General features: G+C 43.6%; 2 protein-coding genes across 12 annotated transcripts in view; one reads left to right on the forward strand and one right to left on the reverse strand.

The window, feature by feature from the left end:
* rnpc3 (RNA-binding region (RNP1, RRM) containing 3) overlaps positions 1 to 2,293 on the reverse strand; it is a 15,223-nt gene extending 12,930 nt beyond the window's left edge. For 4 of the 6 annotated variants that reach the window (XR_016484421.1, XR_005034598.2, XM_090189743.1 and 1 more), the window contains exons 1-2: positions 2,227 to 2,287; positions 187 to 346 (exon numbers count right to left, since the gene is read on the reverse strand). Coding sequence is in view for 4 of the 6 variants with exons in the window: in XM_090189743.1 (XP_090045869.1) it covers positions 187 to 342 (156 nt within the window). In the remaining 2 variants the exon portion in view is untranslated. Of the gene's footprint in view, positions 1 to 186; positions 347 to 2,226 lie in introns of all 6 variants that reach the window. The other 2 variants (XM_036935174.2, XM_021620497.3) reach the window with 2 other exon arrangements.
* A 30,852-nt stretch (positions 2,294 to 33,145) lies between these two features.
* On the forward strand, positions 33,146 to 120,955 carry col11a1a (collagen, type XI, alpha 1a). Of its 6 annotated transcripts, XM_090189744.1 has the most exons (66): positions 33,146 to 33,646; positions 40,740 to 40,904; positions 42,230 to 42,443; positions 49,026 to 49,188; positions 59,970 to 60,095; positions 62,363 to 62,473; positions 62,806 to 62,988; positions 63,278 to 63,388; positions 67,514 to 67,807; positions 68,999 to 69,052; positions 69,280 to 69,321; positions 69,638 to 69,700; positions 72,402 to 72,476; positions 72,744 to 72,827; positions 73,501 to 73,557; positions 74,485 to 74,538; positions 75,642 to 75,695; positions 76,006 to 76,059; positions 76,222 to 76,275; positions 77,893 to 77,946; positions 78,047 to 78,091; positions 78,769 to 78,822; positions 78,938 to 78,982; positions 79,860 to 79,913; positions 84,339 to 84,383; positions 84,732 to 84,785; positions 86,043 to 86,087; positions 86,283 to 86,336; positions 86,440 to 86,484; positions 88,167 to 88,220; positions 88,345 to 88,452; positions 88,655 to 88,708; positions 90,092 to 90,145; positions 90,500 to 90,544; positions 90,723 to 90,776; positions 91,138 to 91,182; positions 91,760 to 91,813; positions 92,616 to 92,669; positions 95,367 to 95,420; positions 95,661 to 95,768; positions 97,012 to 97,101; positions 98,262 to 98,315; positions 100,471 to 100,686; positions 101,602 to 101,709; positions 101,897 to 102,004; positions 104,465 to 104,518; positions 104,634 to 104,687; positions 104,831 to 104,884; positions 105,587 to 105,640; positions 107,044 to 107,151; positions 107,590 to 107,643; positions 107,750 to 107,803; positions 108,960 to 109,013; positions 112,474 to 112,527; positions 113,300 to 113,407; positions 113,868 to 113,921; positions 114,085 to 114,138; positions 114,925 to 115,032; positions 115,935 to 115,988; positions 116,113 to 116,148; positions 116,266 to 116,319; positions 116,481 to 116,727; positions 117,869 to 117,981; positions 118,570 to 118,638; positions 119,170 to 119,403; positions 119,628 to 120,950. In XM_090189744.1, the coding sequence occupies exons 1-66, from the start codon at positions 33,532 to 33,534 to the stop codon at positions 119,772 to 119,774; spliced, it is 5,646 nt and encodes a 1,881-aa protein (XP_090045870.1). In that variant the 5' UTR covers positions 33,146 to 33,531; the 3' UTR covers positions 119,775 to 120,950. The 6 variants fall into 6 exon arrangements, with proteins under 6 accessions (XP_090045870.1, XP_036791070.2, XP_036791074.2 ...); XM_036935175.2 differs by lacking the exon at positions 62,806 to 62,988 and having other exon boundaries at positions 119,628 to 120,955; XM_036935179.2 differs by lacking the exons at positions 62,806 to 62,988; positions 67,514 to 67,807 and having other exon boundaries at positions 119,628 to 120,955.
* Positions 120,956 to 144,179: the final 23,224 nt, after the last annotated feature.

The raw sequence follows: 144,179 nt of genomic DNA on the forward strand, positions 1-144,179 counted from the left end.
GTGCTTAAAGTTAGTGAGGGAGATATGAGTCTCCAGCTTCAGTGATGTATTAAATGTGCTATTGGATTGTGTTTTTTGATGTCATGTTGTTTTGTTGTCATGATGGTGTTGTTTATGGTGAAAAATCTACTGTTTTAAGACAGTAGCCACCTAAGACTGAAGATACGGCAACATGGTCTGACCTACCAGTACTCCTTTATCAGAGAACACTCTGACTCCCACGGCACCAAAGTACTTGAGTAGATCCTGCTTCTCATCCCTGGACAGGTCAGCAGGGAGATGGCGGATGATCAGAGTTCTACTTTTCCTCAACTGGACCAACTCCTCGTCCTCACCCGCCATAGCGCTGTCAGAGACAGATCAGAATATGTTTTGACTAACCCGGTAACATTACCTGGGGATAGAAAAGAAAGCTAACGAGCTACGAGACTTAATGTTACTGTTGAGGGAGGAATGAATGCAACATGGTGGCTTGCAAGTATGCATCTGCAATGGTGTGAACCTCTTGTCTCCATTACTTTATCTGTAGTGATTTATAGGAACTGGGCTTTTACCTACCCTGTGTTCTCAGATCAGAGTGCAGATAAAGGAGAATCAATGACAAGGATGGGAAATAACCCACATTATTGAGAGACCAACCTGTGCTGGCTAGCTAGTTGCTGTAGTGTACAGTTAACTGTCAAAATAGAGGAAACGCCAACATAAAGTGTGTTATTAATATGGTGTTGGGCCACGAGCCAGAAAAGATTCAATGCGCCTAGGCATAAACTCTACAAATGTCTGGGACTCTATTGGAGGGATGTGACACCATTCTTCCACAAGAAATTCCATCATTTGGTGTTTTGTTGATGGTGGTGGAAAACTCCGTCTCGGGCACATCTCAAGAATCTCCCAGAAGTGTTCATTTGGGTTGAGATTTGGTGACTGAGATGGTCATGGCATATGGTTTACATCGTTTTCATGCTAATCAAACCATTCAGTGACCTGTGGATGGGTGCATAGCCATGGTAACAAAAACTAATGACCAAAATAATGACCTGTAGAGCATTTTAATACATGACCCTAAGCATGATGTATGTTAATTGCTTAAAGGAAAACTCCACCCATAAACTACCGTTTGGTATTCGTTCATTAGTCCATTGTTGATATAGTCCCAAAATGTTTTGCATGTCAGCATTCAAGAGATATAGCTTTCAAAAACAGAAATACAGCTGGTATGACGTTTCAGCATAATATGACGCAAAACGCAGCATCATGTGTATGCGACCAATACAAATGTATTTGAAAACGCAGCATCATATGATGCAAAATGCATCATATCAACTGTATTCTTAAAAGTTCTAGATCTTAAATATAATTTTCCTTTAAACAACTCAATACCCACACCTGTGTGGAAGAACCTGCTTTCAATAGACCTTGTATTCCTCATTTACTCAAGCGTTAACATTATCTTGGCAGGGTATAATTTGTGGAACGTTCCAACGGGAATCTGTTCCAAAAACTTCGTAAAGTACAAGGTTGCCAACAAACAACGCATACAAAGTAGCATGACCAATTCACCTAGCTAACTAGCTGCAGAATAGGCATAAACTAACCACGTCGCTTATTCTTAACGTTTGTCCATAGACTACCAGAGTGAGGACAATTTTTTTTCGGAATATCCGTTGGGAGTTAAAAACGTAATTAAAAATCCCACGGCCTACGTTACCGGGTATCTTATTCTGCCGCTATACAACTTTGTATGCGTTGTTTGTTGGCAGCCTTGTTATTTACGACGTTTTTGCAACAGATTCCTGTTCGAGCGTTCCACAAAGTATCCCCACCCGTTAACGTTACCTATACATTGATCAGCGAAATGAAACCAGCTAGTTCATCCTCTGAAATCCTCCCGGCCTGCCAAACAAAACCCACACCGATTATGATATCCAACATATCAAAGATTTATTTGGTTATTCCTTTCTGATAGCTAATATCCCACAGCGTCCAGACACAGACCTAACATTTTGTCGATTAACTCAATTCAGACTCCGAGGCAAGTACAGTAGGTAGCTAGCTAGAGGACCTGCATCAGCTAGACAAGCTGATATTTGTAACTAGCGTTTAATTCACATTCTCCACCATTTAATGTGGTACATGTTGCTATAACATTACACCACGTCATTCAATGAGTAGCTCATTGTAATTAAATACATTTATGAATTTAAAGAACTGTTTTTTGCCACATACCTGCTAGCTAATATAGGTTTTCTTGCAGCCAGGAGCGCATGCGAACCACTTCCGCCCAAAATGATCGATGATTGGATGTTTACATATTTGACCGCCTACCAAGCGTTCAAAGTCTGTTGGTTAAGCAGGATGTCCATCACTAGGATTATTTACTTGAGTGTATCGCTTTCCTTTCACCAGTAGAGGTCAACATTATCAATAAAATAGTCAGGTCCCTAAAGTTGATGAACTATGAGAAATTAGAGGTTTTAGTTTGAAACCCATTGCACAAAGCACATCACAGTATTGTAGGTATACTCACCGTTTTATTTGTCTTTGATTGTCTAGAGATACTACTAAGAAGACACAGACAACTGAAAGTAAATGTTATTACTTAGTTGGTCTGAGTAATGAGGAACAACAACCCCTGAAACTATTGTAGACAAGACAATGAATCCAGTATTAATATATATTTCCTCAACTACCCCAGTTGTCCTAACCACAGTGTATTGTCCGCAGTGGCTCTCTCTCTCAGGGGCCTGTATAGTTGGCATTTGGCCAAGCAAAATTGCCAACTTCTGTCACTCATTCATTCCAGGCCAAACTAGTTTCCTGTGTCACACTTCATCTTTGATAGAGGCAAGCTTCTAGAGACAGTTTTGAAAATACTTCTCAAACAGTTGGCTACTATCTGGGATGTTATAATGTATGATAATGTAATCTGAAATATGAAGAAAAATAACTCATCAGATAACATCATCACAGAAGTTCCTTACTGTCACATACTCATATCTCATTGCAAATTAGGGCATATAAATCTACAGTTACACAACCCACTGACCAGTTAGTGACCAGTCCCACCAGAGGACATTAATCCAAGATCTCCTCTATGTTCTCAAGTCTCAAGGAGCTTCCAAATTCCTGTGCAAATGAAGCCTTTATTTGAGGACAACACGGGGCATTCCTCTAGGGGGGAAACAATGCCCCCTTTCACCCTGGCTCCCTCTGAAATTTCACAGGTGAGGGGAGGAACGGTATACTTTTTTCCCATCCCAGGACTATGCACTCAGCCCAAGCCCCTGGTAGAGGTTGGGTGGAATTTTATGGGAGAGGGAGATAGAGAAGGAGACATAGATAGAGAGTGAGGGAGAGGAGAGAGAGAGATAGCATGACCAAGAGATAAAGCCATTGAATTGAATTGAATTGAGAGAGAGACATTCTCTTAGTGACCATCAAGGATTTATTTGTAAAATATATTTTACAGTGATTAGAGCAATATCACTTTACAGTAGAAAATTAAAATGCATTTTGTCTCAAATCATACATGAAACTGACAGATGGATAGCCCTGAGATTTGGGATTTGTGTTCGGTGCAGTGTAAATGTACAGCTGAAGTTGGAAGTTTACATACACTTAGGTTGGAGTCGTTAAAAATGTTTTTTCAACCACTCCACAAATTTATTGTTAACAAACTATAGTTTTGGCAAGTCGGTTAGGACATCTACTTTGTGCATGACACAAGTAATTTTTCCAACAATTGTTTACAGACAATTCACTGTATCACAATTCCAGTGGGTCAGAAGTTTACATACTCAAAGTTGACTGTGCCTTTAAACAGCTTGGAAAATTCCAGAAAATTATGTCATGGCTTTAGAAGCTTCTGGTGGGCTATTTGACATAATGTGAGTCAATTGGAGGTGTACCTGTGAATGTATTTCAAGGCCTACCTTCAAACTCAGTGCCTCTTTGCTTGACATCATGGGAAAATCAAAAGAAATCAGCCAAGCCCTCAGAAAATAAATTGTAGACTTCCATAAGTCTGGTTCATCATTGGGAGCAATTTCCAAATGCCTGAAGGTACCACGTTCATCTGTACAAACAATAGTACACAAGTATAAACACCATGGGACCACGCAGCCGTCATACTGCTCAGGAAGGAGACACATTCTGTCTCCTAGAGATGAATGTACTTAGGTGCAAAAAGTGCAAATCAATCCCAGAACAACAACAAAGGACCTTGTGAAGATGCTGGAGGTACAAAAGTATCTATATCCACAGTAAAACGAGTCCTATATCGACATAACCTGAAGGGCTGCTCCAAAACCACCATTAAAAAAGCCAGACTACAGGTTGCATTGGGACAAAGATCGTACTTTTTGGAGAAATGTCCTCTGGTCTGATGAAACAAAAATAGAACCTTTTGGCCATAATGACGATGATTATGCTTGGAGGAAAAAGGGGGAGGCTTGCAAGCCGAAGAACACCATCTACAACCGTGAAGCACGGGGGTGGCAGCATCATGTTGTGGGGGTGCTTTGCTGCAGGAGGGACTCGTGCTCTTCACAAAATAGATGGCATCATGAGGTAGGAAAACTATGTGGATATTTTGAAGCAACATCTCAAGATATTAGTTTGATCGCAAATGAGTCTTCCAAATGGACAATGACCCCAAGCATACTCCCAAAGTTGTGGCAAAATGGCTTAACGACAAGAAAGTCAAGGTCTGGTAGTGGTCATCACAAAGCCGTAACCTCAATCCCATAGAAAATTTGTGCGCTGAACTGAAAAAGCGTGTGCGAGCAAGGAGGTCTACAAACCTGACTCGGTTACACCCGCTCTGTCAGGAGGAATGGTCCAAAATTCACCCAATTTATTGTGAGAAGCATGTAGAAGGCTACCCGAAATGTTTGACCCAAGTTAAACAATTTAAAGGCAATGCTACCAAATACTAATTGAGTGTATGTAAACTTCTGACCTACTAGTAATGTGAAGAAAGAAATAAAAGCTGAAATAAATCATTCCCTCTTCTATTATTCTGACATTTCACATTCTTGAAATAAAGTGGTGATCCTAACTGACCTAAGACTACGATTAAATGTCAGGAATTGTGAAAAACTGAGTTTAAATGTATTTGGCTAAGGTGTATGCCAACTTCCAACTTCAACTCTATTAGTAAGCTGGTCACGTTGAGAAATACTTTCTTAGCTGTATATGACAGTAGCCAACAGTAAAGATTTGGGCCTGCTGTCTAGGACCTAAGTAGAAAAGCCATGTTCTTCAGTATTTGGCAAGGTCTTGGTGTGTTCAATGACACCGGTTCATCCTCTTCTTCCTCTCCCCAAAGAGACAGACCATGGTTTCTCAACGTTCTCCACAGGGAGACCAGACACAGTTGGAGATGTAATAAACATCCATTGGAGTGTGGGGGACAAGAGATTGGGAATCAGCGTATTAGCCAGGATGCAGTTAATGTGTAAGTCTGAATCAACACAACGTTTAAGGAGCACATTCCACATGCAGTAATATATAGGACAGCTCTAAACCAAGACTCCTGTTTCTGGTTGAAGGAAAACCTCAAATCCCAAAACATTCAACGTCTTCTAACATGACTGCTGGTCATTATATACAATACATGTTTTAAAAGCCATCAAGGCTTCAGCTCTGGGTCCTCAGATATATGTACACGGAAATACATGTCCACCTGCATCATTATTTCATAAAATGTCACATTGTTTCTTCTTTGAGGGGTGAACTGTAGTTGCCCACTTTTAAGTTTTAGAGCTATGTGGAGCAGATGTTTCAAATCAGACATCTCTCAGTCACTTTCTTAACAGTGGGTGGGAACTTCAGCAGAGATCCACAAGCCTGCTGGTTGCAGATCTGTTCGTGCTGTAATACTCACACAGCGACCTTAGGAGTTGGTAAGACAGCTCAAACTGATCTGGGACCAGCAGGTTAGAAGTCCTCTGAGAAGGTTCCTGATTCAAGTTTCAAGTTTTATTGTCATGTGCATAAGTACACTGAAATGCTTTTCTTGCAAGCTCTCTTTCTCAACAATGCTGTAATCAGTATCAGTAGTAAAAAATATTATACTGTAAAATAAAGTAAAGTAGAACAAAAACACACAAGAAAGTATGTAAGCTAGTTCCAGGATCAGTGCCAGGACCATATTTACAATGTGCAGGGATACTGGAGTGGTACACTCTTAGAAAGGGTTCTCCTATGGGGAGAGACGAAGAACACTTTATGGTTTTAGATAGAACATTTTCTAAGATAGCACCTTTACTGTAGTAGGAGTAGATACAGTATGTATAGGGGTAGGGTGACTAGGCATCGGGAGATATGATAAACAGAGTAGCAGCAGCGTATATATATATATATATTATGATTATGCCTGAGTGTGTGTGCGAGTGTGGAGAGTCAGTATGAATGTGTGTGCTTGTTATGTTTGTGTGAGCAAATTTAGTGTGTGTGTGTAGAGTCTAAAATAAAAATATAAGGGTCAATGCATATAGTCCATGTAGCCATTTTGTTAGCTATTTAGCAGTCATATGGCTTGGCAATAGAAGCTGTTCAGGAGCATGTTGGTGTCAGACTTGACACTCCGGTACCGCTTGCCTTTCGGAAACAGAGAGGACAGTCTATGGCTTGGGTGGTTGAAGTCTTTCCTGAGCCTTCCATTCACACTGCCTGTTATAGAGGTCCTGGATGGCAGGGAGCTCGGCCCCAGTGATATACTGGGCTGAACGCACCACCCTAAGTAGTGCCATGCCAGATCACTGTCCTCCCTGTAGGCTCATCCTCACCGGTGATCAGGCCTACCACCGCCATGTCGTCAGGAAACTTGATGATGGTGTTGGAGTCGTGCTTGGCCACACAGTCGTGGGTGAACAGAGGTAGTACAAGAGGGGACTAAACGCACACCCCTGTGGGGCCCCCGCGTTGAGAGTCAGCGTGGGGGAAGTAATGTTGCCCACCCTCACCACCTGGGGAGTCAGGAAGTTCAATATCCAGTTGCAGAGAGAGAGAGAGAGATATTAAAATAGGTTCCATATTCCAAAGGTTCAAGGTTCCATATTTCTGAGCTTGGCCTGGGTCATACTGTTTGTTCAAGCTCCCTGAGTGCTCCTTCAGCAGGTCGTTGGTGCAGCAACCTCAGCCCAGACCCAAACAGTAAACCAGGTCATCCCCAGCCTCAGAGTGAGGTCTTTCATTATGGGAGAACTGGATCTAGGTAGGGGAGAGAGTACCCTCAGGTAAGTAGTGGCCAGACAGTGTGTTTATAATGGCCTTTATGGAAACTGAAGTTTCTATCCATGATACATTGTCCTTTCATTAGCCTGGACAGGGAGTGGCGAACTGGGAGTGCAGTTTCCATGGTGTTCACAGGGTGGGTTTGTATTTGTGTTGTTTTAACACGATAATACCTTTTTTAGGTAATTTAAGATTTAAAGATTTTTTTCAGCTTATCCTGCTGGTCAAAAGTGCACTCTATAGGAAATAGGGTGCTTACAAGATGCAGCCTAGCTGAGTTATCCACACACAATGAAGGTATTTGTAGGATCACAACCAATATTTAATAATGACATACTATTACATGGGTTGCTTGTTATTAAATGGGGAAAAGCAGGGCCATATCTGTGTTTTCACACATTTAGTTAATCTCAGAGAGCATAATGAGAAGCATGTCCAGAGGATATGAACTCTCCTTCTCCAATGGTTTTCCACAGTAATGTGCCATGCAGATGTGCTTCACTTCTTTTGATGGAAAAAAAATCTACGCCAGGCAGGACTCTTTTAAAAGGGTTTCTTTTTTTCATCCCTTCTTTGCTCTCTTCAATCTGCTTTCAACAACAGAACTGAACCGGGAAAGGTGTCCTACACTGCTTCGACCAGAAAGAGGATTAAGAAATGTTGTACTGAGGTCAACAGTCATATACAAATTGATATTTTCCCGTTATTCATTTCATCTTCATTTATTTGAATTAGATTGTGGATTCTGTGCTGGAATCTCTGTTTTCCTGATTTCATGTCTCTTAGCCTGGCTACACGCACTAACTACCAGTATAGATGACTGACTGCAGACAGACAAAGTCCAGTCCTAGATGTTATCCATGTTAGGCCTTGTGTATCCATCCTCCTTGTGTTTCAAGGGGCCTTAGTGATAATCAATGATGAAGGAACTAAATCCTGTATTATTCCGGTATATACTCCCTTCGGAGAAATATTCAAGGCAATTTATTGTTGTGTTCATTTATCGGCTTCCCTTTCCTGTCCATATGGGAGTGGGTGAGCATGGCCGGCCCTAGACTTTTTGGGGCACTGACCATCATTTTGGGACGCAGAGAAAAGATTGCAAATTCAAAGCAAATTTGCTGCAATTCTACACAATTTACGATGACTTATGACATGTTTGTATACACTACATGACCGAAAGTATGTAGACACCTGCTCGTCGAACATCTCATTCCAAAATCATGGGCATTAATATGGAGTCCACTCTTCTGGGAAGGCTTTCCACTAGATATTTGAACATTGCTTCCATTCAGCCACAAGAGCATTAGTGAGGTCGGAACTGATGTTGGGCGTTTAGGCACAAAGTTGGCATTCCAATGTATCCCAAAGGTGTTTGATGCGGTTGAGGTCAGGGCTCTGAGCAGGCCAGTCAAGATCTTCCACACCAATCTCAACAAACCATTTCTGTATGGACCTCGCTTTGTACACAAGGCAATTTGTCATGTTGAAACAGGAAAGGTCCTTCCCCAAATTGTTGCCATAAAGTTGGAAGCACAGAATCGTATAGAATGTCATTGTGTGTTTTAGCATAAACATTTTTCTTCACTGGAACCTAGGAGCCGAGCCCAAACCATGAAAAACAGCCCCAGACCATTATTCGTTCTTCACCAAACTTTACAGTTGACACTATGGATTCGGGCAGGTAGCGTTCTGCTGGCATTCGCCAAACCCAGATTTGTCCGTTGGACGGCCAGATGGTGAAGCGTGATTCATCAGTCCAGAAAACGGATTTCCACTGCTCCAGAGTCCCAGTGGCAGTGAGCTTTACACCACTCCAGCCGACGCTTAGCATTACGAATGGTGATTTTTGTTTTGTGTGCGACTGCTCGGCCATGGAAACCCATTTCATGAAACTCCAGATGAACAGTTATTGTGCTGATGTTGCTTCCAGAGGCAGATTGGAACTCAGTAGTGAAGGACAGAGAATTTTTACGCGCTACGCGCTTCAGAGATCGGCAGTCCCATTCTGTGAGCTTGTGTGGCCTACCACTTTGCAGCTGAGCCGTTGTTGCTCCTATACTTTTACACTTCACAATAACAGCACAGTTGACTGGGGCAGCTCTAGCAGGGCAGAAAGTAGACAATCTGACTTGTTGGAAAGGTGGCATCCTATGACGGTGCCATGTTAAAAGTCACTGAGTTCTTCAGTAAGCCCATTCTACTGCCAATGTGTGTCTATAGAGATTGCATGGCAGTGTGCTCGATTTTATACACCTGTCAGCAACAGGTGTGGCTGAAATTGCCGAATCCACTAATTTGAAGGGGTGTCAACATACATTTGTATATATAGCGTATCTGAGTAAGAGTCACTAACAAAATCAATGGAGGCCCCCTGGGGATCAGGGCCCCTGGGCACAAGTTTAGATAGCTGGCACCTTGTTTATTCTACTATTCTAACTCTCAACAGTAAGTTTAGACCCCAACTGAGTTCCTAAAATCTCAGACTGAGTTCCTTTTATTTGGTCACTAATCGAGTGAGTGAGGGTGAGGTATAAAGTAGTGCCCACCAGGTGTCATTCCTGGTGACATTCTACATGGCCATGGTATTGACAAGGAAGGATAGGAAGAAAAATATATATATTTGTTAGGAATGGCCAAAATTCACTCCCTAATGTTTTGAGTTAACATGTTAATACATAAATGGGTAGTTAGATCCAATTATGTCATCCAAGAATATAAACAAATCTAAACTAATTTCGGACCACACCCTCTTGATAGTAAAGCTCTATATGAGGCCCCCAATAGTACGGACTAAATACGTCACAACATTGTGAGATGACAAGCGTAGGCCTTCGTGCCAGACATTGACATTTTCAGACACTGCCACTCTAATCAACTCATGAAGTCCTTGTTTGACACATGTTGGCTCAGTCTGGGGAGACCACAGAGAGCTGAGACATGGAGTTATGGTTTCATACTGACAATTACTTCTCGGTGACACTGAGATCATACCAACAAATTACAATAGAAAAAAGACCCAGGATTTGTCCAAGGGATCTTGCTGCGTTGTATCAGAGTTTATCATTGCCTGTAAGAAGAGAAGTTCGAAACAAACATAAGGTACTTTTTGAAAACACCAAATAGATGTTCAGGCTATCAAATAGTTTCAGCATGTTGAAGCACGACAGTAAAATATGTCTACCAATAGCAACATAGACATAGTTTAAAGGGTCTAACATCGCTAATCTAACTAGGTCTAACTTAGCTACCTCAACAAGAAACAAGAAAAAAACTATTTATAATCATGATAATTTGTATCCAGCAGCCTACCACCAGAAGAATACCATCCTGCATCCCACTGCTGGCTCGCTTCTGACGCTAAAACAGGGTTGGTTCTGTTTGGTCCCTGGATGGGAGAACAGATGTTGCTGGAAGTGGTGTTGCAGAGACAGTAGGAGGCGCTCTTTCCTCTGGTCTAAAAAATAATATAATTGTATGTCCCAGGGCAGTGATTTAGGACATTATCCTGTGTTGGGTGCTGTCTTTTGGATGGGATATTAAACGAGTGTTCTGACTCTCTGTGGTCACCAAAGGTCCCATGGCACTTGGCGTAAGTGTAGGGTAAGGGGGATGCTTTGTCAGTTATTCAACTGAAATCTATCTTCTGCATTTAACCCAACCCCTCTGAATCAGAGAGGTGTTAGGTGCTGTCATAATTGACACCAATGTCTTCGGTGCCTGGGGAACAGGGCTGTTAACCCTGGTGTCCTGGCTAAATTCCCAATCTTGCCCTCATACCATCATGGCGACCTAATCATCGTTTCCAATTGGCTCATTCATTGCCTCTCCCCTGTAACTATTCCCCAGGTGGTTGCTGTAAATGAGAATGTGTTCTCATTCAACTTACCTGGTTAACAAAAAAAGGATACTTTCTATTGCCAATTTTTCTCAGTGAATCTCAGTTGAAAGGTAGCCTAATCACTCATCGGCCAAGTCTGGCCTTTAAGGTTTATCTTATCAGGCATGTACGGTACATTATGTCGTTTTTCGTTTGAGTGTGTGCATAGAGAAAGGCAGCCTTCTTGGCATGGTGGGGGTAAGGTTGGGACATGGTATAGAGCCTCTCCACGGACCTCTATTTTGAGGTGCATTTTCGGCCCTCACATGGAATCAGTATTTTCTCTTACAACAAGGACCCAGTCATGAAGGCTGCTCCTGACACGGGCTACAATGGACTCTCTGTACTGCTCACCTAGAGTCTCCATCTGCCACATAGGCATGAACGATAATGAGTGACATTTACTCAGAGGTTGCTGTAATGCACTGTAAAACACTATTCTTTAGCACAGGTGAACCCCCTGAGAAAGAGGATCTTGCCCTCTCCAAATGCGACACGATAAGCAAACTGCTGTAGTTGTATCATGATGCTAGTCTACCTGTGATTTAGTTGTTATATGATACAGGGTTTTTCCCAAGAAAAGTGGCCATCATTGTTAAGTATCATTGAGATTGTACTTGGGGAAGCCCTGAATTGTATGTCTAGGAGCCAATTGCCAGAACAGTATTTTCATGTATAGTAGCCTATATGCCTAATGTATAGCAAGAATCCTCCAAGGTACTTTTTTACAAAGGCTATCAGAAGTAGGCTGATCTCAACACAAATAAATGTCTCCATTATTTGGAAAAGTTGTTTTCAGTATCAGAGAAGAAGATGAAGATGAAGAAGAAGAGAACCCATCTCCACTGAGCGCAGAGGAGAACGGCAGCAGTCTCAGTGGGCTTGTTGAACTAATCTGCTCAGGCCATTTAGTCTCTCCCCTTGAGGAAGAAAAGCATTAACACTGTTCTTTCTTCCTGCATGCTGCTCTGCTATGGGATTATGCCACCCAACCCTATTTTACCAAGAGGATCAATTCACTCCATCCTTCATACTGGCAAGTGTACCCAAACACCTGAAACAGAAATAAACAGTGAAAGGACTGCTGCTAATCAATTGTTTTATTTGACATGCAGTGTTAGAGGTGAGTGGAATAGTGGTGAGAGTGGCTGTCCTGGCTGAGTCATACCAAAGACTGTACAAATGGGACCTGATGGGTCTCTAAGGAGCTAGATTGGAGGTAAAGTGCTGGGATCGACTAGCGTCCTGTCCAGGTGGTGTACTTCAAGCTGCCTCATGTTACAGTAGATAGACTCCTATTAGCCATTCAAGCTAAGGCTCTTGCGAGGCTACTGACTTACATACCTGGTACCTAAGCTTCAAAGGAGGGTGTTTTTGGCCTTGAGCTGCTAAATCTTACCTCATAGTGCATTGTCAAATTGAGTGATGTAGCCTGTACACCTCTCTCTCTCTCAGCATGTCAAGGCAATGGCTAGGCGCAGTTCAGACACAAACCAACATGCCCAAGTTGTCTTAGTTGAGTGAAATCTGAGGTTTACTCACATTGTGAGTGAAACGAATCAAAGTATTGATGGTGTCTGGCAAACACGGAAAATGTGGAGAATAGGAGTAGCTTAAATATGAACAGTGTCACTGGGAGATTGTTTATGTCCTTGTTTGGAATGCCTGGAAGAAAGACACAGCTCTTTAACAGCAGTAATAGGGAGGTACTCTCTCTGTGCAGCATAATCACATCGTTGCCCTCCAAACGCTCCCAAAATTAAACCAAATCTCACACGTTGATAGCCAAGTGCAATCATGGTTTTCAGAAATCACAATCTTGTCTAAACATGGTCACTATAATTGCATAGTCACCAGGATTGTTTTAATGATTGTGCATAGTCACCAGGAGTCACCAGGATTGTTTTAATGATTGTGCATAGTCACCAGGATTGTTTTAATGATTGTGCGTAGTCACCAGGAGTCACCAGGATTGTTTTAATGATTGTGCATAGTCACCAGGATTGTTTTAATGATTGTGCATAGTCACCAGGAGTCACCAGGATTGTTCTTTCACTCTTAAGGGGGTTGTTAGAACTACAGTGCCTTGCGAAAGTATTCGGCCCCCTTGAACTTTGCGACCTTTTGCCACATTTCAGGCTTCAATCATAAAGATATAAAACTGTATTTTTTTGTGAATAGTCAACAACAAGTGGGACACAATCATGAAGTGGAACGACATTTATTGGATATTTCAAACTTTTTTAACAAATCAAAAACTGAAAAATTGGGCGTGCAAAATTATTCAGCCCCCTTAAGTTAATACTTTGTAGCACCACCTTTTGCTGCGATTACAGCTGTAAGTCGCTTGGGGTATGTCTCTATCAGTTTTGCACATTGAGAGACTGAAATTTTTTCCCATTCCTCCTTGCAAAACAGCTCGAGCTCAGTGAGGTTGGATGGAGTGCATTTGTGAACAGCAGTTTTCAGTTCTTTCCACAGATTCTCGATTGGATTCAGGTCTGGACTTTGACTTGGCCATTCTAACACCTGGATATGTTTATTTTTGAACCATTCCATTGTAGATTTTGCTTTATGTTTTGGATCATTGTCTTGTTGGAAGACAAATCTCCGACCCAGTCTCAGGTCTTTTGCAGACTCCATCAGGTTTTCTTCCAGAATGGTCCTGTATTTGGCTCCATCCATCTTCCCATCAATTTTAACCATCTTCCCTGTCCCTGCTGAAGAAAAGCAGGCCCAAACCATGATGCTGCCACCATCATGTTTGACAGTGGGGATGGTGTGTTCAGCTGTGTTGCTTTTACGCCAAACATAACGTTTTGCATTGTTGCCAAAAAGTTCAATTTTGGTTTCATCTGACCAGAGCACCTTCTTCCACATGTTTGGTGTGTCTCCCAGGTGGCTTGTGGCAAACTTTAAACAACGCTTTTTATGGATATATTTAAGAAATGGCTTTCTTCTTGCCACTCTTCCATAAAGGCCAGATTTGTGCAATATACGACTGATTGTTGTCCTATGGACAGAGTCTCCCACCTCAGCTGTAGATCTCTGCAGTTCATCCAGAGTGATTATGGGCCTCTTGGCTGCATCTCTGATCAGTCTTCTCCTTGTATGAGCTGAAAGTTTAGAGGGACAGCCAGGTCTTGGTAGATTTGCAGTGGTCTGATACTCCTTCCATTTCAATATTATCGCTTGCACAGTGCTCCTTGGGATGTTTAAAGCTTGGGAAATCTTTTTGTATCCAAATCCGGCTTTAAACTTCTTCACAACAGTATCTCGGACCTGCCTGGTGTGTTCCTTGTTCTTCATGATGCTCTCTGCGCTTTTAACGGACCTCTGAGACTATCACAGTGCAGGTGCATTTATACGGAGACTTGATTACACACAAGTGGATTGTATTTATCATCATTAGTCATTTAGGTCAACATTGGATCTTTCAGAGATCCTCACTGAACTTCTGGAGAGAGTTTGCTGCACTGAAAGTAAAGGGGCTGAATAATTTTGCACGCCCAATTTTTCAGTTTTTGATTTGTTAAAAAAGTTTGAAATATCCAATAAATGTCGTTCCACTTCATGATTATGTCCCACTTGTTGTTGATTCTTCACAAACAAATACAGTTTTATATCTTTATGTTTGAAGCCTGAAATGTGGCAAAAGGTCGCAAAGTTCAAGGGGGCCGAATACTTTCGCAAGGCACTGTACATCTATGCTGCAGGGACTACATTATTTCAACCAGCGTAGTGTTATCATGGTGCTGCAGCGTCTCTGTTGGTGTGCAGCTGTCTCTAGGGCCTTTGACCTCTCAGCCTGTAGGTGAAACATGTTGGGGTCAAGGATCAAGGCTTCCACTTCGTGTTGGTTGGTTCACTACCTCCAGCGTCGGACTGCTGCCTGTCTCTGTATTGCCCAGACCTGCTCTGCCATGTCTGGGCTGTGTCATCCCAGCAATGCCCCCCTCGTTGCCTCCAGCACCAGCGCCAGGGCTCACTTCCACCTTCCACCACAAGCCCCGTGTTGTGATTGAGTGTGCTGCCAAAAAGCAAATGGACAGAAAAATTATTATTTACAAAAAAAGAGTCCTTCACTTCTGCAGGTGTATGGTTAGATAAGACACATGTTTCAGCTTGCCCTGCGTGTTTTTTCCTCTTAACTTCCAGGTGACTATTTGCCCCTAGTCTTCCCTGTTTTTAATCGCCATCAAATTCTACCTCCCGCTGCAGTGAACAGTTGTCATTACATAAATGTCAGCGTGAGATTTAAAAAGTGTTAGAATACCCCGCAGGAATAAGGTTTATTGTGTCATCATTACGCAATATGTCTGTAATGTAACACAGTATGCTGTATACAATGAAGTGTATGACAGTGTATCACCTGCCTTCCATGTGTAGCCACAAGCCTACCTGGCATGGTCAGGCACTCTGCCAGTCAGATAATGGCTGGTTGCACTCTGAGGCACCCTCATATTACCTCTAGATCTGTAATCAACAATTAGTGGCAAAGAGAAACTTCTGATCAGAACCGAGTTTTAAGAAAGAAAGAGAAGTAGGTGCATGTTTATTCCGCTTTTTTCCCCCTCCAACTGTTTTCTGCCTGAGGCGGGATCCAATAACATTGGTGTTCAACCTGTAGATACAGTCAATCAATCGGTCAATTGCTATTTTTTTTTTTTTTTACCTCAACAGTTGTCATAACGTGCTTTACATTAACCTGGCCTAGACCGCAAACAGCAAGCAGGAGCACAGTGTCTCTCTGAAATGTATTCAACTGTCTGCGTAGTTAAAGTACTTCCGTACATGTTTCTCTCATTCCCTTCAGTATATCCCTCCTAAAACGAAGCTCCTGTTGGCTCTGACTGACTGAGTCTTGTACAGTGAAGGGAGATTTAAAAATATGTGACCGATCGTTATTTTAAAGTTCAGGCTTCTTGTTCTGCTGTTACCCCAAGAAAGACAAGCTTATGCTGAAAGAGAACACATGAAGGTTCCAACACAGTAGCGACGTAATACTCTGTTCATTTGTATTTTTTTATTTTATCCATACTGATTGCTGTAACAGAGAATAGTCAATAGGAAAGTAACTATTTCGTCAAGATGGATCGGTCATCCCATACCTCACCTCCTCGCTCCAGGAAAGAGAAACTTCACTGAAATCTACATCAACTGTGATGTCATCTGTTTTCAGCCCCGTAGCAGGAGAAAAGTGGAATTGTAGGGTACTCTACTCTCAAAGTTCATGAAATATGTGAGCGTCAAGCCTCTGCATGTCCAACTCCTGTCCACATTAGATATCATTTACAAAGAGGACCAGCTTCAAACTGTCAAATACAGTGTCTGGAAGTCAACTTTTCACCCAAGATGATGGCAATATTTATTTTGACAGTACAGAGAAATATGTTTAAGTTAACATGTTCTCCACTTCTAACCAATCCTATTAAAACAAAACAGTTCTGTTTTTGGGACATGATGTGGCCTATAGGTAATAGATGTCAGAAAATGGCCTGTCACCGATACTTAAATATTCCAGAATATGTTCTAGATAAGCATGGTTATGGGAAGTTGTGTAAAGCTGGGAACTGGTGTAAAGAATAATTTAGTGAGTTGAATGGTCTGCTTATGTGGAGTCCTTTTTTTTACTGATACCATCTCATGGTATGGTGATGCATTTAGTATGCTTACATGACGTTGCAGGGTTTTGGTTGTTTTAACACCAGATATTTTTCTCTTTTTGAACTTGTTGAGTTCCCTGCCGAGCGTCTGTAAATGTTAGCAGATTGACGGCAGAGCTGACTAGACAAAGTTTACCATAGAGATCTAATATATCTGCTCAGAAAAGGAGGGGTGAAGATGGAATCCAATGAGGGTTCAGTCTGTGTATAATCTAATGGGAAAGGGTAGAGAGGGGTTACATTAACATTTAATTTTAGGAAAACAGTCCATGTCACCCAACACAACCCAGGAGTCATATGCCTTGACCCCTGCCAAGTGTTGGAGGAGACACCTGTTGTGGTCCAGATGTATGGTTCCAGGGCCAGCCCTAGCATTTTGTGGACTTGCTGCGCCTCTCAGGAGGCCCGTAATCTACCTATCAACAGTAAATTGAGACCCCATGGTTTATGAATTGATACACAAAACAACTGCAAATTCAAACTTTACGTTTTTCAATTTAAATTATTATTTAAAAAATCTTGCACCCAATAGAATGTTATATATATATAGGGGATACAACCATCCCAATTTTGTAGATTTTTCTGCAAAGAGACAGAATCATTAGATCATTTGTTTTGGTACTGGTTCAGAAATGGCTGAGGAATTGCAACGTTTACCTAGAATTAAATCTGCAAATAGCACAGCTGGGTGATCTGAAAAGTCATAGTCAATTGATCAATATTGTATAATAATACTCTTAGCAAAAATGTTCATCTTTAATTTACAATCTGTTGAAACAATCTGGTCAACCGTAAGTGCTGTTATTGTAAAGTGGAAACATCTAGGAGCAAGTGGTAGGCCACACAAGCTCACAGAATGTGCTGAAGTGCATAGTGTGTCAAAATCATCTGTCCTCGGTTGCAACACTCACTACCGAGTTCCAAACTGCCTCTGGAAGCAATGTCAGAACAAGAACTGTTCGTCGGGAGCTTCATGAAATGGGTTTCCATGGCCGAGCAGCCGCACACAAGCCTAAGATCACCATGTGCAATACCAAGAGTCAGGTGGAGTGGTGTGAAGCTCACTGCCATTGGACTCAGGAACAGTTTAAATGCGCTCTCTGAAGTGATTAATCACACTTCACCATCTGGCAGTCTGACGGACGAATCTGGGTTTGGCGGATGCCAGGAGAACGTTACCTACCCCAATGCATACTACCAACTGTAAAGTTTGGTGGACGAGGAATAAAGGTCTGAGGCTGTTTTTCATGGTTCGGGGTCGGCCCCTTAGTTCCGGTGAAGGGAAATCATAACGCAACAGCATACAATGACATGCCTGACGATCCTGTGCTTCCAAATTTGTAGCAACAGTTTGGGGAAGGCCCTTTCCTGTTTCAGCATGGCACAATGCGAGGTCCATACAGAAATGGTTTGTCGAGATCGGTGTGGAAGAACTTTAGTGGCCTGCACAGAGCCCTGACCTCAATCCCATCGAGCACCTTTGGGATGAATTGGAATGCCGACTGTGAGCCAGGCCTAATCGCCCAACATCAGTGCCCTTCCTCACTAATGCTCTTGTGGCTGAATGGAAGTCCCCGCAGCAATGTTCCAACATCTAGTGGAAAGCCTTCCCAGAAGAGTGGAGGATGATATAGCAGCAAAGGGGGACCAACTCCATATTAATGCCCATGATTTTGGAATGAGATGTTTGATGAGCAGGTTTCCACATACTTTTGGTCATGTACTGTATAGAGATAGATATGTGTTATTGGTCGGGGACCCCCTAGAGGCCTAGGGCCCTAGGCAACCGCCTATGTCGCTTATGACTGTGGCCGGCTCTGTATGGTTCCATGGTTCCATATGATCCCCACATATCTCTGGGAGGGGCCCAGTATTAGACAGAGATAATTGGTACTTGAGAAAGGGCAGCATGGCTTTAACCAGTGGATTGGGCGAGGTGGAAAAAATAAACATCAAAAGCGTCTGCAAGCGAGAAGACAGGGCAGAGAGTACTGCAGCCAAAGCAGGATTACCAGTACTTTAGCTGAAATAGAAATGTGTGTGGAAGCATATATATTATGGTTTCTCTGAAGAAATGAGAGCGCTTACTTGCTAAAGGGGGTTTGGACAGGGCTGAAAGCAATGGGTGTTCCCATATGCACTTAAACGAAACAACACAAAAATACTAGCGATACAGAGGTGACCAAAAAACAATTACATCATTCTTCTGTGTGTAAATTCCTTCCCAATCAAGTAATTCATCGTTTGAAACGTCATTAACATTAATGGGATCTTGTGGTCTACCACAAACAAGACATATGACTAAGTCTACCCTTACATATTTCAAAAGTGTGAAAAAAGGGAGACGGGGCACCTCCCAGCCCCCAGGATGTATTTTAATTTACAAAGGGGTTTGGTACGCTAGCTCAGCATTCCTATTCACAGTTGTTTAATCCCCACTCTAGGAGAATAACCAAGAGAGAAGAACCAAGAGCTAGGTCCAGTGCAGTGATACTGTTGAGACAACCAATTCATGAATCTAGATCATCCAGATCATCCTCTTTTGTAGGCCCGCAGATCATACAGTAGTTATAGGGTTGTCAAAGTCATTTCTATAAGGGAATCAGCTTTTGTCAAATTAATGTCAAAAACATATTTTTTTGTTGTTGTTGCATTTTCGTTAACCCTAACCCTTTTAATAACCTTAACCGAATTATCATAATCTGCTACTTTAATTATCCTAACCTGCTTTGTAAGTTCTCCTAACCTGCTACAAAAAGTCAAATCTGAGAAAAGCTTTATCCCATCTAGTCAAAACCGGTTGTCGGGGGAGCCCCTTAACAAACATGCAAAAAAAATAAATCCTGTGTGCATACCTCTCACTCACACCCTATCATTTTGATTCAATATCTTAACAGACACCCCTTACAGTGTCCATAAACCCAGCGTTATAGACTGACATCCATATAAAAAATCAAATCAAATCGTATTGGTCGCAAACACATTTTTAGCAGATGTTTAGCAGATAGAATATGTAATATATCAGAAGAATATGTGGGGTAGAATAGTATATGTACAGCAATAGTTGAATAGGATGGCCTTGACTAGATTACAGTATATACTGTACATATGAAGTGGGTAAAACAGTATGTAAACATTATTAATGTGACCGGTGTTCCATGACTACAGAGATAGGGCAGCACCCCCTACAGTGTATGGTAGAGTAAGCGGGTGGTAGCCGGCTAGTGACAGTGAATAAAGTTCAGGGCACAGTACTGGGTGGAGTCTGGCCTAGTGGTAACTATTTAACATTTTGATGGCCTTGAGATAGAAGCTGTCTCTCGGTCCCAGCTTTGATGCACCTGTACTGACCTCGTCATTGATGATCTTCTTGGCCTTCCTGTGACACCGGGTGCTGTAGATGTCTTGGAGGGCAGGCAATGTGCCCCAGGTGATACGTTGGGCAGAACGCACGACCCTATGGAGAGCCCTGCAGACTTTGCTGTACCAGGTTTGCTGTACCAGGCGGTGATTCAGCCCAACAGGATGCTCCCAATGGTCCATCTGTAAAAGTTTGTGAGGGTCTTAGGGCCAAGCCAAATTTCTTCAGCCTCCTAAAGGTTGAAGAGGTAATGTTGTGCCTTCTTCCCCACACTGTCTGTGTGGTTGGACCATTTAAGATTGTCAGTGATGTGAACGCAGAGGAACTTGAAGCTTTTCAGCTTCTCCACTGTGGCCCGACCCTGCTGCTGGTATTCTAGTGTAGCTCCGTGCTGGTACAGGATGTACAGGAGGGTTTCAGTAGGAGGAGGGAGGTATGAAAGAAGCCTCTGTTGGTAGAGGAGAGGGCCGGGGTGGGAGAGGAAGAACGATGGGGTGGGAGAGGGTCGGGGTGGGGGAGTTGTGGGAGAAGAAGAATGATGAGAGGGACAGTAAGAGGAGAGGCACAATAAGAGGAGAGGGAGGGAGAGGAAGAACAATGGGATAGGAGAGGGACAGGGAGGGAGAGGAGGAACAATGGGGTAGGAGAGGGACAGGGAGGGAGAGGAGGAACAATGGGGTAGGAGAGGGACAGGGAGGGAGAGGAGGAACAATGGGGTAGGAGAGGGACAGGGAGGGAGAGGAGGACAATGGGGTAGGAGAGGGACAGGGAGGGAGAGGAAGAACAATGGGGTAGGAGAGGGACAGGGAGGGAGAGGCAGAACAATGGGATAGGAGAGTGACAGGGAGGGAGAGGAGGAACAATGGGATAGGAGAGGGACAGGGAGGGGTTGAACCTGGAACGCCTGGAATATCTTGGTAAGGACAGGGCCTAAATAAGTGGTCTGCTTCCAGTGAGAAATGCCCATCTCTTCCCTGGTCATTGTAAAAAATGAAGTGCTTTCAACATTGTTAAAAAGATTAGTTACCCCGCTAAAATAAGTTTAGTTGTTTGACTTGTGTGTTTTCAAGCAAAAGACTGCAACTGTTAATCTATGAAATCTTCACCATTATTGGTTGTGTAATGTCTGGCCCGTCATCCACAGAACACATTCATTAGAACGTGCTGTATGCATGCGTGAGGTTGAACCATCCAGGACCTTTAAATCAGGTGCTGTTAGAGGAAGGCCCGGAAAATTGCCAAAGACTTCAGCATCCCAAGCAGTGGAATGTTCTCTGGCAAGCAGTACCGAAGCATAGGGTCTCGGACCAACAGGCTCCAAGACAGCTTCTATCCCCAACCAATAAGACAGATGAATAGTTAATCAAATTTCTACCCAGACTATATACACGGACTATTTGCACACTCACAGGACTCTACCCACACACACACACACATTATGCACACACACAGACACATGTGTACTGACGTCACACATGTACCCTCACACACACACACACACACACACACACACACACACACACACACACACACACACACACACACACACACACACACACACATGTACACATACACTCATCTGATACGCTGCTGCTATTATCTTATTATATCTATCCTGATGTCTAGTCACTCTACTCTAACCCTGCACATTGATACTGTACTGGTACTCCCTATATATAGCTTCATTCTTATTTTCACTCTGTATTGTTGGGAAAGAGCTTGTAAGTAAGCATTTCACTGTATGATCTACTGGACCTGTTGAATTCGGAGTATTTGACAAGTATTTAATTTGATTTGGTATACTTATTTCCAATACTTCAGAAAGAGTTTATTGAGAGTCTCTCCATAAATGATGTCTGTCTCTACATAGATGATCTAAATTAGAGGTGAAATAGATCTTGTTCTGTTTATTTTGGTGTTTCTTTAAGTTACTCGTAAAAAGCTGTGTGTTTCTGGTAAGACATAAATATAGAAGCACAAGCGTTGTCCAGATGGGAATACAATGGGTGGTCCACGTCTGTTTACCGAGGAAGTGATTCAAATAAACAGTGAGAGACAAGCAGACTTCAGCCGACTCTCATCAGCTGGGATGTGTAAAACGGTACATTTGGTCTTGTTTTAAAGGGTTTGTTCACCTCTCCTTCTAAGTGCTTAATGTTTCAACCATTACACATTCGTCACAAGCCAAGGGGATACAAAAAAAAAAAGTCAAGTCAAAATAAACAAACAAAAGTATGTTTGAATGACACTGCGGGGCAACACTGTTTACGTCCGTATGCACGCATTCAAACGCACACACGTGCACACACACCAACGCACACACACATACACACATGTAAATAGTGCCACACATGCAGTCAAACATATCCAGTTGGCCTTGCTGTTTAGAATTTTGTTGTCTGTTGTTTTTGATTCGTTTTTTTTTTTCAGTTTTATTTCATTTTTCTCATCGGAGGGTCTCAGATGGTTGAGGGGCAGCTCTCGGGGAACTGCGGGGGGGATCCTGCGGCCTGGCGGTTGGGAGCTTGGGGCGGTGGCCGATAGGTCACTGGTTCGGGTCCCCGTTTTCACTTGGTGGGAGATCTGTCGACATGCCCTTGGACGGGGCGCTTGACCCTGGTTGCTTCTGTGGGTCGCTCTGGATGGGAGTCTGCTAGATGACTGCAGGTAGATTGTATGTTTTAATACTCAATAATAATAAAAATGTAAAAAGTGATTCTGTAAAACAATATGAAATAATACAGTGTGTGTGTGTGTGTGTGTGTGTGTGTGTGTGTGTGTGTGTGTGTGTGTGTGTGTGTGTGTGTGCGTGCGTGCGTGCTTCTATGGTAACTTAGGCTAGCTATAACCTTCCTCAATTAAAAGCTCAATCGCTTGAGTTTTCAATACATACAAGTGCTGATTCACCAGCGACTGCCCATTGCAGTTCCAATCATTTGTAGATCTTCCAATTGCTGTTCCATTTCCACTGCAGGGTGATACCAATGGGTCTTTAGAAGTAAGTCCACACCCATGCTGTGGTTGCTTGGCATACCTTCCAGTGATGGTATCATATATCAACTACTATGGGGTCTTGACAGATGGAGCCTTCACTGCTCTGTCAGCTAGTTTGGGAGTGTATTAGTTCCACCTACCCCACCCCTCCAATGCCCACCCTCTGCCCAGACCAGACCACCCACCTGCAACTCACAGTGGGTCATCTATCCAGCCACCCTCCCGGGGTGCACCCTGTTTTCCTCACCGTCAACCCCTGTGGTCAGTAGTAGCCCATCTGGGATCATTTTGCAGTGACCTCTGTATGCCCAACGACCAACTCACCACCCCTTTTTGGCTCCCTGGTGGTCTCATGAGCTCTATGACGACAACTGGGCCAGGTTGAGTTGAGGAAATTATGGCAACCAACCTCAGTCCAGCCACGTATACACACACACGCACACGCACACGCATACACACACACACACACACACACACACACACACACACACACACAACTTCTGTGCTGCTGACAAACAACCTTTACCATGGAAACTCAGGGCTGTATTTAGTAATGCAGTATATATGTAGCTGTATGGCTTCTTCATCTGGTTTTAGTAGGTAGGGACCAGCCTGCATACCAAATCTCCTGCAAACCCCAGCCTCACTTTTTTTCTTGTTGGTTATTACAGTTCCGCCCTAACTGGGTGGTGCGACCTGACAGCTCTACCTCAAGCTCCACTTCTATTGGCTGAGGGCTAATGAAACCTTTAGGTTTTAGAGTGTTTTAACTGTTTCGTGGAGTGAGGGAAATTGGTGAGGCAGTATGGTTATCACCCACCCTCCACAGTAATAGTTCTGATTGACTGTTTAAACACCCATTAACTCTACATGAACCCTTCTTGTCGTTATCTGACCATATCATTTACTTGAGAACTGGGATTCCCCCTGCTTGGCCATTTGATGTTTGAGGACTTGAAATTGGGCACCCCATCTCTTTACAAGGCAGAGGCCAGCTAAGCCTGGAACCAAAGAGCGTCATTTTAAGACCAAGGTGAATGATGGACTAGCTCATCAAATATGCCTTATAACTGGAAGAAAAAGTAAACTGAATATGAAATTCACCCCAACTTCACATATTGTTACGAAACTGACATTATTCCCTCAGAATGCACGTCATATCACCTTTGAATTCAAATATATACATCACTTTTATACAGGACTGTCACAGACAGAGACAGTAGTATTTCAGAAGCCAGAGTCTCTCATTGTAGATCCTATAAAGCCCAGGATGGTATTTGTGTCTAGTGTGGCCATCCCATCCCATCGCAGTAGATGCCCCCGGCATTGATGTGCTCAGACAGAATGACATTCCTGTCTAAGGCATTGCGGCATGGGCTGCATGTCTGACACTAGATGCTCTTCCCAGTTTCAAACATCTGCTCCCCTCCCCTCTCTCCTCACACACAGACCCTGTCTTCACCCATTCTGGTTAACAGTAGTGGACTATATAATGAATAGAGTGTGAGTTGGGACACAGTCTCTGGCTTCCATACGAGTCTGCTTCAGATTAGAACACACATGCTGAACAGCACAGTGGGCGCCCATCTTTGAAGTAGAGAGGTTGACATTGTGGAAGTGCTGTATCTAGCTACATTACTGTTTTAAGATCAAGATGACTTTCTTATTATATTTATTATATATTATATAAAGGGAGAGAGCCCACAAGTGTTCAGGACTGATGAAAGCGTTTGAACCACATTGTTATTTAGGCTACCAATTAGTACCCAATTCCTAAAATAACAATTAAGGGTGGAGCTCAATCCATGATGCACTTGCATGTTTCGATAAAAGGATTGAAAAGAAAAATAATCTTAAAGGAAATATGAACTTTGGTCAGCCAAAACCCAAGACCAATGTGGTCGTGTCAAGCTTTCTTTCTCTCAGCTCCTAGTGTCTCTAATCCATGTCTTGATGTTGACTAACAGGAATTCAGTTTAGAGTGCCTGTATTGGCAAGACAATAAAACCAATGTGGCTGGAAGGCTATTTACATGACAAACACCAGTTGTATGCATCCATCCCTCTGTTTTCCCAGTTCAAAATATTATACAGACGTGTGTCATAATTGTGTGTATTTACTTATATAAAGTTAGCAGCACTCCCTTCTCTGACTCAAATTTTAGACAATTGCATGTTATATGCCTGTATGTGCAGTCTCAAAATGGATGTAGGCTTTAACCCAATGCTCAGTCTGGTGTTTAGCATGGTAGACCACAATGAAACTACAAGGTAGTCAGTGGCAGATTGAACTCAGTGACATCGATAGAGACATTTCACCTTGTAGAAATCTCCTGAAGAGTCGTAGAACCCTTAAACACTTCTGAAACCTGCCGTTGAGAATATTAACACTGCTGTTTTCTTTTTAGTGAAATATAGATATTAAAACATATGTTTCAGCAGTGAATATGAAGGAAAATACAAGTAACAGACAGACAGACAGTGTAGCTGAAGTTGAACTGAATTCCCCTCCCTGTATTCAGGCCACTGTGTGTCTGTTAGAGAAAGAGCCCTTTATGCTCCTTGGAGCCTCAGCCCAGCCGTGTGTGTTTAAACACTGACGGACAGTGGCGGGTGGCTAGCTTGAGTGTGCCTGTGAAAAGCGCTTCTCTTACGATACCACACCAGGTCAAACATACACACGTTGAATAAAAAGAGCCATTCTCGGCTTAATGAGCTTTTTAACGGAACCAACCTAGTCTCCAACTGGCAGAATTCACCATCAAACTATGTACTCTTCAAAAGGCTAGGTAGATACTAGTGTTATGGCCGCTGTTCCCTAATTTGTTGCCAGGAAATGTTTGGAACATGGTGCCACAGTTGAAGTCAATTATCTTTCAATTCAGAAAGTAAACTGACATTCTGATTCCAATTCTAATTCTCCTCACTGCCAATTGGTGCTGTTGTCATTAGTCCTAGTAGGGTCTGTTTTAAGCAGTGACAGTGACTCTGCTCTTCCAGGTTATAAAAAACACTAGTTTTGACTCTGAGTTCAAAGGTGAAAGTGTCAACAGCCCTAAAATATTGCTGTCCTCCCTACTATAAGGGGGAATATATTTGAACTCCCTTGTTTTCTCTCCCTGGTAATATTCATATCTAAAGGAGCATTTATTGAGTAAAAGTTACATTCTATTTAGGTAAATAATTCTAGGGTTTGTATGCTTTATAGGTGATTTGTAATTCACTTTCAGTCTTGGGTAGGTTACTTTCTAAATGTAATCTGCTACAGTTACTAGTTACCTGTCCAAAATTGTAATCAGTAACGTAATTTAAGGATTATCCAAACTCAGTAAAGTAATCTGATTGGTTTCAGTTACTTTTTGATTTATTTCCCTTTAAGAGGCATTAGAAGAAGACAAAAAGGATCCATCAAACACATTTGGTGTGTCAGCATTGAGGTCTCTAAAGTGTGGTTAGAATGCTCAGATGGAACAAACTGATTACAATATTTTTGCTGGTAACATAACTGATTACTGTTAGATTTTTGTAATCAGATTACATGTAATTTATACAGTCACTTGCGGTGTAACAGGAAACATAAAGCATGTTCGGATCCAAAATATATTGTTTATAAAGTTCTGCAGTGACCGTTATTATTATTATATATATGTGCAGGAACATGTGTGTATATTAATAATTCTTCAGAGTAAGGAGACAAAGTTAAATATTTGCTTAAGGGCGTCGGTATACTCTATTTGTTTAAAGACGGGGATGAAGACCTGAGTAACCATATATCTTCTTGAAAATATTCCAATGTCTACATTTTGAACATCATTTCGACTGAATCACTTAAAAACATACCCGGTGGATACTAAAATTATGCTTTTTTCTCTCCTGATTTTCACAAACAGACAGACAGACAGACAGACAGACAGACAGACAGACAGACAGACAGACAGACAGACAGACAGTGATTCTTATGTATCATTTCCGTATACTAATTTTAGCATAATTATACTGTAGTTGTGTCATAAATTGGCAGGCAGTTTGCATGCTAAATCACATGGCAGACATTATAAACCTGAATTACGTTTTTGTAGTATTGTTTTTATATACAGAGGACACAACTTTTTTTCAAGTAGCGGTGCTTAAGATCTTACTGTGTGCATGTAAATACAACCAACTCAAAATAAGACAGTACCAAAATACAGCCACCATCAAAACTTCAGATTACAGGGATCATATAAAATCTATGCAGGGTTGGGGAGTAACGGATTACATGTAATCCATTACATGTAATCCGTTACATGTAAGGTATTACAAAAACGTTAACTGTAATCCATTACGTTACATTACAAGCAAAAATACTGTAATCCGATTAGATACTTTTGAAAAACTGGTTGATTACTTCAAGGATTACTTTTAAATTCAGAAAGCATGTTTGCTAAAAAAAATATTTGACACTTCTGTTTTCAATGACATTCAAATCAGCAATGAAAAAAGGCGCAAATTAAAATTTTCTTCCTCCTGAGCGTGTCTGACCATAAATCCGAGACCACTATGATGACACACCAAATATGTTTGATGGATCGAGGGAAAAGAGCTGAACTACAGTCCAAGCTATGTACTCCACTGGGGCAACTGCCGTCGGCATCAAAAGATTATTCAAATTGAGTAAACGCTTGGCGGTAAGAATGACAGCAGTGGTGTACTCTTATTATTGATATATACGTAGCGTATTGATGTGAATCACACTGCTGCTCTCTCATTTAGTTATTTGCCCCTTACGGTTTGTGGTTGTTGTGGATGGCTGTTCACAAATCTAAATGTATATTTGAACTCAAAAATGGTTGAATTCAAGAAGTTTAAGATGCCTATCAATTATTGTTTTTGAAACCAGTGGACAACCAGTGGTAATCCAAAAGTTACGTTACTGATTACAATTGTGGACAGGTAACTAGTAACTGTAACAGATTACATTTAGAAAGTACCCAACCAAGGATATGTGTTTATTTTAATGTGAAATACTGTATACTAATATAATAAAAAGCTGTGTGTCCTATAACCTTGTAATAACATCTTGCAAGGTACCAACAACCCCACTAAATGATACAATGTAAACCATTACTATACATACAGGAATTACATACTACCATAGAGACAATCACATTAATAGCCTTTTATTCTATGGTATTTTACCTGGTCTAGAGGTCCATAGGGAGATAGACAGGCCCACTGCCACATTTTTGGTGTGACAGGGGCAGTAGGTCCCGTAGTCGAAACACTTGAGTAAAAAAAAACAGGGAATCTGTTTAAATCCAAAACTCACATTCCTGTGGAAAAGCTGCTTTGTTTTCTGTGTCATTCATAATATTCAGCCATAAGTAGACCATATGTGACCAACTAGGTCATGAACACCAAGTCAAATGCATTTGCTTTGTTGATAATCTCCAGTCCAACTGGACTTTAAAAAAGTGTCAATCACATCCAACATTGTGAATACCCAAATCGTAACCCAATTTCACAACCTTTGACCCAATGTATCCGGTTATTTTCCATATTTTTCTTTGTTTTGATAGTCCCAAGTAGAGGGGTTGTAAATGGTTTGTAGATGTTCAATAACATTTCAACTAACTATCCACTAGCCCTAGACTTAACCCTTTCCCTAACCCTTATTCTAAACCTAACCATAACCTTAGCAAGCAGTTGCTTATCAACAGATATTTTGTTGATAGTATGACCAACTATACGGGATTATCCAGATAAAGTGTGACTCCATTATTTCCCTTGTTTTATTTTTAAGAAGGAAACAAGCAAGACAGTGCCACATGTGTCTAATATTGACATATGGAAGAGTTGGTTATTCTATAAGTGTCACGGTCGTCATAAAGAGGAGACCAAGGCGCAGCGTGGTAAGCAAACATAACTCTTTAATAAAGAGAGAACACTGAACAGAACTAAATTAAACGAACAGTGAAGTAATATGGCTAGTGCAAAACAGGCAACTAAACATAGAATAACAACCCACCAACTATCCAAGGAATATGGCTACCTAAATATGGTCCCCAATCAGAGACAACGATAAACAGCTTCCTCTGATAGAGAACTAATCTCGGTAACCATAAAAACACCTGGACTAGGCAAACCCTATAAACATACAAAACACCCTAGACAATGCAAAAACCACCCTTGTCACACCCTGACCCAACCAAATAATAAAGAAAATACAGATCCGTCACTGGATGTTCCGGACTGTGGCCCGTCGCTGGAGGTTCCGGTCTGTGTGCTGTCGCCGGACGCTCTGAACTGGGTACTGTCGCCAGACGCTCTGGACTGGGTACTGTCGCCAGACGCTCTGGACTGGGTACTGTCGCCAGACGCTCTGGACTGGGTACTGTCGCCAGACGCTCTGGACTGGGTACTGTCGTCAGACGCTCTGGACTGGGTACTGTCGCCGGACGCTCTGGACTGGGTACTGTCGCCAGACGCTCTGGACTTGGTACTGTCGCCGGACGCTCTGGACTGGGTACTGTCGTCAGACGCTCTGGACTGGGTACTGTCGTCAGACGCTCTGGACTGGGTACTGTCGCCAGACGCTCGGGACTGGGTACTGTCGTCAGACGCTCTGGACTGGGTACTGTCGCCAGACGCTCTGGACTGGGTACTGTCGCCAGACGCTCTGGACTTGGTACTGTCGCCGGACGCTCTGGACTGGGTACTGTCGCCGGACGCTCTGGACTGGGTACTGTCGTCGGACGCTCTGGACTGGGTACTGTCGCCGGACGCTCTGGACTGGGTACTGTCGCCGGACGCTCTGGACTGGGTACTGTCGCCGGACGCTCTGGACTGGGTACTGTCGCCGGACGCTCTGGACTGGGTACTGTCGCCGGACGCTCAGGACCGGGTACTGTCGCCAGACGCTCTGGACCGGGTACTGTCGCCGGACGCTCTGGACTGGGTACTGTCGCCAGACGCTCTGGACTGGGTACTGTCGCCAGACGCTCTGGACTGGGTACTGTCGCCAGACGCTCTGGACTGCTGAGGCGCTCTGGACTGCCGACACTGGTGGTACCGGGCTGGTGACACACACCTCAGGGCGAGTGCGGGGAGGATGAACAGGACGTACTGGACTGTGGAGGCGCACTGGATCTCTGGAGTGTAGAGCTGACACAACCCGTCCTGGCTGGATGTTTATTTCCGCCCTGCAAATGCAGAGCACTGGCACAGGACACACTGGGCTGTGCAGACTCACCAGAGACACAGTACGCATAGCCGGCGCAGGATTTCCTGGTCCAAGGAGGTATACTGGAGACCAGGAGCGCTGAGCCGGCACCCTCCTTCCTGGCTGGATGCCCATTCTAGCACGGCCAATGCGAGGAGCTGGAATAGAGCGCACCGGGCTAGAATAGAGCACTGGAGACACCGTGCGCTCTACCACATGACACGGTGCTTGACCAGTTACACGCTCCCCACAGTAAGCACGAGTTGGCTCAGGTCTCCAACCTGACTCATGCAATCTCCTTGTGTGCCCCCCAAAAAAACATTGGGGCTGCCTCTCGGGCTTCCGTGCTAGCCGTGTACTTTCATATTGTCTCTGTTCCTCTTCCTCCGGCATTTCTCCTCGTAGTTTCGCTGTTCTGCTTTCGCTGCCTCCTTAGGACGACGAATACTCCCCTGGCTGTGTCCAGGGTCCTGCTCCATCTAATACCTCCTCCCAGGTCCATTTCCCCATTAAGCGCTGTTCCTCCTTTTCACGCTGCCTGGTCCTTGTTTGGTGGGTTATTCTGTCACGTTCGACATAACGAGGAGACCAAGGCGCAGCATGAATAGATTCTTATTTTATTTAACGAAGAACACTTAAACAAACTAACAAAAACAAACATGCCGCTATAAACAACTAGTGCTAACATGCAACTACACATTGACAATAACCCACAAAACCAAAATGGAAAATGGCAACCTAAATAGGATCCCCAATCAGAGACACCGATAAACAGCTGCCTCTGATTGGGAACCAATTCAGGCCACCATAGACCTACATTTACCTAGACAAACCAAAACCCATAGATATACAAAAAACGCTAGACAAGACAAAACCACACATACCACCCTCGTCACACCCTGACCTAACCAAAATAATAAAGAAAACAAAGATAACTAAGGTCAGGGCGTGACAATAAGCCAATGGTAAAATGGTTGATAGCCTTGCATTATTCAATACACCAAACAATCACTTGCATGAATCCTCCAACTGTGCTACCCAGTTCCATGCTATTGGCTTCATCCAAGAATGGCCCCCTATTCCCTACATAGACGCCCATTGGGCTCTGGGCAAAAGTAGTCCACTAAATAGGGAATATGGGGCCATTTGGGATGCATACATTGTCTCAGGCCTGTGGTCTCTGAACCGTGGAGAAGCATGATGTTCTGGGCAGCTCTCCCTGTACTGGCTGGACACCAATCCATCACAAGACCATTACCCAGATCTGTGTCTGTCTGTCTGTGAAGAGGCCTGACAGTCCATCTGATACTACTTGGCTAGGATATTGGCTAGTCTCAGGATCAACCCAAAGACTATGTGTCTATGTTCTAATGTCACCGTATTCCTTACGCTCCCTGGTAGAAAGTAGTGCACTATACAGGGGATATGGTGCCATTTAGGATGCAACTGTGTATCTCAGGATAGACAACACAAGCATGTTGACAGATGTGATCTGGTCTGGGTCCTTGTCTTACTGTTTTGAGGCCAGCCAAGAGACAGAGCGTTGTGGTGGGTATACACACACCCTGCTTCCGACTGGCCAGACTTGTTAAAAGGCACCTGTCCATGATAGAGTGTGCCTGGTTGCATCAGATCTTATGGAGTCAATGGAGAATAGACAATATTGACCAGACAAGACCTAAAAAGTAGCATTCTGTCAGAGGACGTTTCCCTTGCTCATCCTGAGACTGTGGCTATGCATTTGAGAGGAGTGGGGCTGGAGGTAGGAGGTAGAGGCATATGGAGTTGGGCTGGAGTGAGGCTGGGGGTATAAGCTGGGCTGGAGTGAGGCTGGGCGTAGGGGGTATAAGTTGGGCTGGAGTGAGGCTGGGGGTAGGGGATATGTAACCTGCCTGTGCCCTTCCTGTGAGGTCATGTGAGCAGCTGGCCAACTGGATCAGATGAAAGGTCTCAGTGGGGGGTGTCAGGTGAGAAGCAACACTATCTGACAGCTATCTCTCTTTTTCTCCCTCTCTGTCTCTCTCTCTCTCTTTCTCTGTCTCTTTCTTTCATTCACTCGCTCTCTCTCTTTCTCTCTCTAACTCACTAGTTCTCCCCCCCTCTCCCTCTCTGTCTCTCTCCCTCTCTCTCTACCTTGCTCTCTCGATGTCTCTGTCTCTCTCTTTCTACCTCTCCCTCAGTGAGCTATAATTGACCAGCCCAGTAGGATTTCTGGAACTCTCATGAAAAGAGAAAAGTCTGATATTTCTGGAGAATATGATTCAGTCTGTCAAGGTTTTACATGGAGAACAAGAGTGAAAATGAATCAATGACATGCATTGCTCATGCATGATGTGATGCTTAAATCCACAGAAAATATGTAATAATATAATAAAGTGAGGTGGCAACCAGTGGGTTGCTTGTATCAAATCCAGTGGCAGCCCCCCACACCTAAAAAAAACCAAAAAAAACGGTATATGTAAGTGTATATACATGTGTCTGTCTGAGGGGTTGGGTTAATAAAGTGATCTCAATCTTAAAATATGACTTTGTTTGCTCTAATAAAACTAATATTGTCACCTATGTGAACACAACCAACACTAACTGCAGCAGGTGACCAGAGCAGAACAATATTCTATGTGGGACAGGGCAGACAGTCCACAAGACACTGTCCAACACTGAGAATTGCTCACATGCCTAATTCTCTCTCACCCCAATAGCATTCCGTTAATTCCCGGGACATTTCCAGAAAGTCGAAGCCGTTTAAAAAAAAATCTTACTATTTATTTAGAAAATATATATACGTGGACGAGCGCTCAGGGAAGAATTCACATCAGCTTTGCAAAACTGATGGGTGGATCCCAATGAGAATTTCTAGCCCCGTGATTTGCTAATCGGGGGCTTTTCCCCTTGTCATTTCGCTGTAACCGTGGGTTTGGTTTGTGGTACTTGCCCAGCCCTCCTGTCGGTGTGGCTCCTAGGGTATCGAGTGCTCTCTGGGAGTTTTGATTAAAGCCCAAATACCTTCAGTCAGAAGGCTGGGCACTGGAAAAGAAGACCGTACAGGGGCCTGGAGTGGCTGAGAGAAGAGGCTAAACACATACTTATGGCTGTTTAGTGTAATTATCCATCACATTTGGGATTGTGGAAGGGAAGTAATTTAAAATCAGTTGAAGTCGCCCAAGTTTTGTTCACTTTTGTGGGCGCCGACCATGGAGATGCAAAGGTGGTCCACAAGGTGGAAAACGAAAAGGTGGATTATGGATTCCACTGTAACCGCATTCATCACTTTAACCCTGGTTCTGCAGGCTACACATGTCAGAGCAGGTAAGAATACTTTTAGGATCCCAAAAAGTGCGTGTAAAAGTACTGGAGAGTAGGGACTGTCATTCAACCGCGGCAGAAAACGTGGGTCTGGTCAGAAAACATGATGGAGAGATCAGGGAAAACAAAAGGGTCGGGTTTTGGCAACTGTATTTTCAATGAGCAACGCAACTAGATGTGAGAGGAAAGGTAGGAAAGAGATTGACCCTTTATGATTCAGTCAAACGATCTGTGGATGTATAGCTAGCTACCAATTAACTCAAGGCAAGTTACAATTGAACCAAAGTGCCCCTCCTCACAAAGTAAAGCGAATCACAAATTTTATTGAACATTTAAGTTCAAAGATATTGACCCAAATATACGTTGCATACTATTGACATTGGTTCCAAATAGATGTAGTTATTTCTATGTCAAGTGTTTCAAAGGGTTATGACGATTTTTGTTATTTTACATTTATTGAAATGCATTGTAGCTAATATACCCTCTACTTGTTTTTCCACGACAGTTTTATGCATGATTAAATAGCTTTTATATCCACCATAAAGTTGCAACAGTTATCTCATATCGCATAATTATTATGCACAATGTTTATTTGGTGCACATGCTTTTCTTTTCAGGTACTTCGCTTAGTTTCGTTGCGAAGGAGCCGTTAAATAATTTGTCTAGCACCCCATTTAGAGACAGCTTTAGAGATTTATGCTGAAAAAAAAACTCGTTAGAATTAGTGGTCCGTTAGGTGTGTGTGGAATTCCGCACGGCTTGAGATTGCAGCCTCACAGTTTGTTAAATAATTATGCAGCCAGAGGAGAGGTGTCTGTCAATTTTATTCATGGCTCCGGGGCACGGGAAATTTCAAGACCTAAATCCGGAGTAGGCTATCCGAATCTCTCTAAAGCACCCGGTATCATTTAATATAGTCCTTATTAGTTATTGTCAATGGTCACATTACTGTTTTATAATACATTAAAACAGTAATGGTCCATTTAGATCCGTTATACTGCGCACATTATAGCCAAGGTATTGAATTCTATTTCCTCTGGGCCCAGTTTTTCAATAATTATCTATGTGGATTTCGCCTATCATATAGGATTAAATGCATAGAAAGAATGAATAGAATGGATGAATCATTGACTTGAATGGGGACCCCCATTCTATTCATTATATTTCTATGCATTTAATCCTACCTGATAGGCGAAATCCAGATTCGTAACTTTTGAAAAACTGGGCCCTGATTTCCATACATTTTACCAGACGCTCTTCGACTTACAGGAGCAATTAGGGTTAAGTGCCGTGCTCAAGAGCACATCAACAGATGTTTCACCTAGTAGGCTTGGGGATTCAAACCAGCAATCTTTTGGTTACTGGCCCAACCGCTACTCTACCTGCCTCTCTTGTCCCCCTGTAGTCTAGACATTGCATCTATTTCTGAAAGTGTGGTCATTGCAAGCTGGAATCCATTTTTAACAATGAAATGATATTGAATATTGGCATGGATTGATCAGTGACATTGGGGAGTTGTGCAGTGTGGCAGACCCTTGAGACTCATCCACTGGGGAAGGGTGTGTCATGGCTACATTTTCATTAGTAATAAGGAGATTGTTCATTATTAAACTAGACTTTATTTTAATAGCATTTTTACCTGGCACTGCAAATTTACTGGCATTATTTTGGGTCATGGTGTATGGCGGCCCAGGAGCGGACTGGCCAACTGGTATTTCAAATACGAGATGGGCTGGTCCATTTGTAGCCCAGTGGGCCGGCCTGTCTAACTTCAGATTTTTGCGCAGAATTATCATTATCTGGCTAATAATGGGAGCCTCGAGGAAAAAAATGGGCTGTTGTGTTAGAAATGCCTGAGACGATTTTTGGTCCCAGTCTGCCCCTGTGCTGTCCGTGCCCGTGGACTTTCTGATAGATTCAGAGTGGTCAAGCAGCACATCACTGACTTGCCAAAAGGAGGACCCTTTCTCCACACTGCCCTAGTCCGCACTGAAGACCAGCGAGAGACTGGAGGGGCTTGTGCAACTTCGTGGCCAACATTTCCCCCTGAATTTTGCACTTGCATGTTTGGTTTGGGGAGACAAGGCCGTGTTGTCTGAGCTCGGAGCGGTGCGCACTCCCTCCATGGTGGGAATGTTTCCAGTCTAAGTGCTGTGCAGTTATTTGATGATGGTTCTCGTTGCACTTCCCTATTATTTTAGAGGCTTCAAAGGGCCGGCCAATAGTATATAGGCCAGCAGCATACAGTCCAGTCTTACTCCCATAGTGGGGGGTGAGTGAGTCACTGAATCTAGGTCTTCAACAGCATAGAACTCTTTATATTTAAACTACTTCTCTAGGATACATGCATCTTTCTTTTACTTAGGCCACACACTTTATTATAGCGTTATGCTGTTGTAGATATTTCATTAAGAGTGATTTATCAGACTGAATCTAAACCGTTGATGACATTGGTCTTTTTCATTCTTATGGCTCTTCTTACTTGCATTCTGATGATTGTACTTCTGGGAACAGTCAATGTATTATATTTGTTCATGTATATCCGTCGCCCCCATTCAGTCTTTCAACATTTGCTAATGGCCGTCCAGAGCAGAACAAGGCCTACACAGAACTCGTCATTGTTGAAACCCATATAAGTCGCTATTTACTATTCACTTCCATCAATTTTTCTGTCCTATAGCCTACTGTATATACAGTATGTGTTTTATGTCTTTGTGAGTTTCTCTGCTGGTGTTTATGGAGCATTAGGCTGTTTCTGAAGGGTGCCTTCTCTGAGCTAGCAGTGTACAGACACGTTTTCACAGCCCCGGGGGCATGGGCTCCTCTCTGGTGCATTCCTGCAGACAAACAGAACCCTCAAAACCCACTCTACTCTACTCTACCCTGATCTCTGCCCTCAGAAACACATCTCTCTCTTTCAATTCAATTCAAAAGGCTTTATTCTCTCTCTCTCTCTCTCTCTCTCTCTCTCTCTCTCTCTCTCTCTCTCTCTCTCTCTCTCTCAAGGGTAAGGAAACATGGACAATCAGGTCTAAAGTGAAGGGGACTTTTGTTCTATTTGTTGTAGGTAGTTTCAAGCCGACTGTCTCATCCATGACTAGTTTGATTTACATTGGCCTGTTGGGGATATTGATGGGGATTATTTATGTCGTTCATCATTATCACTCCCCCTTTACCTCATGATGGTGATTTTGATTTTACATGATTACATGTTGTTTGGACTGTATAAGCCATGCCTTGTAATTAGGCAATATATTTAGACTTTTGGGGGTATTTTTGCAGTAGAAGTCCGCAAGGTGATATTCAGCTTTGATATTTATGCAGTGGAATTAAAAGAGTTAAAGAGAGCAGAACAAACACACACTTTGAAACATGGATCGTTTTCAGTGAATTTTCCTTGGTATGACACACCAGCATAAAGCGGTGCTGTTTGAGCCTGGAGTGTGGAAGTCCAATAGGGGAGAGTGTAGGGGTAGAGTGAGAGAGGGAGAGCGAGAGAGGAGGGGTAGAGGGAGAGAGTAAGGGTAGAGTGAGAGAGGGAGAGCGAGAGAGGAGAGGGAGAGCGAGAGAGTAGGGGTAGAGGGAGAGATATTCTGTCTGAATACATTATTTGAGTCTCAGGGAGCAGCAGGTGAAAAGGTATTCTCTTTTTACCAGCCAATTTCACCTCCCAAAAACAACAAAGTCTGGAACATAATATATCCTTCTTACATGCTCCTCATATCTGACTGATGATCTGGCATGTTTTGTGATGAGAAAAGACCCGAAGAGCACATTTTTTGGCCTCTGTTCCCAGAACTATGTTTTAGTCTTTGTAGAACTGCCAGAAACACACTGTTGTCTTGTCTATACATCTGCATGAATATTCATGTGTTAACTTGTCAAGTGAGGTAACATAAAAACCTGCAACCCATGTATATTTCATGCTAATGTTGCCTAGCTCTTCTTCCCCCCCCCCCCCAACCTCATCAATTAGCACACCGTAGGTCTCACAGGAGGTTGGTGGCACCTTAATTGGGGAGGACGGGTCGTGGTAATGGCTGGAGCGGAATAGGTGCAGTAGTATCAAATACATTCCATTCCATTTGCTCCGTTCCAGGCATTATTATGGGCTGTCCTCTCCTCAGCAGCCTCCGCTGGTAGATCTTTTTGAACAGCCAATAACTGAGCAACAGTGGAGGCCCCTGTATGTGGATACTATGAGTTGGCCCTTTTCCCCTTCGGATTATGTAGGGCCCCTTTCCTTCCCGTGCCACCTAGGGATTTGGACTGGGAGATATGTGTCCTTATTTGCACAGCGGCCATGAGCAAACTCACACCAGCTCATCAGATGGGTGGTTTTAGAGACTTCACACACTCATTTGGTGTTTTAATGGATTCGGGTGTATTGACGTTTTTTTGGCACCTGGGTGAGGGGGTCGCCCACTGGCCAAATAACCACCCATCTGGAAGATATGAGGCCTTGAGACAGTTAGAGCTGACTGAGAGAGAGAGAGAGAGAGAGAGAGAGAGGTGCTCTTTTGGAATAAAACTCACTCACAAAGAGCTCTTCAGTTCAGTTAGAAAAGCCTTGTAGCTTCCTGGGTACCTTTCACAGTATACAAAATGACCACGTGGTCTTGGAGATGATATCCCTATCACCTTCTCTCTCAGAGTAACATTATATTCTTCTGAGATTCTTTTCAACTTCGTCTATAGTTTTTTGTTCCATTTTGAGTCCATTTTGAGTAGCTAAGTTTGTCTCTGTCTTTCCCCCTGGGTGAGTGATTCATTCAGTCATATATAGGGGCTATAGCCTTGGTGTGATGGAGGGGGAGTTGGGGTATGGTTGGTTCAATGGGCAGGCAGACTGGTCAACACAAAGAAGGTTTCCTTTGGGACACAGAATAATAGATGTGACAGACCTTTGCTTTTGAGAGATTTAAGGGGGTCATGAGTGTGTTCTCAGCCTGGGGAATGTGCTGCTGGTGTATATATGTGTGTGTGTGTGTGTGTGTGTGTGTGTGTGTGTGTGTGTGTGTGTGTGGTACTCTGCCTCTGCAGTCTCTCTCAGACATCGTTTATTTTTCTTGTCTTTTTCAACCCAGGCCTCAAAGCATAGATGAAGGAGAGTGGTTGCTGTTTAATTTAATGCTAGACCTTTTGGAGAAGTAGTTCTTTGGTGTATAAAATAGCTTTTTCCTGAGTCTATTCTGAGACACGTGTTTTAATCACGGTAGCTATCTGTCCTATATGAGACAAGAGACCCAGATAGGAACCTCCTATGGGTGGGTGCACTAATCATTTAGCATGGGAATAGGAAAGATACAGGTATGACCTATGGCAGCTTCTCCCTGACACCTGTCAGTCATTCATTAAGCACTGACACTCTCACACCCCGACTAAAAACAAACGGATTAGATTGTCACTAATGGTGATGTTGATGACCCAATGAGATAAATGCAGAAACAACATCTCATGCTGTGAAATATATAACACGATAACAGTCATAGTGAATATATTAAAAGCAGGTCATGCGTTTAGTTTGAGGTGGGAAACCAACACATTGTGGACTTAGTTAGAACAGCTAGTTTTGGCTCAGTACTTATGTATATACTGTATGTACTGTATATATCATCTAGTTAGTACTGAAGACATCCTTTTATGCAATGGAAATTGCTTCATGTTAAAACAGGGACAGGATTCTCCATATGCTCCATTGAGCAGTATGAAGCATGTCATTATAGTTTGCTTGTCCCTGGTGGAGCTGGAATGTCTGCCTGAGTGTGTCCAGAGGAAAATATACATTTTTATAAGATCTCCTTGCATAAAGTAGCTAAAGAAACGTATGAATGATCTGATTGGCGCGTGCCAAAGCAAACAGTGGTTTTAGACCAGCCACAGAAGGCCTAGCTGATGCCTTTAGACAGCAAGGGCTGGTTCTGAACCGTGTAAAAACAGATGAAGGTTCAAGCCCCTTAACAATCCGGTAGTGTATTGCCTGTGTAATGTGTATATTATTCTATAGCACAGTCTGAAACAAGTCTCAGTTTCAATTCCTCACTCATGATTTTGAGTCTAGGCAGATTTTTTTGTTCTCTCTTAGCAGTCTACTGTTTTATATGCTATACCAACACTTAATTTTGAACTCTTGGGAATAACGTGCTACCTCCCAGTCTCCCAGCCCTATCACGGAGCTGATGTTAACACTGAGAAGGTGTTTTGATAAACAGTATGATCACCACCCCAGCTTTCCCATGGGTCTGTCTCACTGGGGTGTCGGATCAAACACAGGTTCCTTTATGTAAAGAGCATCAGATTGGAGGGTATGTGAAACCCAGAGTGCAGGCTTTGACTGTGACCCTTATCAAAGTATACCTACAGCCACAACGTTGTGTTATAAGATTGGCCGGCCGTGGGACCATTGTTTATTATGCTGCTAGTGGTCATTCTGCTTTGGGATGAAGATACTTCCTGTCACATGGTCCCATACAGTGTTAGCTGGGCATGCAGATCACACAGATGTGTCACAATGGGCTCCTGTTTTTTTTTTTTTGGGGGGGGGGGGGGGGGGGGGGGTATACCCCTTGTGTAGCCCACTGGACACACACTGGTTGAATCAACGTTTTTTTCCACATAATGTCAACAAAATTACGCTGAACCAACGTGGAGTAAACGTTGAATTGACATATGTGCCCAGTGGGTGATTTCTTCTGTGGTTTATGCTGCATCTGACATATTCTCCAATGCTTCTGTCTATGTTCAATTATTTGATTTATTTCCTCATTAGTTTATCACCAGAATGGGATATTCAGTAGATAGATATGGTGTCTTAATTAAAGAGCGAGCTATTCTGTAGCACTTTATTTGATGAGTCACCTTACACATGGTTCGTTGGATTGAAATGTGCTTTCTATTGAAGGCTATCAGACCAGGTTCATGAATGAAACAGTAGTTTGGTATGACGTGACACATGCATTTTATGTAAGTGCAATAGATTATGGTTGCTTGACATTCCTACTGTTGAAACGGAGTGCTGTGCCATCTAGATTCACGTGCCCTCTGAAGTTCTTCTCAGATTATATACCATGTTGCATCTGCTCTCTCTTTCCAACAGCTGAACCGGTGGACGTGCTAAAAGTATTAGAATTTCACAATTCCCCCGAAGGAGTTCGGAAAACATCAGGATTTTGCACAAACCGAAGAGCGTCGAAGCCGGACACAGCCTACAGAGTTGGAAAACTGGCCCAAATCAGTGCTCCCACCAAGCAGTTATTCCCAGGTAAGACGAACCCTCTATCCCCCCTGTCTCTCTCTGTCCTGCCCCACATCCTGGCTGTGCAGAGCGGAGGGAGTGGTGTTTAAATGTGTCTTTTGTTGGTCCTGCCAAGGCTTTTGACAGGGGATGCCATCCCTGATCTGATTATACAACAGTGCTGTATTTCTCCCCCAGAGTGTTTGTAATACACCAACCCCAGAGAGAGAGAGAGAGAGAATCTGTCTGAGAGAACTAGCTCGGCTAACTACAGCACAATGCACGTTCTTTTGCGGTCTGAGGCACAGTAGAGTTGGTGTACTGTACTTTGCCTGCTTCTGTTGGGTTAATACGTTTTAGAGACCATTGATCACATTTCTATGGCTCGACAGGGCTGGAGTGAACCGTTTCAACAGTTGTGACTCATGTAAAGTTGCACGCATTAAGTCAGGTAGTGAGGCTCCTACAAACAGATCAGCAAAAACATACACCACTGAATGGATTAACATGACAAGGGAAGACACATGTCAAGCTTTCAGTCGTGCCTACAGGACAGGGTCGTGCGGAATGAAGAAAATGGACTCAATGGAAGACATGTAAAAAGTGATCAACTACTATTACGAGTCTTGATTATACTCCAGAGGTGTTTCAGCTGTTTTATGAGAGACAGTAAGATGCTTTTTTTTTTTTTTTTTACACATCTATGACTCATTCATAGATCTGTTGAGTTGAAGTAACTTTATGTCCTCTTAAAGTTTTGTAGGATATTGTTATGACGTTTTTTTTCCTCTTTGGGAAAACTTGTGAAATCGCTAATGGATCATTTTTGTCTAATAAACTACGAAAAAAAGTGTCAATAAATCTATTTTAATGTGCAGGCATTGGTTGCCTTCCAATTTGGCTCTTCCGAAAGGAAAATGTTACTCTAAAGACCTGGGATTTTTCATATTCATTATCATTGTCCTCGGAAACTTATAGAATTGTCCACAAGCCTGGAAATGTACATGAGTAAAGTAGTAGATAATTAGCTCATGTCTATTTGGATGCTTGAAGTATTGTAAACCTGGGATAGTCATATTAGAACAAATGAGACCTTACACTAAACAACATAAAAGCAATGTGTATTTATAAGAAACTGTATACATTTATGTGAGAATGTAAAGGGTAACTGAATCCAAAAGTCCTCACCTCTGATTTCCTTTTTGTCTCAATCAATAAAGATCTTACGACGGAGTCAGTCACATAGTGTGTTCCTGTGTATTTATAGCCTGATCTAACCTGCGTTCTGTCCATTGTGTAGGGGGTGTCTTACTGTATCTCTGTATTTCTAACCCAGCCTGTGTGTTCTGTAGGGGGTGTGTTCCCTGAAGACTTCTCCATCCTGACCACCCTCAGGCCCAAGGCCGGCCTCCAGTCCTTCCTGCTGTCTGTTTACAGTGAGCAGGGCGTGCAGCAGCTGGGGGTGGAGGTGGGACGCTCACCTGTCTTCCTGTATGAGGACCAGAGTGGCAAGCCCGCCCCTGAGGACTACCCCCTGTTCCGCTCTCTCAACCTGGCCGACGGAAAGTAAGTCAAGCCTGATCTACCACTACTGCTGCTGGTTGGTCTCACAGAGACCAGGGAGAGGGCGGTAGGGGAGGGGAGGGGTGGTAGGGAAGAAGAGAGACCATCGCTGCTCACAGAGACTAGAGGGAAGGGATGAAAACAGAGTTTATTTAAGCTGGTGCATGTCTCTCCACTCTGACTCTGTCCATACTCAAACCTGGTGCATGTCTCTCCACTCTGACTCTGTCCATACTCAAACCTGGTGCATGTCTCTCCACTCTGACTCTGTCCATACTCAAGATTGGTGCATGTCTCTCCACTCTGACTCTGTCCATACTCAAACCTGGTGCATGTCTCTCCACTCTGACTCTGTCCATACTCAAACCTGGTGCATGTCTCTCCACTCTGTCTCTGTCCATACTCAAACCTGGTGCATGTCTCTCCACTCTGACTCTGTCCATACTCAAACCTGGTGCATGTCTCTCCACTCTGACTCTGTCCATACTCAAACCTGGTGCATGTCTCTCCACTCTCACTCTGTCCATACTCAAACCTGGTGCATGTCTCTCCACTCTGACTCTGTCCATACTTAAACCTGGTGCATGTCTCTCAACTCTGACTCTGACCATACTCAAACCTGGTGCATGTCTCTCCACTCTGACTCTGTCCATACTCAAACCTGGTGCATGTCTCTCCACTCTGACTCTGTCCATACTCAAACCTGGTGCATGTCTCTCCACTCTGACTCTGTCCATACTCAAACCTGGTGCATGCTCAGAGTGCCTTGGCAATCTTTTTGGTGTATGTGATTTGTCTTACTAGTCATCATTGGTTCTATGTTAACACTGCAAGACAAAATATTGTGGTCTTTGAATGCCTTTCAGTTATGCTCAACTTGACGTGGCTAGTACTGCTGGGATGTTTGTTAGGGGGCGTGTAATATATAAAGCCAAGGTACAGCCACGGCCTGTATGATAATCCTAATCATACTTATTTGCTGCCATGTCCTCTGTATTCACTAAGAAGCAGAAAACTTCTTCACCTCATCTCACCACAGGTACCCATCACAGGATTAGGTCTGAAATGGTCTGTCCCAGGGGTTAGGGTTAGATCCTGGGCTGCAGCACGGGGGATATGAAGGGTTAGGGGGGTCCTGGGTAGTAACAGAAGTACAAGGGGATACGAGGGTCAGAGACAGTGGATTAGTTGGGTGCGGCAGTGACTACCATGGGAACTCTGACCACAGTCATGAGAGGAAAATGGAGGAGAGGTTGGAGGAGGGATGTTATCCTTACATTATTAACCTCCTGGATTACCTCATCCAATCAGATTCCGTGCAGAGAGTCTCTTAGTTTCCGTCAGTGGATGCCTGATTATCCGCTCTGGGTTTGGAAATCCCGGAATTCTCCCTGAGAGCTGTAGCTTAGTGTACATGAGCCGGTGGCGAAACACGGGAGAACAAACAAACAGAGGAGACGCTGAGAAAACGCTCTGTTTTTTTTTATCTTAACAAATAGTTGTATTATGTCTCTCTGTGTTGTTTTCCTAAGCAGCCAAATGTTTTTTTAAATTTTTTTACAGACTAGTTTGTTTTCCTGGGCTTGAAAGAAGCCGTAACCCGGTCAGTGGACATTTGTGGTCTAGATAGATATTAGAATGGGATCTTCCTCTTAAAGTGTAATGTCATGTTTAGATACATCAAAGGTCCTTAGTTTCATGTGAGAAAATATTTTTGTTGTTGTTAGATTTTTGTAAAATGTTATGTCTAACACCACAGAGTAAGAGTAGAGACCATGCTGCCATTCTAACACCACAGAGTAAGAGTAGAGACCATGCTGCCATTCTAACACCACAGAGTAAGAGTAGAGACCATGCTGCCATTCTAAGACTACAGAGTAAGAGTAGAGGCCATGCTGCCATCCTAACAGAACAGAGTAAGAGTAGAGACCATGCTGCCATTCTAACACCACAGAGTAAGAGTAGAGACTATGCTGCCATTCTAACCCCACAGAGTAAGAGTAGAGACTATGCTGAGATTCTAACACCAAAGAGTAAGAGTAGAGACCATGCTGGCATTCTAACAGAACAGAGTAAGAGTAGAGACCATGCTGCCATTCTAACAGAACAGAGTAAGAGTAGAAACCATGCTGCCATTCTAACAGCACAGAGTAAAAGTAGAGACCATGCTGCCATTCTACCAGAACAGAGTAAGAGTAGAGACCATGCTGCCATTCGAACACTACAGAGTAAGAGTAGAGGCCATGCTGCCATTCTAACACCACAGAGTAAGAGTAGAGACCATGCTGCCATTCTAACCCCACAGAGTAAGAGTAGAGACTATGCTGAGATTCTAACACCACAGAGTAAGAGTAGAGACCATGCTGGCATTCTAACACTACAGAGTAAGAGTAGAGACCATGCTGCCATTCTAATAGAACAGAGTAAGAGTAGAAACCATGCTGCCATTCTACCAGAACAGAGTAAGAGTAGAGACCATGCTGCCATTCGAACACTACAGAGTAAGAGTAGAGGCCATGCTGCCATTCTAACACCACAGAGTAAGAGTAGAGACCATGCTGCCATTCTGACAGAACAGAGTAAGAGTAGAGACCATGCTGCCATTCTAACAGAACAGAGTAAAAGTAGAGACCATGCTGCCATTCTAACCCCACAGAGTAAGAGTAGAGACCATGCTGCCATTCTAACAGCACAGAGTAAGAGTAGAGACTATGCTGCCATTCTAACAGAACAGAGTGAAAGTAGAGACCATGCTGCCATTCTAACAGAACAGAGTAAAAGTAGAGACCATGCTGCCATTCTAACAGAACAGAGTGAAAGTAGAGACCATGCTGCCATTCTAACAGAACAGAGTAAAAGTAGAGACCATGCTGCCATTCTAACAGAACAGAGTAAAAGTAGAGACCATGCTGCCATTCTAACAGAACAGAGTAAAAGTAGAGACCATGCTGCCATTCTAACAGAACAGAGTAAAAGTAGAGACCATGCTGCCATTCTAACAGAACAGAGTAAAAGTAGAGACCATGCTGCCATTCTAACAGAACAGAGTAAAAGTAGAGACCATGCTGCCATTCTAACAGAACAGAGTGAAAGTAGAGACCATGCTGCCATTCTATCAGAACAGTGTAAGAGTAGAGACCATGCTGCCATTCTAACACCACAGAGTAAAAGTAGAGACCATGCTGCCATTCTAACACCACAGAGTAAGAGTAGAGACCATGCTGCCATTCTAACAGAACAGAGTGAAAGTAGAGACCATGCTGCCATTCTATCAGAACAGTGTAAGAGTAGAGACCATGCTGCCATTCTAACACCACAGAGTAAAAGTAGAGACCATGCTGCCATTCTAACACCACAGAGTAAAAGTTGAGACCATGCTGCCATTCTAACAGAACAGAGTAAGAGTAGAGACCATGCTGCCATTCTATCAGAACTGAGTAAAAGTAGAGACCATGCTGCCATTCTAACAGAACAGAGTAAGAGTAGAGACCATGCTGCCATTCTATCAGAACTGAGTAAAAGTAGAGACCATGCTGCCATTCTATCAGAACAGAGTATAAGTAGAGACCATGCTGCCATTCTATCAGAACTGAGTAAAAGTAGAGACCATGCTGCCATTATATCAGAACAGAGTAAGAGTAGAGACCATGCTGCCATTCTAACAGAACAGAGTAAAAGTAGAGACCATGCTGCCATTCTAACAGGACAGAGTAAAAGTAGAGACCATGCTGCCATTCTAACACCACAGAGTAAGAGTAGAGACCATGCTGCCATTCTAACAGAACAGATTAAAAGTAGAGACCATGCTGCCATTCTATCAGAACAGAGTAAGAGTAGAGACCATGCTGCCATACTAACAGCACAGAGTAAAAGTAGAGACCATGCTGCCATTCTAACAGAACAGAGTAAAAGTAGAGACCATGCTGCCATTCTATCAGAACTGAGTAAGAGTAGAGACCATGCTGCCATTCTAACACCACAGAGTAAGAGTAGAGACCATGCTGCCATTCTAACACCACAGAGTAAGAGTAGAGACCATGCTGCCATTCTAACACCACAGAGTAAGAGTAGAGACCATGCTGCCATTCTAACAGAACAGATTAAAAGTAGAGACCATGCTGCCATTCTAACAGAACAGATTAAAAGTAGAGACCATGCTGCCATTCTATCAGAACAGCGTAAAAGTAGAGACCATGCTGCCATTCTATCAGAACTGAGTAAAAGTAGAGACCATGCTGCCATTCTAACAGAACAGAGTAAAAGTAGAGACCATGCTGCTATTCTAACAGGACAGAGTGAAAGTAGAGACCATGCTGCCATTCTATCAGAACAGCGTAAAAGTAGAGACCATGCTGCCATTCTATCAGAACTGAGTAAAAGTAGAGACCATGCTGCCATTCTAACAGAACAGAGTAAAAGTAGAGACCATGCTGCCATTCTATCAGAACAGCGTAAAAGTAGAGACCATGCTGCCATTCTATCAGAACTGAGTAAAAGTAGAGACCATGCTGCCATTCTAACAGAACAGAGTAAAAGTAGAGACCATGCTGCTATTCTAACAGGACAGAGTAAAAGTAGAGACCATGCTGCCATTCTAACAGGACAGAGTAAAAGTAGAGACCATGCTGCCATTCTAACACCACAGAGTAAGAGTAGAGACCATGCTGCCATTCTAACAGAACAGATTAAAAGTAGAGACCATGCTGCCATTCTATCAGAACAGAGTAAGAGTAGAGACCATGCTGCCATACTAACAGCACAGAGTAAAAGTAGAGACCATGCTGCCATTCTAACAGAACAGAGTAAAAGTAGAGACCATGCTGCCATTCTATCAGAACTGAGTAAGAGTAGAGACCATGCTGCCATTCTAACACCACAGAGTAAGAGTAGAGACCATGCTGCCATTCTAACACCACAGAGTAAGAGTAGAGACCATGCTGCCATTCTAACACCACAGAGTAAGAGTAGAGACCATGCTGCCATTCTAACAGAACAGATTAAAAGTAGAGACCATGCTGCCATTCTAACAGAACAGATTAAAAGTAGAGACCATGCTGCCATTCTATCAGAACAGCGTAAAAGTAGAGACCATGCTGCCATTCTATCAGAACTGAGTAAAAGTAGAGACCATGCTGCCATTCTAACAGAACAGAGTAAAAGTAGAGACCATGCTGCTATTCTAACAGGACAGAGTGAAAGTAGAGACCATGCTGCCATTCTATCAGAACAGAGTAAGAGTAGAGCCCATGCTGCCATTCTAACACCACAGAGTAAGAGTAGAGACCATGCTGCCATTCTAACAGAACAGTGTAACCCCTATTTTGTGGCAGTTCTGCGGGGTGCTTTTGTCCACTGAGCAGTTTTGTGACCTACTGTCTGAAGAGCAATGGACTCTGTGCAGGATCTTAGCACTTAAGGACTTGGATGAAGTCCAACACAAGGCCTTTTCCAAATCACTGACTAGGCTGTAACTACTGCTGCCTATCTACCCGGCCAGCCCCCTTCAGTTAATGCATTGTTATAGACATATACTGTAAATGCGTACTTAAACAGTGGCTAAATGATAGTATTGCTGTAGTGTCATTCAAAGGAAAGACATTCAAACATTTCCAAGGTATCAGCTGAAGCAACCGTCAGATGAGAAAGTGGATTTCCTTTATAATTGTTGCCAAAATCAAACATGTACATAATGGCTGATTAACTAAGTGCTTGGGTTGCTATCATAATGAGAGGTATACAGTAAAAGTGTTGTCATCCAAGGGCAGACATATTGATCAGTATTGCTGACTGACTGGTTCTTGAAGCGCCTTGGCTTGGCTTTTGGTCAGTGGGATCTGATCAGTTCCGGCCCTCCTCCTCATCTCCTCCTCCTCCTGCTATCTCCTCCTCTTCCTCATCCTCTTCCTCCTTCGGACAATGTTTTGACTGTGCACCTTCTGCTCCCTCTTGCTCTTTCCTGACACACACTTTCCACAATGTTCAGCATGTCTGTCATGTTGAGTAACCCAGAAGGAGGATTAAGTTTGGAGTTTAATGAGTATAATCCCGTGTTAAACAGGGCCAGAGTGTGGGGGCAAAAATGTGCTCCGCTGCCTGGCCTAGACTGCCTGGCCTGTCTGCATGGCCTGGCTGCATGGTCTGGCTGCCTGGCCTGGCTGCATGGCCTGGCTGCATGGCCTGGCTGCCTGGCCTGGCTGCATGGCCTGAGCTGGAATGTAATAGCCCAAGTGCTGCCGGTGGCAAACTGTCCTGAAGGGGGCTTTGGGAGGTGTTGGGCTTACGCGTGACCACCCCAGTTAACCCTTTGTATGTGTCTCAAATGGCACCCTTTTCCCTATATAGTGCACTACTTTAGACTATGGAACCTGGTAAATAGTAGTCCACTACAGCATATAGGGAATAGGGTTCCATTTGAGACACAACCCATGGTCTGTCTGTTTGTGGAGGTTTTTGTTAGCCTGGCTAAACGCTACAAACAACTCCACTGTTTGACTTGGTGAGCGCTACGGTCAGGGTAGGTTTTTGCAGAGGTCTAATCTGAACATCTCTCACCACATATCTTGTTTCTGTTGTTCCCTCTAACAGGTGGCATCGTGTGGCCATCAGTGTGGAGAAGAAGACGGTCACCATCATCGTGGACTGTAAACAGAAGATCACCAAACCCCTCCTCAGGAGTGACCGTGCCTCTATTAACACCAACGGGATCACTGTGTTCGGAACCAGGATCCTTGACGAGGAAGTCTTTCAGGTAAACACATGATGTTGGATATAAGGCTGTACTGTACATTCTGATTGGTTGGTGTAACATGGGTCGTATTCATTACTGCATGCCACAACAAAATGTTTTGCAACAAAAAATGTGAGTTTCTTATTAGACAAGTTCAGGTAGTCCCTCCCCATTTCAATCTGCTTTCTTCAATTTGATTCCTTGTGAATACGACCATGTGGATGGATGTATGTTGCAGTGTACACAGGGCCATGATATATTTGAGAGACATCCAACTGTCTTTGTCCTTATTGACCCAAGCTTTGGAGACAAACAGAATCATTGGTGTCCATGTATCATATAATCAGTTCATTGTTGTTGATATTTCATCACATTGCAAAATCAGAGAGGAAGATACTCCGCCTGTGTGTGTCTTGATTACTCTTTGAAAGGGTCTTGAAGGAGAGACAAGCATGCAGGAGGCTGCGTGATATACATTCATTATTGCACCAAGGGTGTTCATGTTTTAACTTCAAATAAAAAAGCATGCATTGAAAGTTTTAAATGATGCGGTGTCTTTAAAATCCAACCAACGTAACAATGACTCATGTTTGTAGCCCATTGATTTAGAAAGCAAGAAACATTTCAAACATCATGTTTGATTGTACAGTACATCAAACAACGACAACCATTAACAGATGCTTTAATCTAAAACGATTGACAGTACAAAATGTGTCCATGATCAAACACGGTTGTTTCTTTATGACTTTGGAGGAACGGCGTCTGTACAGAACGCATTGTGCTAATCAGCCACAGCTTTCCTCTGTTATGTGTAGCGAGCTCTCCGCTCTTGCTGCTCTGCTGTGTGAGAAAAGGAGCGTGGAGTGCTCGCCTCCTTGACCATGTGTGTGGGAGTGTGTCCCAAATGGCACCCTATTCCCTATGTAGTGCACTACTTTTCACCCGGGCCCTGGTCAAAAGAAGTGCACAATATAGGGAATAGGGTTCCATTTTGGTACACAATCTATTGTTACTCTCCTTTGATGTAACCTGGAGGAACCTGGAGGAATGTGGTGGTAATTAGACCAGTCTGCTCAATGTCTGTCTGCCTTATGTGGGCTCAGGAATACTGTACATTCAACACTGTTAGACACCTTACAAAGGACCAAGCCAGATATTTCTACTAGCAGAAGGAGACATTGGATGTCATTTAGCTTCATGATGATCATAACACAAAGGCCAGTTCCAGATGAACAGCGGTCTGTCTATGGCTTCAGTCATTAGACATACAACTAAATATACAAAAGAACACCCCTTCAAATGAGTGGATTTGTCTACTTCAGCCAGACCTGTTGCTGACAGGTGTATAATATCGAGTACACAGCCATGCAATCTACTTAGATAAACATTGGCAGTAGACTGGCCTTACTGAAGAGCTCAGTTACTTTCAACATGGCACCATCATAGGATGCCACCTTTCCAACAAGTCAGTTCGTCATATTTCTGCTCTGTTAGAGCTGCAACGTAAAAAATGGTCTGTCCTTGGTTGCAACACTCACTACAGAGTTACAAACTGCCTCTGAAATCAACTTCAGCACAAGAACTGTTCGTCGGGAGCTTCACACAATGGGATTCCATGGCCGAGCAGCCGCACTCAAGCCTAAGATCACCATGCGCAGTGCGAAGCGTCGGCTGGAGTGATGTGAAGCTCGCCACCTCTGGAACAGTGGAAACACATTCTCTCAAGTGATGAATCACGCTTCACCATTTGGCATTCTGACTGATGAATCTGGGTTTGGTGGAAGCCAGGAGAACGCTACCTGCACCAATGCATAGTGCCAACTGTAAAGTTTGGTGGAGGAGGAATAATGGTCTTGGGCCGTTTTCATGGTTTGGGCTAGACGCCTTAGTTCCAGTGAAGGGAAATCTTAATACTACAGTATATAATGACATTCTAGACGATTCTGTACTTACAACTTTGTGCCAAAAGTTTGGGGAAGGCCGTTTCTTGTTCCAGTATGACAATGTCCTTGTGCACAAAGCAAGGTCCATACAGAAATGGTTTGTAAATATCGGTGTGGAAGAACTTGACTGACCTGCACAGAGTCCTGACCTCAGCTCTATCGAACACCTTTGGGATGAATTGGAACGCAGACTGCAAGCCAGACCTGATCTCCCAACATCAGTGGCCGACCTCACTAATGCTCTTGTAGCTGAATGGAAGCAAGTCCCCGCAGCAATGTTCCAACATCTGGTGGAAAGCCTTCCCAGAAGAGTGGAGGCTGTTATAGCATCAAAGGGGGAAACAACTCCATATTAATACCCTTGATTTTGGAATGAGATGTTCGACGAGCAGGTGTCCACATACTTTTGGTCATGTAGTGTAAGTAGCCTCGTATTAAACCTCTGGTAGGCTACTAGGCTACATTCTCATCTACATTGAAGCGTCTTCTATAGCTTGCAATTAAAGATCTAACCCTAACCCTACTGTTTGACAGAGTGCAACTTCAGGGGTGATGGGTTCACTGAACACACAGCACTGGACTGTAGGAATGTTTGGTTGTCTACTGCAGGTGCTTTTCATTTGGAGGGAACTTCAAATGGGCACTGAAGCTGTGAGGGAAATGTTGCTTAGTAAAGTGTAGTAAACTGGTTTTGGTGGTTAAAAGAGGAGTGTTTTATGTTTTAGTTTGTTGTTTTTTTGGCTAGAAAAGAGAAATCTGAGCACTATGTTGAGTTTACGTAACTTTATGTTTCCTGAAAGAACTTCAATTGTGGAAGTTTTAGCGGTATGGCATGACATTGACTCACGCCAGTTAAGGTGATTATTGTTAGAATGTTTTAGTGTTTCTCTGACTTCATCACGTCTCCCTTTAGTGATGTGTGTGTTATCTCTGTCCGGGTCCCTGCAGTTCAGGCAGAGGTGGACGGTATTGGATCAGAGTGAGTTAGGATGTAAATAATGTCTGACAATGGGCTGATTGTCACGTGAGATAGATTGAAACACATGGTGTCTGTGGGGGGCAAAGGTCACCCCTGTGGTGTGAATGCAGAGGACAGGGCTGTGTTTGCCTGTGAGAGAGTGTGTTTGTTTATGGGGGGCTGGGTGGTTGGCGATTGACTCCTCATCATTCTCTGGCCCTGCCTAACCCTGGCTGTGGGCTGATCGACTCTGCTGCTGGCTCTAACCATAACCCTAATAACCCTGGCTGTGGGCTGATCGACTCTGCTGCTGGCTCTAACCATAACCCTAATAACCCTGGCCGTTGGCTGATCGACTCTGCTGCTGGCTCTAACCCTAACCCTGACTGTGGGCTGACTCGGCTGCTGCTACTGGCTCTTGATAGCCATTTCACATAGTGCCGTGTCATCACCCCGGTGATTTGGTGTGTGGTGCGGTGTGGAGGGAGCCTCAGTGGTCACGTTGTTGCATTGTGTGTTGAAATGTGGCTCGCTGTGTGATTATCATAGTGTCGCCTTGTATATGAACTGTTTTAGGGTGCTGATATTAACTTTGATGGAGTAATAGCAAAGTGTGGTCATAGCACATTTGCTGTTCATTTTACATGTGGTGTGAGTGTATCCTAGTTGCATTGCAGTTCACACTAAACTATTACATTTGTTTCATGTTTTCAACAGACCATAACTACAGTATCAGCTTGAAATCTTTCATTCAGCCCAACATGAACAGCATTGAAAGTCCCTCTGCCTTTATTTTTCCTGTCAGTTTTGATGAGATGTATTAGCTGGCCCAGAAGCCGGCAGCTGTATGAAATATAGTGGTTCCGATGAGAAGTTGCCCAGTGGAATGGCTCAGGATGAGACCCATAAGACCAAGGTAACAGAGTCTGGAACAGAACTTCTATCTGTTGTCTATGCGTAGTAGTCACCTAGCTTCACAGTGTTGTATTCTGGGATATGTGCAGAGGAAATACCGGAGTATTCTGTGTGTGGAAGGAGGGAGAAAACTAAGAAACCAAAAGCTAAAGTCATAATATTTTAAACCGGACCATTTATAACCTATTATGCAAATGACACATTAAATGCACACACGTCGTTATGTCCCTAGCTCATACTTTGAACTGAGAATGTTCCTTGTAAATCGGCTTAACTCTACAATATGCTGCTGTTAGCCTATGATACCTGCTTCACGGCGTCTGAAGGGTTCAGTTAGCCATACAGGACTGAGTGGATGAATGAGAGCCTTTCATTGCCCCTTCAGACCTTCCTCACCCCCCTGTTCCCTTCTTCCCCACCTCCTCCCCTCCTTCCCTCCTTCCCTCCTTCTCCGGCCCCCCTACTGAGCCACCGCCATGAGACCGTCTATTCATCCCGGGCTGACATTACCCGTCAGCGGCACAGACTTTAGCCCTGTATACCCCCCCCCCCCCTCCCCTCTCTCCTGTATCCTCTGTTCCTGACAGCCCAAAATTCCTCCCCGCTTAATGTGTCCCTGTAGGACGGTATGAAGGTGGCCCACTGACTGTTCTGTCCGCTGGTTGTTACTTTTCCTGGACTGTGAGAGAAACGTGGAGGTTGTAAGGGATGGGGAGGTTACGTGAGTTCACTGACAAGATTAGATGAAGGGGGCGAGGGTCTGAAAAACCAAAGTTTGGACGTGTTTCTGAGGTAAAGTCACGTCGAGGATAAGTGCTGTTGAAGTGAATTAGCTAACTGTCTGTTCGCTTCTCTGTCTTCACTTACACCTCATAAAATAAACCTCTCTCTCCTTTCCTCGTATCTCTAACAAGAGCTGTTTTTGATATCTAGCTGCCTTTATCTTCTGCTTCTGTTGACCTTATATAGCAATCTGAAACTGTTAGATCGATTCCTTTAAATAATTGGATAGTTTAATCAAACGTTTCCGGTGTGCCCCCGTCTCTGGTCCGTTAAGAATATGTGTTTGGTGGAATTGTGTGGTTGGGTGTGTAGTGGTTAACTGGGTCGGGTGTGTGTTTTGAGGCCCAGGGCAAGGATACATCAAAGGTCACATGACAACTCCTTTTGTTTTGATCTGGGCAGTGTTGCTGCTCCCATCTTGCTTTACTCTGTAATTAAACATGTACACTATGCAAATATCAGAGAGAGAGAATCACAGAGCGAGAGAGACAGAGAGGGACCGAGGGAGTGAGTGTGTGAGAGAGAGAGAACGAGAGAGAGAGATTGAACGAGACAGAGTGAGAGAGACAGACAGAGACAGACAGAGTGAGAGAGTGTGAGACAGGGAGATAGTGACAGAGACAAAGAGAGGGAGAGAGAGAGAGAGAGCGCAAAATAGAGAGCGAGATTTGTCTGTTTTAAACAATGACAGAGAGCTACCTCACATAAACAGGGAGGGAGTGCAAGGTGAGAGAGAGATGGAGAGCAGAGAGAGAGAGAGAGAGAGAGAGAGAGAGAGAGAGAGAGAGAGAGAGAGAGAGAGAGGATTTGTGTTTTTAACAACAATGGCATAGAGCTAAACACTTAGTAACCAGGGAGCCTTACTTATCATATGTCATGTTGGCTTTTAACTTCCAGAACCCAACAGGCAATGAAATGTTATCCACTATTTAGCCTACTGTTTGAAACATGATTGGTTTCAGACTGGATGTTAGACATTCTTTACTATCGACACGCCCTTAGACTCAGTGATATTATGGTGGGTGTCTTTAGCTTAATGCCCTGCTTTTACCTTTGACCTCTTGACACATGGTGTATTTATATCTTATGGTTCCCTGCGGTCACGATGAGGTCAAGTTGCAACTTGGATGGCTGTCTCTATTTAAGAATGGTGAACCACGTCATTGGTTTAGGGAAGCAGGTTCTTTAGACTAAGACAAAGTGAGACACCGTAGGTCTGGTTGTCATTCATAAATTCACGGTAGTTTTCAGTGTCTCGTTTATGTACGCTTCTTTGCTGTCTCTTTAGCATCCTAACCTCTGCCCTTGAAAAAGATCTCTCTCTCTTTCAGTTCAATTCGAAGAGCTTTATTCTCTCTCTCTCTCTCTCTCTCTCTCTCTCTCTCTCTCTCTCTCTCTCTCACTCACTCACTCACTCACTCACTCACTCACTCACTCATTCTCTCTCTTCTCTATTCTCTCCCCCCTCTCTCTCTATATATATATATACATGTACATATATTCAACTCCCACTCTGTCCCTTAATCCCTTAACCTCTTATTAATTATTCCCATGTTCACGTTGTCTTTGTCTCATTGTCTAAAAATGATAAATGTTTCTTACCCACTTTCCAAACATATATAATTTGTAGACTTTAATTACTTAAATTGTATTATGACAGTGCCAAATACAACAAAGTTGAATTCATGTCCCTGCAAGTTCTCTGATCTCTTGTACTGTACCTGTGAGAAACAGAAGTCATACAGTCCTTTCTTGATCCCGTGTCTCTGGCCCAGTCTGGGCCTTGGCTGTCTCCGTCTCTGCTCCTGTGTCTGTCTGTCCCCAGTCTGGCCCAGGACTTGGTGTCTCAGCGTCTCTGGTCCCTGTTTGTGTACAGACGACCATCTCTCAGGCATATCCTAATGAAAGCTGACTATAGGCAGGGTTCAGCCACTCTCTTTTCATGTGTGGGTGACAAAGGAGGTAATGCATGTCAATTTAACTCAGACCACAGCTTGATCTCTCCTGTGTTCTACTCACCCCTTCCTCACCCCTCCACCCCTTCACCCCTTCACACCTCCACCCCTCCCTCACCCCTTCACCTATCCACCCCTCCCTCACCACACCACCCCTCCCTCACCCCTTCACCTAGCCACCCCTCCCTCACCCCATCACCCCTTCACCTATCCACCCCTCCCTCACTCACCACTCCACCCCTCCCTCACCCCTTCACCTATCCACCCCTCCCTCACCCCTCCACCCCTTCACCTATCCACCCCTCCCTCATCCCTCCACCCCCCCCTCACCCCATCACCCCTTCACCTATCCACCCTCCCTCACCACTCCACCCCTTCCTCACCCCTTCACCTATCCAACCCTCCCTCACCTATCCACCCCTCCCTCATCCCTCCATCCCGCCACCCCTTCACCTATCCACCCCTACCTCATCCCTCCACCCCTCCCTCACCCCTCCACCCCTTCACCTATCCACCCCTCCCTCCCTTACCACTCCACCGCTACACCTATCCACCCCTCCCTCATCCCTCCATCCCTCCACTCCTCCTTTAGTCCTCCAGAATCATTGGCACAAGGATTGTGTGAAATAGGTGGCCTGTGATCACAGGTGATCAACTTAAACGTGACTTATAAAAATATATGCTTTGGCTCTGGCACGGTATTTTCATTGGTTTAGGCAGTAGGTGCTTTGGAGATATGTGGTCCATTAGGTGGTCTGTTTTGGTTTTGATTTACAGTATGTACGGGCCAGAGAAAGGGATTTTGATTAAATTCCAACCTGGTCTACAGTGAGATTGTTTTTTAATGTTCTGTAGTGTGGAACTGCAGTTGTACAATGAGCTGTTGATGGATTGTACCCTGGGATTGTCACACACAGAAAGAGAGAGAGAGAGAGAGAGAGAGAGAGAGAGAGAGAGAGAGAGAGAGAGAGAGAGAGAGAGAGAGATGGAGGTGGAGGGGAGAGACAGAGAGAGAGAGAGAGAGAGAGAGAGAGATAGGGAGAGAGAGAAAGATATAGAGAGATAGAGGGGGAGACACAGAGGGAGAGAGAGTGTGAGAGAGAGAGAGAGAGGGGGGGGACATAGAGAGAGATAGAGGGGGAGACAGAGAGAGATAGAGAGAGATAGTGTGGGAGACAGAGAGAGATAGATAGAGCGAGAGAGATAGAGAGAGAGAGAGAGAGAGAGAGAGAGAGAGAGAGAGAGAGAGAGAGAGAGAGAGAGAGAGAGAGAGATAGAGATAGAGGGGGAGACACAGAGGGAGAGATGGCATATTGATATTTATGCAATACCTGTCATGGATTCAGAAATCTGTTTTGTTAACATGGTTGACACGCATGCACGCATACCCGCATGCGCGCCCACATTAACACACACACACACACTTTCTATACACAGTCCACAGTCCACTTAGCTTTCAACAAGTTATAGCCTGCTGCCTTCCCCTTCTGTCTCTCTGCCAAACCTCTGCGGCTACTCCATGTATAGTGTGTGGCAGAAACACTGTCTGACATGCACGTAACAGGATCAGTCAGCTTCTTTTCCTCTAGGCACAGTACTCGTCTGCCAGGCATGAGAGTTTAAACTCCTGCAAGTTCCCTTCCAGCTGTCCCTCAAAGGTGTGAATAAGTGCAGAAAACTTTGTTAGCAATTATCGATTGAGAAGAATTCAGATGATGCAGCCAAGATGTACTGCAGCCAAGATGCAGACTAGAGTGAGATATGATCTTTATGTGCTTTGGCTGTATCGGCCCTGTTGGAGATCAGTGATACAACATAGATGTACCGTAGATCTACTGGAACAGATACAAGGTAGAGAATTCTGGAACAAATAGAACCTAGCAATAGTTCTGGAATGAATAGAACCTAGAGACAGTTCTGGAACAAATAGATCCTAGAGACAGTTCTGGAACAAATAGAACCTAGAGACAGTTCTGGAACAAATAGAAAATAGAACCTAGCAATAGTTCTGGAATGAATAGATCCTAGAGACAGTTCTGGAACGAATAGAATGTAGAAACAGTTCTAGAACGAATAGATCCTGGAGACAGTTCTGGAACGAATAGATCCTAGAGACAGTTCTGGAACGAATAGAACCCAGAGACAGTTCTGGAATGAATAGATCCTAGAAATGGTTCTGGAACAAATAGATCCTAAAGACAGTTCTGGAATGAGTAGATCCTGGAGACAGTTCTGGAACGAATAGATCCTATTCGTGCTTCTACACCTGTATCACTTGCTGTTTGGGGTTTTAGGCTGTGTTTCTGTACAGCACTTTGAGATATCAGCTTTGAGATATCAGCTGATGTAAGAAGGGCTATATAAATACATTTGATTTGATTTGAATAGATCCTAGAGACAGTTCTGGAATGAATAGAACCTAGAGACAGTTCTGGAATGAATAGATCCTAGAGAGAGTTCTGGAATGAATAGAACCTAGAGACAGTTCTGAAATGAATAGATCCTAGAGACAGTTCTGGAATGAATAGAACCTAGAGACAGTTCTGGAACAAATAGAACCTAGAGACAGTTCTGAAATGAATAGAACCTAGAGACAGTTCTGGAACGAATAGAACCTAGAAACAGTTCTGGAATGAATAGAACCTAGAAACAGTTCTGGAACGAATAGATCCTAGAGACAGTTCTGGAACGAATATAACCTAGAAACAGTTCTGGAATGAATAGATCCTAGAGACAGTTCTGGAATGAATAGAACCTAGAAACAGTTCTGGAACGATGTCAGTCATTGTGGCAGCCAGAAAACATGCTAGTGATTTGAGTGAACTCGCCAACCATGGAGGATTTTCAGTATTTTTTATCACTCTGTGCAGTGTGATGATTCTATGCTATTATGCTTTCTATTCTTACAGCCTCCATTATTCTGTTTAAGATGCGTGTGTTTTCACCACCTAGACATCCTCCCAACATTCTCAACCTTCCCTGAGGACATTTCGAGGGATGACGGGTTCTGTTACAACCACACAGGCTGCATCCCAAATGGCACCCTATTCCCTATTGAGTGCACTACTTTTGATCAGGGCCCTGTACTATAAAAGGAATAGAGTGCCATTTGAGACGCTACTGTGCTGTGACTCTCCCAAGGTGTAAAGTGCAGCAACCACTCTGGTTATACTTGTGGCCTTGTGGCTATAGTTATGGCTATAGTTAACTCTCCAGCCTGGGCTTGTGGTATGGGGGTGAAAACTACCTGGTTTAGATCCTACAGAGATGAGGCTACCAGGTTGGGCCATGAACATTTAGCCCTGGCCCCTGGCCCCTGGCACTGGTGTAGTTTAAAAGGTTCATCTGGTTTCACTCACGTTGAGTACCCTCAAGTACCCAGGGGTATACTACCCCCTCTAACCCACCCACCTCAACCCTTATTAGCTCTACCAATAAACGTTGGATTGGTGTTTAGCAGCAGATTCATGAGCTCTGCAATGCTCTTTCTTCTTTTTCCCCTGTCACAACAGTACAGTACCTTGCAGTCTCTGCTGACATTTTGTTTATCACAGTCTGACACAAGATTGTAAATACTGCACTTTCATCAGTGGCTTTCTGTCTGTTGTCTGTCTGTTGTCTGTCTGTTGTCTGTCTTTGCACCATCTTAAATCACACCTTTGCTCTTCCCGCTGCTCAGACAGCACACATGGATTCCAGGTGTTTCGTCCTTTTGTCTTCCTGATGGTACATGTTTGTTTGATTTCCCTGCCTGGCTGGGTAAACCCCGGTGGTAAGAATAATAATTGACTTACCCAGCCAGTGTCTAAACTCGATTTCCTGTGCCCTGTGGATGAGTGTCTTGTGGTATGTGTCAAGCTGTTTAACCAGTTGGCTAGAATCACATTCCATTTCCCTTACTACCCCTTGCTAGCCTGAGAACTTTGAGACTGCACTGCCACAGACGATAGGGGGGTGATGGGATGAAATGTTATCTGACGTTATGGTTATGACGTTCTGTCTGTCCTCTGTACTTCCTGCTATGACCTTGTTTTATCTGATGTGAACGTGTTTTTTTCCGACAGTACAGGGATACATTTTCATCAAATCAATGACTAAAGATCGACATGTTTTTGATTGTTATTCTGGTACATACTATAAAATACTGTGTTTGTCTGCTCTGCTAACTCTCATCAACTGGAAGGGTTAGAGGTAAACAGGATTTTCCCACACCTAACCCTTCTTCATTTCCTCGTTGTCTTTCTGCAGGGTGACATCCAGCAGCTGCTGATTGTGGCTGATCCTAAAGCAGCTTATGACTACTGTGAACACTACAGCCCCGACTGTGAAACTCCCCACGGGCACTCCCTGCAGGCCCAGCAGCCCGAGGACGAGGTCAGTATGCTGAGGGCCACAGGATGGGATGGGCGGGGGGGGGGGGCCCACTATGGGGGTCCCAGTTTCAGGTCCCCAGTGTGTAAAAGTGCACCTGGACCCATTCTGGCACTGCCAGCTCTTGAGGTCCTTATGGGACCCTATGCAGCAAATCATAGATCCTAGATCCTAGACACACAGGACATACAAAGACTCACTAGTCCGTCTTAGAGCATCATTAGATGTGTCAATGAATTGCCGTATTTCTATAGTATTTACTTCCTTTACCTTTAACTTCAATAAAGGAAGGAGCGAGGGGATTGAAGTCTCCTCCAGCCATGAGGGTCTTATCTCAGTACAACACCTAATGAACTTTTCAGAACACTCTTGAGGTACTTGCTCTTGAATTTCCTTACAGGTATTTTTTTCTTTGAATTGTACCACAGTGGAAATGATTTAAATGCCACGAGGTCTGTGTCCACTTTGGCGAGGAGAGTTCTATGGCTCGTTCGTCTAATGCGTTTCACAGATCCACCGTAGCACCAGAGCCAAACCGCAGGGACAGAACACAGAACACAGCCATCCACGTGCCTTAACACTGTCCTGTAAAGCGAAACATGACATCTGTGTTACCCACAGATAAATACATGAGTCATTAATACACCTATTAAAAACACTTAGAAACCCACAGTAGAACAATAGGGGAGACCACAGGAGAGGGAGGGACACCTCTCTAACAGTCTGCTGTCAGTACATATTAATGACCCCCCCAGTCTCCTTGAGGGTCCAGTATTTACTCAGAGTGCCTTGCTCTTGGTGTCTTGTCTGAGCGGTGCCAGGATGTAAATCTGCCGACTCGCCTGGACGGGATTCTCCATGTGGCCTCTCTCTCTCTCTCTCTCTCTCTCTCTCTCTCTCTCTCTTGCTCTCTCTCTCTCTCTCTCTGTCTCTCTCTCTCTCTCTTTCTCTGTCTCCCCCCTCTCTCTCTCTCTTTCTTTGTCTCCCCCCTCTCTCTCTCTCTCTCTCTCTCTCTCTCTCTCTCTCTGTCTGTCTCTCTCTCTATTTTCTCTCTCTTCTATGAGCCCATGGAAGACATCTCATCAGTCCCATTGTCAGCTATGCAGCTGGATGGGGACTAACCCTGATTCATCTGTGAAGGATGCAATTATTTTAACCCCATGTCAAACAGTCAAGTTAAACCTCTGACTGTTTGATATACAATGCTATCAAAACAATGAGTTTCATCAGATAATGTAAAATGTAATGTATATTCAGTACACAATTTACTCCAAATGTATATGTCAGTATGCGTAGCTCGTCATTGATTACGCACTTGAACATGTTCAGTCTTCCCACCTATAACTACCAGGATGAGGAGAGAGTTTTACTGCCTCTGTTAATTTAATAAATCCCTTCTCCACTTTCCACTTCCTCTGAGTCATATGATAGTGTTTTATTATGTTCACTGGGGATGCTGTTAACGAGAGCATGCCAGACACACGTGCAGCTCCTCATTGTAACCACATATAACCACAGGGAAAGAAAGGGAAATCAAAACTATCAGGAAGTTACACGTTCAGTAAATCCCACTCTTTAATCTACTCTGCTTCAGATGTAGGTGCTATAGGATGGAATTGAAACCGCTGCTATGACGGCAAAGCTCCATTAACCAAGCCCTGCCATATTACATGCAGCTGGTGTTGTTCTCATGGCTTTCCCTGATGTACACCTCCGCTTTTTAATAGCTTTTGCACACCCCACCTGTTTATACATCTGTAGCTCTCACGTGGTTTCCATCATGTGCTGTTCTTAGTGGTTATTTCCATGTTTGGAGCGTTAGCCATCCTTTTAAAGATCAATGGCCAACTGATGCGTAACCCTAACCTTGCCGTGCATTTTTATTGTTTAAGAGCTAGCTATCGCTCCTAAATGATATTACTATAATAGCAAAGTATTGTCTCATGCTGTGCAGCTACACATCAACTTTGTAAACAAGCGTTAGCCATGGATTTTCATTGGCAGAAAAGCTACACAGCATATTGTTGGAGACAATATTTTGATGACTTACAATATGCCACGCTAATTATTACATTGTACAATATTATTCATCTTTTTTTTGTGAATAATGCAATCTAATGAATGTAACTTGTGACAGTTTTAATTCATAATATGTCCACGACGGACATGTTATATGTATATCATATTTTTTCGGACAAAAAGGAGTTCTCTGTTATGCTAATGCTAATGCTAACATGCTAATCCTAACATCTCTCCCTCTCCCCCTTCAGTACACTACTGCTGATGACTTAGATTACACTCAGTTCTATGATTACTCTGAAGTAGAAGGAGAGACAGAGAATGTTCCAACAGACGAGTATGAGGCGGGTAGTGACCCTCAGGTAAATGAAATACTGAAAATACATTTATTTGTCCTGTGGTGTCTTAATGTCAGTTAATGTGCCCTCCCTCCCTTTCCGAACTCTCTGGTTGACTGTTCTAATGTATGCCTTGATGTGTCAATCAAACTTGTATTCATAGCTCCAAGACCTGTCCTCTGCTCTCACACGGCGAATGCCAGCTTTGAATGTTTGTCTTATGTTCAGTTTGTAGCTCAGGTTGAAAACATATCCGACAATTTCTGGTGTCATTGTTTATTTTCAACCCCAGCTCTTCAACTTCTCAATGTTGTTATGTGTTGTCTTGTTCTTCTATCACCATAACCTTCTTCCAGAGACAGAAACGTAGTGTCTACGTGAAAAAGAAGAGGACCCGAAAGTCCCTTAAGTCTAAGCCCGTAAAGTTCCAGGCCTCTAAAAAATCTGCAGCTAAAAAGTTAGCGGTCGCTAAGAAGAAGAGACAGATGAATGGCTATCATGGCTATCAAGCTACCGCGCCGGAACTACACCGATACAGAGTATTAGGGGTAACAGTACCAGTGAAGAAACATCAGATCACATCCAGATCTTTCCTCTGACGTTTTCTGGGGAAAATCTGTGATGCTGAAAGCTATACCTAACCCCCCCCCCCCCCCCCTCCTACACTGCCTCTCTAGACCCAGCAGAGTTGTAGCCAGCTGGAAAGGCCCAAGCGAATAACACCTTGTGTTGTGCTCGTTCTGTTTTAACCCGCTTCTATGTTCTTCTTCTTCTTCTTCTTCTTCTTCTTCTTCTTCTTCTTTCCTTTTCGATGTGACACAACTTCAGCTAAACAATGTAGACGGAGAATACACTGAGTATACTGACAGTGAGCTTGACTACGGAACTGTAGAGGGTACTCAAACTCAGTCTCCCATTGCCACCAGTGGACCAAACGAGGTAACTTTTTACATTTCATATTTAGTTTTTTATTTACTTGTTACTATAAGAAAGAGCAGTTTTGGGGAAGTAAAAGAAACCAGGAAGACGTATTACCAAAGGAAGTATCTGGTATGAAATGACAAAGACAAAACAATTCAAATGTAATTGTTCTGTTTTGAACATTGTGTTTTTTTGTCGGATAGAGGATATTATTAAGCATTAGAAAGCTATAACAATATATCATTCATGGCTTTATTCAATCCACTTAGTACTATCCACTGACCTGTAGGTATATTTTGCATCCTATAATGTAGCCTCGGTGGATTGCCATGTAAATAATGTGTAGCTTTCTGTTGTTTAATTCAATTCTGGCTAAGGCTGCAGTTTCATGCGTATCTAATATGTATGTATGTATGTATGTATGTATGTATGTATGTATGTATGTGCATTACACTTCATCAACAGTCATCTTACAGGATGCTGATTAATTGCTGGATAATTTTTGTACATTGAAATAATAATCGGTTATCTGCCTCCCTCAGTACAGATTGATCTATTAGATGGTAATGGTATTATAATGGTATTATAATGGTATTCCAAATACAGTATTTTGGCCATTTATATTATTCTGGTATAGTCACACTGCCAGTTATATGACAAGCAATAATAACTATTTGTGAAATGAACTGGGTCACAGCTGAAAGGAGAAATAAGATAGGAATATATTTCATGATCGTTTTTGATTAGAAGAAAAGATAGTCTGTGTGGCTCTAAGACTTTGCTAGAGGCCTTTTGTGAAATAGAATCCCCCCCAGGGTGTAAGTGAAGCAATATGTCGTCAGTTTAGAGGCCCAACAAAGGGATTCTCCATATACACTGCAGCACAGTCTGCGTTCAGAGGCATCACAAACCAAAAGAATCTTAAATCCAATCGTCAAAGTCACATTTGGTGTTTACTTCATGGACAAAATGTACCTTTTACTTTTAGGAGTGGTGTACTTTTCTGCATGAGATTGATGGTACAGTAGGTAGGTGAAACAATTTGATTTGCAGCCTTACCCATGATTGACAGTATGCAATGGCCAATCATAAAAGGGCAAATTTCTCTCTGTGGAGAACCAAGCCCCTCCTTCTAGCCATCAAGTTTCTGCTGAGTTAAACATGGGGTTTGTGTTCTGTCTCCAGTGAGATATGGGTGTCACAGCAATCACCTCTGCTCCGCCATAGATGGCCAGCCCGCTGCGCAGCTTTTGATGAATAGTTCTCCCAATCGCACCAATAGAACTATGATCAACCAAGCAGAGGAATCTTCACAGCCGATTATGATACTTGTTGCACTGTGTTACGGCAGTAGCAATATGTTCCACATGGATGTGATTTCACTGGGTTATCTTGCCCTTGATTGCATATCATTTAAATTGGCCATAGGGTAAAATGGAGTAAGCTGGGCCCACTGGATCACCTTTCCCCCCGTTCTCCCCTACATGCCAAAATCTGGTTCTCCCTCACTAAATTTAGTCTGATATTATCAGCTCAGATACCTGTGTCATGACATCCATTTTGTTGGCTTCCTTAGCGAAATCCACAACGATCACTCGTTATGACAGTGCTGTTGAGTGGTTGAGCTTTGCCAAATGCAGAGTATGTCATAAATAATACAGTCACATGATAAACATTTGGTATCTATCCACATCATCTAGTAAATGTAGTATCAAATCCCTGGTACTCTTATGTACTCTGCATTGATAATCAAATCCCTGGTACACTTATGTACTCTGCATTGAACATCAAATCCCTGGTACACTTATGTACTCTGCATTGAACATCAAATCCCTGGTACACTTATGTTCTCTGCATTGAACATCAGATCCCTGGTACTCTTATGTACTCCACATTGACCATCAAATCCCTGGTACACTCATGTACTCTGCATTGAACATCAAATCCCTGGTACACTCATGTACTCCGCATTGACCATCAAATCCCTGGTACACATATGTACTCTGCATTGACCATCAAATCCCTGGTACACATATGTACTCTGCATTGAACATCAAATCCCTGGTACACATATGTACTCTGCATTTTTGCACATTGCTATATTGTAGATTGACCATTTATGAAATATGCTTGTAGTGTCATTTCAGATTTACTTCATCTATTTCAGTCTTTTTTCACCATTGTACATATATTGATATGCCGATGGTATGTATTATGTTTGTGCAAAAAAGACTGAAATAACCTAAAGGCTGAAATAACCTAAAGACTGAAATAACCTAAAGACTGAAACAACCTAAAGACTGAAACAACCTAAAGACTGAAATAACCTAAAGACTGAAACAACCTAAAGACTGAAATAACCTAAAGACTGAAACAACCTAAAGACTGAAATAACCTAGACTGAAATAACCTAAAGACCGAAATAACCTAAAGACTGAAATAACATAAAGACTAAAACAACCTAAAGACCGAAATAACCTAAAGACTGAAATAACCTAAAGTCTGTCTTAGACCTGACTGATTGATGTAAATTCGATCATCTAAATTGATAATGCTTTTTTTTAAGTCATCAAGGTAACACTTTATTTGTCCCTTTTTGTTTTAGGCCTGAAGTCAATACTGGACGATGATAATATCTGTTGCAAGACACACGTACAGTGCATCAACATTACGGAGTAACAGACACCAGTTTGTTTCACTGTGAGAGACTAGTCCTCAACGTAATGACTTTGTGGCTAGACAATAATTGCACACTATCATAAAGTTAAATCAATATCTCACCAACAAAACATATACAGTGCCTTGCGAAAGTATTCGGCCCCCTTGAACTTTGCGACCTTTTGCCACATTTCAGGCTTCAAACATAAAGATATAAAACTGTATTTTTTTGTGAAGAATCAACAACAAGTGGGACACAATCATGAAGTGGAACGACATTTATGTCACTGTCACTGCTGAAGAAAAGCAGGCCCAAACCATGATGCTGCCACCACCATGTTTGACAGTGGGGATGGTGTGTTCAGGGCGATGAGCTGTGTTGCTTTTACGCCAAAAAGTTCAATTTTGGTTTCATCTGACCAGAGCACCTTCTTCCACATGTTTGGTGTGTCTCCCAGGTGGCTTGTGGCAAACTTTAAACAACACTTTTTATGGATATCTTTAAGAAATGGATTTCTTCTTGCCACTCTTCCATAAAGGCCAGATTTGTGCAATATACGACTGATTGTTGTCCTGTGGACAGAGTCCCCCACCTCAGCTGTAGATCTCTGCAGTTCATCCAGAGTGATCATGGGCCTCTTGGCTGCATCTCTGATCAGTCTTCTCCTTGTATGAGCTGAAAGTTTAGAGGGATGGCCAGGTCTTGGTAGATTTGCAGTGGCCTGATACTCCTTCCATTTCAATATTATCGCTTGCACAGTGCTCCTTGGGATGTTTAAAGCTTGGGAAATCTTTTTGTATCCAAATCCGGCTTTAATCTTCTTCACAACAGTATCTCGGACCTGCCTGGTGTGTTCCTTGTTCTTCATGATGCTCTCTGCGCTTTTAACGGACCTCTGAGACTATCACAGTGCAGGTGCATTTATACGGAGACTTGATTACACACAGGTGGATTGTATTTATCATCATTAGTCATTTAGGTCAACATTGGATCATTCAGAGATCCTCACTGAACTTCTGGAGAGAGTTTGCTGCACTGAAAGTAAAGGGGCTGAATAATTTTGCACGCCCAATTTTTCAGTTTTTGATTTGTTAAAAAAGTTTGAAATATCCAATAAATGTCGTTCCACTTCATGATTGTGTCCCACTTGTTGTTGATTCTTCACAAAAAAATATAGTTTTATATTTTTATGTTTGAAGCCTGAAATGTGGCAAAAGGTCGCAAAGTTCAAGGGGGCTGAATACTTTCGCAAGGCACTGTAGATTTCCACAAGGGTAAATGGGACTTAAATAAGGTGTTACCACATTACCATAGCCTTCTCCATGGATCACCCTGCTCGTTTCATTTTGACCTGCTAAGGCTTTACATAGACAGTAGTCTCCTCTACCTACCTATGACTGCTTGACTAACAACCCTGTTCCCTCCGTTGCTCACCCCTCCACCTCCCTCATCCCCTCAACGCTCCGCTGCTTGGGTAACAAAAGGCTGTCGAGGAGGAGATTGTTGCTGGTGACTATGTTGTCACTGGAGCCGCCCCACTGAGTCAGGAGCCCACCGGTGCCCCCGAGGCTGGCCTGGACAGTGTGGACCCCGGAGTGGACGAGTATGACTTTAAGGAGTATGACCTAGGGGGCGTGTTGGACAATAAGCAGTATGAGTATGGGGTGTATGATGAGTATGGAAATGTGGCCGCTGAGCTACCCAACCACATGGATACTGTTGAAGAAGAGGTGGGGCTGGGGGTTCCCGCGGAAACGGAGGAATTCACCCAGACTGCAGTAAGTATGGCACCCCTTGCCCCCCGACTGAGGGGTGTGTGCATGAACCAGGGGTGTGCGCCGTGGGGCCCCAACCCGGCCTATGGGCTGTGGTTATGGAAATCACAACTCTCTCCCTTCAGAAGCATTGTGGCTCTAGTTTGTCTTGGCATGGGGAGTTTGTCTGTCATTGTCATGCTGTTTGTGTGTGTGGAGGCTGTGTTAGTTTGAATCATACACCTCACCTTCCTTCCCAGTCTGTGAATGCGTTTGTCTGCCTGCGCTGTCCCACTGTCTGGATGGGCTAGACATTTTAGAGGTTGGTCCGATAGGGAGAAGGAAAGTGCATGACACTTTTAGGTAGCAGCTTGCCTTCGACTTAACTTCAACAGAGCCTAGGTCTGAGGGAACAGCAATTACCAACTACACACACACACACACACACACACACACACACACACACACACACACACACACACACACACACACACACACACACACACACACACACACCGCACAAACTACCTACCACAGAAGTAAATAACCACAAGACAGTGAATTCTACCACTTCCTCTCCACATTTCCATTTTGAGTTATGTCTGTTTTAATGTCTTCGAGACAGGAAATCATAGAGCCAATGGCCGTTAGTGTCTGAGACCGTCAGGCCGAATCTCTCATGGCAGGAGACTTCTACTCAGTATACTTGCCTTGTCACTCATGTTATATATTAAAACCAAGTCATTGGTGTTGATTCCCTGTATGTTTCCTCCAGTCATCCTAACACACGGTCCCATGTGATCCATATGAATGCAATGACACTGCTTTCCATTTCACGCATGTTGATCCATCCTTCTTCATTGAGACTAACATGTTCTACCTGCTTCTGTCTTTCTCTCTCTCTGCTCTTCATTCCTTCATTACTGTAGTTGTTGACTAGCTCATCACACATCACTCTATTAAATCTGGTGTGTCCATATAAGAATATGATACTGGATTGACACGATTGTTACACTTTTGTCCTTAGCATTATACTCTAGTAACAAATATCATATTCCTATACCCCGCATGTCGATAAGATCATGTTCTTTGCTCGTGGAATTGCCTCTTTCATTCTTCGCACCCCATCATTCCGCCCAACCCCGCTTGTCATTGATCCAGTGACTGTAGCTCCATATGAAGAAGCTCATACAGGTGTCCTCCCTATCTTCACAGGTGGCTGGTGGTGGGGAGAAAGGAGAGAAGGGCGAACCCGCTGTGATCGAACCTGTAAGACCCTAAACACAACACTGCCGGTGTTGAGGGAATACGTGTACCCAAACAAATTGTGTCATACAGGAAGTTGAAATAACTGTTTGGTTATTAATGAATGTGCTCCTCCATGCTGTGTAGTGCTGTGTAGTGCTGTGTAAGTGCTGTGGTAATTGCTGCCCCATGTTTGTGTTTCTCCTTGCTGTCCCGTTTATTAATTCATGTTGTCTGTCCATCACTTTTAGGGCATGCTGATTGAAGGACCTCCTGGACCTGCAGGCCCAGCTGTGAGTAACACATATCTATCTATTCATCCTAAGGCTATGGGAACGTCCTTAATGACCCCCTGTTCCCTTTATAGTGTACTACTTTTGACCAGGGCCATAGGGCTCTGGTTTAATGTAGTGAACTATGGTGTCATTTAGGATGTCAAAAGAATGGGACAGATCTTTACTCAAACCTCAATGAAAATGTTCTATTAAGTAGCACACTGTACATGATTTGTGAGTCAGCCTCAATGTATAGGGATCTATCTCAATTCAGGATTCGGGCTTATGTAACAACATTGCCGTGCCTTGTTTTGACTGGGTTGTGTTTCTGTAGGGTCTACCAGGCCCCTCAGGTCTGCATGGACCCCCTGGTGTTGCTGGAGATCCTGGTGACAGGGTGAGACTCTGTTCCTGTATACTCCTCGTTTTATCTTAATCTCTCTCTCTCTCTCTCTCTCTCTCTCTCTCTCTCTCTCCCTCCCTTATTCTCTCTCTCTCTCTCCTATTCTCTCTCTCTCTTATTCTCTCTCTCTTATTATCTCTCTTATTCTCTCTATCTCTCTCTCTCTATATATATATATATATATATATATATATATATATATTTCACACACTCTGGCTCTATTTCTTTCTTTCTATCCCTCCCTCTCTCTCGCTCTCTTTTTAATTCTCACTCTCGCGCTCTCTCTCTGTAAGCATGTGTGAATGTGTGTGTTTATGCTACCTCTGGGAGAAAGAAAGTGCAGAGGGAGAGATGGAGAGGAAGAAAGATGGAGGAGTGAAGTGGGGAATTCCCATGTCAGGTCTGTCGTCAACTGTGTTGCTTCCTGTGGCTCAGTCAGGAAGCAACACAGTAGTTTTACAAGGGAGGTTTGTTTCCCTTGTCTTGTCATGGTCAATCTGTGTGGTCCCGTCACATAGGACGGTCTCCATCTGAGGGCAGTTTAAGTCATCTAGTGGTTGTAGTTTTTATGTTTGACAATGACTACAAACGGTCTACAGTGAAATTACTGTAGAATATATACACACATTAACAGAGACTGAAGAGACAGTTGAAAAACATTAAATTAGAGAGAGGGAGAGAGAGGGAGAGAGAGCGGGGGATGAAATAGCAAGGGAGAAGAGAGAAGGCATGTGCAGCTGGATGGAGAACTAGGGAGACAGAGAGAGATGAAAGGATGACTGTAGGGTGGAGAGGAGGGGAAACCCACAGATGGTTAAAGTCTTGTTTTCATTAGCTCCAACAGTACAGCCGATTCCATGTATAAAGTCATCATATTGTGTTTTCAGGGCCTGTATAAATGATATCAGAGTAGGATTGCTGATCTAGAATCAGCTTTGCCTTTTAGATCCTAATGAATATGATTACATGGACAAGGGGGACCTGGTCATAGATCAGTACTTCTACTCTGAGATGCTTTAATGAGTGTTATAGCCTGTTATAGACAGACACTCGTAATCAGCATTAAGCTGTGGCAGAATACTTAGAAATGGCTTCCTTTCTTAACACACCACAGACTGACGGTTAAGGCACTTGGTTAAGGTCACTTTTGAACACTTTGATTTCCTCAATTCCTACAGAACCAGATGATTTGGAATAGTAAGATAAAGTTACATGCTCAGACCAGCTATTAGTGAACATTGTAATCGACCGTGGAACAGTGTAATACATGTTCTCTAACTCACTAGGTGGCAGTATGTCAGTTTGCTCTATGAATGGAAGAATGAACGAATGAACACATTCATGAATTAGAGAATTAGAGAATATATTTCAGTAATTACAAAATATGTTTCAATAGAATAATTTGTGTTTCATTTAATATTATTGAATATATTATACTATTATACTAATATTATTAGTACTGGCAATAGTATAAAATTAACATAAAATCATCAAATAAAAATAAAAAAAATGTCTTGGAATGGCTACAATCGATCACACACACACACACACACACACACACGCACGCGCACGCGCACACGCACGCACACATGCACGCACACACACACACACACACACACACACACACACACACACACACACACACACACACACACACACACACACACACACACACACACACACACACACAGACACACAGCCAGGCACGCAAGTGGCTATTGGTTTTGGAGAGAGGACAGAGCCATGGCTCACAGAGAGGCCAGGTTATTCTGGTTGTGTGAGGAGGGAATGGAGAGGCATGCTAATGATGCCAACCGTCCCTGGGCAAACACACCTCTGCCATTTACTGTGTGTGTTTGTGTTGGCCTATCCCTATGTGTGTGTATAGTTATATTTACAGCTCAACATGATCATTTCATATTGATGCGTACTCATTTTGCCTAATAATCACAATTCCTGAACCAAAGAGGATTCGTATTCAGATTATGTTCTACTCTGCCCCTGAGCAGGGCGTAATACCATACACCTCTAACCAACCTCCCTAAAACACCTCACATAACTAGACTAAGTACACACTTGCCATGTGTACCATAAATTAGTACTTCTTTGTCCAGCTGCAAATGTCCTTCCACCCAACGTGACACCACTCTGTGGTCAGTGTAAGTGAAGGAAATGGGTCAGGCCGAAAGGACAGGATAATCACCTGGGCTGCTGTAGAGTCCTCTGCTCTGATACTTTACTCAAGTACATATGGTAAAGTAGTTATTACAGTACATTCCTAGATATTCCAGCTGAGTACAGTCACTTCCAGCCACCTGGTAGTGAGGCTATTCTCCTCTCCTCTCCTTATCTTTCTGTTGTTGTAATGATGGATGGATGAGAATGATGAGGATGTTCTTATTTTCCCTTTGAGTGGTGAACATAGGGTGTATGTTTCTCTGCCCCTCCCTCCCTCCCTCCCTCCCTCCCTCCCTCCCTCCCTCCCTCCCTCCCTCCCTCCCTCCCTCCCTCCCTCCCTCCCTCCCTCCCTCCCTCCCTCCCTCCCTCCCTTTCCCTCTCTTTCCCTCTCTCTCTCCCTTCTCTCTCCCCCTCTCCCCCCCCCCCTCTCTCTGGGCATGTTCTAGCATGGCATCTTTCCATCCTGATGGTTGTTCATTCAGATTTATCACCTCCTCTCTGTGACTCCTTTTCCAAGGGTCCCGCAGGGCGGGCTGGTCTGGCAGGAGCCGACGGTTTACCAGGTCCTCCTGGTACCATGCTGATGCTGCCAGTAAGTACCAGACCTGACATACAATCCAACAAACACTAATATCTACCAGTATTTAAATGTATTGGCAATTGTAAAGCACTTTACGACAACTGCTGATGTAAAAAGGTCAAAAATAAATGAATTGATTGATTGTCTCGCGTGATCATGATCCATCCATATGTTGTCTTTCTTGGTCCATATCCTTGATTGAGATTTAGATGTTCGTTGTTCACACGCAGCATGATTGTGATTAGTTTTTTGTAAGGCCTGTGTTTCTCTGTGTGACAGTTCCGTTTTGGAGGGGACGGAGAGAAGGGACCCGTGGTGTCTGCTCAGGAGGCCCAAGCCCAGGCCATCCTCTCCCAGGCTAGAGTGAGTACACCAGGGCCGTAATTGGCCGAAGAGGGCCGAATGCCAGGCTGCAGCAGGTGGCCAAAGCAGGCCTAACAGTACACCAGGGCTGAAGTGGGCCAAAGGAGGCCAAGCGGCTCCAGTGTAGCCTTTGAGGGGGTAAAACTGGCGCAGCTATCTCTCTTGAAATTAAAATATTTTTTTATTAAAAAGAGAACCTCATTGGCATTTCAGCTATCTTGCTCGTTATAAGTGTGTGTCTTCTCACAGCTGTGGTTCATGGTAAGGGGGGAGTGGAGTGGTGGGGGGGCCCTGAGAGAGGTGCTGAGCAGGCCACAGGCAGGACCACAGCCTGTTTGGACAGATGCAGGAGGCATTTAAAAATACTACAGGAGTTCATGACCCACGGGTGGGCCATCCCAACAGACCAACAGGTGACTGAGGAAAGAGAGAGAGAGAAAGAAAGGATTGGGTCTTGTACAAGTGTAGGCCATTGCGTCATCATGTTTCACTTACGGTAAACCTATGACACCACAGAGGAAGAGTAGTAGTGGGCTATAAGAGAGTGTTTGAGTTAGGTTGTTAGGATGTCTGTGGGGCGCTGTGGCATATATAGGGTGTCTCGTTCTGACTGGTGATTTGTCATCCCTTCCCTTCTCCACCCCCCTCCACCCTCCCGCCATCTACCCCACAGCTCGCCATGAGAGGTCCCTCAGGTCCAATGGGTCTCACAGGAAGATCCGGTCCAGTGGTAATTTTCAGTTCTTCCACCCGTCATAACACACACAGCCAAACACGTCCCTCTTGCTAAGTCTTTCCACCTCATGTAAGGAATGGTGAACACAGGTCATCGACTGCCCTGTCAGAAACCTACCAAGTATTATGTTACAATTCACCGCTATTTTTCATCCTTCCTATGAGCTATTAACCAGCTATATAGGTCCCTGAGTGGAGATGAAACATGAACCAGATTAGAGGGTTGAAGCTTCTTTTTATAATTCTAGTGCATTTCCCTTTGTGTTCATTTGATAGGTCTACCTTAGGTTTTCCCCTTTAAAACCACAAAGTTCATAATAGTTCTTAAAACTTGGCTGTAATTATTAAATCACTAGTTGGGAATGTTTCAGTCGTGGAGACCGGTAAGGTGCTTCAAAAGTTCTACCTAGCCCTGCAATAGAACCCCACCATTTTAGACTTAAGTATATGCCCCAAAAATACTCAATTTCCCCAAAAGGAAATTCACATATATTATATATATATTTTTTTTGTCATACACATTCATCTCTGTTGAATAATACATGTTTGGTGCTGACTAGATAGCTGACACATGGAGATGTTCAAGATGTAACCTGATTTAAGATACTCACACATTTAGTCATCCTATCTAAATCCTTTTAAAAACAGATGAAGATGAAGAGTTATTACTTTGCCTGGAATATAATTCTATACAATGGTTTTGTAACATTGTTTTGATAAACTTTTCTTTTTTTCTTCAATACATGTCAATGAATCTGTTCAAACAACACAAGAGGCATCAACTAACAGCTAAATGTCGCCATCTGCTGTTTCCTTGTGTGAAACACATATTCACCTTACTGGCTGTGTGGAGTTATGATCAAGCCATAAGACTGACTTAAGGTTTGTGTCCATGTTTCTCACTGGTCCATCTCTATCTCAGGGTGTTCCTGGTTCTGCTGGACTTAAAGGTGACAGTGGAGATCCTGGTCCTCAGGTGAGAGGATAAACATATACCTGTAGACTACCCATACCTCACTACAGTTACCTATACCTCACTACAGTTACCCATACCTCACTACAGTTACCCATACCTCACTACAGTTACCCATACCTCACTACAGTTACCAGTACCTCACTACAGTTACCAGTACCTCACTACAGTTACCAGTACCTCACTACAGTTACCAGTACCTCTCTACATTTACCAATACCTCACTACAGTTACCAGTACCTCACTACAGTTACCAGTACCTCTCTACATTTACCAATACCTCACTACAGTTACCCATACCTCACTACAGTTACCCATACCTCACTACAGTTACCAGTACCTCACTACAGTTACCAGTACCTCACTACAGTTACCAGTACCTCTCTACATTTACCAATACCTCACTACAGTTACCAGTACCTCTCTACATTTACCAATACCTCACTACAGTTACCTATACCTCACTACAGTTACCCATACCTCACTACAGTTACCAGTACCTCACTACAGTTACCCATACCTCACTACAGTTACCCATACCTCACTACAGTTACCAGTACCTCACTAAAGTTACCCATGCCTCACTACAGTTACCCATACCTCACTACAGTTACCCATACCTCACTACAGTTACTAATACCTCACTACAGTTACCCATACCTCACTACAGTTACCAATACCTCAATACAGTTACCCATACCTCACCACAGTTACCAATACCTCTTTACAATTACCTATACCTCACATCAGTTACCAATACCTCACTACAGCTACCCAAACCTCACTACAGTTACCCAAACCTCACTAGAGTTACCATTACCTCACCCCAGTTACCAGTACCTCACTACAGTTACCAATACCTCACTACAGTTACCAGTACCTCACTACAGTTACCAATACCTCACTACAGTTACCAGTACCTCACTACAGTTACCAGTACCTCTCTACATTTACCAATACCTCACTACAGTTACCAGTACCTCTCTACATTTACCAATACCTCACTACAGTTACCAGTACCTCACTACAGTTACCATTACCTCACTACAGTTGTCAGTACCTCACTACATTTACCAATACCTCACTACATCACTTGTTATTCACAGGGCCCCAGGGGAGTCCAAGGGTCTGCAGGACAAATAGGCAAATCTGGCAAGAGGGTAAGTGAACTGAGTGACCCTCATCTAGCGCTTGTGTGTGTGTGTGTGTGTGTGTGTGTGTGTGTGTGTGTGTGTGTGTGTGTGTGTGTGTGTGTGTGTGTGCCGTGTGAGATCTGAGAGGTTTATCCTAATGAATCAAAAACAGATGTCTGATATGTGCTAAAATCCAGTTAGAATGACCAAAAAAGACAACCTGGCAGTGGACACGTAATTGTCTGTAGCTGTATTTCCAGGTAGATGTCATGGCCTGATTGGTCTTGATGCTACCATGTTCAGCCTATCTCTTTCTCTCTCTCTCTCTCTCTTGTAGGGTCGTGGCGGAGCCGATGGGGCCCGAGGAATGCCTGGAGAGTCAGGCTCTAAGGTACACGAGGACCTCTGTCTACTAGTCACTTTTCCCTAGTCACTTGTCTCTGTCAAGTGTGACTGCTCTGTTTTGGTCACAATATTGTGTTGTAAACCTATGCAGGATGATGTCTGTGTCGTCTTTGGACTCGGTGGTCATTGTCACATTGTTTCTCCACAGGGTGACAGAGGCTTTGATGGCCTTCCCGGTCTGCCTGGTGAGAAGGGACACAGGGTGAGTATAGTAACGTCACCACAAAGTCACAAGCTCCTGCATGTTCACCTCTTCCTTAATGGGAATACAGATGTAGGATCTTGATTTGATCACCCTGGTACAAGACAACTAAAACTGTATTTGAGGTTTAAAAAGGCTTTTGAAGTTTGACATTTTCCGAAAAAATGTATCACCCCCTACAAAAATGTCCATGAATTATAATCCACATAACAATGAAAATGTATTTTTCCTGCTGTAGCAAACTGGCTTTAAATGAAGATCCTACATCTGTACCTTAGGCAGTTGAGAGCCTGCATACTATCTCAGGGAAATGACCCATGAAGCAGACATCAAATGATCAGGATCTCCCTGTTCTCTCCCTCTACAAAACATGACTTTCAGTACCTTTACTGGTTCACTTCGATTGAGGGTCTGATTTGAAGTCACCTTCGCTCTTCAACCCGTCCGTCCACCCGCTTGAACAAATAGTGAAAGAGAGAGAATATGGGTCGTGGTATGGCCAACGACACAGTATGTTCCAAAAACACGGGTCTTTTACGTCTAGTATTATCACTCATTCCAGAGGATCTGAGGTAAATTACAGTGAGATTTAGTACAGCAGGTGATCAAGGGGATACATACTGATTGACTATCATTGAACAATAGACTAGTGTTGGTCTGAGAAACAAATGGCCTTGGACGTTTATAGGCTTATGGGTAAAAACACTGTTGCCCTATTTGATAAAACCAAATTGGCTTAAAACAAAATGCCAACGCTATTAGACTCTGAACAGGGGATTTTGGAAATACCAGGGTTTTTTGGAAGTTATAAAACGTCTTTGACATTTTTGGCGACGTTAGCTTGTGGGTGTTACTACTGAATAATCTGTCTTGAGTTTTTGTGTGTGCGATATTGTACAATCAGCTAAGTCCTTCATTCAGGAAATGAAATGCTGAATGATATATATTTATTGTATTATTGTAGAGCTAATCTGAATGGCTTTGAAGTGGTCATTTAAAAATCACTAAATAAAGTTAGCATTATTTAGACTTTAGTCGGACCAATAGCTTGGACACATTGATCCTCTTATATCGATCTCTTCCATAGAGTTACTCACCAGACACATAGCCAGGCAGCATGTTGAAGATCTCGGTCATGCTACAATGATACACGTGCATATACAGAACTCCCAGTGCCAGTCCTGTTCTGTACTGTCTGCTTGAAGGGCACTTAGAAGAGGCAAGCCACACAAGTCCCCCACCAGGCTAAATAGGAGCTTGGGCTGCAGAGAGGTAGAGAAACAGAGAGAAGGGACAGAGACGAAGACAGATATTAGGAGGCCTCAGATATTTCCAGCCTGGGCGTGCGGTTCCTAATCCTGGCCTGGGTAACATCAAGGTAACAACAGAGTCAGTCAGCCAGTCAGCCAGTCAGCCAGTCAGCCAGCCAGCCAGCCAGCACAGCCAGCCAGTCTGAAGTAAATAAGAGGTTGTGAGCGGCTTCAAGTCTACAGCTGGCCTGGCCCAATCCTCTTTAATAATAATAATAGCACACATCTCTCTCTCTCTCTCTCTCTCTCTCTCTCTCTCTCTCTCTCTCTCTCTTTCTCCCACTCTATACCCCCCTCTCTCCCATAGGGGGAGACAGGACCACTGGGACCACCTGGAGCCCCTGGAGAGGATGGACAGAGAGTGAGTATCCTCTCCCCCTTCATCATCCTCCCACTCCTCTTCTTCATTTACATCCCTCCGTCCTTACTATGTAAACGAACTGTTTTTCCTCTCTGTGCAGGGCGAGGATGGAGAGATCGGGCCAAGGGGATTGGCTGGAGAGAGTGTAAGAAAGCGTCCACTGAATTGCTATTAGGTTTGATAAATAGGACCCTATAGTGTAACAACGGTATTGGAGTAATACAAGTATTCAACCACCCTGTTATGACCTACTATCTCCTCTGGTTGACAGCTCGACTACTTCTGTATCAGTTATTTCATGTATGAATCATATTAGTCCGTTAGGGTGCAGTGTTTTCTTAATGGGGCATTTGTTCCACAGATGACTTAAACATTGTTTTCTGTGACCCAGAGACAGTAGAGAAAGCGAGACATCCCACCCCCTCATTTTTTCTGATGGGGGGGCTCTGGTCTACTTATTGGGTGCCCCAGACTGAGACGTCTCAAACGCAAATGTTATCTGGTCTAGGCGGGGTGGAACTAGTGAGGCAAGTGGAGAAGGGACAATAGGTAGACCATAGGCAGCGGTTCTCTATCTCACTGGAGCATTCCAGATACAGGTTAATGAAGGAACTGTGAGCTCACGGGGGAAAGCAGGCTCAGGTGAAAGAGGGAATGCCCCCAGACAGGAACATTGAATATTTTTTACAAGGGTAAATGGCTTGAGTGAACTATTTTCATTTATTCCACCATCTTTGTGTGATCCTGAAACTCTTTTCCTTTCTCTCTCTCTCTCTCTCTCTCTCTCTCTCTCTCTCTCTCTCTCTCTCTCTCTGTCTCTAGGGTCCTAGAGGTCTGCTTGGGCCCCGCGGTCCACCCGGTCCCACTGGACAGCCTGTAAGTAGTACTTAACACATACTTTCCTATGATAGAGTTATCACTGTGGTACCTCCTATATGTCACAACACTGAATAAGAAGTTCCTACTCATCTGAATGTTTGTGTTCCCACAGGGTGTAGCTGGAGTGGACGGGCCACACGGTCCCAAAGGAAACATGGTATGAACACTCATAGCGTTATCTCACACAGATGCTAAACTAAAACACCCACTCTGATGGAACCAGAAGTGGTTTATATAGTGTTTGTATAAGCCTGACCAATACGTTATTTGTCACCAGAGAGGAGTGTAGTCTACTACAGTGTGTCAGTGTTTAGATAGGTTGTTTGGGCTAGGTTCTAACGCTATTTTAACCTTCCAAATGACTGCCCGCTGGGGCCTCTCCCTGAGGCACATCGGAGTAGGGTGATATTGCCCCTAAGCACTGATCTAGGTCAGTTTTGCAAGCTAACCTTCTAATGGCTAATGCTAGGATTTGGGAAAGGTACTTCAACAACAGCAATCCTACAGTTCAGAGTAGCAATCGACTGCACGTTAGTTGTTTGTTTGGTCCAGAAATCAGTGTATACAACAGTTCAACTATGTCTCTACTATTTAAACCAGATGCACTTTGTGGCTTCGGCTGATGTAAACCGGGCTTTATAAATCAATTTGATTGATTGATTGATTTTTCTTCGGTCCCAAACGTTTTGAGAGTAGACCCTCAAATATCTCCTCAAACGTCTCCATCTTGTTAGTAAAATATACAAATATACTTCAAATCAAATTGTTTTTTGTCACACGCACCGAATACAACAGGTCTACGTAGACCTTAAGTGTTAAATAAAAAATGTAGAAGCAAGAAATAAAAATAAAAGGAACAAATAATTTAAGAGCAGCAGTAAAATAACAGTATATGGCGAGGCCATATACAAGGTGTACAGATACAGAGTCAATGTGCATGGGCACTGGTTCCTTCACATAAGGACTGCTGTGCCCTGCTCTGCTCTTAGCTCATTGTCATGTTAGATTGATCGTATCTGTCTGTCTTTGTTTAGGGACCTCAAGGAGAGCCAGGACCTCCGGGTCAGCAGGGGATCCCAGGGACACAAGTGAGTATCCCAGATTTGGCAGACATTACAGACATTACAGACATTACAGACATGATAATATCCCAGACATTACAGACATTACAGACATGATAATATCCCAGACATTACAGACATTACAGACATGATAATATCCCAGACATTACAGACATTACAGACATGATAATATCCCAGACATTACAGACATGATAATATCCCAGACATTACAGACATGATAGTATCCCAGACATTACAGACATGATAGTATCCCAGACATGACAGACATTACAGACATGATAGTATCCCAGACATGACAGACATTACAGACATGATAGTATCCCAGACATTACAGACATTACAGACATGATAATATCCCAGACATTACAGACATTACAGACATGATAATATCCCAGACATTACAGACATTACAGACATGATAATATCTCAGACATTACAGACATGATAATATCCCAGACATTACAGACATGATAATATCCCAGACATTACAGACATGATAATATCCCAGACATTACAGACATGATAATATCCCAGACATTACAGACATTACAGACATGATAATATCCCAGACATTACAGACATTACAGACATGATAGTATCCCAGACATTACAGACATGATAATATCCCAGACATTAAAGACATTACAGACATGATAATATCCCAGACATTATAGACATGATAATATCCAAGACATTAAAGACATTACAGACATGATAATATCCCAGACATTATAATATCCCAGACATTGCAGACATTACAGACATGATAATATCCCATGATAATATCCCAGACATTACAGACATGATAATATCCCAGACATTAAAGACATTACAGACAGGATAATATCCCAGACATTACAGACATTACAGACATGATAATATCCCAGACATTACAGACATGATAATATCCCAGACATTAAAGACATTACAGACAGGATAATATCCCAGACATTACAGACATGGTAATATCCCAGACATTACAGACATTACAGACATGATAATATCCCAGACATTACAGACATTACAGACATGATAGTATCCCAGATATTACAGACATTACAGACACGATAATATCCCAGATATTACAGACATGATAATATCCCATACATTACAGACATTACAGACATGATAATATCCCAGACATTACAGACATGATAGTATCCCAGACATTACAGACATAATAGTATCCCAGACATTACAGACATTACAGACATGATTATATCCCAGACATTAAAGACATGATAGTATCCCAGATATTACAGACATTACAGACATTACAGACATGATAGTATCCCAGACATTACAGGCGTTACAGACATGATAGTATCCCAGATATTACAGACATTACAGACATGATAATATCCCATACATTACAGACATGATAATATCCCAGACATGACAGACATTACAGACATGATAGTATCCCAGATATTACAGACATTACAGACATGATAGTATACCAGATACTACAGACATTACAGACATTACAGACATCATAGTATCCCAGATATTACAGACAGTACAGACATTACAGACACAATATTATCCCAGACATTACAGACATTACAGACATGATAATAGCCCAGACATTACAGACATTACAGACATGATAGTATCCCAGACATTACAGACATTACAGACATGATAGTATCCCAGACATTACAGACATGATAATATCCCAGATATTACAGACATTACAGACATGATAGTATCTCAGACATTACAGACATTACAGACATGATAGTATCTCAGATATTACAGACATTACAGACATTACAGACATGTTAGTATCCCAGACATTACAGACATGACAGTATCCCAGACATTACAGACATGATAGTATCCCAGACATTACAGACATGATAGTATCCCAGACATTACAGACATAATAGTATCCCAGACATTACAGACATGATAGTATCCCAGACATTACAGACATAATAGTATCCCAGACATTACAGACATGATTATATCCCAGACATTACAGACATGATAGTATCCCAGACATTACAGACATGATTATATCCCAGACATTACAGACATGATTATATCCCAGACATTACAGACATGATAGTATCCCAGACATGACAGGCATTACAGACATGATTATATCCCAGACATTACAGACATGATAATATCCCAGACATTACAGACATGATAGTATCCCAGACATGACAGACATTACAGACATGATAGTATCCCAGACATGACAGACATTACAGATATGATAGTATCCCAGACATGACAGACAATACAGACATGATAGTATCCCAGATATTACAGACATTACAGACATGATAGTATCCCAGACATGACAGACATTACAGACATGAATATATCCCAGATATGACAGACATTACAGGCATGATAGTATCCCAGACATTACAGACATTACAGACATGATATTATCCCAGACATTACAGACATGATAGTATCCCAGACATTACAGACATTACAGACATGATAGTATCCCAGATATTACAGACATTACAGACATTACAGACATGATAGTATCCCAGACATTACAGGCATGATAATATCCCAGACATTACAGACATTACAGACATGATAGTATCCCAGCCATTACAGACACTACAGACATGATAATATCCCAGATATTACAGGCATTACACACATTACAGACATGATAGTATCCCAGACATTACAGACATTACAGACATGATAGTATCCCAGATTTTACAGACATTACAGACATTATAGTATCTCAGAAATTACAGACATTACAGACATGTTAGTATCCCAGCTATTACAGACATTACAGACATGATAGTATCCCAGATATTACAGACATGATAGTAGCCCAGATATTACAAACATGATAGTATCCCAGATATTACAGACATTACACACATTACAGACATGATAGTATCCCAGACATTACAGACATTACAGACATGATAGTATCCCAGATTTTACAGACATTACAGACATGATAGTATCTCAGATATTACAGACATTACAGACATGTTAGTGTCCCAGCTATTACAGACATTACAGACATGATAGTATCCCAGATATTACAGGCATGATAGTATCCCAGACATTACAGACATTACAGGCATGATAGTATCCCAGACATTACAGACATAATAGTATCCCAGTCATTACAGACATGATAGTATCCCAGACATTACAGACATGATAGTATTACAGACATTACAGACATGATAGTATCCCAGACATTACAGACATAATAGTATCCCAGACATTACAGACATGATTATATCCCAGACATTACAGACATGATAATATCCCAGACATTACAGACATGATAATATTTCAGACATTACAGACATGATTATATCCCAGACATTACAGACATGATAGTATCCCAGACATGACAGACATTACAGACATGATAGTATCCCAGACATTACAGACATGATAGTATCCCAGACACGACAGACATTACAGACATGATAGTATCCCAGACACGACAGACATTACAGACATGGTAGTATCCCAGACACGACAGACATTACAGACATGATAGTATCCCAGACATGCCAGACATCCTAGACAGTAACACAGACATTGTCACATTCAATATCACAGACATCCCAGACCATACATACAATAGTGTCACGGACATTACAGACAATAGTGTCACAGACATTAAAAGACAATATCACGGTCTTCACAGACCAAATATATGCATATAAACATACAAATGTAAAAAATAAAAAGGGTTGATGTTGCTATTGACTCTCAGTACCCACATTAATCATTCGTTTTTATATGTGTGTGTAATGTCTAAAAAATGGTTGGATTTTTTTGTTAGATAATATTCTCAAGGTAATGGGGTTTTAAATCAGGAGCTTACGGAAATATACTGCTTTCTGATGATTATTTACATCACATTTTGGGATTAGTTGAATTCTGCCTCTATCCTCTTCTGTTTCCCCCCTCCTCTCCTCCCTTCCTCTAGCCATCCCCACTTCCTCTCCCCCTCTCTCTCCCTGGAGGTAAAGAGAGCACACACAGAGAGATTTTCTTGGAATATTTTCCTGGGTTTTCTGGGGGGGGGGGGGGTTGAGGGAAGCTGTGAAAGCATCTCATTCATGTCTGTGGAATGCCTGCAGAGAGAGACACACCTGTAGGAGCAAGCTCCCCGAGCTGCAGCACAGCCTCAGATTACTCTCTCTGCCACACACAAACACACACACACACATTCACACTCACGTGGGCACAAATACACACACACACACGTGCACGCACACGCTCAAGAATGAATACAGTCTCACCATTCTTGCCCTTGCATGTCCGTTAGCACCTTCTGCTGAGTCCCCAATCCCCCTCCATGACCCCAGCTAGCCTGTGTGTGTGTGTGTGTGTGTGTGTGTGTGTGTGTGTGTGTGTCGCTGCAATGGCAACAAATTCTGAAACTGTCGGTCTGCTTCTGTCCTGCAGGGTCTTCCTGGTCCTCAAGGTCCCATCGGACCGCCTGGTGAAAAAGTAAGTTGAAGCGCTGCTCTTCACTCCTCTGTCAACAGAATTGACCTGAAAGGGTCACACAAAGTCTAAAAGTGTGTGATCTGTTGGATGTAAACGTTGTGTGCTTATTTACCATAGTCCTGCACTGAAGAGTTTTCAATGCACTGAATGTAAGCCCCTTTATACAGGTGTCTACACAAAACGTCAAAGATTGCACCTAGTAGCTGATCTGTCACAGATCCAAATTATTTTCAGATGCGTGTTGTGTTTCTCAGAGGTGAACTGACTATGTCCCGGAGGTCGTTATAAAGTGTTGTTTTGACCTTTGACCCATGCTGTGTTTTTCTCTCCTTCTGTCTCTGTTTACAGGGACCTCAGGGCAGGTCGGGGTTGGCTGGTTTACCCGGGTCAGATGGACCTCCTGTACGTGCTATTCTGTCATTCTGTTTACACCTCTCGCTGAGTCTCACACTCCTTCCCTCCTGTCAGACTATTCACTCGTCCATTGCCCTCAGACAAGCCACAAGTACCTGTGACAGGCAACACACCGTTGAGAAGCAGTATAACTCGGCGAGATGTATATTGTGATGGTGGAATGAAATGTTGACTGCCATCGTTTGCTTTAACATAGCAGCCCACAAGTACCACTACACATCTGTATACAGTAGAGGAAGATACCACACACTGTAGTATATACAGTAGGATTAGCTTGCCCCAGGGACCTTGTACATTTACATTGACATGTGAGTTATTCAGCAGATGCTCTTATCCAGAGCGACTTACACTTAGTCATTAAAGGGAGATTTATGATGACCGCGATAATTAGTTTGCTAGCAAACTAGATTTGGTTGAACGATCTCATGTGCTGTCACACAAAATGAGGAAGTGAAGCAAAATGTAGCGTGCCCCACACATCTCTCCCTTCCACGACAACTACCATCCGTTAAGCCACAACACTGACCAATTGTCCTGTCGGTTGCTCTCCCCCAACTTCATGTGATATGATGTATTCTATTGACTTGAACATTAGAGAGGGCTGCAGCTTCCACATAAATATATAAAAACATGGAATGAATGGAGAATAACACCAGATTATACACCTGGCTCGCCCCTCACACAAAAAAAAGTTCCCGAGTTAATATCAGGCAAGTCAGAATGCATTTTGTTTCACGGCCTGTACTAGTATCTCCCTCTCCCTCAGTGGTCTGTTAGCCTGGCTCTATCTGCTGCAGTGTGTACCAGGGAGAGGCTGGGAAGCTGAGAGGGAGGCAGTCTGAAGCCGACCGATTTACAGCCTCCTGCACTCCGACGTGTTTAATTAGTGCCAGGTGTGCAAGTAAAAAAGTCTGGCTGGTGTAAAGTAAGCAGTCAGTCAGTCAGACAGTAAGACTGAGCCTAGACCTAATCTCTGTCAAAGCTTCCGTCACTCATCAGTTTACACATCCGCCGCGACCAGACGGGCAGGCCGCTGTCGTACACTAACACTGAGGCCTTCTAGAACTTTCTGATGCACCGAGCTATTCCATAGAATCAAACCAGAACTTTTTTTGATGTGTGTGTGTTGCATAAACTCAAACTCTGGTGTTCATTGCTTGAGTGAGAGCTAACAACTTAGAGGGCGCATCCATACGAGATTGAAGTACTGTATCTAAGTCATTTGTGTTCATTCTTCTCTTACAGGGTCATCCTGGTAAAGAGGGCCCACCTGGTGAGAAGGGAGCTTTAGTAAGTACAATTAACATTTACATTTTAGTAGCATATGGTTGATTGACTGATTGATCGGTCGTTCGATTAGCTGATTGATTGATATGTTCTTTTTTGAATATGAAACAAAAAAAGAGTAGTTGAAATAGTTTATGCCATGTCCCGTGTTGAGAGACTAATGGATAAATTGTTCTCTCTGTCTTTGTCCTCCTCCAGGGCCAGTCAGGTCCCCAGGGTCCTATTGGTTATCCTGGTCCTCGTGGTGTCAAGGTACGGTGGTGGAACTCGCCAAGGTGACGTTCAGAAACTTCCTCATGGTGGTACAGTTTGTGTTGGGTTGGTAACTGTGGTCTGTTTCCTGTCTGTCTACTAGGGTGCTGATGGTGTTCGTGGACTGAAGGGTGGAAAGGGAGAGAAGGTAAAGCTTCGCCTAATCATCATTTGATGCTTCATATCGTTGCTGCCATTGTGTGTTATTATTTTTGTTGACCTTTATTTAACTAGGCAAGAACAAATTCATATTTTCGATGACAGCCTAGGAACAGTGGGATAACTGCCTTGTTCAGGGGCAGAACGACAGGTTTTTATCTTGTCAGCTCGGGGATTCGATCTTGCCCCTTTGTTGATACTAGTCCAATGCTCTAACCACTAGGCTACCTGCCGCCCCAAAGAAGCCCATGTTGTGATAACTAGGACTTTCCATCCGTCCAATGAGTTAAACTCAAAGTTCTGTCACAATGTTCAGTCACAAAGTCCTTATGCGGTCCAAAATGTCCACACTACCGCAATCTATATTATACTAATTCAAGACCAAGAGCATGACACAGATCTAATATTAATGTTGTTTTTACATCAGTAACACCATGGATGTCAGTGTTATTACTGAATAATTTATGTTTAAGTTTTATGTTAATTTATGTTAAAGTTAGGGTTTTAATGTAATCCCAAAACCTTGAGGAAGGAAGGTATTGTTTGTTCTGAATAGAAAATGAATGCCCCCCCCCCCCCATCCAAGAGGTGAGGGCTTGTCGTGAAACGTGCATGGTTTCACTGCTCTGGGTGCAGGGTAGACACACACACACACACACACACACACACACACACACACACACACACACACACTGCATTATGTATTAGGATGAGAAAAGACACAGACAAGTGACAGACTGCACACAGGGTCTCAGGGAGCTACAGAGAAAAATAGACAGTGAGAGACAAAGAACACAGAGTGAAAGATGAGAGAGACTGAGAAAGCTTTTCTTATTCTCTTGTTAACTATTTCATGGCTGCCATGAATTGATACAATAAGAATTTGATCCAGGGCGAAACTTTTACAGCGTGTGCAGGGAGTTAACAAGTGTACATTGTACTGCAGCCAGACATTGCCTGAAGTAGCCTACACTATACTTCAACAACACGTATTTTGCAGCATCATATATTCTCCACTTACATGTGTGAGTGATAGATATTTCTACTGTGTGTTTGCTCGTCCACAATGCTTTTGTAATGCATTAGCTCCCTATAGGACCATTATAATAAAAGAGAAGTGTTCCTTGCGCTCCAATTACCATGACCCTGTAGTATGCCTACTTACTTGATTGTGTTCTTGGTATTTCTTATTTTTGTCTTTGTTCTACCTTGTTATTTTTTTGTATTACATTGTTATTGATGACTACATTGTTGGGGTTAGAGCTATGCTTGTGCATTTGACATTAAAACCTGAATCTGAAACTTGAAACAATGCACATGCAGTGAGATTCTCCTCTTTGGCCACCAGATGGCAGTAGTCGGCTCTGCATACAGAGAGGCTGCACATGTGAAGCAGATGAGGTTCTCTATTTTATAGCCTATGGAAAGATATAGGCCGTATACATTTAGATTGGCTATTTTCAATTAAAACAACAAGTGTTTAAAAATAAATATGTGTCCACAGATACTCTACCATTGAAATAATTTGAATTGAATAATGCAGGTACAAGCTCAAGGCATACTGAATCCCACTGATCTCTTACACACGGTGAAAAACAACAGCAACATTCAGTTTCCTACAAATCAACTTAACCCAAGTAACCCTGTTCATATTTTTCTCTCTTATTTTAGGGTGAGGACGGTTTCCCTGGGTTCAAGGGAGACATGGGTCTCAAAGGTGACAGGGTGAGTTGACGACTCATATGCCTAGATACTTATTCACCCATAATTGTATGTGTATGGTACACTATACACCATAGACCACAGTGATGGTACAATACCTTACCTGGTGTCTGTTGGTTTTGTTCAGGGTGAGCTCGGTGTGCTTGGGCCCCGCGGGGAGGACGGACCTGAGGGCCCCAAGGGCCGAGCAGGGCCCAACGGAGAGTCTGGCCCCATGGGTGCTGCTGGAGAGAAGGTAACATCTTCATTCACACCTTCTCTTTGTCTTGTAAGGTCAAGCTGTTGTTAACAGCATATCCCTCTTTAGACTGTAAGATGAATCTGTTGTTAGTAGCATATCCCTGAAGCCTGTGGAAATACTTGAATTCATTTTGAGCTAGTACAACTGTGTACCAATACATTGTGCTCATTCAGCGAGTCTTTTCTGTTGTCTTCAGGGAAAACTGGGTGTTCCAGGATTACCCGGCTACCCAGGAAGACAAGGTCCAAAGGTACGTAAACAGTCACCACGGTGATGCCTGTGAGGACTTCTCTGTGTGGGGACAACTTAAATGAACAACATCCACCAGTATCCGGCACATGACCCACCACACGGTTAGGAAGGAGTAACCTGATGTTAAGCAGACATGGCTGTTTACTAAACAACATCCAGGGACATTTTTACCAGAGTCGGCTCATTGACAGATCTGTCTTTCAATAGGTAATGATGATCCAAGATGGAGGTACTGTAGATACTGCTTTCACACAGGATTCATATTAGAAACAGACACTAAGAAGCCATGTTGTGTCCTCAGAGACCTAGAAGATGGGTAATGTCCCTCTTGTAACCCTGAGACTTACAGTTATGAACAACAGGGGATACTTGTCCTTCTTCTAATTCCTTACCCATCACATCCAGCAATCTGCTGTTCAGTAATCCACCGTAATATGGATTAAAAGATTACTAACATTATGCTGGAAGATTATGTGGCTTTCTGTGAGATGGTATCTAATAGACTGTAGGGCTAATTTATGCCTGAGAGCTGCCAAAAGTAGTATTTTTATAAAGTGAACTGTTGAAGCGATGCCATGGGCGCCTGAAAACACGGCCACTGAGTTTAGAGATATGGCAGTTATACGAACGTTTGGCCCCTTTCTATTTCCATTGCATTATGTTGAGCTTCAGATCGCATCATGACTCTGTGAAACGGGGCCTAGAAAACAGTAGAGCTGCAGCTTTGAAATGGGAGAGTAAACCATTGTGTTGATGTCATGTTTGAATACTTTTACGAATACCAGGACTGAAGTACAAGGGTAAGATGATGTTGAATCCCACATACACAACAAAACGCCATGATTAGAAACCAGACTGTCTTCACGTTAAGTGATTGTCTGTTTTTGAACTTGTTGTCTACCCAAGTCATTGGTTTTCTTTTGTTGTTGTTTGGTGTCTGGTCTATGTTCCCCCTCCTCTGATCTGTTAAATTAGATGTTTTCACAAAGGATCTTTACAAAGCCATCATGATTTTTGAAGTCTTCGCAGACAAAGGAAGTGTGTGTGTGTGTGTGTGTGTGTGCGTGCATGCATGCGTGTGTCTTGTCACATTGTCGTATAATATTTCCCGTTCTCCAAATGCGCCGTGTTTTTAGCGTATAATTCTGAGAGCGATGAGCTTGTGATTGTTGAGCTGAGGAGTAGTCTCTCCTCTGTGTCGTCTGTTTTCCCCACGGCACGGTGCTGGGTACAGAGTCAGGGTCTGATGCAGCTCTCTGTCTCTCACAAAATAATAGTGGTTGACAGTCAACAACAACAAGCGAAAGGAAAACCTTCTCAAACCATTACTTATTAACATGGATATCCTGATTCCTCTCCTTCCTGCCTTGTTGATCCGCAGGGTTCCAGCGGCTTCCCGGGCTTCCCAGGGGCCAACGGAGAGAAAGGAGCCAGGGTAAGATAAATAGTCCCGTCCCTGTTTCTGTATGGAACGCACACACACTGCATCATAACACTACACAAAGGACATTGATTCCCATTACAAAAGCATTTGCGTGATGAGTTTGCATGAAATACAACCTCCAAGAATCAATGTGGAAGAGAACAAAAACATGCTGAAACTATTGTTTGTTCTCAGTGATTCCCATTCTCTTCGCAGCCTTGAATAGAACGTTATGTTCACCTAGAGTTTTTTTTTACACAGACCTGGAGAGTAACTTTGAAAACAACTTACTGAGGAAGTTTAGGAAGGATTGACCTTGAGTTGGTTTCTGTTGAAATAAATGTCTTCTTCTCTGTTCTTCAAAAGGGCGTGGCGGGCAAACCCGGTCCAAGGGGGCAAAGAGGTCCAACGGTATGTTCTCCTCCATTTTACCACGTTAAGAACGAATCAATGATTTATTTACTGTGTGTCTTAATTGTTGCCACACGTATGAGACTGCGGTACTGTACTGGACTGGACTGTGTAGTCTTACCTGATCTTGGATCAGTCTGTGTTCTGAGCTGTGTGTCTGTCATCTCCGGTCTCCTAGGGTCCACGAGGGGGTCGGGGTGCTAGAGGTCCTACAGGCAAGCCAGGCCCTAAGGTAACTACCCTCTCCATCTTTTCTTATTTCCCCTTTTATTTCACCTTAGCAGGGAGTCCCATTGAGACCAATGTCCCTTTCCCTGCAAATACACACATTACACATACCACATAATGTAAATATGCAAGATTTACAAAACAACACACTCAAGAAAAACAATCACATTCCTCAGCAAAGAGGTCTCAAAGACATGTCCCACTTGACAACTCATAGAAAGACCTTACACCATAGGGGTAATGACATTGGTCATCCACGTGTAGCTGTGTAACTGCTAATACCTCTATGCATGATGTGTGACCACTGTGTTGTCTTGTAGCAGTAGAACATCTGATGCTGATTTTCTGTCTGTTGTGTTTTGCAGGGCACGGCGGGCAATGATGGTCCACCTGGCCCGCCTGGCGAAAGAGTAAGTCCCATCAGCCACTGCTTCCGAGGGGGGGGGTTATGAGGCTGACCCATGGATAATGAAAAGAAGCAGTTAAGCAGTTAACAACGACTGCCTGTCTGACATAGTGGTGGGGTTGGAGTAAAGAGTGGGAGCCCTGACCTGGACTGGTGGTGATTACCACAGGAGGAAAGGAAGCATTTATTGATTAATGATCGCTAGGTGGTCACTGTTGGAGGCAAGGGCCAATCTGGGTACCCTTTTTTTTCGTGGTTTTGCTATAGTTGTTCCATATCTCTATCCCTCTCTCTCTCTATTTATCTACATATCTGTCCCTCTCTCGCCACTCACGGCCAGCCACACCCAACCAGCCACACCCAACCACACCAAGCCATGCCCAGCCACTCCCGACCACACCAAAGCACACCAAGCCATGCCCACTCAGCCACATCAGGCAGCGTGTATCGTCTCTGAGGCTAACAGAACTTATGGTTGTCGCACAGAATTTCTGCCCCACTACAATGGGAGTGTCTCATTTCGGAGACTCAAAGACTGTCTTCACTCTTCCATTGTCTGATTACCACTCTGTTTATTCCAGGGACCTCAAGGACCCCAGGGCCCCGTCGGGTTCTCAGGACCAAAGGGCCCCCCTGTAAGTATCCTCTCACCAGTACCATAGTCATATTTCTGAGGTAACCCTCTCCTGCAGTCAAGCTGCCTCATACGCGGAATGTTATTTTGATTTTTTTTATAATTTCATAATTAATACACTTTTTTTTTAATTAAACGTAGAAAATCCAGTGTTTGTACAGTATGCCAAACAGGTTTGTTATATTTCAGTCTTCTGTGATGTATATAAAGTGTAATATTGGGATGCACACTCAACACTTAATATATTTCAACTCTGACATGGTACATGTGTCTTGTTTTTTTTAAGCCCATAACCATGTGTGTGAGGTCTATACTTTAGCTTCAAGGTAGATTTGTTTAAGACTGCCAATAATCACTCTGTATGACTCTGATTTAGCCCACTGCAGTAATTAAAGGAAAGCAATTTGGAATGCAATAGTGTGGACTATGTATTTGGCTGTATCACTGATTGGGTGTAGTAATCATTACTGTTATTGAAGCAGAACCCTGTTTTTCAACATCCTATTGCCAGACGACAAGTGTTCATTTCCTCCTATTGATTAGAGTTTGATTTAACCTTTGCCAATAGTTCTGTTTCTTCTTTGCAGGCCATTACTTTGTAGGACGGCTAGTGTCTTATTATAGTCTAAAAAGACTTCCACTCTGATATATTCCCATGTATTTGTCATTGAACAATAAAACAGGGTACTTTTGGTCAATCCACCACAATTACTATGAGACTCTACCGTTAGATGTGTGCAAGGTTTCCCCCTCGTTCATGTAGTTGTCATTGATAGAGTCCACGTTCTCTGTGTCATTCCCAGGGACCACCTGGAAAGGATGGGCTGCCCGGCCACCCTGGTCAGCGAGGAGAGACGGTGAGTGTTCCTGACCGCGCCCCTCGTTAGAGCTGTCACACACCTGGGCACACCGGGCCAGTCGGCTTGGACAGGTAATTCCTGCCAGGTGTGGAAACATAGGACTGCCCCTGCTCTCTCGGGGTGGGAAACACTCCGACTAGTCTAATTTTTCACACCTGGACGGATTTGTCTCCTCAAGTCTGCATGCTTTTATAGCACCAAGAAGCCCGGTTGTTGGACAGCTCACTCTTGTCTTAGACACACAGACAGGCCTTCTTCTCTGGTTTGCCTGATATAATTAGTGAGAGAGATTGAGAGAGTCTCTCTGTCTCTCTGCCTGTCTCTCTCTCTCTCTCTCTCTGTCTCTCTGTCTCTCTCTCTCTCTCTCTCTCTCTCTCTCTCTCTCTCTATCTCTCTCTCTCTCTCTCTCTCTCTCTCTCTCTCTCTCTCTCTCTCTCTCTCTCTCCCTCTCTTTGTCTCTGCCTCTCTCTCTGTCTTTCTTTGTCTCTGTCTCTCTGTCTCTCTCTTTCTCTCTGTACCTCTCCCTGTCTCTCTCTGGGCCAGCGCCTTCAGTAGGATGTCTTTATGTAATGTTGAAGAGAGAGACAGACATACTGTATCTGATGGAGCGAAACACATCCTGAGCTCAGAGACTAGACTACCCCTGAGTCCCTGACACACACTCAGACACAAGGCTGTCTAAATGCAGCCAGAGGGTCTAGTCTGTCTATCTTCCCAGGTCGTTGGGGGGGAAATGGTAAATACCGCCAGACAGCCAGTCTATCTGATCACTCATCTGTGTTCCAGGCCTTAAATGGACTAAGTTACAGTTGAATAGACTGAATCTGTATTTTAACAAACATTAGATAATATCAGCATGGAACACAGGAAGGAATTACCCTAACATGATAAACCCAGCAGGAATAATGCATTAAGCCTCATCTCTCTGCATATCCCACCATTTTTAGTGAGTTTATTCAGCAAGCTTTGCATTCATCCCCCCTCAATCCGATTATCCTCACAGGGCACTAAAAGATGCTAAAAGCTCCGCGGAACAGGGAGCATCCCCGATCGTTCAAGTTTTCTTCTCCATTTGTCCCCCCCCTAAGTGACACATTAGCTGGGGGACTGCCCCCCCCCCCCCCCCCCCCCTCTGGCTCCTCTTGAAATGACATCGATAAGCATCTTCATTAAGATGTTTACACCACAGGCTGGGGGAGCGGCCGATAGCAGAATTGATCATAGTAATAAAATGTTCTAGGCCCTAGGCAGTGGGCACGGATCCATCCACACAGCATAGCAGAGTCTGACGAAGTGTTCAATGCATATAAAGATCTCTTATTCAGGCCAGGTTGTAAAAAAGCTGTCTGAATCTTTTCCACACATTACCCAATCATGAATCACTCTGCCACAAGATAATGAGTCCATGAGAAGTCATCAAACATTTGACTTTTGAATGAGCTACAGCTGAAAAGGTTTGGCACAAAAAAAGCATCCTAACAATAGCATACCACTGGCTAGACTACAGCACGTTTCCATTCCCAGAACAAGTGTAGCTACTCCAATATGCATTAAAAGTGACATGACTGGCTTCAGATATCTGTGATTCTTTGTTGCATTTTTGTGTGGCGTAATCAATGAGTCCCTTCCTCCCTTTTATGTTTGATGTCTGTATGTTGTTTCATGTAGCTCTATGGTCATTGCATCTGCTTTTACAGTGTCCACTCAGTCAGTCTGTGATGTCGGGAGTTGGCATCACAGGCATGAATGCAACAACAGATGCATTCATGTAGAACTTGCTTCATTCGAGGGAAATCAATGAAGTTTTTCGCACCATCTATCATCTGATCGGAATGAAAAAGACAGCTGATGGATTTCACACCTGACTCCGTTACTGTGCTTGATGTCTGACCAATTAGCATCAAGTCCACTTCAGTTATTGAGATCATAGTTTAAGATCTATCTCCTTTTTGGAGACTCAGATGAAATCCTTACTGTGACAGGGAGTTGGTGATCTCATTGGTATTGTCCTGTATCTTGAGAATAATACTATCTTAGCCGGTTTCCTAGACACAGATTTAGCCTAGTTCTGGACTAATAAACATGCTCGATGGAGAATCTCTATTGAAATAGCTTTTTAGTCCAGGATTAGGTTTATTATGTGTAGCTGCTTCCTGGTGTCTGTGCTTTTCTTCTCTTCTGCCACCTAACCTTGTTATTGCAGCAATGATCCCTGGGTGAAAGGTCATCACCATTGACCTTTGACCTTGTGGTCATGTGATACTTTATCTTGCCACTTGGTGGCGAGGTGGTAAGTAAGTGGAATAAATCTCTATGATAAACATCTACTACTTCATGTAGCATTTATTTACATGGCCATCTAAAGTTACATCCTAAACATGAGAACATGGAAATAAACAAATACAAAACAATAAACAAATGGAGCACAACATAAACTATATCATTGTATATTTCCATAATCCATGTGTTCTCATGTACCATGCACACAGTAATGAACCAGTCGAATGCAACCATAGAGTGCCTCTGTCGATTGGGATACTGACAACACTGACTCCACTATGTCCATCGACTCAAATAATGATTTGTGGAAGGATGACATCAATAGCAAGATTGGAGGACGTGATTACATTGATTGAGATCCAGTTGGTTTGGAAGACTTTTCAATGTGATTTATATGTTGTTTCGTGTCCACAGGGATTCCAAGGAAAGACAGGTCCACCCGGCCCAGGGGGTGTCGTTGGTCCTCAGGTAAGAAACTATCATGGAACTAAATGTACGAAGAACATTTGGAGATCCTATGGTTCAAACATCCTTAGACATTAAACATCTCATCTCATCCACTCCCAAATGTGATACAGTATCTTAGTAGTCTGTGAAATAATTGAATTATCCAAGGATCTGTAATGGTTGAGTTTGTCTCTTGCAGAGTTTGCCTCATGCCTCTACCCATAAGCCCACAACATGTTTTTTTTCGTCAATTCCTAACAGGGTCCCACAGGAGAGACCGGTCCCATCGGTGAGAGAGGCCACCCTGGACCCCCAGGTCCACCCGGAGAGCAGGGTCTTCCCGGCTCTGCTGGCAAAGAGGGAGCCAAGGTAAGCGACCCTAAAGACCCACCTCACTGGAGTAAACTCATAACTCGACAGCCCAACAGTGCTCTGACCAGCACATATTTAACATGTTTTCCTGGACCCAGATTATGCCTAGCCCTGGACTAAAACATGCTCAATGAAGAATCTCCACTGAACACATTTTTTTGGTCCAGGATGTATATGGGAAAGTACTGTTTTGTCAAGCACCTGGCGAAGTCAGCAGAGGGTTGTGGAGGGGTTGAATTCCCATGCATCCCAATGTGTCCACTAAGGATCTAAACAGGAGTCATATTGGGAGAGGGATGGGCTTATTCAAAAGAGAGCCTTAACTCCCAGGGTACATCCCAAATGGCACACTTTTCCCTATGTACTGTGAACTAATTTTGATCAGGGCTTCAGAAAAGAGTAGTGCACTAGAAAGGGAATAGGAATGCACCCCAAGACAGTCCCACGGCCACCCAGCCAGCCCCTCTGTCTCCTTCTTTCATTTAACCTCCTCCCCCGAAGGAGACAGTTTAATCAACTCCATCGGCTAACTCCAACCCTCCTGCCACTCAGGCTCTATAGCTTCCCAGCACCACCAAGTCCGACGCATCAGTAATACTGCTGGGACACTCCAGAGGGTGGGAGGGCTTGGGAGGCAGAGGGCTTGGCAGAGGAGGTCAAATCCTCTTAAACCTTAGCGAGCCACCTCTCTCTCTCTCCTCTCTCTCTCTCTCTCTCTCTCTCTCTCTCCTCTCTCTCTCTCTCTCTCTCTCTCTGTTGGCTGCGTTTGTTTTTGTTTATGTTTACTGTCCCTCAGCTTGTTGTCCTCTAGGGCTGCGTTATTGTAGCTCTCGGCTGATTGTTTTGAATCAGTTGTGCGTTTGAAGGGATGCAGAATGGGGCGACCATTATTCAGGAGACCTGAGCTTTTTGATGTGCATAGCGTAGTTCATTATCAGAACAAGAGGAAGGTGCTGCGCTAACTAATGCATCAGCTCAAAATACAGACTTAAAACAGCGTTTGAAGTACGGTAATGACGGCAATCCAGAAAAGTCCTTCTGTCATCCTGATGTCAAAGGGAAACTTCAGAATACAACGTTTAGTTTGAGCCTGACTCTTCTTTCGCCGGATAACATTAGCTACAGCATGGGAGTGAAATGAACAGGGTAGAAATGAGATGACAAAGAGGGAAGTTGAGGGTAGCCTATAACATGGTGCAGCTGGATACTTCTCACTCTGTCCTCTGCTGTGTGTCTGTAGGGAGACCCCGGTCCCCAAGGAGCCTCAGGTAAAGATGGTCCCGCTGGTCTACGAGGATTCCCAGGAGAGAGAGGTCTTCCCGGCGCGTCGGTAGGAAACACATCAGCTGCAACACGCCTCTATCCGTTACAGGTTCCCTCTGTATTCACTGACAGAGAATGACGGACCACGCCCCTCTCCACCCACCACCCCTGACAATGAAACCAGCGCCTATACACTACAGGGGGGCGTCACCCGGCCACCACTGCAGGGAAACTCAAAGAGACGTGTTGCAAATGAACAGATCCACATCCCCCTGAATAGGCCTCACACCAACCGAGCACTCAGTTTTAACCTCTGCTAAAGAGGCAGAGGAGAGATGAAGTTTACTTGAGCTCTGGGTCACTTTACAAAACCCCTGATTCAACCCAAAGGCGCCGACGCACCCAGCTACTGGGAGCGTTTTCTTCCGCAACCACATTTGGTGGGAGAGTTATTTGTTTTGTTGTATGCATTATTTACTAAATGAATTACTAAAGCGGGAGCGTTAGCGATTAGGCTGGGGGAATGAAAGGCGGCATAGGGCCATTGTTCCTGACTAAGTCAAGGTCAGTCTCAGCAGGCAAGCAGCTACCCCTGATTGTTTTCTAGTGGTGTAATTTACTCTCTCACAGCAACACCCCAAGACTCATTACTAATACCACCATGTGTGCTGCAGGGCTGTTAGGGAGCCAGTCACATACAAACACACACACTGGAGTGTACACACACATACACACACACACACACACACACACACACACACAAACACACACACACACACTGGAGTGTACACACACATACACACACACACACACACACACACACACACACACTGGAGTGTATACACACACACACACACACACACACACACACACTGGAGTGTACACACACATACACGCACACACAGATGTTTATTTCAGCAGTTATGTTTTACTGCGCTTTTGATGGGAAAGTGCCTGAGGGGGAAATATGGCTTAATAAATACCCACCTTTTCTCCCATTCAGATCAATGGTGACTGACTCCCCAAGGTGTCACTTCACAGTATCCCTCCAATCTCTGTCTGGGACAGGAGTAATACCATTCAAAACTGACAGACTGACAGACTGACTGACTGGCAGACTGATAGACTGACGGGCTTATGGGGATCTCAAACACTATCTTTCAGACTGTGTGTTTCTTTTGACACATCTCTCTAACCATCCATCTCTCTTCTTCATCTTCCTTCCAGGGTCCAGCTGGTTTGAAGGGAGGAGAAGGACCTCAGGGTCCCTCTGGCCCCGTGGTAAGTATCTCCCTGTCACCTACCATCACCTACCTGCCTGTCTGTTGTTATTGTGAAGGGGATGTTGTTCAAATTCCAGGGGGTCTTCAGATAACAGGGTTATTGAGGGGGATATTTCCCCTACCACGTCAATGATAGAACTGCAACACAGTGTGTTAGCTTAGCTGTTCTTATCACTCTTATATCGGAGGTAGAGATCAGTCTAGGATCAATATTCAGCTTGTCGCACAACAGGATGCATTGCAGATGCTTGATCCTATCTAGGCTTTTCTATAATGCAGCGTTCTATATGATCCTGCAATAATGACTCCCAACACTAGATGGCAGTTTGATTCCTTTGAAGAACAGACGACAGGATCCCACACATTTCCAATGATAACTTTGAGATTCTGGTTTTGTAATTGCTTTCTCTTGACATCTTGACATATGTGCTTGGTTGGCTTAAGGTGACAGGCTCAAAGTTGGAGTGTCTTCTAAACTTTTTAGGACTAAAATGTCAATATTCAGATTTCTCTCTCTGGAGCACTAGATGAGTATTGTCCAAGTGTAATTGCTATTATTTAAATAACTTGACAAAGGGCTGAAAGTTTAGACAGGACATGTGAGGTGTCTGAATTTGGCATTGTGAGAAAAATGTGATTTGCATACCAATATGAACTTAATTCAATATAACATATTGCTATATTGCGATGATTCCATTGCGTAGCCGTCTTCTGGAAGCAAGTGTTTGTGTGACTTTGCAATCTCTTAGCGCCACACACCAGCTAGAAATTCATCATGTGAGTGGTCATGCGGGAAGTAGAATTGAGATTGTGGTGGTTTGCTGCCAGCCCGTCTGCAATCCAATCCAATCCGCTCGACTCGGCTCGGCTGAGGTGAATGGGAGCGTGTTGTGCGTAGCCTACCGTGTCCATTCCATACTGACTCATCACGTTGTCTGACCGCACAGACATTCCCACCGCATGCCATGTGTCACGATTCAGAGGAGACCTCACAACCTGCCACTGGCAGACACACACGGGACGGGGTGTGTCCTAACACTCTACAACATCTCCCGGCCTGCCATGGACTGCCACTGCTGAGCTAGACAGCCAGTCAGATAGGATGTGTCCCAATTATCTGAAATACCTTCATCTCCGTGCCAACCTGCCACTGCCGCCACTGAGCTACACATAGCCAGTCAGACAGGATGTCACCATACTCTACAACACATCCCTCACCTTCCCAACCTGCCACCGTAGTGCCGGCGCTAAGCTACACAGGATGTGTCCCAACTCTCTACAGCAGTCTACAACTCTCTCCTTGTTTCCTTCCCTTCATAACCTGATTTGAGAGGACATTGAAGGTATCAACAATCTAATAGATGCACAGGCTATCCATACTTCTCCCCTTTTAATTATAAACTAAGGAATGGAGACAAGATATACAAGGCATTTAAGGGTATAGGGACACACCCCAAGTCATTAGTGTTGTTGGGACACAACCCTATCCATTAGCACTAGCTGAGCTCCAGACGACACCAACAGCCAACCTCCCTGTAGAAACATTAGGTTTCTATGTGCCAGGCAGAGGCAGCATGTGAAGAGAAGAGCCCTGAAGACCTCTGGAGTCAGTCCCGCACTCAGTAGTCAGATCACTCCTCTGGGCTAGATTAAGACTGCCTGCAAGCCTGCCCACTTCCTCCCTCCCTCCCTTCCTTTCTCATCTCTGATAATGTCTCCTGTCTGAGCCCTGCTGCTCTCTTCTGCTCCGAGAGGAGAGGCTAGCTAATGGTAATGGTTCCAAAACAAGAAGAGCAATGGCTGTAAGTGGCTAATAGCGAACCCCCCCTCCTGAAATAACCTGGGTTATGTTGTTGTTTTTGCTTTCGAGGAGTATCTCTTGTATTTTATACTGAATGGATAATAGAGTACTTGTGAGAAAAAAACCATTATATTTTCCAAGTAGAACCCATTAACGGTGGACCACAGTGTAGTTCTTAGACACATATTCCTAATGGAGAATCCTGTGATTCATTATTGCTTTGTAATGTAGATGGAATGATTTAATTAATCATATTATGTATGATTTCACCCCCACATGAACTCTGAACTCTGAATGAGCTTCTTCCCTCGATCTCTCTCTTTAAAGTGTGTTCAACCCCTTTCTCTCGCAGGGCTCCCCTGGTGAGAGAGGTGCTGCTGGACCTGCCGGCCCTATCGGTTTATCTGGTAGAACTGGCCCTCAGGGGCCCCCAGGACCTGCTGGAGAGAAGGGAGGGCCTGGTGAGAAAGGTCCCCAAGGACCAGCTGGTCGGGACGGAGTCCAAGGTCCAGTGGGTCTGCCTGGTCCCGCCGGACCTCAGGGTCCACCCGGAGAGGACGGTGATAAGGTTAGTATCCTACCCTCCCCATCTGGTTTGGCCCAGTCCAGACCAGACCAGACCCAGGACCTCTCCAAGGACCGCTGTCTCTCTCTCTACTTTTTCTATCAACTCTCTCTCTCTCTCTCTCTCTCTCTCTCTCTCTCTCTCTCTCTCTCTCTCTCTCTCTTTCTCTCTACTTTTTCTATCGACTCTCTCTCTCTCGCCCTCCCTCCCAAATCTGGGCCAAATGTTTTGAGTGAAACAGATCGCTTATCAATCTTCATCAGCGGTTTCACATGAATCATGCACGGGCCATCTGCACTGTAAATACATCCCTACTCTCACTGTCTTTTTCTCTCTCTCTCTCTGTACTCTTTTTTCTCTCTCTCTCTCTCTCTCTCTCTCTCTCTCTCTCTCTCTCTCTCTCTCTCTCTCTCTTTCTCTCTCTCTCTGTCTCTCTGTCTCTGGCTGCATATCCATCATCATAACCAATCATCAAACTAAATGTAATTAGAAGAGATATAAAAGGGAAAAACTGTCTCTGTTTTATCTGCAGCTATAATTTCTTCCCAGAAGGTTACGATCCAGCCCATCTATTGAGCTGCCAAACATATGTCACAGTAGAGCTTTAAATGGACTTGTCCACTAATCTCCAACACCATCTATCACTTGTATTTAAAATTGCATGTATCCTTCCCACACACAAATTGAATCCAAATTTCGACTGATTTCTGCATCTTTGCTCTAGTGATTTTGACTGTAGGTAATTAACTCATTTGCCAATTCTCTGACAGTTTGTTTGTACGTGTTTAGATTTTCTGTACAAGGTTGGCATTTTAAAGTAGATGTTATTGTAGAAATGTCAGATACAAGTGAAGTGTGTCCTCCTGTGTGATGCGTGTGTCCTATGTGTGTGTATCATGTGTGTCCTGTGTGTCCCAGGGAGAGGTTGGAGAGCCAGGTCAAAAGGGAAGCAAAGCAGACAAGGGTGAACAGGGTCCTCCTGGCCCAGCTGGTCTCCAGGGTCCCATCGGTAATCCAGGACCTGCAGTGAGTATCTCTGCCCCTGTCCAGCCTTGGATCCACCTTAGCCCCAATTGGGGAGACTCTCAGCTACAGTAGACATGCTATCTTCATACACATGTCTTTGCAGTCCGTTTTGCTGTGCTGTTAGCTACATACATCCAGTGTATTGCTTTGCTCCGTCAGTGTGTTAACATGGTTACTGTGTCCTCAGGGAGGTGATGGAGAGCCCGGTCCCAGGGGTCAGCAGGGGATGTTCGGACAGAAGGGAGACGAAGGATCCAGAGGTTTCCCCGGGCCCCCTGGTCCCATTGGTCTGCAGGTGGGTGGGGAACCCCAAACACACCCTGAAACACTAGCATCCCCTGTACTCCAGGGACAAACATTCACACACAAACACATATTGTATAGGCTTTGCACAAAGTAACCCCCCTGAAACACACACACCCTCAATCCCCCCCACACACACACAAACACACACAAACATACTTAACCATGGATCCCACTGGTATTGAGGCAAACTATTTGATGCATCCATTCTCTCTCTGAGTCTTAGGGTGCGTTCGTAAATTCAGTCTGGAGTGTCAGAGTGCACTCTGGGTCGTTCGTAGATTCAGAGCGTTTTGCTCTCAGAGCATTCAGAGCGCACAATGGACACTCTGGCTAATGAGTAGGGTTGATCCGAGTGCTCTAACCTCACAAAGCATTTCAATACAAAAGGATTTCTATTTGGTCTTGAATGGTGGTATTTTAATATAGGAGGATTAAAGGGCCATTTGCCAACAAATGGGACTCTGGGTCAGCACAGATGTCAGATGACAATGCACTGTCTTCTGACCGACAGTCCGTTTGTAATGAAATGCCAGAGGTAAATTATCAGTTTTGTATAGTTTGGTTTAGTTTCCCCACACTAGATGTTTCAGTAACTAAAGAGCATAGAGGTGATTCCTATTGTTTTATATTATGTAAAATGTGAAAAATATATGCTAAATTAGTTTGTGTTAAATATAAAGGTAATGTGGTTGATGTGTATAGTAAAGCAGTGGTCAGGTGTTCTCCTGAGTTTCTATCTACCTCATCAACGTAAGGGAATCATCAACGTAAGGGAATCATCAACGTAAGGGAATCATCAACGAAAGGGAATCATCAACGTAAGGGAATCATCAACGTAAGGGAATCATCAACGTAAGGGAATCATCAACGAAAGGGAATCATCAACGTAAGGGAATCATCAACGTAAGGGAATCATCAACGTAAGGGAATCATCAACGTAAGGGAATCATCAACGTAAGGGAATCATCAACGTAAGGGAATCATCAATGTAAGGGAATCATCAATGTAAGGGAATCATCAATGTAAGGGAATCATCAACGTAAGGGAATCATCAATGTAAGGGAATCATCAATGTAAGGGAATCATCAACTTAACGGAATCATCTACGTAAGGGAATCATCAATGTAAGGGAATCATCAACATAAGGGAGTCCGTGGTACAGTACAGTGGCTGTCTTTATGAGCAAAATGAATTAGCTGTTCATTAAACCCAGGTCATTGTCTTGATGGAATTATACAGACTATACCCGCTAGTCTCAAGTTTCAATCTTCCTGGCTATTCAATTCAATTAACTTTTAATTGAGCGTAATTCACTTCCATGGCTATTTCATTAATTGCGTGGACTGACCTCTTCCAATAGGCAGTAGGCCATTGAACACACTCTCCTTTTTCCACTCTGTGGTGCATAATCAGTGTTCCTGTTAACGATCTCTGACTCAGGAGACCACCATTCTGATGAGATTTCCACTCCAGAGGGACAAATCAGCATGCAGAAACACACACACAATCACGGACTTGCACATGCACGGACACACACACACGGACACGCGCATGGACACATTTACACACACACACACAGTCTGTCTCAGCCTCAGCTTCCTCCCATAGGGCGTAGGTATTTGAGGAAGATAGGTTGTTGTAACGGAGAGTAAATAGCAGATAAAATGAGATCTTTGTCTTCGCTCCTCATGGTGACGACAGAGACACACTGCCTTTGAATAGTGGAGAAGACTGGATCGGGAATGACCAAAGCAATTAAAGTAGAAATGTCAGGGATCAAACGTACATATGACGCCTCAACCACATAGTCCACTTAACATGCAAGGAAATGAACGATGGGGTCCATGTCTGGGTTTTTGGTTAGGAACAAATTACCTTCATTTTGCCATAGATAAATACTTGACATTCAGTGTTGTTTAATCTTGTCGCCTTATTTTGTTTCCCATCAACTCACTATTGGTCACATTGTCACACAGTGTGAAAAGAGTCATTTCTCCTTGATGGCAGTTTGTGTCTGTCATCATGGACAAATGTCTCCCTGGTGTCTCTTTGAGTCAGAGAGAGGGGCACAACTTTATCTGCAGAATTAGAGAACTGAGAGATTGGACATAATGTTTAATTGGTGATTAATTCATTAAGACACTGAATGGAGTCTGGTTTCTATCACTCCCTTGCTGTGGAAACTGACTGGCTCTGCTAACTCTTTGTTCACAGTATACCGTTTACCTCAGTGGTCAACTAAAAGCTACAATACAGCCATCACCAATTAATTTCTGTCCAATTACTCATCATAACCCAAATTAAAGACATCTGGTACAATTTATAAAGTGCATCAATTGATAAAACTATTCTTGAAGGTTTTGCTTAGTTTTTCAATTACATCTGCATGTTTCCTCAAGCTAAACCAGAATAATGAAAAGTTTGCTTGTTTATTTCTGTCTGCCCTCAGGGTCTTCCTGGACCTCCAGGAGAGAAGGGTGAGAATGGCGATGTCGGTCCGATGGTGAGCAGATAATCATCATTAAAACAATTTGTATCACTTTCGAAATGAGAAATGCGTTTCACCCTAGAACTCACTTCCTGTTTTGACCCTATCACTTCCTGTTGTCTCTTTACAGGGTCCCCCCGGTCCACCTGGTCCCAGAGGTCCTCAGGGTCCTAGTGGAGCTGATGTACGTACCACACATCAATCTTTTATCTCCAATAACTCATCGTCACATTACCAAATGTCACCCAAACAGATATAACAGAGAAAATCTGTCTCTCCTGAGGTAATGAATGCTGACTCCTCTCTCCTCTTTTCTGTTCCTGTCAGGGTGCACAAGGTCCTCCTGGTGGTGTGGGTGCCATGGGAGGCGTGGGTGAGAAGGTGAGGGCGTGTGCCCGTTACAAGACAGTCCGGAGTGTGTGTCTAGGGTGGAAATCCTGCCAACGTCCCTCCACCTACCCCTACCCCTTCCCTCCCCTCTCCCCAGTCCACTGATGTTATCTCCAGGACTCCATTAATTGCCTATGGCAGCCTGTGTCTGAGTTAGTGCTCTGATACTATTAATGCCTATTTTACAACAGTTCCAACACCACTCCTCCATTTTAGTGCCATCTGGCAGCCGGCCCCCACCATCAATACTTAATGCAATGGAATGATGACTCCAGAATATGAAACATATCCATGGAAGGTTATCATCACTTTGAGAGAGCACACCGACTAGCCTTAATGCTATCACACCTATGTTAAAGTTCAACAGGATGACACTCAGCATCAACCCCTACAAAGTATATTGTTATGCACAGTGTTTGAGAGCCCTGTGTTTTGACATCCACTGTATTTTGAGAACATGATAATGTAATCATTAATGTCTATTAATGTATATCACGGGAGAGATTCTAAAACCTAATGACACTCAGCACCCACTATGACATGTATTGTTAGCCTTCTCATAGGGTTTTAGAGCCTATTTTGACAACAGTATAATGTCATCTAGATACAAGTGGATAATGTCATCTAGTAGATCATGCATTCATAAGGGTGTCTATCTTGGCAGAGATTCTAAAATGGGGTTTTCATTTACAGGGTGAAAACGGTGAAGCTGGCAACCCAGGAACCCCTGGAGAGCCCGGAACTGGAGTACGTCTCTGTCTCAGTGTGTCTGTGTGTCTGCGTCTACATTCACATAATTATCTATCATCCAAGGCATCATGTGTTTGTGTATTTCCCTATTACCAGGACAATGATTATGATTATGCATTAGTTCATAACACACGTAAACACACGGCGTACTGTCCAACAACACGTAGACTTGCAAAGTCTTTTTAGTGATGTGAGTGGTAGTAATTGCTGGTCCTGTGTTGCTGCTGATGGGCCAGCGTCACAGCGTCGTTCTCAGTGTGTTTCTGGCCAACGCTCTATGGTAACACAGCCCTGCCAAGCTGAATCACTTCCCAGACTCTTAACAGATGATTACTGCAGCCATGTGAACACATCAGTCTCAGCTCTGGAACAATGGCTACGAGAACTTAACACCAGGACTTCGCCGAGCTACTAAACAGTGAAATATCGCAAAAAGAGAATACACAACGTCTACCTTTCAAGATCGCTGTTTCCCTGAGGTAGTTTAGTTCCAATGGAATCCTCTGTACATTCCAGAACCATGACCAAAATCATTGCGGAATGTTATCATAAATGTGTTTTGGTTGACACCTACCTAACCCTGTGAGGTAGTTCTAAAGATTTGATTGGTAATTGCTACGGAGTTAGTCCATCATAGGTCGAAAAGATGACTAGTCTGAAATAGCAGGGGAGAGGGGAACTCTGGGTAGCATGGCTAATGACCTTGCTTATTAATCCAACTCAATATATCTCAAGAGTTCCCAGAACTAATGCAGAAAATGGCCCTTGATATAGGTTTTCCTGTGGAGCTTTTGAAATGTTCTCATGAAGAGAACATGTCATGCCGACCAGTCATGGATGGGAAACAAGATATGAATCACTATTTTCCTTATTATGATTGTTATTGTAATCTCTGAATTCTGTGAAATATGCTGGTACTCTGTAGTAACACATGCTTAAATAGCTCAGATGTCAGGAAGCATCACCTTGAGCATTTTACATATTTTTTTTTACATTTTATTTAACTAGGCAAGTCAGTTAAGAACAAATTCTTATTTACAATGACGGCCTAGCGGGGAACAATGGCTTAGCTGCCTTGTTCAAGGGCAGAACAACAGATTTCTGGGATTCAAACCAGCAACCTTTTGGTTACTGGCCCAATGCTCTAACCACTGGGCTACTTGCCGCATCAAGAGATACCTTACACAGTACATATAAACAACTACCACCTCTGCTCCACAAAGGGACCGCAATATGTGAAATATAAGTGAAATATAATGCCTAACTGTAGAGTAACCACTTACCTACCTCAATTCCTAACAATACACACTACTGCTGCTCATTATCCATGCTTCAGCAGGGAACCTTCCCGCTCCAGCTCGGTCCTCCTGTGTGTTGATGGTATCTGTTGTTCTCCACAGGGGCCTAAAGGCGAGAGAGGAGACAAGGGAGAGGCAGGACCACCCGGAGCTGCCGGACCCGCTGGCGCCAAAGGACCCCCTGGAGATGATGGACCCAAAGGCAACCCCGTAAGCTTCAGTCTCTACCCCAACCTGTGCAGGGATAGAACCACTTGACGTTTGTGAATGAAAAGAAATGTCCTTGATTGCTTCTGGGCGGTTTATTTAATTTTAAGCCAAGTTTTAAGAGCTAAAAAGCCTTTTTATTAGGACAGGTTGTCTTTTTTTTCCTTCTTTTTGAACGTGGTAATGAACTGTGGTGAGTGCTTTGCTGACATTACCGTCTGCAGCATCAGGAAGCCAAGGTTTACACAAAGTGCCTTTGTCAGTTGATATGGTCTATTCATAAAGCTTCACCTCTCATCTTCAGATTAATGACAACCATTAGAAACAAACCTGATGGTGTTGGCCTTGGTCACATACGTTGAAGATTCTAGTATTTTGTATATTATTGATAATATTATACCGGTGTTTTATTTGTTCTCCTGCCTTTCCTTCACCTTCCAGGGGCCGGTTGGTTTCCCTGGAGACCCTGGTCCACCCGGTGAGGCCGGTGTTGCTGTACGTATTACATCATTATACCACTAATTCAACTATAAAGATCCCACTATTACCATTACCTAGATCATGGTGATCCATCTCACATGTTCATATCTCTTCTCCCTAGGGAACTGATGGCTCTGCGGGAGAGAAAGGAGAGGATGGTGAATCTGGTCAGCCTGTAAGTCCATATGTCATAAATATCATTAACACAACAATAAGGGGACTGAAAAATCTGCTTGATTATATAACTCTGGTTTACAGTTGGCAGCACGATAGCGGGCGACTGTACGAGCGCATTACCATCACCATTAACTATTAGTCTGTCATAATGGTCTATACAAATAGCCTATCCCATTTAGCATAACTGCTAAAGCCCCTTGTGTGCTTGGCCTGTAGTAAATTCCCATAAGCTTTTATTTATGAATAAGTACCTGCAATAGAGAACATTGAATCATATAATTTACTTCTTAAGGTCTAGTACAGTATATGAGTCTGTTTATTCATTTTATAGATTTTAATTTGAAATATGAACAACAAATCAGATGATTTAAGCCTTTGTGAGGGTGTGAATTAGAATACTTATTAACATTGATGGATGTAAATGAGATTTGCAAGTGCTGGGAAAATGAAAGGAAACTTTAAATGCAATAGGAATGAGGTCACGATTTTGTGTGTGTGTGTGTGTGTGTGTGTGTGAGTGTGTGTGTGTGTGTGTGTGTGTGTGTGTGTGTGTGTGTGTGTGTGTGTGTGTGTGTGTGTGTGTGTGTGTGTGTGGTGTGTGTGTTGGTTCAGAGTAAGGTGTTATGTAAAGTGAAGTTAAAGTATCATAAAGTTTTGTCATGGCTCAGTGAAGTTTAACTTTGAAAGGGAGAACATGTTTTTTTCCATTCTCTGATTAACAGTGTTTCAATATAAACCACATCACACAGTTGAATAATTCTGTAAATTCCTATCCACTCTGAGTTGTATTCTCCACTTTCTAATTTTGTGTACGTCAAATATTTGGTTATGCTAACCTAAATGTGCTATGATTGCTTCCAATTAAATGAGATAATTGGGTGAAGCAGGTTCTGAAAACAGACGTGATATTTAAGACTACAGTGTGTGACTTCAAAAATAGATAGTCTAATGTCAATATGCAGTCACACACTTCTCTATTTGTAAGGATAATGGTGGTTTTGTACTATCTATTTCAAAGAATATGACTATATACTGTATCATGTTAATATACCTTTATACACAGCACACTGTTAATGTGCATGAAGACCCCTAACTCTCTTACCTTCTCTATTCTATTCTTCTTATTCATCTACTTCTTCTTCTGTCCATCCCAGGGTCCTCCTGGTCCATCTGGTGAATCTGGCCCACCTGGTCCTCCCGGCAAGAGAGTAAGTCTCAACATCTTCATCATCATAGTCATCATCCCCACCAACACACCACAGACGTCAGCATCACTGTTTGTTATATGAAATGGCATCATACTGCAGCTTTGACCCCGATCAGATAAAAGATTGAACAACGTTGTACGTTTATATTGAGCGTTCAATCGTAACTCTCTGCTCGAGCCCCGTTTGGCCTAGATTTGATTGAACCCAACTGTCCACTATTCAACACCTATTGAGATACGATGAAATATATTCGTTGGATTATAAAACCAGACAATGGAATGCTCTCAGTCATAGTTGATTAAACCTATAGTCCTCAGGTGAGAATTCTTTACTCTGAACAATAACTCCAAACTCTACAACTCAACTTCCCCCCAGAGAACCTGCATGATTCATTCTCATCAAAAAGTGGGAGAGAAAAACAATGTGTGATATTTGCAGGGTCAGGGCCACTGAGCCGTCTGTACATGGAAATGAACGATATCTCAAAGCCCACTGAGCCGTCTGTACATGGAAATGAAAGATATCTCAAAGCCCATAGAGAAATGAAGGGCTTGATGTCTGGAATAGTTTTTTTTTTCTCAGTGAGAAATTGAAAATAGGTTTTAGAAAGAAAAAAAAAGAGAGAAAAAAAAGCGTCAAGGCCCAAAACTAATTTACCTGTGTCTAGCTGAGGGAAGAGAGATATCTCCCCTGACACACTATTGATCTAGGCTAGTTTGACTGACAGCCACGGCCAAACAAAGGCATGACGCTAGTAACATTAGATTGAATGGCTGTAGTGTAGTGAGATGTCATTACACAGACAGGTCAGCCGTCGCTGACTCAGTTCACCCAGTAAAAATTGACGTTTTGGACATTTTGGTGGTCTCCAAGGCAAAGATAACGTTTTAGATTGAATTTGAAATGCTTTTTATGATCATGATGACCGAGGGCAATCATATCTGATGTTTATTGTATAAAGCTACTGCCATATAAATTCCCTCTCGACGTTCCCTGGAAGTAATCAAGTGAAACATCATTTGTGGTAGGCTAATGTTAGTTGAAGGGAGCCGACATTAGTGAATCCCAAATAATGCATTAAGTTCTTTCTGTCGGGTGTTAAATGATTTCTTTAAATGAAAATTCGCAATTATTGTCCCACATTTCTCAAATTTGCTATCTCAAGCTATCTTCTGCAACAACGTTATGGCACAGGCCCATAGCATAAAATATGTGCATTTTTACAAATAACGGCAATTGCTTTTGCAATGTGCTTGATGGAATTCACATTCAGAGTATTTAACATCATATCAGCATATGCAGCGCCTAATGGCCAAGGGATTATGTTAGGAAAACGACTATTTCATCATCATAGGTATTTAATCGCCTTCCTCCAAAAAGTGTAACCTAGAACGACTTCTGCAACTCCCAGGCATTCTGCTCCTCTGAATCAGTCACTTGGGGCTAGAGTTGTTTTGCATTTAACTTTGCAGGGTGTTTTTGCTTTCTCTGCAGTTTGTCCATAGCAATTTAAAATGAATCTGAAATCTCTCTCCAGCTCCTACAGGCCCTGTCCGAAGCCATTTAGCAGAAGAGCAGTTCTTTATTTATTTGAATCTTCATTTTTTTTTTTTTATCTTAAAGTGCAACTGAAGGCCATAAACTATTTATCTGATAGAAAATGGACTATTAGTCAGAAACAGTTATTTTAGTGTCAAAATGGACTACAAAGTGTAAATAGGATAATTTCATTAACAAAGTCGGTCTCGTCCAAAACAGAGTTTTGTAGGTGAGTTAGTCATGACTTACTTGAGGGTAGGGTTTTGACTTCGACATGCTCACTTGCCCACTAAAACAGGACACACAGCTGCGGTGATTGCTCTCTATCCAATCTTACAGCAGAACACAGACAGTGAGACAGATCTTGCAATCAGAGCAGCGGATCTGACTTTGTTTACATAAAACGACACGTCACATATCATAGTCAAAGACGTCAAAATGAATAACAGTTTTTAGAAAAGTTATCTTAGATTTATTCTGACTATTTTGAGGAAGTGATACTTTGTTCCTACGGTGTCTCATGGGGGACAAGCATCAGTACCTGCCATATTGAAACACACCTCCAAGACTAAAATCAAATGTTTCTTTAATGAACAACAGAGAAACACATACGGAATCAGTGACTTCAGTCGTCCTAATGCTATGGTTTTCTCTCTGTAGATATTCATGGTGAAAACTATATAAACAGTGACATATAATTTACAGTTTAGAGTACTTAATTTGTTTCTAGACTGCTGCTGTATTTATACTTCCCCTGGACAAGACAACATACACATCAGCTACAGTAGGCATTTAGACGTTTGGCAGCAGCATCCTATTCACAAACAGAAATAAACAGACCATTTTTGAACCATTGCTCACAACACATCTAGCGAGGATGAAGAGAGCGAAACAAAGCAGATGCTGCCCTGTTTGACCACATCTCTACATGGGCAATCAGTCAAAACACAAAACCCTGCTGCCCTGCTGCCATCTCCTGCCTTCCCATACTGTCTGATCAGAGAAGAATGGGCCTCTCTGTGGACTGCATGTGGTTTTGATGTGAGGACCTCTTGTGTAGTTGAAAGAGACAGCTTTAGGCCTCGGAGAGATGGCCAGAGAGAGAGATGAACTGGAAAACCTTGAAGTGATTGGAGACTATTGAGGGAGAGGTGTGCGTGTGTCTGTGTGTGTGTGTGTGTGTGTGTGTGTGTGTGTGTGTGTGTGTGTGTGTGTGTGTGTGTGTGTGTGTGTGTGTGCGTGTGCGTGTGCGTGTGTGTATAAGGTCGTTCAGTAAGTAGTTCATTTCACAAAGCATGTCCAGTCCCGTTCAGTCAAACAGATCTTTATAAACTTGCTGGGAAATTGAGGTAGACTTTTCAAGGACATTTGATCACTAATACAGTTTTCATCAGTGTTGGATTGAATGATAATATTCTTGGGGGGCGAAACTGGAATTACTAGGTATGGACTGGCTGATGGATTTCTTCATGTGATTCTCAACCCCACATTCAGGAATGACTTGTTTTTGAGTTGATACTATGGCTAGTTCAAATATTCAACCTTAATCACATTATTTGCAGTGTTTGATTTCACTTTGTCTTTGGTTTATTTTTTATTAGTACAGCCCTGTAGCCAATAGTTTATTCAAGCAGCTTCTCCTTTCCTCATTACTCAGTTGAAGCCATTGAAATATTGCACTGCAAACACAACACTGGGTTTTTACTGGTGTGTTTGTGATTGATGTCAAATGGATGCATGTCACAGTAACAAATTGTTACAATTCACCTGAAATACTGACCTCACAATGTTGTTGTTGACTCTGCACATGCACACACACATACTCTGACTAATAGACATGCGCACACACACACATATGCGCGCACACACACAACAACACTCTGCTGTGGGATGCTAAAGCATGTCTTCTTGTCTTCCCCAGGGCCCCCCAGGAACTGCCGGTGCAGAGGGTAGACAAGGAGAGAAGGGCGCCAAGGTAACCTAGAAAATCAATTCAGCCTTTGCCCAGAGAGCAGTCTCAGCAACTCCAGGCTCCAGCTAGCCCCCAATGCTTCACCCCTCATTCCCCTCCCCTCAACCTCCTCCCCTCATCTCCCTCCCCTCTCCTCTCATCTCCCTGCTCTCTCCCCTCATCTCTCTGCTCTCTCCCCTCATCTCCCTGCTCCCTCCTCTTATCCCCGTCCCCTCATCTCCCTCCCCTCATCTCCCTGCTCTCTCCCCTCATCTCCCTGCTCCCTCCTCTCATCCCATCCCCTCATCTCCATCCCCTCATCTCCATCCCCTCATCTCCCTCCCCTCTCCCCTCATCTCCCTCCCCTCACCCCCCCCCCCATCTCCCTCCCCTTATGTCCCCCCCTCTCCCCTCTCTCCTCATCCCCCTCCCCTTACCCCCGTTGTTATCTAACGCTTCAGATGTTAGCCATGCCACTTTGTGAGCAGGGGAATGCATCAACATAACAGTCAGCTATACTAGCATAGAATACATTCATCTGAAGCTCAAAACAGCAGAAGCTATGGCTCTTTGACAGTACACACAGCAAGGATGTCAGGTTGACAAGCAGCCTGTTATTTTACCATCTGTTGTTAGGGTTTTTAAATGAACTGTAGATCAGAAATATGAACACAAAGAGATCATGTTAACATGGTATTGCTTGTGTTTCTTTTTATATTATTTTGATCAACCAAACCAGATGGAAAGGACTTCATGTAGAGTTATGTCATTATGACAATCTTGTCCCTTCCTACAGGGTGAGTCTGGAGCTGAGGGACCCCCAGGTAAAACTGGCCCAGTCGGCCCACAGGGGCCCTCAGGAAAGCCCGGTCCAGAAGGTCTGCGTGGAATCCCTGGCCCTGTTGTAAGTCCAAGATCCAACGTTCCATCATATTTCCCTATATTCACCAATGTTTACACACGTGCACACACACACGCGCACACACACGCGCACACACAAACGCGCACACATGCACACACACACACACACACACACACACACACACACACACACACACACACACACACACACACACACACACACACACACACACACACACACACACACACACACACACACACACACACACACACACAGAGAGAGACCAAACAGCCCTTAAGCAGTATGACAACAGTGCTCATGGAATAATCGATAGTCCCATTTGGCTTGTACTTTATACATTTCTGTTGTTTATTCGAACACACTTTTTTGTGGTATTCCTACAATTAATCATAGAGCCGGGCACATGAAATCAATATGAGGCCATAAGAGTTACAGCAGGCTGTAATGATGGACTATAATTGGATGGCTTTTCTCTTCTCAGGGTGAACAAGGACTTCCTGGTTCCTCTGGACAAGACGGCCCACCTGGACCTATGGTGAGCAGAGATAATGTGGCCTCTCTCTCTCTCTCTCTCTCTCTCTCTCTCTCTCTCTCTCTGTAGCTCTTTCTTTCTATTATTACCTCTCTCCTCTTTCTCTCTCTCTCTACTGTGGTGTTGTAATTGATTTCTAACCCCCTTGTCTCTCTGTGATTATTAGGGACCCCCTGGTCTCCCAGGTCTGAAGGGTGACCCCGGGACCAAGGGTGAAAAGGTGAGCTCGCCTCAATTTCCCATCCCAAAGAGCTTGTTGATTTGATTTCTCTGATCCCAGAAGGGGTTGGGAGTTCAACCTGTAGTGGGATGGGACCATGACTATGAGCATGGCTGGGATGGGACCTAGAGTTCCCCTCACCTGAACTTTATAACCAGCAATTCTAGAAAGATCAAACACACCATTTATTTCGGTACAGCAATACATTTGTAACAGGCTTTATCACTATGAAAATACTATTGTTTTTTTTTTATGTTACTCAGTAAATTAAAAGTGAAATTTGGAGAAAGCTGGTAGCCATTTTGAATTGAATAAGATCCTACTTCTTAGCCTTCTCTATTTGACACACAGCATCAGCTCTGCCAGTGGACTCTCAGTAATGCAGCACAAAGCATTGCAGTAATATCCCAAAAAATGAAAGCAGGATTGACAGGGATTGGTTTAAAAGGACACCATGGGTAGCTTTTCATGTGGCTATTTGTCATGCTTTCAAATCAATGGGACTGGTTAAGGATAAAATCTTTTCCAGCCATCGTTATTGTGAATAATGTCCTCAGTTGCACTCACAGAGAAATTCAGAGAAATTGTTTTGTAAGTCTCCCAAAAATGTTTAGCTTAAAATGCTTTCAGATTTGTTCAATAATGTTCATTATTTGCAGCTGATTTGTATTTCACTTGATTGAATGGTGACGGTTATAGCCGGGTTGTAGTGATGCATCGTCTTAAAATGTTTTGACTCAATTTTTCCAGTCTTCATGACTCTTGTTTTGTGTGTGTGTCCTCCAGGGTCATTCAGGTCTGATTGGTCTGATTGGACCCCCTGGCGAGCAGGGAGAGAAGGGAGACCGAGGCTTGCCCGGACCCCAGGGTTCTCCTGGAGGCAAGGGCGACGGTGTAAGTGATTAATGACCTCATCTGTTTGCCATTCGTAAACCTATTTGCCCTCCACCAGGAAGTACAATGCTATTGGTCTGATTGCAGCCACCTACAGTTCACTGAGAAAGTTGTCTATAATGACACGTTATCTGCTTTATATTGTGCAGCAAGCACTCCAATGCACCATATATACTTACGCATCGAGTATACGCTCTTCCGAAATGAATACTGACTTGACTTGACCATTACTCATATACAGTACTGTAGAAATATACACGCGTTGCCTTCTTGTGGCAGGATTAGTCTTTCAAGGTGAATTATATGTGTAAAAAAAAAATGAATGTAACGCCCATTACAGGGATTCTAATGCTCTGCTTTCCATGGCATTCTGTTAATATCCTATTTCTCTCCCAGCCTCATTGGATATCAATTGTCCTGTATACCAAAGCATCTTTTTTCCTGGAAGTTAGAAATGTCATGCGGTACTCGAACAGGGTCAGTCCTCTAGTCTGATGAAGCTCCACATTAAGGCTCTCATCCATTTTTAAATAAACATTGCAGATTGAGTGAATGTGCAATTTGAGACCCGCCGCGGCCTTTCGGCAGCCTTGCTCCGTGATTTAAAGAGATGGAATGGATTAAACATCTTCACATTGAGCCTAATGAAATTGTAATGTTCCCTTTCTCTGACTTAGAAGAATGGTGGGCGGGGGAAAAAAACGTGTCTCCTTCTATCGGGTCTCTATTTTAGGCTTGAGGAACAGGCGTCGCCGTTTGAGCTGTATTTGTCACAATGAAATGGGAAATAAACATGTTAGGACTCATTAACACGCTGCTAGGAGGTTTTTAATGTTTCCCCTTGTATTCTACCCTGCTTTATCCCACTGTCATCTCACTGATGTCTGGTCTCTTCTTCACAGGGTATTGGTGGCTCTTCAGGTCCTCTCGGTCCTCCTGGTCCTCCAGGCCTGCCTGTAAGACAGTCCCCTGCTTTCTCTGTTTTCTTAATAGCATACCTTCACAGTTCAAATATCACAATAATGTTTAAACACATTCCTCTGCTATTTATTCACTGTGCGTCTTGGCTGTCTCTTCCAGGGTCCTGGAGGTCCTAAGGGATCTAAGGGTTCATCGGTAAGATCTGTTCAACCACTCTTTGTTTCAACTTGTGAAAGTTGGTGACAGTCATTTAAAGGAGTGTTTGTTAGATGCAAAGTTAACAACATGCTTATATCTCCATGTTCTTTCCAGGGTCCTGCTGGTCAGAAGGGAGACACCGGTACGATCGGTCCACCTGGTCCTCCTGTGAGTATTAACCTTTGGCGTCCAGTATAAAACCGAAAACAGGGCATTTACGTTATTAGGTGAAATTCAAAAGGGTTATTTCTAGAAAACGATCTGAAGCATACGCTGTCACACTATGGGATTCCGTACCAATATTTTCCTTCTTCCTTTCTGCTCAACAGGGTCCCCCTGGCGAGGTGATCCAGCCACTGCCCATCCAGTCTCCCAAGAAGAACCGCAGACATGCAGACATGCAGGCAGACGCGGCGGGCACCATGATGGACTACGGAGACGGCATGGAGGACATCTTTGGTTCGCTCAACAACCTCAAACAGGACATTGAGAGGATGAAGTACCCAATGGGCACACAGAACAACCCAGCCAGGACCTGCAAAGACCTGCAGCTCGCCCACCCAGAGTTCCCTGATGGTGAGTCACAGAGAGGAGGATCATGGGTAATATGCTAATGCCTTGGCTGTGATTGGCGGCCATTTTGTTGAGCTAGATAAGGACATCTTTCGTATTTAGTATTTTATTAGGATCCCATTTCGATGTTGCCAAGGCAGCAGCTACTCTTCCTGAGGTCCAAACAGGGATAAAAAGAAAACATTGTGCATTATACAAATGTACATTGCTCTATTATATTACAGTACTACAATACTACCGTCTTTGACTGTGTTTGCTTATTTCATAGCAGTGATATTGGGGGTGTAGATTATATATTTGCAGGTAGAGTGTGTTGCTGTGGGGAATAGCACTGAAAACAAGGCCTCCTTGGGGTTATACTTAACATTCAACAGACTGTCCATAATTGATACAAGAGAAATGTCAGGTCCTTCTTTGACCTTTTTAAAGTTATTTCTAACTTTTTCTCTCCTTAAGATGATAATAAAATAGTATAGTGGCTGCATAACATGTAGCGGCATGATGTCCAGCCGCATTTACGTCACCTTTCATCTCTCATGATTTAAACACATGGATGTCATGGCGCAGTTTAACCCGATCCGTACCGAGACCCTAGCAAAAATCGGCTTTTCATTTGTCTGACTTTCAATTACCTGAATGTTCTGCCCTTGCATTTAGCCTCAGAATGAAGTAAGTATGACCATTTTATTTTCAGGACAACCATGGCTACAAGTAGAACACAACGCTATTTGACGTAAACAGTTGCATTCATGAGTTTTACTGACAAATGTCAATCAAAAAAATAGCTCAAACCATTCAGACTCTACAGACGTTTTTGTAAAAAAGACCTGGCCCTGGGACCCTTCAGGATCCGCCCTTGTCTCACAAACACAGGTCTAGCTCAGCCCCCGGTAATCACACAGACGAATGATTGCAGAAGTAATAGACAAATCCAACGACACAACCCAGTCTGTAGCGCAAACACATCTTGTTTAAAAAGGGGTTAGAAGTCCAAATCACGCCGGCATCGTGGTGGGACGTGTTGGGTCTCAAGTTAAACGTGTTTGGCTTTGAAATGTTTCATTTTGAGTGCTTGGTGAAGTCGTGGGAACTTGAGAGAACTAAAGATTCACGTATTTAATTGATTCATTGGGTTTTTCCACAGGCGAGTACTGGATAGATCCTAACCAGGGATGTTCAGGGGACTCCTTCTCTGTCTACTGTAACTTCACGGCTGGAGGAGAGACCTGTATCTACCCAGACAGGAAGTCCAGCGGAGTGAGTGGCGTTTTTATTTCCCCCAAGAGGCCTGCACATACTGTACTGTCAAGTAAAGCATGGAGTCAAGCCGTAGTCTTGTTCAATTCTAGATACTGTTCTGATGTTTTCATTCATATGCCAGTCAGGGCTGTGAGACTGGGAGATGCATGTTTGGTGATGTTTCCTGGGTTCACTGCTTGGCCATTAACTTCGAGCTGTCAAAAATACCCATTTGATCTTGTTTTGTGATGATCTTGTGAATTTGTCGTTTACATTCATACTGTATTCTGTGTGAATTGTACAGATGTAAAGACATGAAGAAAATAGATGCATTAAACCCAAAGGTTGGAATTGACATAATTGTCAAGACATACAGTATAGACATAAACTGTATACAAACAGAAACAAACTGATATACACATACTTAGGTATCAAATAATGACTATACTGTAGTGATTCTCCTGTACGTTAAGATCTGAGGGATGGGGTATCTAGCTGCATATTGTACTTAACATTTGATGCATCACAACAAAACGGAATTCCAGGAACCAGTTGTATTCATTGTTCTTGTCAAGACCTATGTGCTCCATTTGTTTGGCTCCATAGGTCAGAATATCTTCATGGCCCAAAGAAATACCAGGGTCGTGGTTCAGTGAATTTAAGCGGGGTAAACTAGTAAGTGCACCCTCGATTCCACCCTACCATCCTGCGCCACTCTCCTCACAAAATAATTGTCTCCTCTCCACAATACTAAACTAAGAGGATTTCTCAGGCTTCCACTCTGCAATGTCCCTGTCTTCTGTCCCTCAGTACAGAGGCACTCCAGAAGTGGCCGTTAGGCCACAAATAGACAAGATGACAAGAGTGTCTCTGGAAGTGACCCCACGTTGCTAGCCACAAAGGGATCGAGACCTCTCATATAAGAACTCTCATCAGCCCCTTCAGACCCATCACAGTCACATTTCATACACTTTGGGAATGATGAAGAACGCTTAAGGATGAGGAGGAAAGCGCTCTATCACTTTAAGACTCAATTTGGCCGTGGTCTGAGAGAGAGAGATTGTATAACTGATGCTGACAAGATGTTTGATAAGAACTCTTGGGATGGAACACTTCTAATCAGTACATTGTATCCAATCCCATGCTTCAATTTCTGACCTCTAAATCTATTTTATGTTTTCTCCCACCCCTTCCTCCAATAAACAGTTGTCATACGTTGACGCAGCCGGCAACACAATAAACGAGGTTCAGATGACCTTCCTGAAACTACTGACTGCCTCTGCCAGGCAGAACTTCACCTATAACTGCCACCAGTCTGTGGTGTGGCACGACGAGACCACCGACAGCTATAACAAGGCGCTGCGATTCCTAGGATCCAACGACGAGGAGATATCCTATGACAACAACCCCTACATCAGGGCCCTCGCAGACGGATGCGCGGTAAGGGCTGCCTCTCAATACTTCCTGTCTCTAATGGTGATAGTTCAAGCACTTTAGCGAAAGTCTCTGGAATTTTGCATCCCTATAGTTGGAGCTTAAGTAAATGCCCCATTGATTGTTTTGTTGGACTTGTTTACTAGCTCCAACGAGGTTGTAATTGACTGAAAGCACACTGTCTAATGTTTCTCCTCCCCCCCCCCCCCCCCCCCATTGTCTCTTTACAGACGAGGAAGGGCTACGGAAAGACTGTGATAGAGATTAATACTCCCAAAATCGATCAGGTTCCCATCATAGATGTCATGTTGTATGACTTTGGAGATGCCAGCCAGAAGTTTGGATTTGAAGTGGGTCCAGTCTGCTTCCTTGGCTAACTAAAAAAACAAAAAAACTTGGTGGGGTCAGAAAGAAAGTCAAGACATTTTGGATACCACCCAGCCCCCCCACCCTTTTCCATGCCACATGCAAGTTTTGAATTTAAAAAAAAAAATGGTGTAGCGAACATGTCTTGCCATGTATGTATGTATTACCTAGAAAAATACTTGTTGCCCTTGTAGGGCTAGAATCACATGACTTAAAACTGTTATGGAGCAACGGTGAAGGACATTTGAAGGCGTGGCAGGGTAAGGGTGAACAGGAGAAGAACGAGGGTGGGTCGAAAGGAGAGAGACACCTCTTTTCCGGTTTCTCCGGGTGCTGTACAAAAGAAATGACTACAATGGTGCTTGTTCAAACAACAAAATAAAGAGGTGCTAAGAAAGAAGGTGCATTTTGATGCTAAAAAAAAAAACTGTAATTATTATTTTGTACAATCTGTTTTTTCTGAATCCACTTTCAAAACTTGCATGTGTATCAGAATCGCATCTGGCTCTTAATTTCAATGTTCGTAAACAAAATATATATATAAGTTAAAGAAATGAATAAAAACAGACAGAGAGAAAGAAATAATGATGATATTTTGTTGATGAATAAATACTGTGTACCTGTTATGAAGCAAATAAAATTAGTATTCAAACGATTCCCTATTTCTAATGATAATGCATCCCTTTTGTATATATTGACCATCCAAAGCTCTAGGTTATTTGCAGTTTTGCCCTTCAAGACCATAGGTAAAACAACTGGAAACATCTCACCAGCACACATATAGCAACATATCCCACTAATGTTGTGATCCTGTGCTTGTATTAAGCAATCATGAAATTCATTCTTCTTTTTATTTAAGTAAATTTGTTGTTTTGATTTGTTTAAAAAAAAAATAATCTGTCCGTTTTTCTTTTTGGTCGTATACCTCAAACTTTCTTGATAACCATAAGATCCATGGATGTTATGCCCTGTATATATCTTGGTTTCAACAATTAAGTTTATATATTTTGGGTGGGGAATTTTTTAAAGAAAGAAATACTTATCGGTTAGACATCTTCTGTTCAGATCTTTCTGTGAATACAATGATAAGTCCTTTAGGTGACCCATTTTTGTAACTAAAATGAGAAAATGTTTTAATGTGCTTTTAATGGTTCATTTAAAATATTAAAACTGGATTCTAAACAACAGTGAATGGAATGTCTGCATTGTTTGTTTTACGTTTTATTTTGTAAAAGAGAGAGGACTTGGGATGTGGCATCAATGTGTCATCAATTGTATTGTTGTAAAAAGCACGTCACGGTGTTACAGTACATGCAGAAGGTATTCAGACCACTCTTTACACATTTTGTTACGTTACAGCCTTATTCTAAAATGGATTCAATTGTTTTCTTCCCTCACCAATCTACACACAACACCCCATAACGACAAAGTAAAAACAGCTTTTTAGACATTTTTGCAAATGTATTACAAAAATAATTGAAATATCATATTTACATAAGTATTCAGACCCTTTACTCAGTACTTTGTTGATGCACCTTTGGCAGCGATTACAGCGTCGAGTCTTCTTGGGTATGACGCTACAAGCTTGGCACACCTGTATTTGGGGAGTTTCTCCCATTCTTCTCTGCAGATCCTCTCAAGCTCAGTCAGGTTGGATGGGGAGCGTCACTGTAAAGTTATTTTCAGGTGTCTCCAGAGATGTTTGATCAGTTTCAAATCCGGGGTCTGGCTGGGCCACTCAAGGACATTCAGAGACTTGTCCCGAAGCCACTCCTGTGTTGTCTTGGCTGTGTGCTTAGCGTTGTTGTCCTGTCGGAAGGTTCACCTTCGCCCCAGTTTGAGGTCCTTAGCGCTCTGGAGCAGGTTTTCATCAATGATGTACTTTGCTCATTCATCTGTCCCTCGATCCTGATTAGTCTCCCAGTCCCAGTTGCTGAAAACAATTCCCCACAGCGTGATGCTGCCACCACCATGCTTCACTGTAGCGATTGTGCCAGGTTCCTCCAGACGTGATGTTTGGCATTCAGGCCAAAGAGTTGAATCTTGTTTTCATCAGACCAGAGAATCTTCGTCTGAGTCCTTTAGGTCCCTTTTGGCAAACTCCAAGCGGGCTGTCATATGCCATTTACTGAGGAGTGGCTTCCCTCTGGCCACTCTACCATAAAGGCCTGATTGGTGGAGTGCTGCAGAGATGTTTGTCCTCCTGGCAGGTTTTCCCATCGCCACAGAGGAACCCTTCTCCCCCGATTGCTCAGTTTGGCTGGACGGCCACCTCTAGGAAGAATATTTGTGGTTCCAAACATCTTCCATTTAGGAATGATGGATGCCACTGTGTACTTGGTGACCTTCAATACTGCAGACATTTTTTGGTACCCTTCCCCAGATCTGTACCTCAGAGGTCTATGGACAATTTATTTGACCTCTTGGCTTGGTTTTTGCTCTGACATGCACTGTCAACTATGGGAACTTTTATAGACTTGCCTTTCCAAATCATGTCCAATCAATTGAATTTACCTCAGGTGGACTCCAATCAAGTTGTAGAAACATCTGAAGGATGGTCAATGGAAACAGGATGCACCTGAGCTCAATTTCGAGTCTCATAGCAAAGGGTCTGAATACTTTTGTAAATAAGGTATTCCAGTTTATTTGTATTTTTACACGTTGTCAAACATTGTCATGATGGTGTATTGTGTGTAGATTGATGAGGATCTTTTTTTATATAATCCATTTTAGAATAAGGCTGGGACGTAACAAAATGTGGAGAAAGTCAACTGGCCTGAAAACTTTCTGAATGCACCGGAGGTCATGTGAATCTTCAAAGTCAATTGCCAACAGAAAGTTATTTCTATCCTAAACCATTTGTCTCTCTTTGAGCAATACTGACCATACTTTTCAAGGCTATAGTCTTCCAGTAAAAAACATTGCCAAAGGAAATAAACATTTGAGAACATCTACATGATGAGTTCAATAAGATTACCACAAGACGCGATCAAGACCTATGGGACGGACATCTTTATTGAAGAAACAAGAAACCGTCCACAAAAGTTTGAATGCTATTGATTTCACAGTGAGATTAAGAAAGTCATTACGACTTTGCGTGTTGATTTAAATTGTTGTTGTAAATCCAGGGTCTCATTAGCATGTTAATTAAGCCTTTCCAAAATCTTATTTGATTATCTAAGGAAACCGACGCGCGCAAAGATTTGAATCAACTTTAATAGAAATCAATGTCTATGCCTGACTTTTTGTTTACTTTCTGAGGGTGTTTGTTTGAGTTCAACAGAAATCTTACGTCATGCTCTTGCTTGGCTATGGATTTGGATGCCAACCAAAGAACAGATCACTTTGAAATAGTTTTGGACCCCCAATTTTTTTTTATTGATTATATGATGAATCGCATTTTATAACTGTAGTAAAAGTAAATGGAAAAATGGCTTCTTCTAAATTGTTGATTTTCCCTGAGGAATTCCAAGTAGACGATATACTCTACAAGACTACATGCAATCAGTCTCTTCAGATAACAAGTTTAGTTTCAGCGCAACACAGTTAGTGGAGTCTGTGTTTTTATTTCTATCCAGATGACATTGTATCTTTTTGTAGTGATTTTTACATGCTTCTAATGCCCCCTCCTCTGTATGAGTTCTATTATCGAATGTAGCAGTGAGTTGTTCAGAAACCAACTTAATTGCGAAAAGGATATTGGGCAATTATACCAGGGGTGTTTTGTATCATCACTGCTTGTAAACATAAATGTACATTTAATTTAAAACGGATCTGATTTAAAAACCAATGAAAACGTTCTCTTAGACTGCTTTCCTTCCTTCAACAGTGGGGTTAGGAGATCAAACCACCAATCGATGGGGGAAAAAAACTGTGTAGTTTAGATTTGACTCGACAGGGTGGCATCTCAAAAACAAGAAAATACTCAATTAATCAAACAACTAATTCATCTTCATGACATCTGTCACCACTTGAGACCCCCCAAAAAATTCAATTTCACATGAAACGAGCAATATACACCTTTTTTCTACCACAAAGAAAGCAGAAAGAAACACATTAATTGACAAGTCTGTCCAGAAGTAACAAAGAATTTCTTCCTTCTCTTCTTCTTGGAGCTGGATCTTTGTAGAGAGAACCAAAGGGAATATCCATTGGGGGGGGGATACTAAAAACCAGGACACGCTCTCTCTCTCCGCGGCGTTCTGAAGAGAGAAACTCTGTTCCATACCACTTCTTTTATGAAAGATTGTGTTTGTCAGAAACACATGGGGCGTGCCAAGCACGCAAGCCCTGTTCTGAACAACAGACAGTGAAACAGAAGCAATATTTTTTTTTTTTCAGAGATAAAACTGAGTCAGTTCTGGACAGACAGAACTAAGAGACAGACAGCTAGTTGTGAAGCTTTGAAAACCATAATATTAGGCTACCTCTTTTCTTTCTTCTCTGTGCTGACATAATATTTTTACAGTACATTCTTTTGGCTAATAGATTAGTGGTTTTACAATTCCTTCATTCCTTCTTTACTTCGTTCTAATCTTCTTTCCTCTATTCTGTCTGTTCGGTCTTCTAGTGATGTGTGACCTCTGACCTGACAAGACTAGATGGACGAGAGCAAAATTATGCAAATTCCAGTGAAAGATCTTCATCGTGGTACTTTCACACACCAAGTCCATCCCTGTTAACCTTGGAGAGGGGAAACAATGGCGCATTTTAACAGGGTGCAGACATGACTTAGGTCTAAATGAGTTCCAGAACATAAAGTATAACTACAGAGTCATTGTGGTGTTTTCGCAGAGCCTATGTATGTAATTACCTAGACTGCCCAGCGATACACATGAACAGTTTCTCCTACAGTAATACACCCAGTTGCCCTGAGATCGAAAAGAAGCCATAAAAAAGCCAGTTTTGTGTACTTGCCAGACAGTATTTCACTTCACCTCCTGAGGGAGAATGGGAAAACATCAGGAGGCATATCAGGGATCACACTATCATCACAGTCACAGTGGGCCTGGTGTCTGACAAAGGTACTCAGCAGGGAGAGACTAAATGGGGACTCAAGACCCAGACATTTAGACTTATAATATTCTCAACCCCCGAGGCAGATACACCCCTGCTATGAATCACGTCTCCCCCTGTAACCCCCCTGTCCATTTTTGACAAGAAGGGCATAAGAGACACCAGAAACCTTCAGATTTTCTTTTGGAAAACTTGACAAATTGACACATTTTGACAAACTAACAAATTGCTCATCATGTCGGTGGAATCACAAGCTTCCTGCCTCTCCACTAGTGCCTCAGATAAGCCTTGTTCTACAGGTGCCACGGTAATGTCCATTAAAACCAGCATCTATCTTAGCACCCATCTTCCATTCATCTCTATGACTTTGGGAGACAAAGATTGAAACCATCTGTTCTATTTGGGGCAGAATGTAGAGGGAACAGATCCAAATAGCAGATGCCTAACTTAAATCACCAGATGTACACTTGCTATTTACCTCTCTGGCCCATCTCCCTCCCCCCAGCCCAAAACACTATGTTACCCATGTAGAAAAGTAGCTTGGTCTGTACAAATATTGCTACAGGAGAAATTACTTTAGGTTTGATTATGGCTCTCAATCCTACCTCTGGGAAACTGAGATGGGGAATCTCTGTCAGGTTCGATACAAAGACAAATGATTATTTTCCATAAGCCTATTTTGACTGTTTTTGACTGAAAATACTGCTTGCTAGTTGTGTTTTTGAAGTGAAGTAAGCAGTGGAGGCTCCTCAGAGGAGGAAGGGGAGGACCATCCTCCTCAGTGAATTTCATAAAAATAAAAATGGTAAAACATTTAAAAAGTTATCATTTTTAGATAAATCTATACTAAATATAATCATGTCACCAAATAATTGATTAAAACACACTATTTTGAAAATAAGTTCTACGGTAGCCTCAACAGCATTCTGTAGGGTAGCACTATGGTGTAGCAGGAGGACAGCTAGCTTATGTCTTCCTCTGTGTACATTGACTTTAATACAAAACCTAGGAGGCTCATGGTTCTTACACAGTAATTATGACAACTTCTAGAGGATGTCTTCCAACCGATCAGAGCTCTTGCAGTATGAACTGATATGTTATCCACCCAATTAAAGGTTCAGATAATTAATCTAGTACTGACAGCATGAACTACAGTTAGCTAGCACTGCAGTGCATAAAATGTGGTGAGTAGTTGACCCAAAGAGAGAGAAAGACAATAGTTGAACAGTTTTGAACAAATACACTTCTTCCAAAATGAAGGAGAAACAAGAGAGAAATATATATAAAGATGGTGTTTTTTTAACTCTCATTTTCACTTAGCTAGCAAATGGAGCTAGATAGTTTAGCCTACTGAAACACCCTGCTCTCAAACAGAGGGATGCTATGTTAGCTATGTATGACTATCCGACAGAACACTGGAACTCTTCCAAGTCAAGGTAAGCTTTTGGTTTTACACATGTATTGGCACCGGAGTCCGCCAGTATATATGCTTACTGACTGTACACTGCATGATTGCTGAGGGTTTACTAACGCGTTAGTTCTAGTAGTTATGCTGACTATGAAGTTAAGCTATGGTGACAACGATGTAGGTTGTGTGTAGAGGTTTGGCTTGGAAAGTTTTTTTTTTGCCTGGTCACATACAACTGATGTGTTGTGCATTGACGTCCACAAGCAAAGAGAAGAGGTGAGAGGAGGAGAGCCCATGGATGCGAGAAGGAATACAACTTGGCTGTGTGTTTACACTTGATCAGGGGTGTATTCCTTCTGCCCATTCTATTCAAAAATGTTTCTTCAACGGAAGCAAACAGAACAAAACGGGGATAAACATATTTGATTTGGTCCAATAGAAACTCTTGTTTGCAACTGTTGGACAGCTAGATATATCAGCTAGAATAATGCAGGCGAGAGTGTGCAAGGCGGTATTGAATGTCACTGTCTGTCCACATTTGTCTCTCGACCTGTGTTCACTTACAGTATGATGTCAACTTTCATTCATAGGCTAGGTTGTAGCAACCTCATGATGGGTATAGGGAAAATTCAAGTGTCATGTAGAAGCCCAACCCTATTGCTGTTACATTGAACTGGGTGAACGGAATATGAATGACAGTCATCCAATATGTTGTAATAGAAATAAGGCCATGCTCATGAAAAAAATCGTTCTCCGGCACTGACCACAACTGGAAGTAAGGTTGGTGTTAGCTATCATACTAACCTTGCAGCATATGTTGAAGTTTGATATTCCAGAAGTGGTTCATACTGATCATCGTCTTTTTCTGTTCCTCTGAAGTGTCACTGTACTTTACCTCAGTGGTAAGAAAGGTGGACATGTCCAGGTCGATGTTTCTAATTACCTGTGTGTGTGTGTGTGTGTGTGTGTGTGTGTGTGTGTGTGTGTGTGTGTGTGTGTGTGTGTGTGTGTGTGTGTGTGTGTGTGTGTGTGTGTGTGTAAGGGGGATAGATGGTGAAATATGGTCACATTTCCACAGATCAGGACATTCTTTTATCAACTATTTACACGTTTTATCCTCAAAGGTTGCTAGATTGTCTTCTTTCATGCTTCCTCTTTAAACAATTTCCTCTCTTCAGTTAAACTTTGAGGACGTTCTTTCTCTCACAGCAGGTTAGCTAAGGGAAAACACGTGAAGCTACTGAAGGGAAGGACTTCAGGAATCAAAGCTCAGTCAAGTTGTCAAGGTCTCAGAGACAGTAAAGTCCCTGTGATGAATTCAACTAAACATTCATGCCGGCTGATCAGAAGCATCACCTTCAGCGTTGTCGTGGCAGCACGATCAAACAGCAACACTAATAATATGCTACCCTGCTGTTTGTGAGTGCGGGTGTAACGTAGCTAAATGATCATCAGGGATGTGCCGTTTCACTTATGGTGACATTTTAAAGCTGATTAACATACTTCCACTATTTTCTCCATGTACATTTGTTCACTACTCTTAGGAGACATGTAACTATGGCCTTGATAAATTATTCGATGAAGGTATTGACATTCTTCTCATTGGCATCCTCCTCCACATTAAGTACATAAGGTCCCATTCCATCCCAGTCTGTGGTTGTTTTCCTGACTCCTCGGGTTGGACTTCAAGGGTAACTTTAAACAAGACGGGAGAGTTGATCAGAGAGGCAGACGAAGCGATGCTGAACAAGCCCCGAGGCACACGCCAAGGTTTCCCACTTTTCCTGTCAGAAACATGAGAGACTGTCAACACGGCCGCTCCACCGGGACCGCTAACAAAGGTCCCGACGCCGTCGCTTCAAAGACACACTCTCATTTAAATACCTTCAATCGGCCCTGTTGCTTCACCAACCCAGCCCCCACTCCCCACCACCACCCCAGTCGTTATGTGAGTTAAAGTGTGCATCCTGCACCGTATCTGAGCTGTATCTCGATGAATCACACTCAGAACAACAGGCTCCCTGACCTCCCTACTAATGACTCCAGAGAAAGGGAGAGAGAACAAGGGAGAGAGAACGAATGGGGAAGCCAGTGTGTTCTTTAAAACTGCAGGTGAAGGAAAAGTCTGGTAATTGTGTTTACAGGCCAAGGACAGAGCTATTGCTGGGATGTCGTGAGCAGGAAAGAGGACAACAGAACAAATAGATTGTGTACCACACTACATGGAACCAATAACATGAAGATAAATAAAGAGGAGCATTCTGGAACCAAAACGGTAGTCTGAAAAATGTGAAGAGACCTTGGAATCTAAGGACAAGAGAGGACTGAGTAATTAGTTTGAACTGGGTTTTAACTGAAGACATAATTAGATAAAGTGATATTTAATTACAACTAGTCCTCAAACTAAAAACCCCGAATCTAAGTGTCTTTTTTCAAATTTCTTTTCCACGTTACATTATTCCAAGGCTTTTTGAAGGCTTGAAAGCCCTGACAACAAAACAATCTGCCAAGAAAAATTGCAACTTTAATGATATAATATTTTCAATATACTGCTCTTTCTCAAAATAAGCATGCCTTAGGAAGGAAAAGGAAAAAGGAAAAACAGAGAGAAGTTTGTGATAATGGATTGTACTATTTCTATGGAGCCAAACCTACGACGCCCACTACTGTGTGTATGTATGAGAAGTGCAGAGTGGTTTTACAAGAGTCCCCTGTTGCAAACCCTGGCTGTCTCGGAACGGCTTGTAATTGATTCTATCAATTATTAATTCCATGGAAATCGTGTGTTTAGATGGGTGGGCAATTACCTGCTTTTGTTTGTGTGTGTGTGTGTGTGTGTGTGTGTGTGTGTGTGTGTGTGTGTGTGTGTGTGTGTGTGTGTGTGTGTGTGTGTGTGTGTGTGTGTGTGTGTGTGTGTGTGTGTGTGTGTGTGTGTGTGTGTGTGTGTGTGAGAGAGAGAGAGAGCTAGAGACAAAAAATTGTTTACAGAAATTAGCATACCTAGTATTTTGAAGTTATCATAGTCCATAGCTCAGAAAATATAAAGTTGTCCTTACTTGAAAATACCATCATATATGACAGCCAGGACAGGTGTTAAAATGTCTGGTACCATCCACAAGGGGTATAGTACAGTAAAGCACAGTTATATTACAGCACTCACTCCTGCATTCATTGGAGTGTCTCCTGCTTAGCACATGATTGAGTCATACAGGATCTTGGAATCCCCAGGACACACATTAAAGGTGCATGTAGTAATATTGGCATCACCTTCCTTCTTTACTTCTATCTTCTCTTCCTCACCTCAGCGCGGTGCAGGGTAATACGATTAGTTTGTGATGGGCCCATATATCCTAGACGTAGTTATGTCAGAGCAGGCGAATAGGAGGAGTGAAAAATCAATTCTGTGTTTAGTAGACGCGATGTGACTGGAATGCAGCAGTGTTTTTATGTATATGACGTGATTGCAGACTCTGAATCTATCTCTCCCATTCACATGTGCAGTGTGCAGTGACAGCTACAGTGTTTTCAGAAAGTATTTACACCCCTTGACTTTTTCCACATTTTGTTGTGTTACAAGGTGGGATGAAAATTGATTGCATTGTCATTTTTTTTGTCAATGATTTACACAAAATACTCTGTATTGTCAAATTGGAACAGAAGTTCTAACATTTATTTTAAAATTATGGAAAAATAAAACTTGATTAGATAAGTAATCAACCCCCTATGTCACTGATTACAGCTGTGAATATTTATGGGTAGAGCTTTGCACACCTGGATTGCACAATATTTGCCCAATATTCTTTAAAAAAATCTTCAAGCCATTTTCAAATCTTGCCATAGATTTTCAAGCTGATTTCAGTCAAAACTGTAACTAGAACACTCAGGGAACATTCAATGTCACCTTGGTAAGCAACTCCAGTGTATATTTGACCTTGTGTTTTAGGTAATTGTACAGCTGAATGGTGAATTTGTCTCCCAGTGTCTGTTGGAAAGCAGACTGAACAAAGTTTTCCTGTAGCAGTTTGCCTCTGCTTAGCTCTATTCTGTTTCTTTTTACCCTAAAAAAACTCCCTAGTCCTTGCCGATGACAAGCATACCCATAACACGATGCTGCGACCACCTTACTTGAAATTATGAAGAGTGGTAGGAAGGATCGGAGGACCAATGCACAGCGTGGTAAGTGTCCATATAGTTTAATAAGAATAATGAACACTGAACAAAACAATAAACGACAACGTGAAATAACAAAACCGAAACAGTTCTGTGTGGAACAAACACTGACATGGAAAATAATCACCCACCACTCAATAGTGAAACCAGGCTACCTAAGTATGGTTCTCAATCAGGGACAACGATTGACAGCTGCCTCTGATTGAGAACAATACAAGGCCAAACACAGAAATCTCAAAACATAGAAAAAGGAACATAGACCCACCCAACTCACGCCTTGACTATACTAAAACAAAGACATAACAAAAGAACTAAGGTCAGAACGTGACAGTACTCCCCCCCCCCCCCCCCCCAAAGGTGCGGACCCCGGCCGCAAAACCTGAACCTATAGGGGAGGGTCTGGGTGGGTGTCTGTCCGTGGTGGCGGCTCTGGCGCGGGACGTGGACCCCACTCCACCATAGTCTTTCTCCGCCTCTTTAACCGCCTCCGTGGCCTCTTTAGAGCGGCGACCCTCGCCGCCGACCTCGGACTGGGGACCCAAGCCAGACTGGGGACCCAAGGTTGATTCCGGCAGCTCCTGGCTGACGGGCGGCTCTGGTAGCTCCTGGCTGACGGGCGGCTCTGGTAGCTCCTGAATGACGGGCGGCTCTGGCAGCTCCTGACTGACGGGCGGCTCTGGCAGTTCCTGACTGACGGGCGGCTCTGGCAGCTCAGGACAGACGGGCGGCTCTGGCAGCTCAGGACAGACGGGCAACTCTGGCAGCTCAGGACAGACGAGAGACTCTGGCAGCTCAGGACAGACGGGAGACTCTGGCAGCTCAGGACAGATGGGAGACTCTGGCAGAGCTGGGCAGGAGGAAGACTCTGGCAGCGCTGGGCAGGAGGAAGACTCTGGCAGCGCTGGGCAAGAGGAAGACTCTGGCAGCACTGGACAGGCGGGAGCACCTGTAGGGAGGAGACAGAGAAACAGCCTGGTGCGAGGGGCTGCCACCGGAGGGCTGGTGCGTGGAGGTGGCACCGGATAGACCAGACCGTGAAGGCGCACTGGAGCTCTCGAGCACCGAGCCTGACCAATCCTACCTGGCTGAATGCTCCCCGTAGCCAGGCCAGTGCGGTGAGGTGGAATAGCCCGCACTGGGCTGTGCTGGCGAACCGGGGACACCATGCGTAGGGCTGGTGCCATGTACCCCGGCCCGAGGAGATGCACTGGAGACCAGATGCGCTGAGCCGGCTTCATGGCACCTGGCTCGATGCCCACTCTAGCCCGGCCAATACGAGGCGCTGCTATGTACCGCACCAGGCTATGTCTGCGCACCGGGGACACCGTGCGCCTCACGGCATATTACGGTGCCTGCCCGGTCCCCCTCTCTCCACATTAATTACGGGGAGTTGGCTCAGGTCTCCTACCTGACTTAGCCACACTCCCTGTGTGCCACCCTCCCAATACATTTTTGGGGCTGCCTCTCAGGCTTCCAACCGCACTGCCTTGCTGCCTCCTCATATCGCCGCCTCTCCGCTTTCGCTGCCTCCTACTCTGCCTTGGGGCGGCAATATGCCCCAACCTGTGCCCAGGGTCCTTTGCCGTCCAAAATCTCCTCCCATGTCCAGGAGTCTGGAGATTGCTGCTGCTGCCTGTTACCACGCTGCTTGGTCCGGTTGTGGTGGGTGATTCTGTAACGACGAGGAGGAGTAGTAGGAAGGATCGGAGGACCAATGCACAGCGTGGTAAGTGTCCATATTGTTTAATAAGAATAATGAACACTTAACAAAACAATAAACGACAACGTGAAATAACAAAACCGAAACATTTCTGTGTGGAACAAACACTGACATGGAAAATAATCACCCACCACTCAAAAGTGAAACCAGGCTACCTAAGTATGGTTCTCAGTCAGGGACAACGATTGACAGCTGCCTCTGATTGAGAACAATGCAAGGCCAAACACAGAAATCCCAAAACATAGAAAAAAGGAACATAGACAACCCACCCAACTCACACCCTGACCATACTAAAACAAAGACATAACAAAAGAACTAAGGTCAGAACGTGACAGAAACAGGATGCATGTTTTGGAATATTTTTATTCTGTACAGGCTTCCTTCTTTTCACTCTGTCATTTAGGTTAGTATTGTGGAGTAACTACAATGTTGTTGATCCATCCTCAGTATTCTCCTATCACAGCCATTAAACTCTGTAACTGTTTCCAAATCACCATTGGCCTCATGGTGAAGTATCTGCGGATTCCTTTGTCTCCGGCATCTGAGTTAGGAAGGACGCTTGTATCTTTGAAGTGACTGGGTGTATTGATACACCATCCAAAGTGTAGCTAATAACTGCACCATGCTTAAAGGGATATTCAATGTCTTCTTTTTTTGTTACACATCAATAGGTACCATTCTTTGTGAACCACTGGAAAACCTCCCTGGTCTTTGTAATTATATGTGTTTTTAAAATTCACTGAACGCCCGAGGGACCTTGTAGATAATTGTATGTGTGGAGTACAGAGATGGGGTGGTCATTTAAAATTAAACGCAACTTATTATGTGACTTGTTAAGCACATATCTACTCCTGAACTTATTTAGGCTTGACATCATAAAGGGGTTAAATACTTCAGTGACACAAAATCTGAATTTGATCCATTTTAAATGATGTCTGTAACACAACAAAGTGTGGAACAAGTCAATGGCCCTGAACACTTTCTGAAGGTCCTGTATATAACTATCTGAGGTGGAGAATTAGAATGTCTTCACCGAGAGAACCCCTCCCTGGACAGAAGACGGAGCACATCTTGTTCACATTTCCATTTTAATATGGCGACAAATTTTCTTATGAAGGCCAGCGGTGAGTGGGGTCATGGCTACCTGATGCACACAGTAAACATGTATTATTCTTATTATTCTTATATCATTATTTCAATTGTACATTTACATTTTAGTCATTTAGCAGATGCTCTTATCCAGAGAGACTTAGAGTCAGTGGATTCATCTCAAGATAGCTAGGGGGACAACAACATATCTTAGGCATAGCAAGTACGTTTTCCCTCAATAAAGTAGCTATTAGCAAACTCAGTGCTAGTAGGAATAAAATGTACACATGAAAGAACTGCGAGGCACTGGATGCCTCAGCAGTTAAGATGCACAGGAGGTGGAATCAGTGGAATGGTATCAAATACATCAAACGTATGATTTCCATTTGCTCCGTTTCAGCCATTATTATGAGCCGTCCTCCCTTCAATAGCCTCCACTGTAAGATGAATTGGCCATTACAGAGTATGTGACCCCAAGACGGCAAAGTTGACATTTTCATGACTGGTTTAAGGGATAACTTGAGCATTGTGTGGGTGGGTGACAGAAGTGGTTGGTCACTCTCCTGCAGAAAGGGCTTTTTGTGAAGAGGAACTGACTTGAGCTTCAACACACGCGCACACACACATGCACACTAACACACACACATGCACACTAACACACACACACACACACACACACACATGCACACTAGCACACACAAACACATGCACACTAACACACACACACACACGCACACTAACCCACACACACACACACATGCACACTAACACACATGCACACTAACACACACACACACACACACACACACACACACACACACACACACACACACACACACACACACACATGCATGCACACTAACACACACACACACACACATGCACACTAACACACACACACACACACACACACACACACACACACACACATGCATGCACACTAACACACACACACACACACACACACACGCACACACACACACACATGCACACACACACACACACACACACACACACACACACACACACACACACACACACACAGACACACACACACACATGCACACTAACACACACACATACACACACATACACACTAACACACACACATACACACACATACACACTAACACACAAATGCACACTTACACACACACACACACACACACACACACACACACACACATGCACACTAACACACACACATACACACACATACACACTAACACACACACATACACACACACACACACACATGCACACTAACACACACACACACACACACACACACACACACACACACACACACACACACACACACACACACACACACACACACACACACACACACAAATGCACACTTACACACACACACACACATGCACACTAACACACACACAGACACACAGACAGACTCTCTCATGCACTCGCCAAATACACACGCACTCACGCACTGCGCGCACACATGCATACACACACACGCACACACACAGACACACACACACCAGAACTTTGTACTAATGAAAAACACCACAGGTGCAGACTCTCTCATGCACTCGCCAAATGCACACGCACTTACTCACGCACTGCGCACACACATACCCACACACACACCAGAACTTTGTACTAATTAGAAACACCACTAGTGCACCTTATCACAGAGAGCTACTATGCATTGTGTTTAAGCCATAGAGAGAAGAAGGGAAGGAGGGAGAGACAGTGAGAAAACAAAAGGAGGATGATGAGTCAGTGTCCCTTACTAAGTTGTGGTGAAGGCCAGTCTCAGTGGGGAAGGTACAGCAGTACTGTTTTACATTAGCCTAGATTGGGACTATAGTACTGTTTGGTATATCCGGTGTTGAGAGAGGGTTGGCAGGTGGACAATAGATGTATGCCATATGATAGGGGAGAGCAGGGGCATTTGTATCACGTTTAATCTGTACTCTTATTGCTCAGAGACCACTTGAACTAGGCAAGTCATTTTAATATATAAACTACCATTCAAAAGTTTTGGGTCACTAAGAAATGTACTTGATTTTGACAGAAAAGCACTTTTTGATTTGTTCATTAAAATAACATCATATTGATCTGAAATGCAGTGTAGGCATTGTTAATGTTGTAAATGAATATTGTAGCTGGAAAAGGCTGATTTTTAATGGAATATCTACATAGGCGTACAGAGGCCCATTATCAGCAACCATCACTCCTGTGTTCCAATGGCACGTTGTGTTAGCTAATTAAAGTTTATCATTTTAATAGGCTAATTTATCATTAGAAAACAGTTTTGCAATTATGTTAGCACAGCTGAAAACTGTTGTCATGATTAAAGAAGCAATAAAACTGGCCTTCTTTAGATTAGTTGAGTATCTGGAGCATCAGCATTTGTGGGTTCAATTACAGGCTCAAAATGGCCAGAAACAAATAACTTTCTTCTGAAACTCGTCAGTTTATTCTTGTTCTGAAAAATTAAGGCTATTCCATGCGAGAAATTGCCAAGAAACTGAAGGTCTCGTACAACGCTGTGTACTACTCCCTTCCCAGAACAGTGCAAACTGGCTCTAACCAGAATAGCAAGAGGACAAGCACATTAGAGTTTCTAGTTTGAGAAACAGACCCCTCACAAGTCCTCAACTGGCAGCTTCATTACATAGTACCCGCAAAACACCAGTCTCAACATTAGCAGTGAAGAGGTGACTCCGGGATGCTGGCCTTTTAGGCAGAGTTGCAAAGAAAAAGCCATATCTTAGACTGGCCAACAAAATAAAATATTAAGATGGGCAAAAGAACACAGACACTGAACAGAGGAACTCTGCCTGGAAGTCCAGCATCCCGGGGTCACCTCTTCACTGTTGACATTGAGACTGGTGTTTTGCTGGTACTATTTAGTGAAGCTGCCAGTTGAGGACTTGTGAGGCATCAGTTTCTCAAACTAGACACTCTAATGCAGAGGTGGGACCAAGTCATTGTTTTACAAGTCACGAGTAAGTCTCAAGTCTTAGCACTCAAGTCAAGTCCCAAGTCAAGACAGGCAGGTTCGAGTCAAGTCTCAAGTCCTAAGCTTTGAGTTTCAAGTCGTATAACAAGTCATAATGTGCTCTTCACCAAACGTAATACCATTTCATATTTTTAACAATATATTTCCATGGAAATACATGGGTGGCCATGAGAATGACCCCCGCTATGGGACGCAATCGGGCGATGTAGGCTTGACCACAATCACCCAACCTTCTCTCTCACACACACACTCTGTGTATTTACAGTAGACTAACGTATGTCAGTGGTTATAGGAACAGCAGTAACATCAGGCAGGATTTAGGCTACCAACTGCCTAGCCATTTGTAGCTCAATCTTGGGTGCAATGATCACGTTCCCGCACTGACTGACTGTGTGAAGGCTCATTGATTTAATGTTACGTTAGCCTACATGCTACACAAGCAAAGTTATATATAGCTGTCGGCTATATTGGCCCGGACTTACCGTTCTTTGTGCAGCTACAAATGTTGAACAAAGTTGGAAGTTGTTGCGCCTCCGTCTGTAATTTTCTTCCCGCATGTTTTGCATGTTGCAATCCGTTTTCTGTTGATACAACTTAGTCTTTATATCCGAAAATAATAATTTGGGGTATCATCTTTCCAAGGGCTCTGACTGAATTCACACACCAACATTCCTCTGCATTGCCACGCGCAACTTTTTCTCAGCTGGCACAATTTGATTTGATTGGCTGCTGTCCGATTCAAACTGTAATCCGTTAAATGAAGAGTTGATGCACTGCACACTTAATTTATAAGCATCATTTGTCATATTTGGGCTTGGGGAGGGTTGGGGAGGGTATCAAGTCAGTTTGAGTCAAAAGGCTCAAGTCCAGGTTAAGTCACAAGTCAAAGTGTTAAAGTCAAAGTCGTGTTGCAAGTCATCATATTTGTGACTCGAGTCTGACTTGAGTCCAATTCATGTGACTCAAGTCCACACCTCTGCTCTAATATCCTCTTGCTCAGTTGTGCACCGGGGCCTCCCACTCCTCCTTCTATTCTGGTTAGCGCCAGTTTGCTCTGTTCTGTGAAGGAAATAGTACACAGCGTTGTACGTGATCTTCAGTTTCTTGGCAATTTCTCGAATGGAATAGCCTTCATTTCTCAGAACAAGAATAGACTGACGAGTTTCAGAAGAAAGTTATTGGTTTCTGGCCATTTTGAGCCTGAAATTGAAACCACAAATGCTGATGTATCAGATACTCAACTAGTCTTAAAGAAGGCCAGTTTTATTGCTTCTTTAATCATGACAACAGTTTTCAGCTTTGCTAACATAATTGCAAAAGGGTTTTCTAATGATCAGTCAGCCTTTTAAAATGATAAACTTGGATTAGCTAACACAACGTGCCATTGGAACACAGGGGTGATGGTTTCTGCTTATGGGCCTCTGTACGCCTACGTAGATAGTCCATTAGAAATCAGCCGTTTCCGGCTACAGCAGTCATTTACAACATTAACAATGTCTTCACTGTCTTTCTGATCAATCTGATGTTATTTTAATGGACAAAAAAAGTGATTTTCTTTCAAAAACAAGGAAATTTCTTAGTGACCCCAAAATTTCGAACTGTAGTGTAAGAAACGATCATCTGTCTCCGAATCATTTATATCATATAGGTCTGTTAATGAATTAGCATATTATCATAGGCATATGTAATGGTTTTGCAGGAAATATACACATTTTTATGAAAGTATACAATATTTACAGTAACACCTGTTTGTGCATGGCCAATCGGTTTATTTCAAAACACCTTGAATTATCTGAACGTGCCCATATGATATATTTTTACAACTTCTATGGCACTCTACACAGGACCCCAATGCAATTTAAAGTTAGTGTTTGTATAATTCATAAAATGTGTATAATTAATGTAAGTTAAAATCACTTGTTTTCATCATTTGACTGCTTGGCTCAGGGTCATTTTAACACTGCGTTACATGTGCCCCCAACTCTAGCAGCCATGACAAAACCCAATTTTCCTAGCAAAATGCAACAATAGTGTCAATCATGCCAATGTTTATCCAGCATATACAGTAGTAATGAAAATTATGCTAGTTTGAATTCTTGGACATTAATGCTCAGAAAAATACAGCTGGTGGAAAAAAAAGACTTTCACCCCTAAACAAACATTTGCCTATAAAGCATGAAAATAGTGAGATATTTGGCTTTTCAAGCAGGGAGAGAACCTAAATGTCATGTACTGTCATGTTGTGTCTTGTCTCTGTCCTTTCCCTTCACCCTGTCTCCCTCTGCTGGTCGTTGTTAGGTTACCTTTTCTCCCCCTCTCTCCCCCAGCTGTTCCTTGTCTCCTCCTAACTACCTCGTCACCCCTTTTCCCACCTGTTCCCTTTTTCCCTCTGATTAGTCCTCTATATCTCTCTCTGTTTTTGTTCCTGTCTTTGTCGGATTCTTGTTTGTTGTGTTTCTTGCCTGAGCCAGACTATCGTCATGTTTGCTGTAACCTTGTCCTGTCCTGTCGGAATCTGCCGGTCTATCTGAGCCTACCTATGTTTGGTTATTAAAGAAGCTCTGTTTAAGTTAGTTCGCTTTTGGGTCCTCATTCACTCACCGTAACAGAAGAATCCGACCAAGAATGGACCCAGCGACTTCGGATCCTCTCCACTCAGCCGTCGGGATCCAGGGAGCGATGCTAGGCAGACACGAGCAGGAAGTGTCTGCTGCTCGACATGCCGTTGAGACCCTGGCCACCCAAGTCTCCAACCTCACAGAACAGGTTCACCATCTCCGCCTCGATCCACCGGCCACTTCCAGGGCTTTCGAATCTCCGGAGCCCAGAATCAATAACCCGCCGTGTTACTCTGGGGAGCCCACTGAATGCCGCTCGTTCCTCACCCAGTGTGATATTGTGTTTTCTCTCCAGCCCAACACTTACTCCAGGAGCACTGCTCGTGTCGCCTACGTCATATCTCTCCTTATTGGACGGGCTCGTGAGTGGGGCACGGCAATCTGGGAGGCAAGGGCTGAGTGTACTAACCAGTATCAGGACTTTAAGGAGGAGATGATACGGGTTTTTGATCGATCTGTTTTTGGGGAGGAGGCTTCCAGGGCCCTGTCTTCCCTATGTCAAGGCAATCGATCCATAACAGACTACTCTATTGAGTTTCGCACTCTTGCTGTCTCCAGTGGCTGGAACGAGCCGGCCTTGCTCGCTTGTCTTCTGGAGGGTCTCCGCGCAGAGGTAAAGGATGAGATTCTCTCCCGGGAGGTTCCTTCCAGCGTGGATTCCTTGATTGAACTCGCTATTCGCATTGAGCGACGGGTTGATCTTCGTCACCGAGCTCGTGGAAAGGAGCTCGCGCTCTCCGTCGCCCCCCTCTCCGCATCACTACCATCTTCCTCTGCCGGCTCGGGTGCTGAGCCCATGCAGCGGGGAGGTATCCGCATCTCGACTAAGGAGAGGGAACGGAGAATCACCAACCGCCTCTGTCTCTATTGCGGTTCCGCTGGTCATTTTGTCACTTCATGTCCAGTAAAAGGCCAGAGCTCGTCAGTAAGCGGAGGGCTACTGGTGAGCGCTACTACTCCTGTCTCTCCTTCAAGATCCTGCACTACCTTGTCGGTCCATCTACGCTGGACCGGTTCGTCAGCTTCCTGCAGTGCCTTAATAGACTCTGGGGCGGAGGGCTGTTTTATGGACGAGACCTGGGCTCGGGAACATGACATTCCTCTCAGACAGTTAAAGGAGCCCACGGCCTTGTTCGCCCTGGATGGTAGTCCTCTCCCCAGGATTCAGCGTGAGACGCTACCTTTAACCCTCACTGTTTCTGGTAATCATAGTGAAACCATTTCTTTTTTAATTTTTCGTTCACCTTTTACACCTGTTGTTTTGGGCCATCCCTGGCTAGTTTGTCATAATCCTTCCATTAATTGGTCTAGTAATTCTATCCTCTCCTGGAACGTCTCTTGTCATGTGAAATGTTTAATGTCTGCTATCCCTCCTGTTTCCTCTGTCTCTTCTTCACAGGAGGAGCCTGGTGATTTGACAGGGGTGCCGGAGGAATATCACGATCTGCGCACGGTGTTCAGTCGGTCCAGGGCCACCTCTCTTCCTCCACACCGGTCGTATGATTGTAGTATTGATCTCCTTCCGGGAACCACTCCCCCCCGGGGTAGACTATACTCTCTGTCGGCTCCCGAACGTAAGGCTCTCGAAGATTATTTGTCTGTAGCTCTTGCCGCCGGTACCATAGTCCCCTCCTCCTCTCCCGCCGGAGCGGGGGTTTTTTTTGTTAAGAAGAAGGACGGGTCCCTGCGCCCCTGCATAGATTATCGAGGGCTGAATGACATAACAGTGAAGAATCGTTATCCGCTTCCTCTTATGTCTTCAGCCTTCGAGATCCTGCAGGGAGCCAGGTTTTTCACTAAGTTGGACCTTCGTAACGCTTACCATCTCGTGCGCATCAGGGAGGGGGACGAGTGGAAGACGGCGTTTAACACTCCGTTAGGGCACTTTGAATACCGGGTTCTTCCTTTCGGCCTCGCTAACGCTCCAGCTGTCTTTCAGGCATTAGTCAATGATGTCCTGAGAGACATGCTGAACATCTTTGTTTTCGTTTACCTTGACGATATCCTGATTTTTTCACCGTCACTCCAGATTCATGTTCAGCACGTTCGACGTGTCCTCCAGCGCCTTTTAGAGAATTGTCTTTTTGTGAAGGCTGAGAAGTGCTCTTTTCATGCCTCCTCCGTCACATTTCTCGGTTCTGTTATTTCCGCTGAAGGCATTAAGATGGATCCCGTTAAGGTCCAAGCTGTCATTGATTGGCCCGTCCCTAAGTCACGCGTCGAGCTGCAGCGCTTTCTCGGCTTCGCAAACTTCTATCGTCGTTTCATCCGTAATTTCAGTCAGGTGGCAGCTCCTCTCACAGCCCTTACTTCTGTCAAGACGTGCTTTAAGTGGTCCGTTTCCGCCCAGGGAGCTTTTGATCTCCTCAAGAATCGTTTTACATCCGCTCCTATCCTTGTTACACCTGACGTCTCTAGACAGTTCGTTGTCGAGGTTGACGCGTCAGAGGTGGGCGTGGGAGCCATTCTTTCTCAGCGCTCCCTCTCTGACGACAAGGTCCACCCATGCGCGTATTTTTCTCATCGCCTGTCGCCGTCGGAACGTAACTATGATGTGGGTAACCGCGAACTGCTCGCCATCCGGTTAGCCCTAGGCGAATGGCGACAGTGGTTGGAGGGGGCGACCGTTCCTTTTGTCGTTTGGACTGACCATAGGAACCTTGAGTACATCCGTTCTGCCAAACGACTTAATGCGCGTCAGGCGCGTTGGGCGCTGTTTTTCGCTCGTTTCGAGTTCGTGATTTCTTATCGTCCGGGCTCTAAGAACACCAAGCCTGATGCTTTGTCTCGTCTCTTCAGTTCTTCAGTAGCCTCCACTGACCCCGAGGGGATTCTCCCTGAGGGGCGTGTTGTCGGGTTGACTGTCTGGGGAATTGAGAGGCAGGTAAAACAAGCGCTCACTCACACTCCGTCGCCGCGCGCTTGTCCTAGGAACCTTCTTTTCGTTCCCGTTCCTACTCGTCTGGCCGTTCTTCAGTGGGCTCACTCTGCCAAGTTAGCCGGCCACCCTGGCGTTCGGGGTACGCTTGCTTCCATTCGCCAGCGTTTTTGGTGGCCCACCCGGGAGCATGACACGCGTCGTTTCGTGGCTGCTTGTTCGGTCTGCGCGCAGACTAAGTCCGGTAACTCTCCTCCTGCCGGCCGTCTCAGGCCGCTTCCTATTCCCTCTCGACCGTGGTCTCACATCGCCTTAGATTTTGTCACCGGACTGCCTTCGTCAGCGGGGAAGACTGTTATTCTTACGGTTGTCGATAGGTTCTCTAAGGCGGCTCATTTCATTCCCCTTGCTAAGCTTCCTTCTGCTAAAGAGACGGCACAAATCATCATCGAGAATGTTTTCAGAATTCATGGCCTTCCGTCAGACGTCGTTTCGGACAGAGGTCCGCAATTCACGTCTCAATTTTGGAGGGAGTTTTGCCGTTTGATTGGGGCTTCCGTCAGTCTCTCTTCCGGCTTTCACCCCCAGTCTAACGGTCAAGCAGAACGGGCCAATCAGACTATTGGTCGCATCTTACGCAGTCTTTCTTTTCGCAACCCTGCGTCTTGGTCAGAACAGCTCCCCTGGGCAGAATACGCCCACAACTCGCTTCCTTCGTCTGCGACCGGGCTATCTCCCTTTCAGAGTAGTCTCGGGTACCAGCCTCCGCTGTTCTCATCTCAGTTCGCCGAGTCCAGCGTCCCCTCCGCTCAGGCTTTTGTCCAACGTTGCGAGCGCACCTGGAAGAGGGTCAGGTCTGCACTTTGCCGTTATAGGACGCAGACTGTGAGGGCTGCTAATAAGCGTAGAACTAAGAGTCCTAGATATTGTCGCGGTCAGAGAGTTTGGCTCTCCACTCAGAACCTTCCCCTTAAGACGGCTCTCGCAAGTTGACCCCGCGGTTCATTGGTCCGTTCCGTATTTCTCGGGTCATTAATCCTGTCGCAGTTTGACTTCTTCTTCCGCGATACCTTCGTCGCGTCCACCCGGTCTTCCATGTCTCCTGCATCAAGCCCGTCCTTCGCGCCCCCGCTCGTCTTCCCCCCCCCCCCCCCCCATCCTTGTCGAGGGCGCACCCATCTACAGGGTCCGTAGAATTTTGGACATGCGTCCTCGGGGCCGTGGTCACCAGTACCTCGTAGATTGGGAGGGGTACGGTCCTGAGGAGAGGAGTTGGGTTCCCTCTCGGGACGTGCTGGACCGTGCGCTGATCGAGGATTTCCTCCGTTGCCGCCAGGTTTCCTCCTCGAGTGCGCCAGGAGGCGCTCGGTGAGTGGGGGGGTACTGTCATGTACTGTCATGTTGTGTCTTGTCTCTGTCCTTTCCCTTCACCCTGTCTCCCTCTGCTGGTCGTTGTTAGGTTACCTTTTCTCCCCCTCTCTCCCCCAGCTGTTCCTTGTCTCCTCCTAACTACCTCGTCACCCCTTTTCCCACCTGTTCCCTTTTTCCCTCTGATTAGTCCTCTATATCTCTCTCTGTTTTTGTTCCTGTCTTTGTCGGATTCTTGTTTGTTGTGTTTCTTGCCTGAGCCAGACTATCGTCATGTTTGCTGTAACCTTGTCCTGTCCTGTCGGAATCTGCCGGTCTATCTGAGCCTACCTATGTTTGGTTATTAAAGAAGCTCTGTTTAAGTTAGTTCGCTTTTGGGTCCTCATTCACTCACCGTAACACTAAATGGACATGTGATTTTGAATCATTCTAGCTGATTTCTGTGTGGAGAAATTCAAGGTGTTATAGTTGCCCCCGGTATCCCCTAAGTAATGACATTATTCTGCTATGTGTAACTGGACAATCAGCATAACCCAGTCTCATTGCCATTTTGGTTCGATACTGACAACATTCTGCCATGCCCCCGTGGAAGCATGGAACGTGACTCCCTGTCTCTTCCTTCCCTTCACAAAGCAGAAACACAAAGACAAACTCACGCTGTTTGTGTTGGCTTCAGGCTGGCACTCCCCATCTGGCCCAATACGTTTAGCTGTCTGGTGCAGACCTGCCCAGCCACCTGCCCCATTACCAGTACCATACTAACAACATGATTGGGAAAGATAATCATCCTTGGCCTCCTTCTAACATTTTCATCTCCACTCCCTCCCTAGTACAGCGAACGGTTGGTGGAGGCCAAATATACAACTCTGCCTCGCAGAGAAATAACTCAATACAACGTCATTACTACCATGATGATGTTATTTCAACCAGCTTTGTCTGCTGGCTTCTCTGCAGGTGGATGGAGGCATTGGGGTCAGCTGAGGTTCCTGGCATGGGGCATGGGGTAAGTTTGGATGATGCCCTCTAGTTTGTCTTGGCAGGGAATCAAACACACACACACACACAGATGTGGGCAAGCATGATGTGAGGTTTAATGATGCCCTCTGGTTTGGCAAGAGATGTGGAGCCTGCCAAGTCTGCTGCCCATGCAGGCA

The sequence above is a fragment of the Oncorhynchus mykiss genome, chromosome 11 (genome assembly GCF_057628025.1).
Source record: "Oncorhynchus mykiss isolate SJ-2025 chromosome 11, ASM5762802v1, whole genome shotgun sequence".
Taxonomy (NCBI): Eukaryota; Metazoa; Chordata; class Actinopteri; order Salmoniformes; family Salmonidae; genus Oncorhynchus; species Oncorhynchus mykiss.

What these genes read in the sequence shown, in the direction of transcription:
- col11a1a (XM_090189744.1), top strand. Translation starts at nt 33,532, where the DNA reads ATGGAGATGCAAAGGTGGTCCACAAGGTGGAAAACGAAAAGGTGGATT. An exon ending in AGGAATTCACCCAGACTGCA is followed by an intron (nt 67,808 to 68,998) that starts GTAAGTATGGCA and finishes CTATCTTCACAG; the next exon opens with GTGGCTGGTGGTGGGGAGAA. An exon ending in ACGGCCCACCTGGACCTATG is followed by an intron (nt 113,922 to 114,084) that starts GTGAGCAGAGAT and finishes TGTGATTATTAG; the next exon opens with GGACCCCCTGGTCTCCCAGG.